The 144179-nt window shown below is 39.2% G+C and overlaps 2 protein-coding genes across 2 annotated transcripts; one reads left to right on the plus strand and one right to left on the minus strand.

Annotated features, from left to right (window-relative positions):
• Window positions 1-27034: 27034 nt before the first annotated feature.
• On the plus strand, window positions 27035-103908 carry NOTCH2 (notch receptor 2). The gene is made up of 32 exons (XM_051992873.1): window positions 27035-27359; window positions 29766-30101; window positions 37784-37906; window positions 57310-57543; window positions 59436-59591; window positions 60741-60929; window positions 63118-63231; window positions 64058-64171; window positions 66815-67048; window positions 69228-69338; window positions 75532-75724; window positions 76278-76423; window positions 77330-77443; window positions 79197-79316; window positions 79605-79757; window positions 80475-80703; window positions 81506-81707; window positions 82894-83047; window positions 85473-85657; window positions 86573-86705; window positions 88355-88600; window positions 90037-90149; window positions 91078-91583; window positions 93245-93598; window positions 94494-94636; window positions 94751-94961; window positions 95180-95276; window positions 95739-95907; window positions 96583-96884; window positions 97332-97479; window positions 98876-98973; window positions 99445-103908. The coding sequence occupies exons 1-32, from the start codon at window positions 27050-27052 to the stop codon at window positions 100825-100827; spliced, it is 7320 nt and encodes a 2439-aa protein (XP_051848833.1). The 5' UTR covers window positions 27035-27049; the 3' UTR covers window positions 100828-103908.
• A 10983-nt stretch (window positions 103909-114891) lies between these two features.
• LOC127562236 (disintegrin and metalloproteinase domain-containing protein 30-like) lies at window positions 114892-117405 on the minus strand. The gene has a single exon (XM_051997797.1). The coding sequence runs from the start codon at window positions 117322-117324 to the stop codon at window positions 115063-115065; it is 2262 nt and encodes a 753-aa protein (XP_051853757.1). The 5' UTR covers window positions 117325-117405; the 3' UTR covers window positions 114892-115062.
• Window positions 117406-144179: the final 26774 nt, after the last annotated feature.

A 144179-nucleotide genomic window follows, 5' to 3' on the forward strand; every position in this document is an offset into this window, starting at 1 on the left:
TTGGGGTTTTTTCCCCCTGATGACCTTTTAAGCTGTACATGTTAAAAATTCACAGTTAGATGTATAATCTTTTTCTTGTTCTGTTTATGGAAAACCCATCTCATTTGATATTTTAAGTTTAGAATTAAACTAATTAATTAAAAAGCAGCTTTTACATAAGACTAAATTATAGAAATTGGAAAGAATTCAGTTCTGACTTCAAGTCTTCTGCTATATTTCCTACATCATATAAGCTAGATTTCATTATGTCAGGAACCTAGACCAATGAGCATCTTTTTGCCAAATCTTTGTTCCCCCCAAATGGCTCATATTTCTTAATGCCTGTCATCTCTGATTATAGGGTATACATTCAAAACCTCAGCTACCCAGAATAAACTAGGGCTGCCTGGGTCATGTGCTAAAGCTTGACCATGACTGGGAGGTAATTCTTGCCTGGGTTATGGTCTTCCTTTAGTTTAATTTCTCTCATCCTTTGATGTATTGGGATTTTTCCATTAAATCCTCATCCCTCTCCCTAAGTTTCAGCTGTGTGTTTTATTTTTATATAACAAAGATTTGCATATTGCCCTCATTCTGTGAGGGATTTCTGTTAACAGTAATTAAGCAACATCAACAATACAGTGACCACATCTGAAAGTGTGTGCAGCATTCCACATCTGCTGTACCTCCAGCCTCTCTATTAAAAAAAATTAATTAACAGAAATCTATTTTCTCTCTTTTCCACTCCCCCTTTGCCATTGAAAAAAAAAAAGAAAAGAAAAACAAATTCTTTGTAACAAATATGCATGGTCAAGCCAAAACAGATTCCCTCCTTGGCTGTGTGTGTGTGTGTGTGTGTGTGTGTGTGTGTGTGTGTAAATATATTATTCATTGACTCATTCCCCTCATACTAGATATTCAATCAGCTGTATTACACACACACACACACACAAATGTGTCTATAAACAGATACATACTTTATATGATATATATACATTTACACACATGCATATGTATAATTTTACCTCCTAAAGTTATCATTTTTCTGTTAGGATATATAGTATAGTTCTTTATTGATCCTTTAAAATCATGAATGGTCAAGAATTTGCAACGTTGTTTAATTTTTACAGTGTTGTTATTGTATAAATTGTTTCTTGTGTATATTTACATTTTTCTCCTTCTGCTCATTTCACTCTGTTAGTTTATAAAAGTCCTCAAAATTGTTTCACTTTTAAGATAGTAATATTATTTCTCAGGTTTTGTTAACTCTGCACCAGTTAAAATAAGTCCCCCTCTCCTTGAAATCATTTTTTCTTCAATTATTATAGTATTCCATCACATTCATATATCAAGTATTCAGTACCAAGTATATTCAGTCATTCTTTATCTCTTTAGTTTCTGTTTTTTACAACTTCAAAAAAGAGCCGCTTTAAAGATGTTTGTATATGTAGAACCTTTTCTTATTTCTTTGGTTATCTTTTGACTATAGCTTGGTCAAAGGTTGCATATTGTTTGTAACTCTTTGTGTATCATTCTACATTGTTTTCTACAATGGTTGTACCCATTCACAGATTCACCAACAGTGCATTGTTGTACCTATTTTTTCACAGCCCCTCCAATATTTATCATATTTGTGTCATCTTTGACAATTTGCTGGGTGTGAGATAGAGTCTAAATTTTTTTTAAATTTGTATTTCACTAATTATGTGATTTGGAGAATTTTTTCAATATAACTACAATTAATCTGGATTTCTTTTCTTGAAAGTTTCCTTTTATATCGTTAGACTATTTTACAATTAAGGAATGATTCTTCTTATTATAAATTAGAATATGTTTCTTACAGGATGTCCCAAAAGTCTTAGTGCCATCTTTAGCTTTAATAGCTTAAGTGTCTTTTTAAGCTATTAAAGTTTTAATAAAGTTGCTCTGTTAAAACTTTAACAGCTTAAAATAACACTAAGACTTTTGGGACACCTGTGTCTTGAAAATAAGACCATTGTCAGAAAAACAAGCTGCAAAGATTTTTTTCTCCCCTTCAAGTTTCCCCTTCTCTTTTAGCTTTATTATATTTATTTCAGCAAAATCTTTGTCATTTTATGTAATCAAAATAATCCACATTGTCTTCAGAAATTCTCTGTCTCTTATTTGGCCATGAACTTTTCTCTGTCTATAGATCTAATAGGTAATTTTCCCCATGTCTCTATGATTTTATATCTAGGTCATGAATTTATTTGTAGCTTGATCTTGTTTTATTTAAGATGTAAAGTGTTATTCTAAATTCACTTTCCTTTATACTGTTTGCTGTCCAGTTTTCCCTCTGAGTGTTGAAATAAGCCTTTTGCCCATTCTAGTTATGTAGTCTAGCCATGTATTTTTACTGGGCAAACTGCCTTTTCTCAAAATCCTCTTCATCCCAAGAAAAGTACCTTAGCGACATCTTTGCTTCTGATTTTTTCTTAGTGCCGTTTGTATGTAATACTTGTGGTGTCTAACTCTGCCTCCTACTGTTAAAATTCAGTGGACTTGAAAGTTTTGGTCACCCTTTAAGAAGAAAAAGAGGACAAAGCTTGATTACTAATGAGAGCTGACTCATTTCCTTCTAGCCAAAGGCAGACACTGACTATCAGAGATTATAATTGGACTCCAGACAAACAGGCATTCTAATTAGGGGAAGCTGTTCCCTTTCTTTATTAATCCCTAACCTCATTTCCCTAAATATATAAAACTAAATATTAAAAGAATGATAATTTTGTGAGTTGTTGACATGGACAAAATACATAGATGTATTTGTTGTGTCAAGGAAAATAATAGAAATAATGGAAAATGACATGTGAACATGAATTATTTTAGTTATTCAACTAGGAAAGCCATTTTTCTCTCTCATGAATTTATTTTTTTGAATAATAGCCTTTTTTTCAAAATATATGCAAAGATAATTTTCAACATTCAACCTTGTAAAACCTTGTGTTCCAAATTTTTCTTCCTTCCTTCTCCCACCCCTCCCCTAGACAGCAAGGAATCCAATATATATTAAACATATGCAATTCTTCTGTACATATTTCAACATTTATCATGCTGCACAAGATCAAAAAGAGAAAAAAATGCTCCCTCTTGAATTTAGATATGATCCTTCTAGTTCCACACTGCTGTCCTATAACTTTTCTGCCAAATTCTTAATGTAACCATGTGCCACATGTTATGAAAGTTTACCTTTGCTAGTTTGGAAGGGCCTCTGGTTCCCTGTCACCATATTTCATAGTAATGAAAAGGCTTCACATGCTGGGTGATAGTATTGGGGAAAAGAGCATGTATAGCCTTCCTTTGGCCATGGAGTGGATTCCTCTTGATATTTTATCTGCTACAAGTATCTTCTTTCTTCTGTCCTGTCACTTTTTCTTCTTCCCTTTTTGAGCCATCCCTATTCCCACCTTTCTGTATCTTAAGAATCCCCTGAAGTTGGCACTTAAGGGGATGCTTGGGAAGTGTCACGGATGACATTTCATTACGATAATTTTGAGAGTTATTGGTAGCATACTGCTTAGATGCAGGAATTGTGGAGAACACAAGTTAAGGGTAAGACATGGTCCCTGCCTTTAAGGAATTTAGTACTGTTGGAAAGAAGCCATTATCACCAATAACACTGATTTGAAAGCAAATCCTTGGGTATGCTGCTATATGGAGGGATTTATTAAAGAAAGTCATGGTTCCACTTAGGTTCTAAAATATTCTTCTGATGTGCATGAATATATAGTTCAAAAGAGTTAGATCAGATTTGTTATGTTATATACAATAGTCAGTGTGTTTTTAGAATAAGCAAGGGTATAACTGGTTTTTGGCTCATACTTAGTTGGGTTTCATGGTCATTATTGAATAAATATGCTTAGTTGTTTATATTTACACATTTATATATTGCTTTAAAGTTTGCAGACTCCCTTACTAGTTCTCTATGGGAATATAATTATCTAATTATAGGCACACCGTGTACAAGATTTCAACCAACCAAGTATTTCCATCAATAGTGACTATATATATCGTAACCAAACCTTTTTATAAAGTTACAAAATTTTGTTGTTATGTTACTTTTGGCCAATTGATCTCTAACAACGTTGCCTCTTGTAATATTCCTTCACTTAATGTTATAGTTTAGTTTTATTCTTCCATCTGTGTTCTTGCCCTATATTTTTCTTCTTCTTGGCTAAATTCCTTGAGAAAGCAATCAACAGCAACTGCTTTTCCTTCCTCTTCTTCATTATGAAATTCACTACTAAATCCTTTGCATTTGCCCTCTCTGGAGTTATCTGTGATTTCTTAATTGCTAAATCTAATGGTGTTTTCTTAATCCTTCTCCTTCCCATCGCTGCAGAATCTAACAATATCAATCACCTGATCATCCTAAAAACTTTCTCCTTTTTAGATTTTCATACCTGTTTTCTCTTCCAAGTGTTCTCCATTCCTATCTGCCCTCTCCTCAGTATCATTTGCTGGACCATCATCTAGAAGACTCCCATTAACTGTAGCCATTTCCCTTGTCTTTTCACACTATATGGTGATCTTATCAGCTCCCATAGATTTGATTATCTTTATTTAAATGATGTATTCAGCCCTAGTCTCTTTCCTTCCAAAGCTGATTTTTCCTAGAGCACATACCTGACCCTTTAACTCCTTCCCTCCTCTCCTTGGTCAGTAAACTTTAGTGGATCCCTGTTAATCTCCAGAATCAAATATAAAATCCTGTTCTCACATTGAAGCTGACCCCTTCCTGCCTTTTCTCAGTTTAGACTTTACTCCCCTCCATACTTTCTGTGATCCAACTTCTCATAATGCAACACTCTATCTTTTAAAAACTCTGTGGTGGCTATACCCCATGTCTGGAAAGCTCTCCCTGCTCAGCTCTAGCAGCTCTGGGCTTTCTTAGCTTCCTTCAAGACTCACTTTGTGCAAGAAGCCTTTCCTGCCAGTACCCTTTTCTCCCTTCCTTCATATTACTTTCCCTCTGGGAGTAGTTCCCACCTCTCTCTCATATATACACAAACACACATATATCAGAGTTTTTTGCACATTATTCTCTCATTTAAATGTCAGATCTTTGAGGGTAGGAACCACGTTTTTACCTTTCTTTTTATCCCCAATGCTTAACACATATCTAGCACATAGCAATAATTTATGTTTCTGAAATACCAGGCTTCTCTTCAGGAAGTTGTTTATATTCTGAAAGAATTATCTGTGGCCATTATTTTCATTCATGTAAGGAAAATGAATGGAACAGATTGTTACCAAAGTCAAAACAAAGATAGGGCCTAATTCTTCAACACTTCCAAAATAGCAGATTTTAGGAGTTTTGCATACTGGACAGTGATATTGCTTATTTGGTATTGAACTAGTATATTACCATCCAAGATAAAAATGGTTTCTTGAAAGCAAATTATTTCTTTCCTTGTTAACTTAGAGGTCACAAAATTTTACAGGAAAAATATTTTTACAGAAAAATAATTTTTCTGGTTATAAATCTCTTTTATATCTTTTGCAGCCACTATTTGTGTTCATTTCATTGTTGGTAATTGCAGTCTATTAAGTCCCACCATGTCTCTCCATTTGCCATGGAGTAACTCCCAATTCTTAGTCTTTGGTCATACAAGATTTCTTGGTAGATATAGAAAGCCACACGAGCCTCTAATTATTAATTCTAGGCAATGCATTTGTTAGTTATGATCATAGAAGATGTCCAGCACAGAGCTCCAATAGATCCCCTCCTACAGATGTTCATGTTTATGAATTTATACAATTTGCACCAAGCCTTACAATACTACAGAGCCTCCTAAGTGAGATTCACAGAAGAGCATCAGTCAGCAAGTAGTAATTGAGTGTCCTCTTTGTGCCAGGCAGACACAAATTAAGAATAAAACAATCTCTATTCCTTATAATTTATACAGGAAAAAAAATAGATTGACTGCTGAAACTATGACTTCAATTGGATGGCCAGCCTGTTGAAATGGTCGTTCAGTACCCGTATCTTGGCTAGGCACAACAGATAGATATGTGTGTTGGACCTAGAATTGATTGTCAGGAAGAAAAGAGAATGTATTGTATTTGAGAAATTACATGGTGCCCTCAACCCCAAATTTCTACCTGAAACAAAATCCCATTTAAAAAATAGTCATATCTTGCTTTTTTTATACTTTGTCTTATGTGCTTCACATATAGTGAGGTTTTGGTTTTGTTTTTTACAGATTGAAGGTTTATGGCAATCCTCTGTCAAACAAGTCTGTTGACACCATTTTTCTAATAGCATATGCTCACATTATGTTTCTGTGTCATATTTTTAGTGATTCTTGCAATATTTCAAACTTTTTCACCATCATATCTGTTTTGGTGATCTATGATAAGTAATTTTTTTGTTTTTTCCATTTAACAGTATTTTGGTTTTTTCCAATTACATATATAGTTTTCAACATTTGTGAGATTTTGAGTTGCAAATTTTTTTCACCCTTTCTCTCTTACCACCCCCATCTCCAAGGACAGCAAGCAATCTGATATCGGTTATATATGTACAATCCTTTTAAACATATTTCCATATTAGTTGTGTTGTAAAAGAAAAATCAGAAGAAAATGGAAAAAACATGAGAAGGGAAAAAAAGTGAAAATATTATGCTTTGATCTGCATTTAGTCTTCATAGTTCTTTTTCTGGATGTGGATGGCATTTTCTATCTCAAGTCTATTGGGATTGTCTTAGATGTGATAGGTAATTTTATATTACTTTTTAATTATTTTGAGGAGCCATGGAGTGTGCCTATAGAAGATGGTGAACTTAATTGATAAAGTTCTGTGTGTTCTGAACTGTACAACTGACTGGCCATGTCTCTCACTCTCCCTTGGGCCTCCCTATTTCCTGAGATACAACAGTTTTGGAATTAGGCCAAATAATAAGCCTTCAGTTTCCTTTTAAGTATTCAAGGGAAAGGAAGAGTCGATCAATGCAGCAATTCATTGTTATCCTATTTTAAGAAATTGCCACAGCCATCCCAGCCTTGAGAAACTGCTATTCTGATCATTCAGCAATCATCAACATTGAGGCAAGACCCTCTACTAGCAAAAAGATTCATTGAGACTCAGATGATGGTTAGCATTTTTGACAATAAAATATTTTTAAATTAAGGTATGTTCAGGTTTTTTAAAGACATAATACTGTTGCACACTTAAATAGGTTACGTATAGAATAAACTACTTTTTTATGTGCTGAAAAATTTTTAAAAATTCATGTGACTTGCTTTATTGTGATACTCACTTTATTGTGGTGGTCTGGAACTGAGCCTGTAATATCTTTGAGGTATTTTAATGACTCACTATGGAATATCATTAAATTGTGATAATTATAATAATGCCAGTAATTCTACTGTACATTATGTAACACTTTCAGCTTGTTTTGAAAAAAAAAATATTTGCCATCGTAATTTGTCCTTACTACTATATTAGATGTTTTGAGAGATACTGATACAGAAAATGTGATCCTTTCTTATAAGAAGCTTGTTAACACATTGGGAAAACAGCATATAAATGTAGGAAGTGGAGAATGTGGTAGAACAGTAAATAATTAAATTACATATAATTAAATTAAAATTAAATATAATCAAATTCCAAATTCCAAAATAAGTGATTTGGATGGTAGAGAGAGATCAGTATTTTATATGAAGTTATTGAGATGACCTATGAGAATTGATAAGAAAAGAAAAGAGGAAATGACATTCCCAGTTGAGGAAGCAGTCCTAGTAATGGCACAGAAATAATAGCAGAAATAAGCATGTTTGTGGATGGAAACAATGCCAGTGACTTAAGTAGAGCAGAGGATAAGCTCTTCAGGAGAATGTGTAAATAGAAAGAGGGACTTAAGAGTTAGGAGACACATGGGTTGATCTCTAATGCTAGTTTGGGGTGAGCTAATCACACAAGCAAATCAGTGTTACTGAGCTCCAGTTCTTTATCTGAGAAACATTGGTAAGAATACTTGTAATCCCTTCTTGACAAAACTTTTGGAAGGATGGAATCAGGTAATGTTAATTACTTTTGTAATTTGTAAACTTTAAGGGACCATATAACAATGTCAGCTTATCATAAAATTATGTTTGGAAATAGTGTGGAATAGCTAAGGTGGGGCTAGATAATGGGGAACCTTGAATATCAAAATAAGGGAATTTAGTGCTTCATTTGTTAAAGTTGGACTCGTTTCTTACATATAGGTCATTGTTGCTGATTCCTGAACTAAAGAGGGACATTGAGATGGGTGTATTAAGATTAATCTGGCCCTGATAAACAGGACGGATTAGAGGGGAAGACTTTAGTTAGGGAAGCCAAATTGTGAGACTGTTGGAAAATACAGCATGAGATTGTGATGGGAGATCCTCATGTAAATGGTGTGAGAATGGGGATGTGCATGTAGAGGGGTTGTAACTGGAAGGATGGATGGGATTTTGTGACTATGGAGGATAAATGAGGGTTTGAAGAGAAAATGTCCTAAAGTCAGTTGAAGACTTAGGCCCTCCATTTAGGGATGGTGATATAAATTTGGGAAGTCAGTAAGAAGGAGGGGACAGTCAGAGGAGTGAGAGGAAATGAACTCACTTGGAGAGAAAATCAAGCAAAGCTAATGAAGAAAGTTTGGATGAATTGTCATCAGTCTTTTATCCATGGAGTGACTATCCAGAGCCATTGATGTATAATCATCCTAGTGTGTTCTAAACACACTATTCCTACCTTTTGTGATTCACAAACTAACAGGGAATGTGCTCAATGTTTCGTTTTGTTTGGTCTTGTTTGTGTCACAGCAGCTGGTCAAAGTCCCTATTGATAGCTTTTTGTTCTTAAACGGGCAGATGTGTCACTATAACTCTCAGGCAGAATTTGTTATACATGGATTAGTAATGGTGAATTATTCTCTACCTGGGAAGTCTAGTTAGCTTTAATCTACTTAATATACTTTGGAGCAAGAATTCTTACAATATGAAGGGGTGTGTGGGATATGGAAAATGAAGCATCATTGTTCTTGCTGTGGAAGGGAAAGTTTAGGTTTAATTGTCCCAGCATCTTTTTGGCTGTCCCTCTAAAGATGTTCTTGTGTTGTCTATATGGAGATTCCTTTCTTGGTTTTACCTACGGGATCCTGCTTCTTTGAGGAGAACTCTTAACTTTCCTTTCTCTTTGAAAGTGATTCCCCACCCCCAGCCCTCAGTCTCCACAAAGAATGTGTTTCTTTTCCATTCTTGTTGAATTTCTAGAGTGCACAAAGTTCACCCTATAAGTTAAATAGGGATTACAGAAAGGCATTTTCCCCCTGACCATCTGCACTATTAGGGTTAGCTTGGTATGCTTTGGGTAACATTTAGTTTGGAACTGGAAAAGCCTTTTCAAAAACAAAGAAAGAAAATGGCAAACCCCAGGCAGTTGATAGTTTCCAGAAGTTGTGAGACCCCAGGATACGTGAGGATTTACATCAGACCAGCTTAGGTTGTTGGAAGGCTTCTTGTCTGGAGAATGGATGCTGCCTGGTGTGTCAGATTTAGCTCTGTGGTCTTGAAAGAAACTGGAAAATCAGAATGAGAAGCACCTCACTTACTCAGTCTATACCATTCAGTGATCTAAATTCCAAAGTTCATTTTCCCAGTATTTCCATAGGAGGTAGGGCAGTGGTTCTCAAATTTTTGTTTTCAGTATCTTTATCCTATTAAAAATTATTGGGGATCTCGCCAAAGCATTTTTGTTTATCTGAATTATATTTATAGACATTTACTATATGGGAAATAAAAACTATTTTTGAATTTGTAGACCTTCTAAAAGGGTTTCAGAGATCCCCAGGATTCTCTAGACCATACTTTGAGAATCACTGAGGTAGGGATTGAATTTAGGAATCAGGGAGAGAGTGGGCTAACAGAGAGGTTAAATAATTGGGAATTTTGATACTTTTTTTGTTCTTTTAATAGCCTGGAGATGTTGTGTTGGAAAATTATTTTCTGTTCAACTTAACCTTTTTCTTTTGTGGAGCAAAATAATGACTTACATACTTTTGGGGGGGAGGTGAGAAAGTTGGAGTTGCTTCTCTTTTTTATCTCGGAAGCAGAGATAATGTAAGTAAACAGCAAAACTCATATTGTTTGCCCTTCCACTGTTATATCTTGGGTAGCTCACACTGCCGCAGTCACTTGTTTAATCACAAGAAGACATTTTTTTAAAATGTCCATTACCCAGAAATATGTCAGGCAACTAGAGGACCAAAGTAGCAACTTTGTGGGGCTATTTGTATATTCCTTCAGAAGGGTGGCTGATAATGCTGGAGCTCAGTTCACCTTTTGAGCCCTGATAACCCAGCCTGAACTGTGACCTAAATGACAAAGGGAATATTTTTTTTTTGTCTTTTTTTAAAAGCCTGGGTAAATAAAGCATATTTTCCCATTGAAATGGTTACTGATTTAATAGCTTCAGATGAAGGATGAAGATGTGAACTCACTCATCATGTTAAAACTACTTAAAATAGCATTTCAGCTTATTTCTAATTTAGGTTTATTGCATTTGGTTTAAGTTTAGTACTTAATTCAGAAAGGGTGGGTGGGGTGGGGGGAGATCACCGAATACATGCAAGCTGAGTGAAGTGGAGCTTTAGAGAATAATTCCCAGCCTCACAATTCCCTCCGAACTTATTTTCCTGTGGGAAAATTTTAATTTGGAATCATTCAGCCTAATGTGGGAACCAAGATTACCATTTTGTGAAATACTTCTATAGCAACAGCAAAAAAAGCAGAAACGTGATTCAGGAAGCTGAATTTACATAGCAGAAAAATGGCTGGCCGGGAGTGTATAATTGTCTTTGTTTATTGGTTGTCAGAAGACTATTTTTCGGAGTGTGTGTTTGCGTCTTTTGACTGTTGTTTTCAGCAGAGCACAGCCCCCAGAAGTTTCTTACCCCAAACAGCCCTGTCCTGGGCCTCAGGGGATGGATGCCTGTGCTGGATGTGACTGAAGCCTTCAAGTTCCCATTTCTGGGTTCCTCTCAAACCTTTGTTTCATTTTGCTTCACTTTTTTCCCTCTTGCTGACATGCTGAGGTATTTCCTCCTCCCCCCCCCCCCCACACACACTCCTCTTTCTCTTGGCAAGAAGAAGTAAATATGAACTTCTTCCTTTTTCTTTCCTTCCTTACCAGGCTTGAGACTTGATAAAGTTGATAGGATTTTCTTTCAAAGCTTGCCTTTTTTAGCAAAACAGTTAACACAGAATGATGAGGGTGGGCTGGGGGAGAGAGATTTAATGCTGGAGAATGATAATAATAATCTGACATAAATAACATTTGAAAGTTTTTGCAAAGCACTTTTCAAAGCAGATGAGATGAGCCGAATGGTGGAGGGCCCCAATGCAAAATGAAGAGTCGAGGCTGAATGGAAAGACATCTGGAACTGGGGACTGGAACTCTGGGTGATCACAGTGGGCCAAGATGGCAGTGGGCTTGCAACCACATTTATTTTCCTCCAGATTAATTGATTGACTTAGGAAGGCATGGTAGAGAGAAGACCAGGGATCGCCACGTAGCCCAACGCCAGGTATTCATTTCGAGGGCAAAGAGAAAAGCGGGCTGATGCTGGGCCCCATTCGAGCTTTCTGGAGATAGATATGGGTTCTTGCTCTTAGCCAGTCTTACTTAGGTCTTTTGGGAGGACATTTGGGGGTCTCTGGCTCTTCTCCCTCCAGCCCTCAGTGACAGCCCTCCCCCCTCCCAGCTCACACCAGGGCAAGTTGCCACTGCAGATTGGGTGGCGAGGCAGGGCCCAGGGGAAGAAGAAAGTGGGTTGAAAGCAGAGTTCTGACTAAAGAATTTTCTGCTGGAAACTAGCCCAGAGGGAGTAAAGGAGAAGCTTTAATGAGGAGCAGCTGCAGGGCCGACGCAGCCCACATGAGACATTTTTTTCCTCTCCGTTCCAGATTCTCTATAGCATTTTAAAAATCATGATTTTGAAATAGCTGTTTGGTAAAACATGCGCCTCTCTCTCTCTCTCTCTCTCTCTCTTTCTCTCTCTCTCTCTCTTCCCCCCTCCTCTCTCTCTCTCTCCCCCCTTCTCTCTCTCTCTTCCCCCCTCTCTCCCTCTCTTCCTCCTTCCTTCTTCTCTCCCCTCCTTCTCTCTATTTCCCTTTTCTTCTCTCTCTTTCCTCCTCCTCCTCTCCTTTCTCTCTCTCTTTCTTTCCCTTCCTCCTTCCTTCCCTCCCTTCTCCTCTTCTCTCTCCTCTTCCTCCCCCCTTCTCTCTTCTCTCTCTCTCCCCCTCTTTCTCTCTCCCCTCCTCTCCTCCTCTCTCTCCTTCTCTCTCTCTCTCTCTCTCTCTCTCTCTCTCTCTCTCTCTCTCTCTCTCTCTCTCTCTCTCTCTCTCTCCCCTTTCTCCTTTTGTGTATGCAATGAGGTTCTGTTTTGTTTTGTTTTTTAATGATCAGACCTCAGCTAAAGAAAGCTGAAACTCCACAAGGCTCTGGGATGCTGATTTGTGTTCACCCTGCTGATACAGAGCCCTGGATGAAGAAAAAAAAAAAAACAGGGAGAAAGAATACTGGCTTTTATTTGGAAAGGGGGCTTATTTCCTGTTCAGACTTCAGTCATCTTGGAGCTGCCACAAGCGCCACAGTGCTGGGTTTTTCTCTAGACGAGTGGCTATTCACATAGGAGACTTGAAAGAACAAATCTTTCTGCCCTTCATTACTAGGGAAACTGATCCTGACCTGTAGACATTGGAATTGATATTCAAATCCCAGCATTGCTGAAATCTGTAAAGTGTCTACATGTGAACGAATGCAGGCTACTGAGGGTGTAATAGAGTGGAGGTCTGTTTCTCATCAGTTTGGGGAACTGTGTGAATATTCTTTCAAAGGGAAGAGATGCAAACCTTTTATTAAGAGCTCCTAGTTTTGTGTGTGTGTGTGTGTGTGTGTGTGTGTGTGTGTTACACAATAAGGTTTAAGGACTGGATACCTTCCTGATAGGAACATAAGGTTTTTAGTTGTGTTTTCCATCCCCCTCCCCAAGAAAAGGAACTGAATGTAGTTGGGCCTGATAAGTATTCAGATTAGTTCCTGGAATTACTTCATGAAAAAGCACTCTCTTACTTAAAAAAAAAAAAAAAATGTATTACTCTGCTTTCATAGCCCTGCCTGTGATTTATTTTCTTTCAAAGTTCCAGAGTCAGAGGCGAGATTGGAGTAGACTAGAAAGGAGGTTTGGAGGGAGTAAGTGAAATCAATGGTGAATGCACTCCAGGAGGGAGCTGAATCTATACAGGATTGAGAATGGCAGGCAGCTGTTAGATTTACTCAGGTTTTCTTTAGAGAGTTTTTCATATGCACCTTTCCCACATGCTGTTTTTGTATTAAAGACTCTGGGCAGCTCTCTAAAGGCCGGCCAGAAAAGTTCTTAATAAAATGGCAGAGCTGAGAGGAAAGTGGAGGTGCCGTAGAGTCTGGCCTCCTGTTTCAGGGCATGACTGCACTCTGGCTACTTGGACAAAAACAGAGCTTTAATTTTCAGGCAGCAAATCCTTTGGTACCCCCGGGAAACCGAACTAGCCCATTTTCCAGCTCTCACTACAGAAGGAAGGCTCCCCAGGAGGCTGGCTGTCTCTTTCTGACCAAGCCTTTCAGCTCCCTCATTGTACCTACTTCAAGATTCTCCTTGACTTCATATCTGTAATTTAGTCTATCAGCAGGAGCTACTGGTAGGCAAGCCATGCCCTCGGGGTCAGACTGACTTCTTGGAACTGATTTGTTTTACCAAGCCAAGGCCATATGAGGCATGAAGTGGAAACTGTGCTGGATTTGAAAGCACTGGACCTGGATTTAAACCTTGGCTGTGCTACTTAACCTGAAGCAAGTCACTAGGTGCTTTAGACCCCCATTTTCTCCTCTGTCAAATGGTGAAGTTGAATTGGATAGCCTTGCAACCCTAATAAATTAGCAAGCTTGGAAGGATGCTTAGAAAGCCGGCCATAGAATTTGTTTCTTCCATTGTGTGAAAGTAGCATTGGTTTTGAAATCAATTAATACCATATACAATTAAGGTCTAGGCAATAATGTGTAATGGGAACTCAAGGAATTTTCCCATTTAAGGAATAAGGATAGACATGTGAAAGACACAGAAAATATACATAAGCAAAAATCACATTCCTACTAGGAATTCTCCATGGGAAGCCTGACTTTGGGGAGGCAGTTATGATAGTCAAAAGAGCGCTGAATTTTGGGAGTCAGAAAACTGAGTCCCATCCCACTGTATATAGGCCTTAAGAAAAGTATAACATAAATTATAGTTCATGGCACCATTCTTGGTGAGAGAGATAAACCAGATGCCCATTGTTTGGGTGAATACATTGGAATATGTGCATAGAATTGAATAGTATTCTACCTCAATATATGAGGAATAGGAAGAATTCAGAGAAATATAGGAAAACCTAGGCAAATTCATGAGTGAAATTAGTGGAAGCAGGAAACACAATGACCATCATGACTTAGATGAAAATAACAAAATGTAACTGAACTGAGGTGAATGGTTATGGCCAATTTTGTTCTTGGTGAACAGATCATGAAACATATTCCCTGTGTTTTGATAAACTCTGAGAGCAGAAGACTGCAAACGTTATCTAATAATCATTTTATCAGTTTTGCTTATGATTTGTTTTTCTTTGTGACAAGGGAAGTTTCAATGTGGGAAGGAGGAGGAGCATAAAAATCAAAAGGCATCAAATAGTAAACAAACAAATGAAATTGCATATAGGGTCAAGGCAATGCTATAGACAATACATCTTAATTTAAGGGAGGCATTGAGCAATCTCTTTCTTGATATTCTGGATAAGGTAGAAAACTGTGGGCTGGAAGACAATAGCATTAGCTGGATTCACAGCTGGACAGCCATACCAAAAAAATGTGAATTGATGGATCAGCCTGATCCCTCCTTTAAGGTACACATTTTGAATAGCCTGTTAGATATTTCTTCTTGAAGGTCCTATTGTTACCTCAAGATCAGCTTGTCAGCTAGGATGGAAATCAATTTTTTCTTTTAAATTTATTTTCTCCTGACATCTCTCCCTTTATCAATAGCATCACGGTTCTCTCTGGGTTGCCCATTCTTACAACCTGAGAGTCATTTTTGATTTGATAAATTGCCAAACCCTTTTAAGTCTTCCTCCATAATATCTCATATATCTCTATGCTACTCTCCATTTCCACTATTTCTATCTTAATTCAGGCCTTCCTTATTTCTTTGCTTAGTTTTCTTGTATATCTCTCTCCCTGTTTTCATCTAATCTGCCTACACACTGTTGTGAAAGTAATCTTGATATACAGGTCCAATAATTCCATTGATCAGAATCCTTCAGTGCTTTCCAGTGTCTTAAAGGTTGCCAACAGGTAGAAATAGCAAGAAGAGTTTTTCAGTCATAGAGAATAATGTGACAGACCCAGAGAACACAGATAATTTTCATAAAATAGTGGGAGGCCCAGCTTGGCTGGAAGAAAGGAATACATGGTGGGGAGATGAAAGGGCGGGGGTACAATTCTTGGGGATCTCAAAGGCCAAGTCAAAGAGTTTGAGCTTTATTGAGAAGGAGATGGTAAACCACTTCACTACTTTTGCCAAAATAAAACCAAATGGGATCATGAGAAATCAAGCAAAGCTGAACCTATAGAACCATAACATTCTTAGATGGATGTTCCTTGAGATTAGGACCTGTGTCCTTCCTCCTCTGTGTCTTCACAGAGTGTATTATACATAGTAAGTGCTTAATAACAAACTTATTAAGTGGTTAAATAAGAAGAATGAATCACATTTTATAATTCTGTTTGGCCAGACATTTGTTTCATTAGTGTGGGGTTCTTCCAATGAGCAAAGGCCGCTACCAATGTAGATTGGCAGCTGTTCCACGACTCATAGTCTCATGAGGGTTGTCTGGGACACTTAAGAGAATGGTACAGCAAATATGTGTCAGAGGCAAGACTTCTAGGTCTTACTGACTCCACGGTTGATTTTCTGTCTATTACACAATACTGCCATGCCGTAATTTCTTTAAAAAAAAAACTCCATTGCACAAGTACAGAATGGAGAAATATGGCTTAATACTTCATATGAAAAATACCTGAGTTTTTAATTGATCACAAAATCAATGTAAATTTATTAACACTGCTGTTAATCATATTTAAAAAAAAAGCTAAAGTCATCTTAAACTAAGTAATGGAAGTATGATGTCCATATCATAATCCTACTCTCTTCTACATTGGTCAAATTTAATCTAGAGACATATTAAGAATGTTATTGCTAAATGGTAGTGAGACTACTGGTCTACTAGAAAAGGGTACCAGGGATAATGAATATTCTGGAAATTCATCAAATGAGGAAAGCTGAAGAAAATAGGAATGTTCAGGTAGGAGAAGAAAAGATTAAGGAGACATATCCCAACTTATTTCAAATATATGAAAGGCTGTTGTAGAGCATTGAAACTGGACTGTGTGCTACAGTGCTCCAGAGGACCAAAGGAGGACCAAAGCGGGGAAAGATATAGGGGGAGAAATCTCAATTCAGTATAAGAAAGAGCTTTTCAATCATGAGTTCACAGCAGTGGGAAATGGTTGTCTTGTAAGCTGGAGATCTCTGTCAATAGAAGTAGATACACTGGCCTGTTTCTTACACATGACAGGCCGCTTCTCCTCTCATTGCCCTCACTTTGGCCGTTCCTCATCCCTGGAGTGCACTGACCCCTGCCCTTCACTTCTTAGAATCCCCTTCATGGTTCAGCTTAGCTCACAATAGGTTCATTTGGGCTTTTCCCATTTCCCCATCTTTCCCCTCCAATGCCCATCTAAATTTTATATGTTGTATACAAAACTATTTACATATTCTCTCCCTCTAGAATGTAAGCTCTTTGAAGGCAGGAATCATTTTTGCCATTTTTGTTAACTTGGCACTTGTTGATTGATTAATCAATGGCCCTCTGTCAGGAATGTTCACTCCACAATCTGTGTTTCTATCAATAATCCCAATATCCTCCTACTTGATTTTTTTCCATCTCCATCATTTTCCATATCTATTCAGTTGCCAAGTCCTGTCAGATTTACCAGTACAACATCCCTTGTATCCATCTCTTCCTCTCCACTCATTGCTCTAGATCAAATTCTTGTTGCTTGTCTCCCAGATGATTATAATAATCTCCTCCCTACGTTCTCATATCCATCATTTGTCATCTAGATCTCCCCTTACTTGTATGAGTAGACTGGAAGGCGAGGCAGCAGAAAAACCTGGGCATGACTCTCATCTCAAATGTGAGCTTTCTGTGCATCTGGAGGAGGCTATTTCATCTGTCTTGAATTCAGTTTTCTCATGTGTAAAATGGGTGTGACTACAGGGTCTGCCTCACAGATGTGAGGAGCAAATGAGATAATTTGTGTTAATCACATCACAAAACTATGGCACTATGAGTTATGCCATTTCACTCTTGTTTTGTCTGATGGCAATATGATAGAAAGGATCTTAGAATGTATACTGTCCTCTTTTTTATGTTATTATTCTGTTTAATGTTATATGTTCTGTTGACTTATACAGGTGGATTAAATAACTTTGCAGCTAAATGAAAGCATTGGGATATAAGCTCATCTTATGTATTGGATTCATATATGATTATATATAATTGAATATATATATTATATACTGAATTATATTAAGTACAACTCCAATAACTCCAATGAAAAGTATTGGGCAGGATGATATCTCTTAAATGTTATTAAATTTTAATGCATCAGTGTTTTTGGCTGGGGATGATGAGTTGTCAAGGATATTTGGGGCTCTCAGTTTGTTGTACAGGAACTTGTCATCTTTCAGCTTTATGGCATATGTTGCTGTGGACACCAGATTTTGGCTTTCTACTTGTTTGGGAAGTGCTCAGTTGTTGGAACCTGCAGTGAATTGCCACTCTATTCTATCATTTCCATGTATCTGATTAGGTACCATCCTAGGTAAGCTCCTTGAGATTAAGACTTAAACATCTATCGGTTAATCAATAAGTAGTGATCCTAGGCAAGTCACTTAAGATCCGTTTACCTCAGTTTATGCATCTGTAAAATGGGGACTGTAATGGTACCTACCTCCAAAAGTTGCTAAGAGGATCAAATAATATAATTATAAAATACTTAGACAGGACCTGCTACATAGTAAGCTCTATATAAATGTTATCTATCATCATCATTGTTACTATGTAATCCTTTTCATGTAATATATAATCCAGTCAAGATGAAACACAATCCCATAATAATCTCCCTCCCCTGCCTCTTTCTTCCTATGTCTCTGATGCTTTCTCCCTTCATTATTTTCTTGAAATCTTTCTATTTCTTCCTGGTTCAACTCAAGAGCTATTTTCTCCATAAAATCACCCGGAGGGTTCTCCTTTCTCTTATTCATTCCTTGCATGCTTTTTCTGGTTTCCTTCTATTCCTTTTATTTCCTTCTGTTCTGTTCTGCTGTGTGTGTAGGTACACATATTTTGTATCTCTGTAGTACATTTTTAGGTCCTTGAAGGAAGGGGTTTCCTTTGTGTCACTATGTCTTATGAGCTACAGAAATTTTGAGTGAGACTAGATCTAAGTATCTTTGTCTAACACTTGGCTTAAAAGGAATTGCTCATTATAATATTTCAGTAAATGGTCATCTAGCCTTTACTTTAAAACCTCCAGTGAAGGTCTTCTGGCTACCATTTCTCTAGGCAATCTATTCGACTCGAACCAGTTATTATTTTTAGAAAGCTTCATGATATCAAGCTCCTTTGCAACCTTCACTCATTTCTCCTTTTTTCTTCTTCTAGAAATGAATAAATATAATCCCCCTGTCACATGATAGCCCTCCAAATAGCCCAGACCAGCTATGATACCCCTGTAGAGCCTTTGTGTCTCCAAATTCTTTCAGTTGATCCTCATTTAGCATAGACAAGAGACCCTCAATCATCCTGGTTGCTTTTGAGTATACTGCAGTTTATCAGTGGTGTTCTTGTCAGAATGGAGCTGAGTACGGAGTGATTGCCACCTCTTTAATCCTTCAAAATTATTTTCTTTTGATGCAATCCAAGATTGCATTAGTTTTTTTGGCTTCCCCATATCATTGTTGACTCATGGACCTTGTAGTCCACCAAAATCCCCAGATCTTTTTTAGACAGACTGCTGACTAATCATACCTCCCACATCCTCTACTTGTAAAGTTGATTTTTTTTTAAAGAAAATCCCAAGTGTACAGTTTACATTTATCTTCATGACATTTCATTTTATTACAGTTAGCCTTAGCCCATGCAGTTTGTTTTGTTGTGGTTGTTGTTTTCTGGATCCTGACTGTTCTCTCCCAGTGCAGTGTTATCTACAAGTGTGATTAGTTAAAACTTATTTGTCTTTATTCACGTCATTAATAAAAAATGTGAAAAATGCATAGACCCAAGCACAAAGCACTTTGGACTCCACTGGAGTCCTACTGCCAAGTTGACATTAAACCATTAATAAATACGCTTTGAGCCAAACATTCAAACATTTGTAAATCTGTCAAAATTTATAATGGAATAGTTCTTATCTTTCCATCTTTTCCAGAAGAATGGTATGAGAGGACTTATCAAATGTTTTGCTAAAAACCTATACATGGTAGGTGCTTTATAAAATGCATGTTGAATTTCATTGCTATCGAAGGGATTTTTACACAAAGTGAGAAATTAGAGTAGATGATTTTTAAAACTGGGATACCTCAAGTGATTTGGGGTATATTTTAAGGGGTCTGGTGACTTGGATGAGAAAAAAAATCTTTATTTTCACCAACATTTAACAAAAATTTAGCATTTCCCTTCATTATGAATTTTTCTTAAAAATGAGAAGGTATCCAGTCAATCATTTAGCATTTATTAAGAACCTACTTTGTACCAAATATTATGCTGAGCATTGAGGATACAGAGAAAGGCAGAAGGCAGTCCCTGCTCTTGAATAGCTCACATTCTAAAGGGAGAGACAACATGCAAACAAATACATACAAATAAGATATGTGCAGGGCAAATTGGAGGTGATCTCAGAAGGAAGGCATTCAGATTAAGGAGGACTGGAAAAGGCTTGTTACATAAGATGGGGTATTAGCTGAGACTTGGAAGCCAGGAGGCAGAGATGAGGAGGGAGAGCATTCCATGTATGGGAGCCAACCAGTGAAAATGTTCAGAATTGGGATGAATCATCAAAAGGGTGCAATGGAAAAAGGTAGAAGTGACATATAAGTCAAGGGTAGAAAGAACATCTAAAAGGAATGTGGGATGATTGATATCTCAAAGTGGAGAATTTAGTTAGGCAAGATAAAAACTTGGCTTTGTCAAGGAGGAAATTATTGCCTATCTCAAACATTAGTTTCTATAAGATGGTAAGATTGGAAATTGGCTTTCTGAGAGCCACAGAGGGAGTAGAGAGGAAAAAACATTTGGCTACAGCAGGAGAAAATGAGGAACTGTACTTGGAAAGGGAGCTGAGTGCAGTAATTTAATCAGAATTACATAAAGGCACACATTGAAGGTAAAGGTGAAGGAATGAACCATTTTCCTATAGCCAAGGGAGCATCAAGCACTCGTTGTTTTGGGTGCTTACTTAGTTCTCATCCCTGAGTGCAGAACAGTGAATAAGGTCTTGCTCATTAAATTGGACATCATACCTTAAGCTAATAGTCTATTATTAATCTCTTTCTGTTTCTAGGAACTCATTTATTCCTTGGTTCATTGGAACCTGTCTTTAACTATAATCACTGCCTTGAAACTTTTCTTATAGATCACTTATGATCTCCTAATCACCATAGTCCAGGGGTCCTCAAACTTTTTAAATAGGGGGCCAGTTCACTGTCCCTCAGATTGTTTGAGGGCCCGACTATAGTAAAAACAAAAACTTTGTTTTGTGGGCCTTTAAATAAAGAAACTTCATAGCCCTGGGTGAGAGGGATAATTGTCCTCAGCTGCCGCATATGGCCCGCAGCCGTAGTTTGAGAACCCCTGCCATAGTCACAGGCCTTTTTTGTCTCCTCATCTTCTCAGATTCCCTAAAGCACCAGTTATTTTGACCTGCTTTGGGGACAGTTAGATGGCACAGTGGATAGAATGCTGACCCTCGAGTCAAGAAGACCCATCTTCCTGAGTTCAAATACAGCCTCAGTCACTTCCTAAATGTGTGACCTAGGCATCTTAACCATATTTGTCTCAGTTTCTTCAGCTGTAAAATGACTTGGAGAAAGAAAATGCAAAGCCAAGAAAGCCCCAAATAGAATCATGAAGGGTAGGAATTTTGAAATGACTGGGCAGCAAAAACTTTACCCACGTAAATCCTAGATCTCCCCCTAAATACCCACATCAACAACAATAACAACAAACACAAAAACAACTTGCAAATATTAAGGCTCAAATACAAACCTTGGAAGGAAAGCTATGGTAAATCTGGATAGCACTTTTCCAACAAGGATCCACATAGTCAAAATGGCTGTAAGAGTGCCTTAGAATTAAGACTTTCCAGTTATGGTCCTGGAGAAGGTGTTTGAGAATCCATTGGGTGACAAGGAGATCAAATTAGTTGAAAAGTTAATTCAGATTATTCACTGGAAGGTCAAACATTGAAGCTTGAAGCTTAAATATTTTGGTCATATGAGAAGACAGGACTCACTGAAAAAGACTCTGATATTGAGAAAGATTGAAGGTAAAAGGAAAAGGGGGTGGCAGAGGATGAGCTAGATTGATAATGTCATGGAAACAATGAACGTGATCTTAGACAGACTTATAGAGTAAATGATAGACCGGCCTGCTATACTATGTTTTATAGGGTCATGAAAAGTCAGATACAGCTGAATAATAACCACAACAAAATTGTGATTTGCTTATCTCTCTTGGTGATACAGTATTCCCATGCTTTTCTTCCTATCTCTCTGACTATATGTTTTCCACATGTTTTGTTGGCTTCTTTTCCCTAAAAAATACAGCTTTACTCCTACTGTCTGTTCTTGGCATTCTGTTTTTACATTCTTTTCCTTGTTGATCTCTCCTGTTCCCACTGTATCATCTTGAGATGGATCATTGGTTCCCAGATTTGTATTAATAGCCTTCACATTTCTCCTGAGCTCCAGACCTAGATTCCTTGCTGCAAATCACCATGACTTGTTGGCATTTTAAACTAAACACACCAAAATTGAAAGCTGTTCCTACTCCTAATTTCTCTTTTTATTTTATGATACTACCATTTTTCTAGTCATAAAATCTGAGTTATTTTTGAGTCCTATCTCTTTCTTATCCCTTCCTCATTCAATTATTTGTTGAACTTATTGTCTGTTTCTATAATATCTCTACCACTTGTCTTTTCCTTTCTATTTTTTGGCTCTGAACACAATATTTTTATTTATTAAGCACTCAATAGGTACTTAGTAAATGTTTATTGAATGAAAGAATTCTTAATGACCACCACTATACTAGTCTTCACTCTTTCTTGCTTGAAAAAAAATATTCCAATAACTTTCTAACTGATTTCTCTATTTTGCAGTCTCCTAGCACTATCCATCACTGTCAGACAAATTTTCTTTTTTTTAAGAGACTATTTTATTTTTCTAAATACATACAAAGAGTTTTCAGCATTCATCTTTGCAAAACCTTGTGTTCCAGCTTTTTTCTCCCTTTCTCTCCTTTTCCCCCTCCCCTATACCACAAGCAATCCCATATAGGTTAAACACATGCAATTCTTCTAAACATATTTCCATATTTTTCATGCTGCTCAAGAAAAATCAGATCAAAAGGAAAAAATACAAAATTCAAAGGAAAAAAACAAGCAAGCAAACCATAACAGCAAAAATGTGAAAATACTATGGTTTGATCCACATTCAGTCTCCATGATTCTCTCTTTAGACATAGATAGTTCTTTCCATCACAAATCTGTTGGAATTGCCTTGAATCAAATCACTGTTGAAAAGATAGGCAAATTTTTTACACTTATACACAAGTGTATGTATGTGATGAGGTCACGCCTGCACAGAAATCTTCAGTGGCTCATGTTGCCCACTGAATTAAATCTAAACTTACTTGCCTATGAAGCCCTGAATAAACAGACACCAGCTTATATTTTCAGTATTACTTCACAATATTCACCCTTGATGTATTCTCTGTTCCACATAATGGGCAATTCACTATAACTCAAACATATCCTGTTCTTTTTCACCTCTGTACCTTTGTTCTCATAATATCCTACATCTGGAATGTATTTTTTTTCTTAATCTGTACCTGATTTCTGATCCTCCAAGGCTGAACTCATGTGCTACTTCATCTATCAAGTCTCTAATTACCTCCAGTTAGAAGTAATTTCTCTCTCCTCAGGGCTCTCTTAATTTTGTTGGCCTTTTCCTATATTCTTATCTTTATTCCCTTTTAGATTGTAAATTATTTGTGGATAGAGTTTAGGTCTCATTTAGAGAGGTAGCATGATCATTTATTTTGAGGTCTATTAGCAGAGCAAAACCTATAAATAGTTTTCAAAACATAGATTATTCATTCAGAACTTGAAATGAATAGTAAATCAAGAGATCATGAGTCACAATCTTGGAAAACACAGTCTTATCCCCCCTTTATCCTCAGAATAATTTGGGCTGTGAACTCCTCCATACAATTATAATTTTGATATGCAAGGCTTAGTCTCTGAAGCTGGAATGATGGTAGTTTTTCAGTCACATCTGACTCTTCATGCCCTGTGGACCATAATACACTAGTCCTGCCCATTGGGTTTTCCTGGCAGAGATGCTGGATGTTTTGCCATTTCCTTCTCCAGTACATAAAGAGCGACCAGGTTAAGTGACTTGCCCAGGATCACACTGCTAATAAGTGTCTGAGGCTGGTTTTGGACTCAGGTGTTCCTGACTCCAGACTCAGTGCTCTGTCCACTGAGCTGTTGGAGTAAGGAATAGGGAAAATAAAAATATCTGTATTAGATTGTGTCCCATCAATTTCTGATCAATGCCTTGATCAGGATGTTTCCAATCTTTTCTGCCCCCCTTAGAATCTGTCCATGATTGGATGCTGCCATTGCAGATTCCCTGTCCCTTATGGCTATCCTTCCTCCCAGAAGACTCTGTCATTGGTCAGTGGCTGTTGTGTGGTCATGGCCTCTTGGGAAATATCTTTCCTTTAACTGACATACCTGCTTCTTTCTCCCCAAGGAAAAAAAAATTATAGTCCTTGCAGATGATTTTAGGTGTCCATGTATATAGATGAGCATCTCATGTAACATCTATTTGCTTATATTTCACATAGACAGTCAAATGTGAACTCTCCCAGACATGGGCCATAATATATATCTTCCTTACTAGAGCCCCTTGATATAAGTAGATGTTCAGAAGGGAAGGTCATTGTGGATTAAAGTCTCTCAAAAGAAGAGATTTTTTTTCTTTTTGGTGTGATTTTCCTTGTGCAGCATGATATTTATGGAAATATGTGTAAAAGTGCACATATTTAACATATATTGGATTACTTGCTATCTAGGGGAAGGGAAGGAAAAAATTTAGAACGCAAAGTTTTTGTAAGGGTGAATGTTGAAAATTATCCATATATTTTAAAAATAAAAAGCTTTAATGAAATAAATAGAAAATAAATAAAAAAGTAAAAAAAAAAAACAAGAAAAAAGTAGGCTTTAGGCTACGGACCTTGTGTTCATATTATTGAGTGCTACTATATAGATAACAAGATCTCACAGTGTTTATCATTTGTTGAGTGAGTGAAATAAAAAAAAAGTATTTGTTAAGCAAAAAAGAAGAGATAGAAATTGAACTAAGCCTTGAAGAGCGATAGAATTGGGGCCTGAGACTGTCACCTAAAACTCAACAGGTCTAAAATTAAACTTATTATTTCTTACCCTCAAAATGGTCCTTCTCCTGATTGCTTCTCATCATACTAATATCCAGCTCCAGACTAAGGGAGCTAGATGACATAATGGAATCTGCCTCTGGAATCAGCTGTGTGACTCTGGGCAAGTCACTTACCCCAATTGCCTCCAAAAAAAAAAAAATGATGCAACCAGAAAATAGTAAGAAGGGACCCTTCAGGTGAGCAATAATAAGCACCTAAATTATTGAGAATTAGCAGAGAACACTAGTTCAACTTTCCTGGGATTTTTTTGGTATAAACTGAGGCTCAGGTATATTGTCATACAGGCAGAAATGAGTGAGTTATATTTAGAGATGAGGAAAGATTATGGAACAATCTGAATCCTCGATGTTCGCCAGGTTATTGAGAGTTGTTGAAAGTTTTTGATCTATTTTTTTCGAAATTAAAAAAAAAGAAAGTTTTTGATCTGGGAAAGGCCATGATGAATGTGCTTTATAGTAAAACTACAGAATAGATGAGAGCAAAAATCTGGAAGCAAGCAAGGGAAGATTCTATAAGGCTACTGTGATAGTTTAGGCAATGAGGTTTGAAGGAATTGGACTAAGGTGGCAGATGGGGAAATGAAAAGAAAGATTGTGAAATACATTATTTCAATACTTAAGATGATCTTTGATTTAATCAGCATGGAATTCTCTCCAAACTGGTGCAGACAGCATGAATATCAGAACTAAAAGAGACCCGGGATCATCCAGCCCACAGTCAAACAAGATTTCCCCTCGACCACATTACCCCATTGACTACAATCAACAACATTCAGTGTTGGGAATGTTTTTCTGTATTGTTTATCCTCTTACAAAACATAAAGATTATGTGTGTTTGTGAGCATGCCCTTTAGCTTATAATAATGTAAGAATAGTTTCCTGGACATACTTTTCTACACCTTAATAGACAATTTCATGCATTGTAGTAGCATTCAGTTTCATGAATATCTTCACTACTTTTTATTGCTTTGATATTGGGCAAGTTGGTGAAACCCTTTAAGCCTCAGTTTCCTAATTTGTAAAATTAGGTCATTAGACTTTTGATGACTTATGAGGGCATTCTTCAGTCATGGGCTGGTTCCATGTGTTTGCCCCTGGGAACATAAAATAATTTCTCTCTGTTCCCTGGTCACCAGATTAAGTAGAAATCAGATGAAGAAAGGATTTGGTTTCTTGGCTTTCACTGGTTTTATACTATTATTAATCAGTAAGAATTTTATTAAACACCTACTGTATGTCAGGCACTGTGCTAGCCAAGACAACCCCTGCCCTCAAGGAGCTTATTATCTTTACCTTGGTGGGATCTGCCAGTTCTTGTGCTTTGATGGTAAACATTTGAAGAACCGTGGCTCACCTTCTCAGCACTTCCAGGTCTGAGTTACATCTGAAGTGAATGAGGAAGGCCCAGAAAAGGAGCACTTGATAGGGCTTGGTGGACTATATCGTACGGAGGAGATTGTAGGGGTAGGAGAGGAAAGTCAAGTTGACTTTGGAGTTTGGAGCTGGGTGGTTGGTACGATGAGAAGGAATCAGGAGAAAGGCCATTTTGAGGGAGGAAATAAGGAGTTTAATTTTAGACCTGCTGAGTTTTAGGTGAGAGCCAGGTCTCAAGCCCATTTTAATCTTAGTCTTGCTCCTGTTTTGTTTCTTGAGACACCTTCATGTTTAAACACCTGAAGCAGTGTGACTTAGTGGAAAGAATACTGGATGTGGACTCAGAAAAAGTGGATGAGAATCCCAGATTTGCTCCTTCTTAAGTGGGCCTCAGTTTTCACATTTGTAAAAGTAGGTTATCCGGCTTACTTAGAGCATTCTTCAGTGATGATCTCTCCGATCAGATCCATATGGGCTTATGATTAAGTATTAAATTTATTATTTTCTACCCTCAAAATGACCCTCCTCCTGATTCCTTATCATACCAATCACCCAGCTCCAAACTAGGGGAGCTAGATAACATCCTGGAATCTCTGGAATCAGCTTTGTGACCCTGGGCAAGTCACTTAACCCCAATTGGGAGCAGGCAACACAGGGGATGGCCTGCTGAACATTTAAACCTCTTCTTGCTCTCTGCTAAAACCCAGACGGTGGTCTTTGTTAGGGATGTGCTTGGTTGCATGGGCCAAGAACTGTCAGATACAATGGTTTCTTGTGCTTCTCTGTTTTCATGGACAACGCTCTCCTGTTGCAGGTGTCCGGAGGGCTTCCTGGGGGAGTACTGCCAGCAGCTGGATCCCTGTGAGAGGACCAAATGCCAGAACGGAGGGACCTGCGTGCCTCTGGCATTGCAGGGCAAAGCCACGTGCCGCTGTGCTCCAGGCTTCACGGGTGAGGACTGCCAGTACTCCACCTCCCACCTGTGCTTTGTCTCTCGCCCCTGCCAACATGGAGGCACTTGTCAAATGCGTAGCCGAGACACCTATGAATGCATCTGCCCATCGGGCCGTACAGGTAGGGTTTGGGACTCAGGTCAGGGCCTCCTCCATCCTTGTCAGGAGGCTCTCCTTTCTCTTTCATGGTTCTTAGGGGCTGTTCTTAAAACCTCCCCCAAATAAATGGATAATGGGATATTTTCTTCAATTTGTGCCAGAGACACATACTTCCTTCCACTCTGCTCCTTTTAAGAGGGAGAAATGATTCAGGAATAGTGGAGAAGCCTGGCAGGGATGTCAAGTGTCTAGGTGATTTGCCCTTTAGAAATTAGAATACAGAGAATTGGTTGTACAAAAATCAGGAGCAAAAGTGTCCCGTGTTCCCCTACTTCAGGCACTGAATGAAAAATCCCTTGCTCTTATCAATTTAAAAAAAAGAAGTTTGTATAAGAAAGGCTGGATCAATTATCTTTCTTTTGGCACAGCTCTGGATTTTCCTTTTCCTTTTCAAGTAAGTCTGGAATGCCCACGCATTCATCGTGGGCATGGGAGCTGAGACCATCTTCAGTCAATCCCAGGGATAACTTGTAGATAAAACCATGATTAGGGTTTGGGCAAACCTTTGTAGATAAAGCTGTTTCTCTGAGGCTGTTTGTTTTTAAGAAGAGCTCAGTACTTCTTCTTTCCTTCCTAATAAAAGGAAGTATCTATAGAGGGTGGATATTACTACATACCTGCTTTTGAAGAGCATTGGACTTAAAAATGGGGAACTGGATTTTGGTCACTGACTGGCCATGATGGAGACAGATGGAAAGAAACAGAGAGAAAGGAAGAGGAGAAAGAGGGGAAGGGGAAGAGACACAGAGGAAAGAGAGTGGGAGAGAGAAGGAGGCAAGGAAGGGGAGAAAGGGAGAAGGGAGAAGGGGAAGAGACAGTAAAGAGAGTGGGGGAGAGAGAATGAGAGAGAGAGAGACAAAGAATGAGGGAGGGAGAGAGGGAAGGATAAAGAGAAAGAGGAGAGAAAATGAGAGAAAGGGAGAAGGAAAAGTATGAGACACACAGGAAAGAATGGAAGAGCTAGAAAGTGAGTAAGAGAAAGGGAGGAAGGGAGAGAGAGAAGGAGGGAAAGAGGGAAGTAGAGAAGAGAAAAAGTAGGGGGAAAGAAAGACAGGCAAAGAGATTATTAAGGGCTTAAGGATGTCCACTATAAAACCTTACTCATGGCTTTCATCAAGCATAGGAAGTGACCCTGCCATTTAATCAGTCAGTTAACAAGCATTTATTAAGCACCTACTATGTGCTTTAGCACAGATACTGAGCTAAATACAAAGAAAGACAAAAGTCCATCCCGGCTCTTAAAGAATTCATGGTTTACTGGGAAAAACAACCATTTATATGAAACACTGGAGATGACCACTAAAGGGAAGTTCTAGTATTCAAAGAGATCCAGAAAGACTTCCTGTAAATGGAGGAATCTTAGCCAGGTCTTAAAAGAAACCAGGCATGGGGGACAGCCAGAAAAGATGGCTGGAGTTGAGAGAGAAGTAGCAGGGAGGCCATTGTCATTGGATTACAGAGGACATGGCAGGAGATTAAAGCTTCCCTGTACTAGCAGAGCCTAAGCCCTGAAAGGTCCCACCACGCTGAAAAGGGATACGAATTTGGACCTGGAGATAAGAGCAACAGCCTAGGTTTGAAGGTCCTCATCATGAGAAGGTTGAAGGACCCCCTCATTGCCACCAGAGAGTGATTTTTTTTCCTTTTTTTTCTTTTCTTCTTTTTTTTCTTTTCTTTTCTTTTCTTTTTCTTTTCTTTTTTTTTTTTTTTTTTTTTTGCAACTTATGAAGACCAATTGTGAAACATAGTAGGTTTGTGGGCTTCATTATTGGAGAAGAGTGCTGGTGTTGGGAAAATCCTAGGTATAAGGCTGTGCTGTCTCATCAGTCCTCCCCTGATGCTGTAACTATTAGAGTTCCTGCTAAATTAACCTAGAGTGTACCTGTCCCCCCGCCTCCGAGAGATGCTCTATGTGCTGAGACGGCCCGGCCTCTTTGGAGCTCTTGTGGAGCCATCAGAAGAGCTGCCCAATCAGACCCCTGTTAGTCTCTGGCTGGGGGTCCAAAGGTGCTGGTTTAGGAATTTGGTGCTTTTTTTGTAAACTAAAAAAAGTATTCTCTCCCCTGCTTTCCAAAGGGAGTTGGAAATACCTAGAGACTGTGAATGAGATTTATCCTCAGAAGTAAATGGGGAAGGATGAAGGATTTTTTTTTATTTGAAAGTCAATTTCAATTTGGGCTGAATGATTTTGGATTTATGCTCACCTAAAAGCCTTCCTAGTAATTGTACAAGTTATTTTAAAACTTAGTCTATTTATTCTCATTTTTCCTACTTTGAAAGGCTCAGTATTGAGAACAGAGCTGGGGAATGGTGGCCCGAAGGAAGCCCCTTTTTGTCCCGTTGCTGAGTGTGATCATCTCTTCCACAGGAAAGCACTGTCAGTGGATGGACGCCTGCTTGTCTCAGCCATGTGCAAACGGGAGCACGTGCACCACGATAGCAAACCAGTTCTCCTGCAGCTGCCCAGCAGGCTTCACGGGGCAGAAATGTGACACTGACCTGAACGAGTGCGACGCTCCTGGGCGCTGCCAGCATGGGGGTACCTGCCTCAACCTGCCGGGCTCTTACCAGTGCCAGTGCCTGCAGGGATTCACCGGGCAGCATTGTGATAGCCCCTATGTGCCCTGCTCCCCCTCCCCGTGTGTCAATGGGGGGACCTGCCGGCAGACTGATGACTTTACCTTCGAATGCAACTGCCTGCCAGGTAAGGAGCTGTTAAGAGTCCCCTGGGGATGGAGAGAGATCAGCTGAGGAGGGGATTGGGTGGGGTTCAGCCTGTCATGGAAAAGAGGAAGTTTAAAGATATGAACAATGAGGTTATGGTGGTGGGTAGGGGAGGGAAGGGGGAGAAAAGGACTTTTATGGACACTTTATGGCGGATAAATCAACATAGGATAATTTATCGTGTCAGTATTTATGGTGATGGGTGACTAGGAAATTTTTTATTGCTTCTTTTAAAGGGAAAATTGAGCTCTGGGAAAGGGGCAAGCATGGGAAAGGAGTTAAGGATACATCTGAAGATAGCAATGGAAATTAGATACATCTGTTTATTACCAGAATCTGTTGATCTTCCCACTGAACATTTATATATCTAGTAACATGCGCACTCCCAAGATTTAAGAAGTTACAATTAAGTATACAAGGGATACGATTAGGTATGCGAGAAAGCTGGGGGCCTTGATGTCCCATTGGAAAGGAGGAAGAAATAAGCTTTGAAGAATCTTGTTTGAATAATTAGAATGTCAAAAACGGAGGATTTTAACTAGGACTGGAGAATAAGCAGCTGGAACAGATGAATTGCTAAGCAACAACAATCCTGTTTTTATACAAGTGTCTTAGTAATACAAAAAAAAAAATACCAACAAAAGAAAGAAAACTGCAGGGGAGGAAAATCTGTGAAGTAAGCAGAATTGCTTCAAAAAAGCGTTCTTTCCCCTGCTTTCCAGAGGGAGTTGGCAACACTTAGAGACTGTGAATACGATTTACCCTCAGAAGTGAACGGGGAAGGATGAAGGGTTTTTTTTTTTCTTTGAAAGCCATAAGTTTTGAAAATATATTTCAATTTGACCTGAATAATTATGGATTTATGCTCACCTAAAAGCCTTCTTAGTAATTCTATATTATTTTAAAGCTTAGTTTATTTTTATTCTCAATTTTTCTACATTCAAAAGGCAGGGAATGTATTCACTCTGACCTCGAGTAAATGTTATTCATTAGTGTGTGCTAGTCTACTATTAATAGGGACAACTGGGTGTTGCAGAATGGATAGAGTACCAGGCTTGAAGTCAAGAAGACTCATCTTCCTGAGTTCAAATCTGGTCTTGGAGAACTCTTACAAGCTGTATGACCATGGACAAGTTGCTCCTAATTGCCTTAGTTTTTTATTTGTCAAGTGAGTTGGAGAAGGAAATGGCATACCACTCCAGTATCTTTGCCAAGAAGACCCCAAATGGGGTCACAAAGAATCGGTCACAAGAATTAAAAACAAACAGCAACATGCTATAAATAATGATATTACTGTACATCATAAAAGGCATAGTAGGTTGTCACTGGACTTGGAGTGAAGAAAAGGATACTCAAATCCTGACTCCTACTTTTACTAGCTTTGTGATCCTGATGGGCAAGTCACTTAACTTTTCTGCATCTTAGTTTCCATATCTGTAAAATAAGTGTTGGGACTTGAGGTCCTATATGCAGTCTTGTGAACTCACTTTAGTAAAGCATCTTAAAATATCCAAAGTGATTTTCTCACCATGAACCTTCCATATGGATTGTCATGTTCTACAGATAAAGAAATGGAAGTTTTGGAAAATTGAGCAATTTGATCTCATGGTCACACAATTTTATGACTTATTAATCACTTACATATAATAACCAGTCAGCACCTGAGGCTGATTTCAAACCCCAATTTCCTGGGTTCAACCCTCTTTCTAGGATCCCACGCAGTGAGCATCCTAATTGCAGAATTAAAGAAAATCATGAATCCTCAGGCCTTTCTTTTGTTAGCATTTAAGGTTAAGGAAATAATCTACTTGTAAATATTTCACTTTTCCATATGTCCTGGTGCTTGGATTTATCAGAAGTCCAGAGGGCCTAATGATTGAGTTTGGTATGATATTGTATAAACCTTCAGAGGGGAAAAAAAAAAGCTCTTTCACTTTGTAGAAAATGCCTTTTAATAGTTGCCTAGAACCAGGGGGTTGACTTGGCAGCTAAACAATGACAGGAAGTCAGAGAAGTCAATAAAGGAAGTTTTTTTTAGCTAGGAGAGAGTGATTATTCACTGAAATTCTCTGCATTGTTATCCATCAGTTAGGATAAGGACCTTAGGGAATTCTGAAAGTGTGTACAGGAAGGGATCTATCAAGCCAGCATAATATATTCTCAGAAAAAAAGGAAATCACTCAGTGTTCAGCAAAAGAGAATTCATCATCATCATTACGTGGATAGAGTGCTTTGGGATCCCAAAGGGATTTTAATGACTATATTTCTGTTGTTCTTCATCACTACCCTATAAGGTTGTTAGTGCAAGTATTGTCGGCTTTTGTTTTAAAAACCAGCAAATCTGAGGCTCTGAGATGTTGTCTTACTCATATAGCTAGATGGTAGAAATAAGTGAAGTAGTAAGTAGAGTTTCAGGAAGATCATGAGTTCAAATCCTGCTTCAGACCCTTAATAAGCCATACACACTTTAGCAAGAGTCTTAACCTGTATTTGCCTCAATTTATTTATTCAACTATAAGCTGTAAAACCTACAGATTAAATGAGATATTTGTAAAGTGCTTAGCAAGCCTGGCACATAGTAGGTGCTGTATAAATGCTAGCTGCTATTATTGTCATTATCATCATCTACATCATCACTGTTAGCTAGGTCTCAAGCCCTGGCCATTTAATTCCAAGGGTTCACTATATATCACACTAAGTCAAGGAATAAAAAGACAAAAATTTTCTTCCTGATTCTCTGCAAGTCATTTGTCCTCATTGCTGAAGTAAGAAAAGTCGGGAATTAGAGAAGAACCATCCCAGGTGGGTGTTTTGAGCTTTAGTGAAATGTCAGGTCCTTTTGAACTGTTGGGGGGAAAATTGGTTTGTAGTAGTTACAATCGTGGCCAATTCTTTGTGACTCCATTTGGCATTTTCTTGGCAAAGATACCGGAGATACTGGAGATTACCTTCTCCAGTTCATCTTACAGATAAGAAAACTGAGTCAAACCAAATTAAATTTCTCACCCAGACTTGCACAGTCAAATTCTGAGGCTGGATTTGAACTCTGGTGTTTGTGACTCTGGCACTCTATCCACTGCATTACCTTATTGGCCATTATCCAAGAAATAAAATTAGTGCTTTATGGCACTAATTGGGCACTACAGTTAAAAGAAAAAAAAAGAAGATAAATACATCTGGTTTCCATCTTGTAGTAGCCCATGGCTTAATACTGAATGTCCCACTGTGCTGCAAACCAAAAAATGAAGCAGAAGACTTGTGGAAAATTATATTTTTGTACAATGTAAGGGTTTGGGGCTCACAGTTCATATGCTTAGGAACATAACTCTTAGGCTTCCTGACAGTGAGCTGCTTTGAGAATTCAGCACCATTTCCTATTAAAGAAGTAAATTTGAGATGGCTTTAAAAAGTGACATCTTAAATATTCATAATTATTCTTTTTATGTGCTAATTATTACACTTAAAAATGGGGAAGGCGAAATGACTTATTCTGTTAGTGAGCATGAAACTGCTCGGTTCCCTCCACTATAGTCTTGGGAAGAAAACGATGAGAAATGGAAAGATGCTGGAGAAAGGACCTCCGTTTGAATGCTGACTCCACCATGGACCATCTACATGACCATGGGCGAGTTCCCTTTCCCTTTCTGGGTGAATTGAGGATTTTTAATGAAGTGACTTCCTTAGCATGAGGTAACCATGCTTGTTGACTGATCTGAAAGTCTATGAGCTTCTGCTCTAATGATATGAAGAGAGAAGCTAATTATATCTGAATTGAAGTTTCTTCTGGCAAAGCAATGGTTATCTCATAGATCTTTGGAAGAAACCTTGGAGCTCCTCTTGTCCAGTCCTTTTTTACATGTGAGGAAACTGAGACCCAGAGGGCATTAATTGACTTGATCTCAGGTCAAGGTTACACAGACATGTGGGATTTAAAATTGAGTCTTCTGGCTCAAAATTCAGCATCTATTTCCCTATACCATACTGACTTCATTAGAGAAATATTTCCTGGGGTGGGAGGGGAGAGACATAAATAAGCATGTTTGTAAAAATTCAGAGTTTTTTTCTTTAGCATAAAAATGTAACATTGGAAGACTCCAAGAAGAGAGGGATTAGAAAGATCTTTAAGGGGCAGAAAAGTAGAATCTCCTCCAGTAGGTAAAGGCTCTTCTAATAGGTCAGCAGCTGTGAACATTTCAGACTTTTATGAGTTAACATTAGATTAATTCCTTAGCAGAAGTGTCTCTGTGTGTATGTACTGAGGAATGGCACCCCGCCAAAGAAGGTTTATCATAAGAACACAACAGAACACTAACAAAAATTATCAAATCATCAACTCTCAACATTATTGGGTTGGGGCCAGCTGGAGGGAGAGCTGGGTATGGGTGGTTTGGTGTGTAGGTGTGTATTTTAATAAATTAGCACAAGTCATCACAAAACATTGGGCTGTTTTAAATCTATTGGTTGTCTCTTGAGAGTTGACAGTTGGATTGGGTAGCCTTCCAGTACGTTTTTTCTCTCCTTCATCTTCCACACCCTTTCATTCCTCTTCTCTCTTATGTTCTTCTAAATAGGAATCTGGCAGATGAGCCTTTTCCCAATAGTAGAGATTTATCCCTAGTTAAATATCCTTGCACTTAGTAGACTGATGATTATTTATTATCCCTTGGTCATTAAAATAATGATTGAGCACATTTTGTGGCTTTAGTGTCTGCTCTGTTTCTGCTCAGATTAAGAACTATTAGTGGATTTGGGTTTTTTGGCATCCTCCAAGTCACGTGAATTGCTGCCTTCTTGGCTATGGCACCCTCCTTTGGCAGAACTCTCTGAGTTGCTGTGGGGTCACAATAATAAAACCTGGGGTCAAAATATTAAAGAATGGTTTTTGGAACTAGAAGGTTAGACCTGCTTACCTGATGTTGCTCAAAATCCTGGCCAAGCAATTGAAAGTTAGGGGGAAAAATATATTTCCAGGATTTTTTTCTCATCCCTTATCTTCCTGTGGATTCTGGGGAAATGGATCCAATAAATAGAGACTTGATAGGAACTAGCAAGAAGAAAAACTAGTAGTAAAATAAGGATGAGCGTAAGAAAGGCTAAGTCACATGAGCCTACAATTTAGGCTTTGTTAATCTTTTTTTATTGGTATTGGTTCTCTAGTTTTCTTACTGCAAATTTGCTTATTCCTGGAGGCCTTTTACATAGAACCTTCGAAACTGTCAATTTTGCCAATAAGAGAGTAGGTAAACTCCTTTTTTCTACTACTCATTCCACAGGTACACACCCACCAGACTCAAGAAAGAAGGTGTGGTGGCTTCTTAGAGGGATGTGCTAATTTCTGGAATAATGGGTCCATAAGAATTTTGTCTCCTTCTTTCCTTTAACTTTCTTCTTCCTCTTAACTATCATCAATAAGTAAACCTACCCACAGTACTATAACAATAGGATTTTGAACCATACCTCTGAAATTATTTCTGCTTACTGATCCTTTTAAGGATTTAAATTGGTTTGCGTTAATATGGCCCTGCTAGGGTGCCAATGTGATCCTCCCAGTGAACCTGACACACCCAGCTGTTTCTCAACCCATTTAACCTCCAAGTTTGGAAACTTAACACTTTTCTCATCTGTAAAATACAAAAAGGGGAAGTGATATAGCCCCCAGTGAATGAGAGGGCAAGCTTTGCTGTCATTTCGGATTGAATGCTGGTCCTTTTACCACCCTTTAAGACTCTAAATTATAGCTGAAATGTCATTCTGTAACAGTGGAGGGACTTCCCATACCAAGGAGTTTCCCACATGAAATGAAAGCATAAACTTGGTCCAAAAACAAAAAAAATGCTATGATTCTAGGAAATATTTGTATAGATAAGATCTTTTAAAAGAGAGGAGATGAATGTAGGATTGAGCCTCCTGCTCCTAAATGTGGGAGGTAAGAGTGGTTATATTAAATATGACTTTCGCTTGTAGGTTTTTCAGGTTGTTAAAGCAATGATAAAGTAGTAGGGAAAATTTTCTAGTGACTAGAATAATAAGCTGGAAGGGACCTCAGAAGTCATCTAGCTTACCCCTGCTTGTTTTACTGATGAATAGATTGGATTCAGAGAGGTCAGTTAAATTACCTGTTGTCATATAGGTAGCAAATGACAAAGGTGGGATTTGACCTCAGATTCTAGCGCTGGTTTAGAGCATTTGTATGGAAATGCTTTATAAGGCTCTCTCTCTATAGGACAGTGTAATTATTATTTTTATTGCTAGAGGAAAATCACAAGTTTGATTTCTTATCAAGATTTATTACCTTGCTTCTCACCATTGTCTAGAGAAGAGCCCTATAGAAGTTGATCAGTTCTCTGTATCCTTGACCAGGCAGTAGCTCAGGATAAACTCTAGGGCTGGGCAAACCTATCGAATAAAATGGAAAAATGCCTCAAAAATCAATGTCCTACTACCAATAGGTCAATAGAACCATATTTCTGATGATTCCCATTAAATATGGACTAGTACAAGAGATTTTTCACCTGTCTAAAGGATTAGGATCTCCTTTATAGAATTCATATCTTTGAATGGAATAAATGTGGTCAGTTGTTCCATCCAGTTATGCATGGGATCATTAAAAAATTGGAAGCCCAACAAATAATCTAGTAGCCTTGGTCATATTTAATAATATCCTAAAGGAATAGCATCATGTTGAGTCATAATTTCCAGTTTCACTTAAATTCTTAGTTTCACAGAGAGTGATTTCTTTTCGTCTCCACCCAGATTATCTGGCCAGTGTTATTTTGTATGGATGTTGGGAAAAAAAATCAACACAACAACAACTTGCTGGGCCTAGGGTGGAGTAGCATAGGCATAAAAATTATAGAAAGAGCTTATTATGGAAATGGAGAAGGAAAAAAAGTGCAAGTTGGTGAGCTATTAATCTTGAAACTTAGATTATATCATTCAAGGAGGGATCCAAATTTTAGTACCAGAAATAGGCAGGAAAGAAACAAACTCTCAAAGGGAACCACAATGGGATGACTAGAAGGAATAGTGGATAGAGCATCTATTAAGAGAAGGGTGGATATGATCTGCTGTGCTAAAGCAAAAGGCAAAATAGATACAGGAGAAAGGAATAATGGGAGGGGGAGAAGGAAATGAATTTAGAGTGTTGGTACATTTAATGGAGATAATGCTGTTCTTTTTGAGTTTAAGTCTAATTTTTAAAAAAAATTTAATTATGACAGCTCTATTATCTAACCTTCTCTCCCTTTCCTTTCCCCAACCCCATTCGGATTGCCATAAGGAATAGAAGAATTTGATGGGCTTGTGTTTTTAAAATTCTACCAGTGAAATTGTAGTAGGAGGAAAAGGTCACCTTCACCAGGATTTTATCCTTTGCAAATAAAATGGCAATTGATAAGTGTTCCAATGGAGCTTTGAAGCCTTTGGAAGGAAGGGGTCACACAATAAGGGAATTATGCGAAGCAGTTTGTCTTGTTTGCTGTGTAGGTGAGAGGGGGATTTCTAGTTGATGGCTCTTGGGCTAAGTATAGGCTTAAAACTCAGGGGTCTTGTAGACATCTCCCTTTTATTTTTTTATAGTTAAGGAAACTGAGCAGAAACTGCTGACTGATCATTTTTCCTATTGACCCTTTTTTTGTTATTCTTTTTTTTTTTTTGTATCAGGTTTTGAAGGAACCACTTGTGAGCGGAATATCGATGACTGTCCAAACCACAATTGTAAGAATGGAGGGGTTTGTGTGGATGGAGTCAACACTTATAACTGTCGCTGTCCTCCACAATGGACAGGTAAGTGTCCATTATACATGTGCTGAGCCAGAAGGGGACCGGCAGTGGGAGCAGGAATATTTCGGATGACCTTCCACAATTTGCCTTGCGTGGCTGAAAAGCCCCTTCTGAATTACTTACTCAGCTCATTACTACAGGGTACTTTCTACTCCCCAGATTCAAGATGCTGACCTATTCTTGGCTACAGTGAAATATTTAAAATACTATTTTTTAAATCAGATGCTGACCAAGCACTCATTATTTGCTGAGCACTATATAGGCATGAGGGGATGGTGACACAAGAATATACATTAGGGATGTAGTCCCTGGCCTCTAGCAGTTTACTGTCTCATTCAGAAAATAAGTCATATACATATTCAACATTTATAAATCAGATGATGGAAGATAGTATCAAACTGTCTAAATGCATATATGAACAGTAAGTTTTTGTAGGATTTCACAGAATCAGTCAATAAAAAATACATATATATATATATTTTAAGCTGTATTCCAGCCACTGGTCTGGATGCTAGGAATATCAAATATGGAATATTCTTGCCCTTTACATGCTAACATTCTACTGTGGAACCAGTTAGGCCCATTCATTGCAATAAACTAGGAAAGAAGGAATAAAACTGTGAACTAAGTGGCTTACATAGGGGGAAGTATGGAGGCAAGCCATGTTGGAAACTGACAATTTGATTTGGATGTATAGCATGATGTAGGGGAAGGAGTTTTGAGGAAAATTCTGGTGAATTTTCAGTCCCAAGGAGCCATAAGAAACTGAAAAGTTTGGAAGAGGTTTGAGTTCTGTGGGAAACAATGAATCCTGTTGATGTGCACAATATGCTATTTTACTTCTTTCCATGATAATGATGGCTATGGGTTAGTATTTTATGCTAACTAGGAGCTAGTACTTTTCAGTTTGCAAAGTACTTTAGAAATATTGTTTTATTTGATTCTTACAACAGTCCTGGAGGTTAGGTGCTATTATTATCCCTATTCTACACATGGGGAAACTGAGGCAGACCCATTAAGGATCACAGGACTAGTAAGTGTCTAAAGCCACATTTGAACTCAAGTCTTTCTGGCTCCAGATTTGGCTCTATCTCTGTGCATTTATATGTGTAATTGTGTAAAATGCAGTTCACATGTGTTTGATGTCATTACTTATGTGACCCATCAACTCTCTATTTAGCTTTCCAGTAGCATCATTAGCACCCAGAGTTAGGAATTAGGCTTCCTACTCCTGACTTGTACAGCACTAACCACCACTATGGCTTCTTATACACAATGGCACCTCAGGGAGTATTTTGTTGAGTGAACTGAATTGATTTAATTGGGAGCCTTGTTCTGTTTCTCTTGTCTTAGGGTTAGGGTGGAGGGGTGGGGGCCAGTGTTGTCCAGATGCTCATCCGGTTTTGGAGGTTAAAATGTTTTTATTTCAACTCTTTCTTCCAGCTTAGGCATTTAAGAACCGAGCTTTCTTAAAGATGGTAATCAGAGTATCAATACATGCTTTAGAAATAAAAAATGAAGAAAAACGTTTCTGAGGGGAAGAGAGAGAGGGGATGGATGGGGGAAGGAAGAGAGAGAGAAAAGGAGGAGAAGGATGAATAGAAGGAAAAAGAGGGAAAAAATCACATTATTAATGATAATATCTTTTCTTTCCTCTTCCCTGCCCACTCCAAAGAGGACAAAATGTTAAGTTTCAGCCTTGTCAATTTTATTTTTCTCTGAAGGATCCCTGAGACCTTGTTCCCATCTAATCATTTTAAACTGCCTAGTAAAAGGAAGAGAATACTAGGGATAACTCTAATGTAAGAAGACATCGATAAAAAGTCATTTTTTTAGAAACCTGCCTAGTAGTTTTCCTGGAAAGACATCTATTTCTGCTTTTTTGGCTCCAAATCTGACCCTTTTTCCTACTTTCTCACCAGGCTTCCCTGGGGATGGACTTCCCCTAGAATTCTTCCTGGTGTCATCAGCATGTGACCCAACTGCCAGTTTGTTCTACCATCTCTCTTCTAGTCTGTTGCCATTGTCATAGTAGGTTTTCAGAAGCCAAAACTTTTTTTTAATTAAAAAAAATTTATGATAGTGGACAGAAGTGGGAGAGCGACATCAGCAACAACATTGCAAAGGAGTTGAGCTTTGTTGTGGGCAGTGATGAATCAGCATGGCTCTCCCCACCACATGCTCCTCCATTGGTGGAAAGTTGTTGGACAGTATACAAGAGACACAATCAATATAGCACATGGTTTATGGGCCACATAGATAATTTTTGTTTGAAGCGGGGAGGGAGTGGGAAGAAGATACTGATAGTCATGAGGGGAACAAAAGCAAACCAAGAAAACAGCATTAAGGAAACATTTTTAAAGACATACAGAAAAGAAAGAAGGGGACCCAAAGTAGGATGGCAGTTGTACGTAGCTTAAAACAATTTGATGGGGTCACAATTCCTATGCAAAAAAAAAGATTATGAGAAATAATGCAACTGTTGATAATTAGACAGATTTGATAGTTGTTTTATAATCTCTCTGTGGTATTGAGCAGCATAAGATACTTGTTAAAAAGTTGATTATATCCTAATCTCTTCCATGCCCTGTGGGAGAATGGTTCTGTGTGGTACAAAAGCCTCTGATGCCCAGAGAGATTAAATAGCTTTGCAATTTCTCTTTTTTTATACCAGTTTCCTGCTCTGATATTTGTTAGGAAGGCCCAGGCCACGGTCTTTTCCAGCCTTGTGATATTTTACTAAAATATCTGATCTGAACATTGTGGGAAAACTATATGTCAAATCCTTCCTCTCCATTTTGGAATTATCCTTTAGGACAGGAGACAAGGGGTGAAAATGATGAAATTGAGATTGCAAAAGCCTTCTAGCATTTGTTTGTCACTGTCGTATCAAACCATTTCTTTTTCTAGTTGGTCAACTGTCATTTATTTAAAAATACCTACTGTGTGTCTTGCTGCACTGGAGTAGAAACTCACAGGTTATTTTTACTTTTCATACCAACCATTTCATTTCCAGTAACAGCCATTTTCCGGTAATTTTATTTTTCTGGGAGTTACAAGCAGCTAAGCTGACTGTTTTCCTTCTTTGAATGGAAAGGAGTATGAAGGAATAGGCTGGGCTGGCCCTTAGATAAATGGCAGAGCAAGTTCTGATTTTCAGAGACTCTGAAGCTTTGGTTTTAATTCAGGTCTCTTGATGTGAAATTTCTGGATAACAACATGCAGCCCGAAGCAGTAACTGTTCTCTGCATAAAGAACATTAGGTCTCATTGTAAGGACCTTGCATTACGCAAAGATTTGATGATCCTAATATTTAGTAATTTTATTATATATTTATATAATATGTTTATATTTATAAATATATAATAATATATTTAGTAATTTTAATTAGGTAAGGCTTTGCAAAAGCTAATGAATGCAGTGTTTTGGGAAAATAAACTGAATGTTGTTTGAGAGTTTACTTTATATTTGATTTAGTTCGTTTTTAGCAGTAACCTTTTAGAAAGGCTCAGACCAGAACTATATTTCCCAACTTTGTGATATTTTATCTTCAAGCACAGAATTCATTTTTTTTCCACAGTGAATTTCTCTTCAGAAAGCCATGTCTGGCTTGAATTTGATCAGAGAAATTAGTAGTAGAGCGCTAACCGTAGTTACATGCAGAAATTTAAAGTTTGAAAAACCCTACATACATTCTCATTGGATCTTCATGAAATTTGCTTTTATTAGTTCCATTTCAAAAATGAGAAAACCAGGGCTACTGAGGCTAAGTGACTTGCAGTGATGCAGTTAGAATTAGAATCTAGGTTTGTCTGACTCTCAGGCTGATCAGGGGTTGGAGTTTCAGCCTCAGACACTTACTAACTGGGTGACCCTACTTGCCCTCCCAAAAAAAACAGTTTAGGAAGATTAAAAATAAAAACTTCTGGCAGAAATTAAAAATAGTAGATGAAGAGCGGCTCATGTGCTAATCACCAAAGTCCAAAAAACTATTTTTATATTTTCTCTTTGCCCAAAGGATCCACAGTTGGGTCCCCGTTTAATTCACTTGGGACAAAGTTAACCCAAATTGTCCCAGGTCTATACCAAGACTTCCTTCCTTACAGTAGACCCAGCTGGTGTTATAGAGTTGGAGTGGGGTAAGGAAGAGAAGGAAAATTAACTTACATCTTCTCAGCACCACCCTGGCCCACAGTGACCCCACATTAATGGACAGGAAGCATGGTATGATACGGCCTGCACTAGAGTCAAAATTATCTGAAATTATTCCCCAGATCTGCCCCAGTTTTGTTCACTATTTAATCCTGGGGAAGCCTCTTGCCTATTATCTTTATCTGAACTCTTTTTTCCTATTTTGTGGTCTGTTCCAGTTTGTTATTGAGGTATTGGGAAGATAAATTTCATTCCATTGAACGTCCATTTATTAAATTCCTACTACCTGCTAAGTGCTGGGGGATATAAGTGTAAAGCAAGATATGATTCATCCCTTAACTTTAGCACAGAAGCCTGGTACATAGTGTGCAGTCAATAAATGCTTATTGTTACTGATGGAGAGGATATGGATGAGGCTGGAAAATACTTGTTGATTATGTTACCGTGGGGCTTCCTTCACGCTTGGGTCCCTTTCAACTCTCAAATTCTGTGATTCGCTGAGAGGTAGAGCAAAACAACATGGGAAAGGAAAAAAAATTTTTTTTAAAGTTTCCTCTAGTGGATAACTTCTGAGATGAGACTCTAATGAAGATCAGAATTCTGATAATACTTGACATATTGCTATATCAAGTGCTTGCCCACTGAACCCTATGGACTTTTCCCTTTAACTTGCAACTGAAACCTTCCAGACAGGTTGTCTTCCTTTTTAGAATGTGAGTTCCTTCAGAGCAGGAAGTGCACAGAACTGTGTGTGTGTGTGTGTGTGATTTAATGGTTTCTTATTTTTCCAAATACATGTAAAGGTAGTTTTAAACATTCATTTTTGTAAGACTTTGTGTTCTACATTTTTCTCTCTCCCTTACCTCCCCTACCCAAGACAAAAAGTAATCTAATATAGGTTAAATATATATAATCTTTTTAAATATATTTATATATTCATCATATCATGCAAGAAAAATCAGACCAAAAGAGCACTAAGATAAACCATTAGCAAGAAAACAAATAAACTAAAAAGGTGAAAATACTATGATTCAATCCACGTTCAGTCTCTATAATGCTCTCTCTGGATGCCATTGTCTTTTTCCATCCCTAATCTGCTGGAATTTCTTTGAATCACCACATAATCTCATTACTGTATACAGTGTCCTCCTGGTTCTCCTCATTTCCCTCAGCTTTTCTGAATTAGCCCGCTCATCCTTTCTTATAGAACAGTACTGTTCCGTTACCTTCATATACCCATAACTTATTCAGCCATTCCCAGCTGATGAGCATCCACTCAATTTCCATTTCCTTACTCCTGCAAAAAAAGCCTCTATAAACATTTTTGTACATGTGGGATCTTTTCCCTTTTTTATTATCTATTTAGGATCTTGACTCAGTAGTGACAGTGCTGGATCAAAGGACATGTATTGTTTTATAGCCCTTTGGGCATGGTCCCAAATGTCCACAGAACTTTTTACAAAGCCTCAATAAGCTCTAGACAAATGTTTTCTTCATTCATTCCTATTAATATAAATATTAATTACAAATATTAGTATTAGTGTTATTTATGGTGACCAGTTCTCTGACCTTGGGAAACAAACTGGAATAATTTCTGTAAAGACACCGACAGTAGCCCTGTAAGGGTTTCAGTAAAGGGAAAAATGTCACTTTTGACTCCAAGCAAAAGAGATGCAGCCTGAAGCATATTATCAGCCACTCTTGCTGATTCTCCCAATTTCCCTATCTGAGGGCCAGGGTGTGACCAGGACTGGAACAGTACTGAGCATCACTTGTCCCTAGAACACCCTCAGCATCCTGACTGTTATCCCACTTTCTTTGGCCACCTCCTTCCCCCCCAGGCCATAGAATGCTTGTATCTTCCTAGGCTACCTTCAAAAGTGTGAGTCACTATGCTGGAGTCCACGCTAAGCCCAGACAAAGGAAACATCAAGGGTCAGGAAGACTCTCTTCATGTCACCTCCACTGTTCTCATAGCCAACCCTTGCTCTCTAGTCTCATTGCTGTATTGTAGTCATATTATTGTATTAGACTGCAAGCTTCCTTTCTCAGACTTCATATAGCTCCCTGTGTCCATTTTTTACTCCCTTTTCCATTATTTTCTCACTTATTAATTACTTATGTAGACATAGAGTTCTGTTAGCTACAAGCTTCTTTTCTCAGACTCCATACAGCCCCTTGTGTCCATTTTGTTCCCTTTTCCGTTATTTTCTCACTTATTAATTACTCATGTAGACATAGAGTTCTATTAGACTGCAAGCTTCCTTTCTCAGACTTCATACAGCTTCATGTATGTCCATTCTTTATTCCCTTTTCCATTATTTTCTCACTTATTAATTACTCATGTAGACATAGAGTTCTATTAGACTACAAGCTTCTTTTCTCAGACTTCATACAGCCCCTTGTGTCCATTTTGTTCCCTTTTCCATTATTTTCTCACTTATTAATTACTCATGTAGACATATTGCCCTATTAGACTACAAGCTCCATAAAGACAGACACCTAAAGGTGGTTTCTCTCCAAGGGTCTAATACAGGGCTCTTCCCACAGAGTGAACATTGTCATTCCCTTGTTTCAGTCATGTTCAATTCTTCATGACCCCATTGGGATTTTCTTGGCAGAGATACTGGAGGGGTTTGCCGTGTCCTTCTCCAGCTCATTTTTTTTTACAAACAAGGAAACTGAGGCAAACAGTAAAATGACTGGCCCAGAGACACATAATTAGTAAGTGTCTGAGGCTGGTTTTGAACTCAGAAAGATGAGTCTTCTGACTCAGACTCATTCCCTTTGTCATGTAGCTGCCCTCTGCTTATAGTAGCCCCTTTTAATTATGTCACCTGGATGGAAGCATACTGGGTATTCTTTTAAGCAATGAAGTCTCTCTTAGGGATGTAAACCAAAGTGAAAGGAGAAAAGGATTTCCTATCCAGAGGCTTCCTTAGACCATCTTTGAGACCCCCTTGGAAAAATGAATTTTGAAGGGGCTCTTTAGGGGTATTTGTAGACTGGGCTATTTACAGTGTTGTTTGAGTTAAGCATAAAAATATTTCTGTTCGTATTTAAAGTTAGGAAAATGAAGTTGAATAGTTCAAAGCAGAGATCCTTAGAGGAAAATTGTGTTATTTGATGAGCTTAGGTTCTAGTCTTTTAAGCTTTGGTTGGCCCGGTCTCTGCTCACAAATCCCCCTCCTCGACTGCTTCTGAGTTCACTGGTCGGGCAGGCGTGATTTATTATTTTGTGCTGAACCTATGAAGGCATTTTCAATTTGGTTCCAAAATTGTGCTCTGGGGCATTGGGCAGACATGAACAGTGGATTTTAGGTGGACACTAGTCAAATCTAACTGGTTGAACTTTTCTCCCGGCTCTCATTTATAGAATGATGAGCCCAAGGAGTTTGTTAAAAACTCCTATGGCTGTCAGTTGCTCCAATTTCAGGAACTCTTTTTTGGCATGAAAAACTAGGCAGTGACTGCCAAAGTTGGTGCATGAGCCTTTTGTGTCTGGGGCCTTGGGCTTTTGCACATTTTAGTTTTTTGAACCAGGTGTCCCTGATTCTGTCCAATTTTTAGCTGGTGACAGGCTGATCTGTAATGTGAGGTTTTTCCCACCACAGCTTTTGATTTTCATTTATATATTTATTTTTTAGAAGAAAACTGTATAAAGATTGTTCCCCTTGGTTCAGAGTGGAAAGTCATTATTTTTCTGGGAGCTCAAAAATACCCTCATTTGTATTCTGGATGGGGAGAACAGGAAATGTCTCAAATTTCAGTTTCTACTCTGTCATGCTGATTATGAGTGCTTGATTACAAGTCTGTTCTTTGGATTTATGTATTGCCTTCCTGGATCTCAGGTTTTTAGTTTCTTATCGGTTTTCATAAAAATCCTTCTCTGGTTTCCCACCATGGCATGGAGGTGAGCTCTCAGTTCTCAGAAACATGCCAGGAGAACGTAATCCCTGGGAGGTTTTACAAACATGGGACCCTGTGACAGACAGTGTTTGTTATTTTTAAGACCAACCTGGCTGAGTTAAGGGCTCATCACTTAACATCTAGGTGAACTGATTTGGTCTTAAGGATTAGTAAACACACAAAATAGCTGCCAGTCCTGTATGACTTGTTTCTGTAATGATGTTAACAGAATGGGAGGAAAGGAGGATGGGAGTAAGGGCTATTGAGATTTACACCATTCTGAGATCATCAATAAGCATTAATTGAACTTAACTCTTGATATTCCTTCTGTGCAATCTTTTGTTCAGTGACCAAGGGGAGAGGATGCAGAAGGAACTGAATCACCTCCATATTGATACCAGGAAACAAACAAAAAAGTGAACTTTAATAGAAGATTAAATCACAGAGGTTCCTTTTGGAGGACCAAATAGGTGAAGTAGAAAAATTAGCATTCATTCTGGTGCAAAAATTCTATTATATGGCCAAAGACCAAAAAAGCATTTCACAGAACCCTTAATTTTCCCAATTTGTAGTACTTAGTTGGTTTTTGTCTTTCATTCTTGAGGAAGACCAAAATGACATCACTATGTTGAAATCAAGGTAGTTTGTCCAACTGTGGCTGATCAGTTCACTTAGCAGTATTCATAATAAAAACAAGCTAAGAGTCCACCATGATTATCATAATATTCTAGATTTAGAACTGGACCCTTAAGGATCATTTAGTTCAGCCCTCTCATTTTAGAGATGAGCAAACTGAAGCACACAGTATTTTGATAATTGTAAGTCATAAAAATGTAAAAATAGAAAAAATCAATAAAGAGCTTAATAAGATGCTTTAAAGCAAGTTGATGTTTTAATATGATAATTATTTCACTGCAATTGTGAATACAGAGGGGAAGGTCGTGAAAATGTTATTAGAAAATGGGCCCAAACATTGCAAAATATGGTTCAGGATCAAGAAATGAAAGAGACTGAAGGCAAATAGAATATTCAGCCCCATACCTGTACATCATTGAGGATGGGAGTCCTAATTGTGGTGAGCATCAAAAACACCATCACAACAAGTGAAATTGGCTGTATCTTATAGGCAGGAAATGACTGGTTGCTGATGTGGAAGTTGTGTCAGAATGAGCTGTATGCAGTCAGATCATTGACTGATAATAGTAAAGGTCAAAATCTATTCTAAAAAGGGAAGGTAAAGGTAAGAATAATACACTGCATGTTTATTCTAGCAGCTCTCACCTGCCATACTTTAACTGCAAGTCATATCCCCTCTCATCTCAGTTTCTACAGCTGTAAAATGGAGAACATGTGAGTTCATTTTCAATTATAAATCTTCGAAATTCTATGAACTCTGAAAAATAGGAAAATAATGTAAATCATTAGCTCTATCATTGTTACTTTGAGCACTTTGTGATGCAAAACTTTCACTATAATGAGAAGGCAATAGGACCTCAGAAATCACCTTATCCATTATGTGATTGATTACCAAGCAAAGTAATATGGCAACCAGGGGCAATCCAGGTTTTCTTTTTTAAGATGGAAGTTTACAAGTGTTTCATCATAAAAGAACAAAAAACAATTTAGGGGAAACCAGGCTTGTAAAATGATTGAGATCCAGGAAAGCTAGATCATCCCAAGAGCATTCTGTATATGAACCTGAAAAGAAAATCAAGACAAAAATAATCTAATGATATTTCTCTAGTAAACTCTTCAGCAAATTTAATAGAATGATTACACCGGATACTGGAAATATATCTGGATCACAACTTTAAAGACATGCAGTGATCAATTTTTCAAAGTATCTAAAGCATATAAAATATCACAACCCATTTAAAAATTACTAAAATATACTAAATATCACAAAATCATGTAAAAAAATCACAATAATTGTATACAAATATCATCCCAAAAAGACAGCAATTGCCAACACATAAACCTACTTTCTCAACTCTAAAATCTTTATACGAATGATCTGAAAATATATTTTGGGTGAATGAAAAATGTCAGTGACTTATTTCCTGTATCATACTAAACCTTCATAGCCCCACCCTATACTGAGAGACTATAAGTCTTTCTCTCTTTACTTTTTAAAAAGGTATTTAATTTGGAATACAGTGCAACCCCAATTTAAATTACACGATCACTACAAGGCAACTAAGTTCTGAGTTAATTGTACTAACCAGTCTTACTCGAGAACAGATAAATAAACCTCTTCATTTTCTTGGCAAACAAGTAAAAACTAGGTATAGAAAGCCCTATAATCTGTCAGATACAGTAATTTCATCAGTTGGTTTTGCTTAATTTTTTTCTGTGATAAGAAAAAGTTCTGTGCTAAGGGGTGAGACCCTGGACTATATCCAAAATTGACTATCATATGAAAACAACAGGCATAAATTGTGTTTTTTTAAGAGAAAAAAAACATGTTGGTATAGAATTTAGACAGTTCAGCTTGGTTAGCCAGATTATCTCTTCTGTCTTGGTGGGGCATGGTTATCAGTATCCACTTCCATTTCCATTTTGTAAAATCTGTAAACATTTATTAAGTGCCAACTGTGTGCCAGGCGCTGGAGATACAAAAAGAAGCAAAAGATAGTCCCTGACCACAGTGATATATTTTGTCTATATGAGACAGTTATAATCAGCACATTGTGAATGATCTTCCGAAAATGGTACTTGTAAATCTGGATAAAATCTGGGGGGAGGGGAAGGAAAGACTTTTTTGACTTCTGAAATGTGGGTGAGCAGTCCCACTTTCACTTTCCTAGGGTTTGTTTTCTCCATATGGTGATAATAATACCGCCTTCCTAATTTGAAGGGACTTTATACTTTGGGATGACTTTAGAACTTTCATCATTGGCTTACATACGCTGCTTTAGAAAGAGATCTTTTCTACAGCATTGATCCCTCATTCTCATACTGTCCATCGGATTCTAGATTGAGAGCTAGTAGGAGACCTCAAGGCAATCTGGTCCAACCCTTCTCTCATTTTAAAAATATGAGTCCTGGAGTTTAGTGATTTTCCTGAGTCTTGAACCTGGTTTTCTAATGGTAGAGGAGATGGATTTTCCCCACTGTGCCTCACATAGTCTATATTCAAGTCATATTAAATTTCTCACAGTTCTCCTCCCAGAATGTCCTGTATTTTCCTATGCCTTTTTCATTCTGTTCCTAATTCTCTAATGCCTTTTACAGATTAAGTCTACCAGTGAATACTTTTCTCTTATTGTTATTTCCATATATTTTTCCATTTGAGATTCCCTCTACCTCTCTGCTTCTATGCTGCTGTCTCCTTTGTATTTTCTCTTTCCCTCATCTTCTTTTGTTGGGAATTACAAAACTCCCCAATTCTTTTCAACCTGAGCTCAAAAGGTCACCTCCTACACAAAGCTACCAATGTGTGGGTACATATACTTATTTATAAATATTACTATATACATATGTGTATATATTATATAAATATATACATACATATATAGACAAGTATATACATATATAGATAAAGATATGTGTATATATATATATATATATATATACACAGACACATACACATTTATTTCTATGTATATCTTTTGTTTTCCCTTCAATAAAATGGAAGCTTCTTGGAGGAAGGGATTATGTCAGCATGGTGTCTGGGATATAGAAAATTTATGATTAGCATGATGTTCTATTGCCTCAGCAGTTTTTAAGCTCTTTAAACTTTTGTTCAAGCACTTGATGATATGAAGCTCTTCACCATTGCTTAGCAAAGGCTTGTGGTGGGTTCAGAAAGCTTTGTTTTTATAAGCAAGTAAGATTTTCCTTTTCCTTCTCAAAATAATAAAAGGAAAAGGTACTGAATAGAAAAAGCTAATCCATAGTCCCATTGCTGAACGGCAATAGTGTGCAATTCCTCAGCAGGTGAAATAATAACCAGTAGAATGAGTAACTGGCTTATGCCCACAAGAACTTGCTTAACTGGACTTTATGCAATACATTTTTGGGAGTTCACCAATGAGACCCAAGTGTAGACTAAAGTGGTACAAGCCGGGGCTTGTTATACTTGAGATGTAGCTCCTTCAGAAGTCTGACAGGAGGCTACAGAAGAGCTGGGATCTCTTTTTTGACCAGAAGGATTTTAAATGGCAGGTATCCTTAAACACAACTCTCTGTTCTCTTTGTATTTAACAGCTGGCACAAAAAGTCCTCAGAAATTAATAAATGTGCAGCCTGCCATTCTTCTGATAACCCACTCACATCTTTCCAATGATGTATCCAGAAACTGAGTAAACAATTAGGAGGATTCGGATATCCCTTCTGGTGAATGGTGATGGTTAATTGAGGAATTTTTTTAAAAGAGCTAGCCCCTTTCCTTCATAAATAAAACTAGATCCTAATGGTAACCTGTGACTCACCTAAAGGGAAAGGCAAAGAGAGTTTCAGTTTAGTCTCACTGGGAGTGCCATAGGGGAAATTGTATGCAGATTCATCTACCTGCCCTTTTTTCCTCCTCCAAGTCATGATACCCATCAACCTTAGAAAATAATTTATGAGTTGACAGTGAATAGTTTATGGTGCTTGAGAGAATTTTGTATGTGGACCAAGAATATTGTAATAGAGTGACAGGCAAAGGTATTTGAGTTTTGTTTTACAGTGTGTCTGGCCATACACGTCATTTCTTTTATTGTGGATATCATGCTTCTCTTAATTGCATTGTGTCATGGGATGGTGTACCTGGATTTAAACCCCTTTTCTGGGACCTCTTTGCTTCCTTGGGACTGATGAGGCTTGAATAGCCCCTGAAATCTCCTCCATGATTGGGTTTGGTTTTTTGACATTCACATTACTTTATGGAATTAATGAGATTTTAATCAACTAAAACTCCCTAGTCCATCAGCTTGTGATGTCACTGATTCTCTTCAAAAATGAACGATGAAACAACAATGCAAACTACTGTCTAACCACATTTCCCTTCATTTAAAAAACCTATATTTAGACAAACAAATTATTGCAAAGACTTTTATTTGTCAGATTCTCCCCTTATTCTGGTTCCTGCTGATTTTGTTCATACAAAAGCTTTTCAATTTCATGTAATTGAAATTATTCTTTTTCTCTTTTATAATCATCTTTAGTCCTTGTTAACCTAATTAATAACTCTTCTCCCTTTGCCATATCTGTGAAAGGTACATGATATCATTATTCTTTTAAATTTGGGGGTATAATCTTTATATTGAGGTTGCATATCAATTTTGAGTTTGAAGGGGAATATAAGACTGAAAGGAAGAGAATTAGCATCATTTGATTTTCTCACAACAATCCTATAAGATGGATTCTATTATTAACCTCATTTTACATTTGAGGAAACTAAGGTAAATGGGGTGAGTGACTTGTCCAAGATCACACATCTAATAAGCATTTTAGGCTGAATTTGAACTTAGGTCTTCAAACCTGTTGCTCAATATATTGCACCATCCAGCTGCTTGGCTGTTGTTCTACACTTAATTTCTGCCAAACTACTTTCCAAAATCCTGGTAATTCTTATCAAATATGGATTCCCCCCCCAAGTAATTTGTATTCTCATGTTTATTAGAAAATTAAGTCATTTCCATACTTTGTCTTGTTATTGACAATTCCCAACTTTCTCTCTTATTTCTTATATAGATAAGACTTCCATTCTATTCTGTTATTTCTCACATACTTCACATTCATTCTCATCTCCCTGCCTTTGATCAGGATGCTCAGTAAGACAGGAGTATTCTCTTCCTTTCCCTCTGTCTATAGAAATGCTTCCCATCTTCATTGCTCATCCCAAGTTCCACCCATAGGCCCAACCGTTCCCATACTTATCACATCCTCTTCCTTATTGACAATATTACTCTTTTGATGCTTGATAATCTTTTGCTTTTTTGTTATTTAATGTATATTGTGTCTCTCTAGTTATTTTATAAGTTTCTTGAAGCCATTAGCCATTTAATGACTACTTTTAAACCCTCTTACTATATAAAACACTGTACTGGGTATGTCCTAAGTTGTAAACTCCTATAGGCCACATATAAATTCTCTTTATTTTGTATCTCATTCAGCTTCTAGAGGAATGCATTGCCCATAGTAAGTGCTTAATAAATACTTTTAAATGTTGACTGAAAGATCTTCAGTGAAATACCAAATAATTTTGGATTGAACTTAATTTTGTTTGCAAAACTGCATATGCTTCTACTTGGATGCCATTTTAGTCACAAAATAAATATTTTTTCTTTTGTACATACAAATCCAGATCTAGAAGGGACCACAAAGACCACTTAATCCAACTTTTTCATTTTAGAAATGAATTTATATTGGTTTTCTCCTGTTCTGGCAAGATGATGGCATGAAGGAAATGAATCAAATAAATAAAAAATTCATTTTGGAAAGAAAGAAGTGTTTTTTTTTATATGTCCTAAATGAAAAATATTTTGGTAGAGCTGCACAAAAGAGAGAAGGATCCTAGCAAAAGTAAGACCGAATAGAACTCTTCTGGAATGAGAACTCCTCAATCCTAAAGGATTTTTAATGTACAATAAAAGCATCCTTAAAAGAAAACTCTGGTTTTCATATTAGTCTGTGAAATAGTTGATAAGTGCTTTTCAATGAATGATATGATAGATTAAATTCAGAAATCTCATTCCTGAAGTAATGTCTTTTGTATTTGCAAATACAAATCCCTTCCCCATCCAGTAACTTCTGGGTGTGTGTATGTATTTATGTATGTCTAAATGAGCAAGAAATAAATGAATGGATGAATGAAAAAGTGAAGGGAGATACAAAAAAGGCTAAAAATACTATGAATATAAAGAGAAATAACACAACCTTTCAAAAAGGTAAAGAAAAAAAGCAAAGCAGAAATGAAAATCAGCAAAATTTTTTCAAAAAAATAATATGAAAGGAAGTAGAGTATATAAGGCAGAATCTTGTGGCCCTTCTAGAAACCATAGAACATGAGCAAGAAACTACAGAATTGTTCAGCAGATAAAGTTTGTATTACTCATGCATGATTTGAAAATAAAAAGCTTTAATAAAAATAAATAAAGTTTGTAAAAGAAATTGGGGGTGAAATTAGGTCAGAACTTGTTGCTCCAAGCACAGAAATTAATTCTAATGCAGAATTTGAAAACCCAACTGGCAGAGTAGGAAAAATTGAATACACAATTAAAACAATAACAACAAAAACTCTTTACCAAAGAAGATTTGGGATGTATTAGTGACATGGAGGAAAATTCTCAGAATAGAAGCAAAAGATAACAATTCTATTAAAACAGTCACAAATTTAGAGTGATACCTTGAAAATAGAATGTACAGAAATAATTAATGATGTGTTTAACATATATTGGACTACTTACCATCTAAGGGAGGGTATGGGAGAAAGGAGGGGAAATTGGAACCCAAATTTTACTAGAGCTAATGTTAATTGTTCATGCATATGTTTTGAAAAATAAAAAGCTTTAATAAAAAATAATATTTAATGAAAAAATAATTAATGGTGACAAATCTCCCCAAAGACCAGGAGGCATCAAACTACCCAAATTCCATGATGCTGTAAACTATACAAGAAAATTGTCAAGAATTTTTGAATAAAAACAAAGCATTAATTGATGAGTTCACAAATCACCATCAGTAACCCTGCATCAGAATTTTAATTCTTTCATTTTCATCTCCTGTACTAATGGAAACAAAGATGGAACAATTTTCTCAAGATGATACTTCTCATCAAAAATCTTTTTTCCCCCTCAAATTTCCATTCTGAAATTTATCTTTTTTTAGCCTCATTAATTCACTACGAGATATCAAAATGATGATTATAGCTAGTGGAAAATACTTAGATATTTTAAAAGATATTCACTAGGTCCTGAACCGTGTCTCAAATCACCCCACATCTAGGCAAAAAGGAAGTGATACTTCAGTTGCTTGGATACCACCGCTAAATTAAATTAGTAGGGCAACATGAAAATATTGAGTCAGCATCAATATTAAAGTCTTATTTCTGTTGAAACTTTTAATACTGCAACAACTCTCCACTCAAGATTCATTGTCATATTTTCATGTCTAAATCTCCCATGAATCCTAGTAAATACAGCTGTTGGCAATCTAAGCAAGCATCTCTGCTAGCAGGAAAATAGAGGAGGGCTTTTTGATTACAAGTAGCCACTTAAGGTAGTCTGCCTTGAACTTGCCCTGATCCCTTGGGTTTGCTGATAAGCTTTACTTCCCCTTTCTACATTTATGCTAGAAAGCCCTCCTTTCTCTCAGCCTAAACCATTTCTCTTTTACCTATAATTGGACACATGATTGCTCAGAAAATTCTTGATTGAATTCTGTTCTGCAAAACGATTGTTTTCTGGGTTGAAATGTCGCTCGATTTCCTATTGTGGAGTAAAGTAAGAGGAAGATTTGAGGGGAGTGGGGAATAGGAGAGCAGACTAGACTAGGGGGTGGAGTAGAATTCAAGGGGTCTTCATTATTGGAGTATTCATTATCCACATCTCTGGAGTGATGGTATTATTCTTTATGACCCCATCTGTGTTTTCATTAAGGTAAAGATTAACACTATCTATCAATGCAGATCAGCAGTGGAGCAGAATATAGCTTAATCCATTATTTGGGGGCATGAGAAGCTAGATTTCCTCCAAAGTTACTATTTACCCCAGTATATGTCACAACTGAGACTTGAATCCAGGTTTTTCTGAATCTAAGGATGGCATATTGCATCTCTGTATTTCTTTGCAGGAAAGTAAAAGTAATCATTATATAAAAACATTTACTTATAAATTGATCACTTAACATTTAGCATTCATTCAAACATCCTTGATGTTTAAAGCCAGACTAGCCAGTCTGTCCTTATCCATTGCCAATTTGTGTTTGCTGATCCCTTCTTGATAAGTGAATCAGAAGTGAAGGTTTCAAATATCACAAGATTAATAGAAGCAGAGCTTTGGAGCTTTTGGAGTATGAAACACTTGAATATTTTTGCAACAAACGCCATCTTATGATTTTTTCTGACAATTTTATTGGAAAGATTGCACTCTTAAAAAAACTTTTTTTCTTTAATTCTTCATTTAATACACTTAGTTTAATAAACTTCATTAACATATAGTTGGATTTGTTAAATGTAAAACAAACTTATTTATATAATTTTCATTTCATTTTTCAGAAATAATCTTCATAATGCTTTTTTAAAAACTACTATAAAATTTTATTATATTCACTTTGTGACTTTTTCCTAGTAGTAGTTATATTTTACTAACAAGGATCTTGTGTATATTTCTTTGATCTGGAAAATAGACTTTGAGGGGTCTCTTAATGTCTTTAGGTTCAACTTAATGTCATGTTTTACAAATATCATGATTTAATTTAATTCAGCAAATATTTGTTCTATGCTGCTTATATGCAAGTTACTGAGCTGGACCCTAGAAGTCAAAAAGTCCCTTCTGGTAATGATCTGATTTGGACTTTCAAAGATTCAACATGAAGTAGACTATTATGTTTATTATTGTTTAAAATCCCTTAACTTCCATTTGAGAGCATACTTGCTTTGCTCTGGTTATAGGTAGAGCAGACATTATCCCAAACCCTAAGCTATCCAGTAGTAGCTTCTGTCACATTTTAAAATTACCACCATATTGTGGTTCAGACTGATTGTCCATCTCCCTTTTACAGTCTGTGGATTTCCTCTGTTCTTTCTGTCCTTGGGACCCCAGATTCTCTTTCCCTGTTCTACACTCTAAAGTTCCAGAACTTTTTCATACTATCTTTAATTTCCAATCCTGTCTTTTCTTTTCATATGGAAATTTCCTTTCCTTATTTTCTTTCTTCTTGATCTTCTAATTATCCTTCAATCTGTTCTTATTATTCATGCTTATCCCAGGAATTTTCCATATTTTAAAGAGTCCTGAATTTCATGTCTATTCCCTCTGTCCCTCATAGTATAACTGTAGGAAAGCCACTTAATCTGTTAACTTCCTCATCTGTAAAATGGGGATAATGATGTCTGTAGAATCTACCTCACAGGTTTGTGGCGAGGATCAGATGAGCTAATGTAAATACTGCATAAATGTCAGCTGTGATTATTTTTTTAGTCAGTCAAATTCCCACAGAGTTTCTAGGGAATAGAAGCTGCTTCTGTTCTTCTGTGGCTTTCCTGGAATAAACCATCATAATTTATATTTTATATACACTTTTATATATATATATATATACACATAAATACCACATAGCTATGTATATATGTGTGGGCATATATAAAAATATATGAATGTATACACATACATGTATATTTGTTTAGATCTTGTTAATATAGTCATTTTCATGTTACTTCCTCTCATCCCTACTGGATTATGAGTTTTTTGAGGTCGGGGACTATTTTCACCTTAACATAGAAGCTGGTACACACTAGGCACTTAATAAATGCTTCTTGACTTTATCATTCCAACCCTTGATAACCCAGCTCCTCACACCTTACTCCCCAGCATGTGCTCTTTGGTCCAGTGCCCCCCGCCTTGTCCCTGGAATGTTCTCCCTCCTCTGCTCCCACTCTAGATCTCTCCCATTCCAGTTACTACTTCTCAGAAGAACCTTTCCCCTACTCCTCTTAATTGCAGTGTTTTTCCCTCTTTTAATTATTTCATATTTATTCTTGCTTTGTGTATATTTGCTTGCACAGTGTCTCTTCCAATGGATTATAAGCTTCTTGGGGCTTTATGAGGTGTTCAGGGACCAGCACTCCAGGGAGAGGGCTTGCTGAGCCCTTTCCAGCTGGGGATGCTCATCCATCTTTGGTACCCAGCTCTCACCTGCGGCTCCAAGAAGCTGTAGCATGGGGCCCGGGCAAGTGCCTCAGCAGACAAGACACGCCAGGTGGAGGGGAACCATCGGGTCTGAGAACAATTTGTTCCAGCCGCCGTGAATTTGTCTGAAGTGAAGCACTTAGAGTTTGATCAGACATTGGTCAAACATGGTCATTCACTGCATCCTGAGCCATCTTGGCTTTTGGAAGAGAGAGTAAAATGACAACTTTGCATCATTCTACTCCCTTAAATCTGGGTCATGTACCTATTGAGACATCACCCCAAAATGTCATTGATCCTGTTCAAAATTTACAAACCGCATAAATTTCTTGAAATTGTCTTTTTTCTCTTTTTGTATCCTCAGCATTCCAGCCAGTGGATGGCACCTAGTGGGCTCTTAGTAAATATTGATTGATTGATTGATTTGATTGGTGAACTGGTGAGAGCAAGACAAGTGCCTGAGCACCTGGGACTAATAGTCATTGTGTCCATGTTCTTTTTACCCACCAGGCCAGTTTTGCACAGAGGATGTGGACGAATGCCAGCTCCAGCCCAACGCTTGCCAGAACGGGGGCACCTGTACCAACCACAATGGGGGCTATGGGTGCGTCTGTGTCAATGGCTGGAGTGGCGATGACTGCAGTGAGAATATTGATGACTGTGCCTTTGCCGCTTGCACCCTGGGCTCCACCTGCATTGACCGTGTGGCTTCCTTCTCCTGCACATGCCCAGAAGGAAAGGCAGGTAAGAAGAACAGGGAGTCTGGTGAAAGGGGAGAAAGTGGATGAGTTTTCATAGCTTGTCCTGTGTAATACTGAAGAGTCTGAAATGCCATTTTAAAGTGTAGATAATTTGAAACTTTCCTTCTTGAAATTTGGTCTTGTATACACAGTGCTAGGAGTCAGAGCTTCAGATTTTGTTGTTTGTTTGTTTTTTTGGTCTGGGTGATTTGGGGTTCACTGAGCACTATTCATTTCTGTTTTTTGTACTTCATTTTTCTTGTTGAAATACAAGACTAGTAACTGCTGACATCTAAAAGTATCTTTTCATCTCCTTGAAATTATAAGATTAAAAACTCTTCATGAATGAAAAGGAATAATTACTAATGATAAAAAGACTTAAGGATCTGATCTCAACATGAAATCTATTTATCAATGCTCTCATTAAACTAAACTTCTGCCAACAAAAACCAAGTTAAAATATGAAGAGTCTAATCAGGAAAGGTTGAAGTAGGAAGTATTTTAGCCCTCTGTCGTCATCCACTCAGCTTTTAAATGTGAAATTAAAGTAGCTAAAACTACTGCTAATTGAATAGCTTTTTAGATGAGGAGGAAGTAGATGAAAAAGTTAGGAAGAGAACAGTTGTGAAACATTTAATCATGAATGCTTTTCCAAAGGCCCCACCTCCGGCTTTTCAACAGGAGTCTTACTCATGTGTCCATAAGCAGACTGCAGACAGGAAAATCCAGTTCCCAGGTGACTGTTCTCGTCAAAGGGACGAGGGGACCTGGTAATGCCTTCTTCAGAACCCCTCAGGCTCCCAGACCAGGAATACTAAGGCTTAAAATTATCTGGGTGCCATTTGTTTAATTTCAATCTCCTTGGGCTGGTAAAAATCCTTCTGCTTACCAGGGATCAGGATTCTAGAGAAAACTCCTCAGGGAAAGGATGAATGGAAGATTTCTTTTCCAGAGGTGGATGTGAGAAAGCTTATTTCCATGTTCATCTGAAGGCAAAAGGTCTGGAACATGAGGATTATATTGAAAAAGCTTCAGTTTCTCCCCGGGTGGGCCCAAGCTAGAACCAGGCTTGGAGAGGGAGTCTCTGTTATTGTATAGATGTCCCACCTTGCTGACATTAACCATCTCAATGTTGTGTTATTGATCACCCTGGTTTGAGTAGACCTTCTGCTTTTTAGTGAGGAGTAATAATTTTCTTCAGTAATGACCTTAGACTGCATTAATGTGGCTTTCTTACCCAAGAGTGGGGAGCCAGGACAGTCCTGCTACATACCCTGCCCTTTCAGGCTACACCTAAAATACTGTGGTCAATTCTGGGCACCACAGTTGCTAAAGGAATTATGCCATATGAGGATAGGTTTGAAGGAACTGGGTTTGTTTAGCCTGAAGTCCCCCCTAAAGGGGACATGATGGCATTCTTCCAGGGTCCAAAGGACTGTCATATAGCAAAAAGAAAAAAAAAATTAGACTTTGTCTTCTTCATTCTGAGGGTCAGAACTTAAAAGCAGTGGGGAGAAATTAAAGAGACATTTAGGTTTGTGTTTAGAACATCTTAATAGCTAGAGAATCCCTGAATTAATTATTGTCTAGGGGAAGATAAAAGAGAGGGAGAAAAATATGGGATACAAAGTTTTGCAAGAGTGAACATTGAAAATTATCATTGCATGCATTTTGAAAAAGCAAAAAGCTTTTATTTTTAAAAAATAGCTAGAGCCTAAAATGGAAATAAACTGTCTCCAGAGGGAATGATCTCCTATCCTTGGAAGTCTTGTAGAAGAGGCTGGATGACCATTTGCAAGGAATGGTGTAGTGAGTGTCCTGGGCCAGCGATAAGCTGGGCTCGATGAGAGTCTGTTCTTGCAACGGGGATTTCCATCTCTCTTCTTCTTGGGACAGGTCTTCTGTGTCACCTGGATGATGCATGTATTAGTAACCCGTGCCACAAGGGAGCCCTGTGCGATACCAACCCCCTGAACGGCCAGTATATCTGCACCTGTCCCCAAGGCTACAAGGGCGCCGCCTGCACGGACGATGTGGATGAATGTGCCATGGGTGAGAACGCGGGACAGGGGGCAGGACGGGTGCCAGGGGGCCCAGAGGGCCGGGCAGATCGTTCTCAGATGGTTCCTAGGCAGTGATTTAACTCATTTACCTCAGTTTCCTGGCCTGTAAAATGGGATAATAACAACACCTACTTCCCAGGGTTGGTGGGAAGACCAAATGAGATAATCATTATAAAGTATTTAGCACAGTTCTTGGCACTATATAAATGGCTATATAAACGTTAGCTATTATTATTAACCTCAGTTTCCTTACCTGTAAAATGGGATAATAAAAGCACCTACTTCCCAGGGTTGATAGGAAGACCAAATGAGATATTAATTGTTTAATGCTTAGCACAGTATCTGGCACAAAGTAGGCACTTTATAAGTGCTAGCTATTATTTAAAGTGCTTATTATAATACGTAGTGTTGTAATAATGATTATCATTATTTTTAACCTCAGTTTCCCCATCTGTAAAATGGAAATAAAAATAGCGCCTACTTTCCCAGGGTTGTCATGAGAATCAAACAAAATAATTATTTAAAGTGCTGCATATAGTGAACACTATATAAATATTAGTTGTAGTTGTTATTTATAACAATAATCTTTATTATTAACTTCAGCAATTATAAAATAGGGGATAATAGTAGCACCTATCTCCCAGAGTTGATGTGAGAACATGGAGAGATTATAATTATAAAGGGCTTAGCATGTTGGCTGGCTATATGAATATTAGTTATTATTATTATTATTATTATTATTATATCCTCTACATAAAGCAGGGGGACATGGTTATACTTTAAATGAGCACAGACTTTTAAAATTGCATTAAACCTCTTTACTTCAAGAGTTTCAGGCTCACATTTGGTGAGAAGCTTGGTATGTGCTCCCAGCAAAGCAAATAGGGTCCTTTGCTGATTCTGAGGGGAAAGCCCTCAGCCCAAAGAGAGTGTTTGTCCTGTCTGATTTTATAGAGGCTAAGTGGGAAACTGAGTCACCGAACTTTCAAGAGCCTGACCTTGCTCCTTCATAGCAAATCTTTGGCAGGGATTGGATGATTGTTGGGTGTTTCAGTCCTGTAGTTATTAGTTATTTCCTTCCTTTTAGTAGAAGATGCTCCCCTGAGGGATTTCATTTTCATTTTCATTCCTATTTTAGCCAATAGTAACCCATGTGAACATGCGGGAAAATGTGTGAACACAGAAGGCGCCTTCCACTGTGAGTGTTTGAAGGGCTACACGGGCCCCCGCTGCGAGATGGACATCAACGAGTGCCATTCGGATCCTTGTCAGAACGATGCTACCTGCTTGGACAAGATTGGAGGGTTCACCTGTCTCTGCATGCCGGGTAAAGGGGGAATCTGGCTGGGCAAGGTCCTCTTGGACAGGAGCTCCGGGGAGGAACGGTGGGTCTGTGTCCAGGAGAGTCCCTGGTAACTGTCAGAATTTAAGAGATGGAGATGACCACTATTAATTTTGACTATGAATCCTGCCCATTGCTGGGGACACCCCAATCTGTATCTTTGCTAAGGGGGCTTAAAAAACCCTGAATTGGTGAGCTGCAGATGCAAAAAAATAATCTGTCCGAGTCATACTGATCTGATTCCTTTTAAAGCAAAAGTTCTTAATGTGGAATTCATGAAGCTATGAATATATAAGTACATATACACGCATTTACACCCAAATTTTTATTTTATTTCATTTATATGTTGATATCTACTTTTTTACATGTATCTTTTTTATTTACTTTTATGTATATATACACATTTCTATTTTATTTACTTTTATACATGTATATGTATTTACACATATTTCTGTTATTACCTTTATACATATATGTATGTATGCCTTCATACACATACCTATTTATACATGTGTATATATAAAACGTGTATATATAAAATACACACATATATGTATATGTGTGTGAATTTTAAAAAACACCACTTTTTCAGTATAACTGGTTTCCTTTGTAATTGTAGGAATATATAGATTATTTTATGCACTTAAATATATTTTTTAATTTAATTTAAATTCAAATTTTCAATTCCACTTTTTCTTCCTCCTCCAGTTCTTCCCATCCACTTATTTTATGCATTTAAAAACATCATTCTGAGAAAGGTCCTTAGGGTTCACTGCCTGTGTACCAAAGGAATCCATGGCACAAAATGGCTTAAGAACTCCTGCTTTAAAAAAACTCTCATAAAATTCAAGTTCATATAATAGCTAAGTTAATAGATTTTACAGTGTAGTTATAGTATAGTAAGATATTGATTTTTACTATAGCAAATGCTGTTTACTGTCAGATTCCTTTTCTTGTAATGAGGGGGAGTGTTCCCTCATTGTGAATTTAAGATATTTGTCAGTTGACCGAAATGCCCCTCACCATGCTCATCTCCTGCATAAAACAAAGTACAGCTATGTATTTGTTGGGTTATTCCGGCTTTTCCAGATGGCTTTTATTATTGAACCTGTGGGTTTTGAAAAGAGTGTATATTAGAGTATACCAGCCCTTAGGCACATGCTGTGACTCCCATCATGGAAGCTCTAATTAGACCTTCAGGACCACCCCTGAGAGAAAGGTGGATTGAGATGGGGGTCTTCTGACTTCATTCTTCCAGAGAACACAGTCTGACTGCTCTTTGGGTACTATTGTCAGTCTCAGAACCAGTTCTCAGAGTGTGAGGTGGTGATATTCCATGGCCTGGTGTTTGAGTGGGCAGATAAGATACGGGACACAGTAGCATTCAATTTTAACATGCTATTGAATTGTATCTAGGATATACTGCAACATATCTAACATATATAGGACTGCTTGCCATCTAGGGAAGGGGGTGGAGGGAGGGAGGGGAAAAATCGGAACAGAAGCGAGTGCAAAGGATAATGTTGTAAAAAAAAATTACCCTGGCATGGATTCTGTCAATATAAAGTTAGTATAAAATAAAATAAAATATTAAAAAAAACATGCTATTGAAGGTTAAGTAGACTCTCATGTTATAGAGTGATGGATTTGGTGCTAGACACTACCTTCCTTAAAAAAATGATCAAAAAACTGAAGAAAGTTTAAGCTTCAAGAGAAAATATGTTTCAAATATCAGATATAAATCTCCTGAGCCAGCAGGGTAATGAATGGAGATATAAATTTTCCTGGCTCTTTTGTCCTTGATTTACTAAAGGATATAGTGAAAGGTCTTCTGCCTTTAGACTGTGGAGATCATAATTTTAGAGGAAAGGAATGAGATTCCTAAAAGGGTCAATTTGTTTTTTGATCAGAGATGGTAGATCACTCGTTGCCATAGACCTCCATTACCCCCATAGTGGTCTGGTTAACTTTTACTCTTCTCCCATTGCCCAAATATTTAGAATTCATTTCCCCTGAGCTTTGATGACTGAAGCCTTTTCTCTTTGTATAACCATTGTCTGCCTATGGAGGCTGCTAGAACCATCTGCTGAAGTTATCATGCTTTCTGAGGAGCTTTTGGATACCTAGAACACACTCCCTTCTGAGCCTTTTGTGTGGTCCGTTTTGTATTCAGGTTTCAAAGGTGTGCACTGTGAATTGGACATCAATGAGTGTCAGAGCAATCCTTGTGTGAACAATGGACACTGTCTCGATAAAGTCAATCGCTTCCAGTGTGTCTGTCCTCCCGGTAAGTACCATCTGCCCTAATTTTCTTGTAAAGCCCATAGCCAACTGACCGGAGGGAGGAAGTTATATGTGGAAAAGACCTCAGGAGCTCATTAAAATGAGTAATTTGAAGGTTGTTGAAAAGTTAGTGCTAAAAACTCATTCATCTTCTAAATCCCTTATGGATGGAATTTTTAAGTTCATTCTTTTTTTTTAATTTTTAAATAACTTTTTATTAAGTTCATTCTTAAGATCCTGGATTTCTCTATCTTCATGTGTCAGGAAACTCCCTCCTCACAGATGCTTCCCATTGTATGTCGTTCAGAATTTGATTTTCCCTCAGTTCATATTCTTGTGGTTTCATGTAAGACCAATTCTTTAGTCATTTCCTTACTTATGGATCCAAGGCAGAAAATATAGCAGTCATTCTAAGGAAGTCCACTTCCTCCTTATTCCCCCAACTCTGACATGAATTCACGCCAAGTCATTTACCTAATGGTCTGATTTATCCCATTGTTTCTTCAAAAAATGGTTGCTTACTGCACCTGGAGCAATCATTGTTCCTTGTGGGTTCCTTCCCCTCTGAATCTTCTCTGGTTTACCTGGAATTGCACGCCTTCTACCAGGAAATGGCAGTGTTCAAAAATAACTACAGGTGCTGATGACTCAACTTTTTGCTCCTCCAGTTATTTCTGTGGCTTCTTGGTCAGAAAAGCTCTAATTATCCCTGACAGTGCAAGTTGACTTTACTTCTGTCCTGTCCATAATCTTAACCCAACCCTTCTCTGGGGTATTTACAAAAGCGTGACCCCTCTGAGTCACATTTGGACCTCCTGTGTTTCTTTCAGGTTTCACTGGATCAGTCTGCCAGATTGACATTGATGATTGCTCCAGTACTCCGTGTCTAAATGGTGCAAAATGCATTGACCATCCCAATGGCTATGAATGCCAGTGTGCTACAGGTAGAGCTTTGTTGCTTCTGTTTCTCTTTTGTACCTTTTGCAAATGCCCCTCAACAAAATTAGGAGAATACTTATGGAAGCTTCTCTGCATGGGTAACAAAAGCAAGTTGGGGAGGTATGGAAGGAATGGCCTTCCATTGCATTTCTTTCCACGGGATTTTCACTTCTCCTATTGCTTCCAACCTATTTGACCCCTCCCCCTTTTCTCCCATGATAAGTCTGCACAGTAATGGGATTTCTTGGTGCTGTTCCACCTTCTCTCCCATGAGAATAGCCTTTCTGAGTGGTAGCCCCTTGGTCAATGTCCTTCTGCTTTAATTTTTGGCAGTAGTGAGTTTTCAAATGTTTGATTTTGTTTATTATTTATTATTTATTAATATTATTATTATTTATTATTGTAAAAATGAATGTATTTTAGTTTGTTAATTTTTTTCACCCATGGGGCTTTTTGACAGGGAAACTTTTCCCTCAACTCCAAGATAAGTAGCTGAATAAATAATTGAAGTCCAGGGATAAATTATTGTATGAAGAAAGAGAACAGGTGTTATTAGCATCCATTAGCATCTAACTCTGGGAAAGGCTGGCTTTCCCCTCATTGCCCTTTATGTTACTAGAGCAATTGGCCTAATAGAATAAATGTAGTCTTAGATTCATAAGGTCTGATTGTGGGTCCTTACTAACTGTGTCAGTATAACACATGACTATCAGCAAATCATTTAACTTTGAGCTCCTGGAAAACGGAGGTAATACTTAGACAACTCAGGATGGAAGTGAGAAAAGTGCTTTATAAATTTTAAAGCACTATTAGTTAACCGTCACAGTAAATCTTTTTACATATACATATTCTTAGGCCATGAGCACAAATTCCCCTTTCATATGTGAAATCAAATAAGCATATATTTTGATCCAGTCTACTCATCTTTCTCGCCTTTTTCTACAAGTTTACAAAATGACATTTCCAGATCACTTGAGAAAGCAAATTTCTACCATCTTTTGTCTTTGATTACCAGAGAAAGTGGGAAAGCATCCAGTTTTCTTTGCATTCAAATAGGCTCCCTTTTTTAATTAAAAAAAAAATATTCCATTCCTAAAGAATCTAGTCATCATGAACATCCTGATTCTGACTTTCTAGGGAACTGATATCAGTACAAAATTAGAATAGAGAACCAGCATGATGTAGGAGAGAAAGCACTCTATTCAAGATTCTCAATCCAACCAACTATGGTGATTTGGTGACCACAGGTGAACCACTGTAGTATTTTTTCCTGTAGTCTCTAGTCATCTGAAAACATATTGATGTGTACATAAATACATCATACTAAGCTGATGCCCTCATGTCTAGTCCCAGAGGACATGATTGTGGGATTTTAAAATGTCTATTTACATTAAAAGGGAGAAGGAGGCCTTCTTCTAGGCTATCAGAGTCAGTGGAAGGATGGGAGGGAAGGGCCAGCTCCTGCTCACCCACAAGCCACTTAGGGGTAATTAGCCCTTTTCTTCATTCCCCTTAATCCTGATGGCCATTTCATTCATTTATTAATTTAACAGGTTGTATGCATAGCTCTGTATGAGGTGTCCTAGGACAGGTAGAAGAAATAAAATGCTAGTGTGGTTGCTGGTTCCAAGCTAGAGCACACATACATGAAATCATTAAGTAACAATTCACCACAGCACCTGAGTAAGTGATAAGGGATTGTTACAAAAGGCAGGAACTCAGAGGATAGAAGGATGAAAAAAGCCAATAGGGAAGGCCTTCATGATGCAACAGGTGAGACATAAGCTGAAGTATTGATTGGATCAGGTGGAATTAGGTGGGAAAGGATCTGGAGAACGTGGACAAGTATTCTCACTGAGGGGAATTACATATTTGAATTTGAGACTGACTATAACGTATCAGGACATTGAGAATACTGGAGCAGTTAGAGAGAAGGTTATATAAGTGACATGAAGGGCCTTGAAAGGCAAGCTCAAAAGTTTAGATTTAGTTGTGTGAGTAATGATGATCAATTGTGGGTTTTTGTTTAGGAAACTGTGACATGATATTTTTAGGAGGTTTTATCTGGAAGAGAGGGAAGGTGGTTTGGAGAAGAAAGTGAAAGGGAGGCTCATTAGAAGGCATGCAGTATTCCAAATACAAGATATCAGGTAATTGGTCAGGTGATGTCAGCGGGGCTAAAAAAAAGAAAGAGATATACAAACAAAAGGAAAAATTAAAAAAACTTTTGGGACTAATTGGACATAAGTGATAGAGAAAGAATAGTAATTAAGACTTTATTCCCATCCTAAATAAACCAAATTGACTTTTTCCCTATGTAGGAAGTAAGCCAGATTTGGTATAAAAAGGTAGGAATAACTAAACTTTATATTAGTAATGACTGTCCAGTGATGTTTAGTCAAAAATAAAAATACAGTAATTCTTGACATTAAGTTAATCAGTGATTAAAGTGGGATTTAAATTATCCAAACCTCATTTTGCAAACTTACCATGTTTAAGTGAGGGGGACGCTGACACTTTGATTGTTCTCTGCTAAAATCCCTACATTAGCAAACCACTGGATGGGAGCAGTAAAAAGGTATCACTGTGCTTTTCATTCAGGAGAAGGCCTCCCTCCCTGATGAATTTGACCTTCGCTGATTTTACAGGTTTCACGGGACTTCTGTGCGAGGAGAACATTGACAACTGTGACCCCGATCCCTGTCACCACGGCCAGTGCCAGGACGGGATTGATTCCTACACCTGCATCTGCAATGCCGGATACATGGGGGCCATCTGCAGTGAGCAGATTGACGAGTGCCTGAGCAGCCCCTGTTTGAATGAAGGCCGCTGCATCGACCTGGTGAACGGCTACCAATGCAACTGCCAGCCTGGCACTTCAGGTGAGGCAGTCTGTGTTTCTCTTTGATTTGGGGCCTTGGTCTTTCTTCACATTTCACCCACAGACTCAGATTTTCCTGGCTTACGTGCAGCAACATTTTTTTAAAGTGCCTGATTCTGAGAAATACTCGGCCAAACCACATCTATAAATATCTTTAGAAGCAGACACTCCTCCTGTCCAGTTGAGGGTTTAGAAAATTGATCATTTTTCTATGTATAGCTCTAAAGGTTTTTAGTTTGTAGTTTAGTTAATTTAGTTTATTAGTGGTGTTATAGTCCTGAATGCTTACCCCTTAGGGGGAAAAATGAAATTATTTTTATTAAATACAACAGCTCAGTTGCTTTGGGATAGCCTCTCTACTTTTACTTTTTCCCCACTCTTCTAAAAGTAACAGATATTTTGGATCTTTGATAATTTTCTTGTGATCGCCTGATCTCCATACTCAGTCTTGAATCTCCATTTTGCCTCTAAACCATTCTTGGACGTTGGGAGGGTCATTAGGGAGAAACAATCTAGGATTGTAGAAGCTGAAGGCAGTTTGTAAAGGTCTTACTGTAAATCTGGGAGTGTGAACGCATACCTCCATCCCCCATCCCAGTTATAGATTTCCTTGTTAAATTTACCAAGCTCAGGTGAATGGCTATTTGTGTTTGTTAGGGATGAGAACATGCTACTTCATGGCAGGTAATTGTGAGATTATTTTCTTAGTTGGCAGCATTTCACAGACTTCCCTGAATTCCAGTTTTACTTATTAGATGAATATTTATTGCCATGCTGGCTGTGCACGGACAGAGAGGTTCTATTTCTCAGATCAAAGAAAAAATGTATTAGAGAAAGATTAACCAGTGTATGCCTTTGTGAGAAAAGTACCTGCCAATACATTGGGTGATTGATTGAAAACACATTTGGGACTCGAAGAAAGTGGTCTATGTAGGGGGCAAAGGGGGAAGGGTGGTCAGATGCCTTCAACTTATTTTTTTTTATTTCCAAACCAATTTCTTCAAACATGTCAAAGGCCCTGGTCTTCATCCAGGACCTCGTACATGCCAAGTTTGGAAACAAAGTCCTTTTTGAATTACTCAAGCATACAAAAAAACATCCCCATGCCTTCACAGCTGAAAATGCTTCTCCCTCCCTCCACGTTTAGATAACTCCCTAAAAGGGCTGAATGGATCTTTGTGAAACCTTCCAAAAGCAATTTGCTTCCGGGCTGGTCCCCAGACATGAGAAATTGCAGCCCCAAAAGAAATTTGAGAGATTTACAAGCAACTGAATGGAGTCCTCAGAATAGAAGGGTTGTCTCGGTCTTTACTATCTATCCCACTTTATTCAGCACGCTCTAAAACTGGGTGAAGAGTTAACTGGCAGGTACTTTGTTTTCCCTAGGATTATCCCATCAGGCCAGGAGGTATCAGGTGGGTGCCCTAGGGGGATGGGGTAAGAACCTGTCCCTGAACTGGACAAGAAATAATTGATTGCTTTTGCAAACAGCACAATTAAAAGGAGGAGCCATAATCGGGCTCCATAATCCAGTTGCACTGGGTAGAAGTGGGAAGTTTTAAAGGAAGAGAAATGAAATTTGATTTTAGAGACTTCAGATTGTAACAGGTGGATTTTATGGGATTTGCAGATAGAGGAATTATTAGTGACTTCAGTTCTGAAGATAACAGTCAAGAACAGTCACTCAGGAAGCTTCTGTTCTGCCAGAGCTGACTCCTGTATTACTTCCATTATCATGAGATCAAAATTGTCTCTGTCTTTTAACCTCTTGCTCTTGCTCTGCCTTCTGGAACTCACACAGAATAGGGCAGCAGGCAGAGTAAGGAACAGTGAATGAGAAGGCAAGACCTTTACCTGAAATACTCAGGGCCCGGTTAATGAGACCAATGCTGTTTATTTTTTCTTTTTAATTTTTAATTTTAGCTAATACCAGGCAACTGGTATTGTGCAATTAGACCATGACTGCGTTTTAAGTTCCAGGGCAAGTTATGAGCTAAAAACTGCAAACCAGTAAAATGACAAAATAGGCAGTTTTGTGTAGTTTCTTTTTTATTTTTAAGCTCATTGTAGGCTGGATATATCACTACCATCATTACATGGCAGCCTTTATTGTCTATGTTTCTGATAATAATAAAGAACGGGAAATGTGTCACTGAGAGAGTTTTCTCCTATCTTTGCAGGGGTGAATTGTGAAATTAATTTTGATGACTGTGCAAGTAATCCCTGTGTTCATGGGATCTGTATGGATGGGATTAATCGCTACAGCTGTGTCTGTTTGTCAGGATTCACAGGTAATATTCTGTTTTCTTTTGAAGATCTTCCTTCCAGCTCATTAATTTCAGAAAAATGACATGGAAAACTTAATTTTTCATTTTTCCTCCTTTCCTGTAATATATGTCAGTTGGAAATTTTTGGTCTGATTGCTCAGGGCCACCTGTAAGCAACACTTAAGGAAGAAGAAAGAGAGACAGAGATGGGAGAGACAGAGAGAGGGAGAGAGGAAGAAGAAGGGAGGGAGGAGAGAAGATAGCTATATTGATATATATGTATACATACATCCCCACACATAACATGTACACCAGAGGTAAACACCAGCAAGAAACAGTCTCCCTAAATAAATACTTCACCACTCTCTCCTCCATCCTGGATCCTTCTTTTTGAAGGGTTGTTGGGTGAGATCAGGATTTAGGAAAAGTCAGCTCAGTTTGACAAACATGACTGAGAGCTTCCCACCTCCCCACAGAGAGAAACTGCTGAAAATTTTTCAGATTATAAACTCCTCTTAGATGATTATAAATAAGTGGAACAATATTCCTACCCCTTTTTAGTCTAAGACATGCTAGTGAACTTTTTGGAAAACAACCAAAAGGACATAGTGTATGGACAAGGATAAAAATATATCTACTTTCTGTTTTCCTTCTGGATATTCACCCAGGATGTCTGCAGAGTAGTCTCACTGGTTAGAAAAACACTGCCCCGGTTTTTTATTTTATATGGCAATATACAAGTAGGTACTTAATAAAGGTTTTAAAAGACAAAACAAATATTTTAAGTGATGATGCTATAATAGGCCCACCATATTGCTATTTACAATCCTCCTAAGACATTTCCTTCCTAGATTTTCAAACCATGATGTTAGAAGGCAAATCCAAGCCAATTATAAATGAGTGCTTACAGTTCTCCAGTTAATGACTTATCTTCCTCTCATGTTTCACAATTGCTTGTGTTCTCTTACCTGGCGTGCCACAAAGGTTATATGATTGTGGGTCACTTGAGAAAGCTATCCATTGCCTATATTGGGTAATAGTAGCCTCTCTTCATTAGGGAAAAGCGCTCACGTGCCAGGTATGACCAAGGGCTATATATGGCTTGTGTCTGCCAGACAATATTCGTGCCCTGAAATGTCCTACTTAAGAAAAACTGATAGCTAACTAAACATAAAAAAATTGTGCTGGACAATGGCACATTGTTGCTGAAGAGGTAACTAACTGTTCCCAGTAGCCTTGTAGTAGCACTTTGGAAGAACATCAGCCTGGAAAACTCTTCCAGATAACAAGTTTCGTGTTAAAAGTATTTATGCCTCAGCTTGGCCAGTTTTCTCAGAAAGTTTTTGCAGAATACAAAGATTCTTTTTGGCAAGTAAAGAAAGAGAGAAATAAGCAGGTTGGAAATATGCTAAAATAAACTTAAGGTGGGGTATAAAACTCAGACCAGGCAGGAAGTGGGATGTTATGATTTGGGTATGAGCCTAGATCCTCTCCCTGGGACCTCTCTCTGTCTCTTAGTCTGGGAAGTTTAAAATATCAGTGGCTCTTGTGGTATGTGCCCACCACCTGGCAGTATGTGATGTTGTCTCCTTTCCTGTATTCTATTTTTTGCTATTTTAATAACAGTTTATATAATTTAAGGGAGTCTTTTAAAAAATAAATTCTGCATTTTATACCTGCTGATACTTTCTATTTGTGTAGTGGGTTAGGAAATACTGAGTCAACATCCCAGAAGAGAGCCAAAGTGTCAGTAAAGCTGGTTTAGAGTAGAAATAAATTAGGCATACATATACTTTCAAAAAAATTTATTTTTCAGGGCAGCTAGATAGTGCAGTGGAGAGTACCCTCCCTGAAGTCAAGAGAACCTGAGTTCAAATCTGGCTTCAGATGCTTAATACTTCCTAGCTGTGTGACCCTGAGCAAGTCACTTAACCCCAATTGACTAAGTAAAAAAATAAATAATTAAAAATATTTTTTGTCTATTAAGAATTTTTTCTTCTTTTATTTCCTCCCATTGTCCCCCACTTAAATGAAAAAGAGGGAAAGAATATTCTTGTGACAAATATTCTTAGTCAAGCAAAGCAGATTTACTTATTAGTCATGTCCAGAACGGCAAATCTTCTTTTCCATTTTGAATCTCTTTTGGGAGATAAGTTGCCTGCTTTGTTACATTTGTAAATTAAGGGGAGCTCACTTTAATCTTTGGTGTAACAGCTTCCTCTTTAGTTCTTTGGAACCAGTGATCATGATTACTTTGATCAGCTTTCTGGATCCTTTGAAAATTGGCAAACATATAATCCTATACCTCACCCAACTCCTTATTTTAATTTAATCAATAATTATGAAGTTATCTGCAAGGTAATACCTCCGGTCCCTTTTTCTGAGGATATTAGCACCTAATGGGAAGGAACTATTTCTGGGTCATTCTCTTTGCACTCCTTCCAGACAGAGCTCCCTTGCAAAATGCCCTTTGAAACAGTTGGCCTAGAGTCAGGTTCCAGGAAGAGTTAACAACAAATATTTATTAAGCTCCTTTCTCAATGTAATTCAAGTGTCCTAAGCACTGGGGCTCCAAAGCTGAAGGCAGGGAGGAAAAATTGGGTTGAATTACTTACTGAGAATATGACATGTTTTCAGATTCAGTCTGATTTCTAATTTTGCTTTTTCATTAGATAAAATGTGGTCTTGATCTTGGCATTTCTGTTCATCTTATTCCCCTGCCCCTAATATTACTGCAATTTTGTCCCTCCTCCCAAGTGTTTCCCTCCATTACTTACCCCTTCTTACCAATATGCCCATGTTTCCCATTCTTCTCACTCCTCCCAAAGTGAAATTTCCATAAACTGCATGAAATTACATTCGTGTCAGAAGTCCCTCTGACTCAGTGAAGAAGACAAAAAAAAAAAAAAACAGTTACTGGTTTAAAAAAATCCACCCCAAAAGAACTAAAGAATTAGGGGATCTTTCTTCTGACTCAGTATTGAATTGCTGCGTGGGGAGAGTCGATTCATAGCTTTTGCCAGTGGCAGATATCTGCTGCATGTCTTTCAATCAGGATTAGCATCATTTATTATGATCTCAAGGTGGGAAGGACATTAAATATCACCTAAATCAACATCCTCATCTTACATAAAGGAAGGGAGAGCTGTTTGGGTGTGAAGCATCTTCCAGTGGTCACAGACCTGGGCTTAAATCTGGATCTTCAGTGTACAAGGGACAAGTCAAGGAAATAGTACCTAAAAATGAATTAGTAGGAAAACGTTATTTTAAAAAAGGAAAATAGTCACAACTGTGATATTATAAACAAAATATTACTGATTCATTAATACTAAATCACCAGTAATGAATGATTTGGATAATTAGGTAAGAGATTTAAAAAAAAAAGTTTTGATACCCACACATTAAATGTATATGGCTCTGTTTATTGCAATTTCTGGTTCTAAATGTGTGGTTGGCATTGAGATGGGAAAAGAAAGAATATTTTGTGTTTGTTTCTTTTGAATGGGATATTCCCTAAAATTTATAAATTCTTTCCTATCTGGATGTTGCTACCATTTACTTGTATGTGTTTCAAAAGCACTTCTAATTCAGCAAGTCCAAAACAGAATTCATTTTCTTTCCTCCAAATTTTCTCTTCTTTTTAATTTGTTTTTGTCCATCATTTTCCCAGTCATACAGGCCCACAATTTTGGTATCATCCTCGCCTCCTAGCAAATTCCACATACCTAACCTTTTGCCAAGTTTTATCATATCTACCTTCATAGAATCTCTCATACTTGTTCCCCCCACTCACATGAACACTACTAGCCTGATACAGGTTCTCATCACTTCTGCAATTTAGTCTAGCTGCTTTAAATCACTTTCCACTCCAATCCATCCACCACAAAGCTGCCCAAGGATTTTTCCTGAAGCCCAGGATGATAATGGTACCCTTTCTCTTTCCTATTCATTAACCTCCAGTGGCTCTCTATTGCTTTTGGTATCAAATATGAATCCTCTGGCTTTTAAAAGCCTTCACAAAATATTAAAGATATTTTCTCTATTCTGTAATCCAGCAATATTAGCCTCCTTTCCTATACCTTTTTGCTGTCTGTCCCCATGTCTGAAGTGCTCTCCCTCCTCATTTCTGAATTCTTTATAGACTTAATGGAAATCCCATTTTCTCCAGGAAGCTTTCTTCCCTCCTGTGCTCCCCGTACTGTTAGTACCTTCCTTCTGAGAGTACCGTCCATTTGCTCTGTGTGTTTATTGTGTCTACATATTATATATATATATATATATTACATTGTATATAATTTACATAATTGTGTTTATTTGTATGTTGTCTCCCATGAAAACTTGAGTTTGTTGAGAGTAAAAACAATGTTGTTTTTCTTTGTAACTCTGAGTTTAGCATAGTGTCTGATACATAATAGACTCTTAATAAACATTGACTGCCTGACTGGTTTGGGTATAGATAAAACATTGATTAATCATAACGCAGTTCATTTGAGTCTTTAGGTAGAATTCTTTAATAAAAGAGAGGTAACCCCAAGAAGTCAAGACTATAGTAAGATCTATTCCAAAGACCACTTCCTGGTTTATATCTTATGTTACCAATTTACACCAGTTTCCAGCCCAGATAGCTTAATGTAATCCCATATGGTTGGAATGCTGCCTTACAGGTGGTCACACTCATCGCCAAATTAAAATTGCTAGCTTGATGGTCCAGAGAGTTTTTAAAGGTCCTTCTGAACCATTAGAAGAGGATTAAGTTATGTTCACACTAAGAAAAGAAAGTAGACTGAAATAAGGATTATTTCAATATGTGAGGATTATATCAATATGTAAGGACTATATAAATAAAGTCTGAAATAAAAAATTTGTACCTTTTATAAAGCCAGATCTCACTCCCTTTTGTCCCAGTTCATACCATTTTCCTATCGGTGCATTTCAACAGCACCTTTTTTTTTCCTGTTCCTCCTCCTTCTCTTCCTCAGCCAAGCCTTTGCTATACAGACTTCAGACTTTTGTTACACCACTATCATTCCATAGCTGTTCCTTTGGAAATTTTGTACAAGGAGTTTTCCCAACCATATCAGTCACCTCTTTTGTTCTCCAGGATATTTGTCCATCTTCCACCAAGTATGTCATTTCTCTGATCACAATATGCTTCAGTTTTGTCTGTACCAAGCAATAATTTCTTAATATTTGTTGATTGAGTGGTTCAGCATCTGAATGACTACAGTAAATCTTAGAACACCTTTGCCTTTTTTTCTTTGACACTATCTCCAGTGACCTCAATCTCAAGTCAAGAGCACTTTAGCTCCTTTCTGATAATTCTGCACCATAGACTGTTATCACCCACAAATTCTTCCTCTTCCAGATCTTAAAATCCAAAATTGCATTCTTAGCTATCTGCTCCCACTTAATTGATGGCTTTTAATGGTGTCCGACATTGCCATTTTTGTTCCCTTGGTTCTCTCTGGTCCTCCTCATCCATTACTCCAAAGCTGATCTACTTGCTTGCATATCCAGCTCAGACTCATTTTAGTACCATTCTAATCCCTTTAGCCTTTTTGCCATTCCTGTTTTCTCATGAACTCATCTTGGATTCTGTTTTCTTCTCTCCTGCATTGCTGGAAAACTAATAAAACCATGTTGATGAGGTCTATTGTAAATTCATTCCAGCTGAACTCTTCTGGATTAGATTGTTCATTGGGAAGTTTTTTATTTATTGGATATTGACTTCCTTTCAATCCTGCCACTATTATAAACATTTTCCATTCTCATGAAGTGTACATACCCTTCACTTTGTCCGCTCCAGCAATTCTCTCATCTCCTGACTGCTCAAAAAAAAAAAAAGTCTATTCACTATCAACTTCCTCAACTTTCCTTCTCTTTATGATTTTCCTACATCTCCAAGTAGTTTGTTATGTTTGTGTGAAGAATGAACAGAAGAGGAAAAACTAAAAACAGGGATACCAGTTTTTGTGTCATAAAATAGGTGTTGAGGTAGTGACCATAAGAATAGAGCAAAGGGAACATATTTGAGATATATGGTGTCAGAATCAATGGATTTGGCAATGTTGCTAATGTGAAGGTTAAGGGAAAATGTGGAGGCAAAAAATATTTCTGGAGTTTTGAACATAAATGTCAGAGCCACTACCAATTCCTTAAATATTTTCTTGTGAAATGTATGCATAAGGAAAACATGTATTGATTCCCTTTGCCATAGGACAAAGATGCAATGTTGACATCGATGAGTGTGCCTCGAACCCGTGCCGCAAGGGTGCAACGTGCATCAATGATGTGAATGGTTTCCGTTGCATCTGCCCAGAAGGACCTCACCATCCCAGTTGTTATTCACAAGTGAATGAATGCCTCAGCAATCCCTGCATCCATGGGAATTGTACAGGTGTCGCCAATGGGTAAGTTTATTTGGTTTGAAGTTTGATATCCTATATGGAACTCCCATGTTTCTCTGTGGAAGAAATAGTCCTAAGGGTAATTTCTAGTTGGATTTGCAGTAGTTTTGCAAAAAGCTAGAAACGAAATTAGCTCTTTGTAAATATTAAAATAGTCATTTTCCCATTGTTGTTATTTTAAATTCAATATTCACAGCAAACAAGTAACCATGGGGGTAAATCTTCAACTCAGACCCTACAATTTGAACCATTTACATCTTGAACAAATTGGGGGAGGGTGACAAGAATTACATCATTGTCAAGGATACCCACATCGGGCCAAGGCTTCCAGGCTGAGAAAACAGAGAAATGCATTTGTTCCTTGTCCCTTGCTGAATCTCCAATTATAGAGTTCTGTTCTCTTTGATTGGATTTTACTTCTGTTTTTATGGCTGTAGTGAATGGGATTAAATGAGCTTATTTTTTCTCTCTCTTCCTTAGCTCAGGGTTATGTTCCAGTAGTAATTTAGCATCAAAAGCAGGAATTTCTCAAGTGTATTATTTGGTTTTCTTTCAGGTACAAATGCCTCTGTGAAGCAGGCTGGGTTGGAACCAATTGTGAAGTGGATAAAAATGAATGTCTCTCCAACCCTTGCCAGAATGGAGGAACCTGTGACAATCTGGTGAATGGATACAGGTGTACCTGCAAGCAGGGCTTTAAAGGTGAAAAAAAAGGGCTCATTTCTGCCCAGTTTTGGACCGGGTAGGGTATTCAGTCACTTTTGTGGAAGGAACAGGAAAAGGATTTTTATTTCACTTGCTAGTTCTCTTGAGACATACAATGTTGATTGGTGGGTTGCAGAGACAATTCAGGGAAAGGAAGGTGGAGGTCAAGTGTATTTAAAGTACGATGGCGTTTGGAGGGCAAGGGATCCATGCTCTCCATTCCCTTACAATGGAACCATTGTTCACTTTCTGATGTTCTCAGATAATCACCTCTTTGCTTTCCAGGAAAGTAGTCATTCAGGAGTTCTTTATATCTATCCCTTGGGTCCCCATTGTTCTGTTTCTGCCACCAGCTTTTGGAAAACTCAGGAGAAAGGCTTTCTAGTATTTTACTAATCTATTATCCATAATCTTTGGGAAACCAGTTTTTTTTTTAAGAAGTGCATTTTTCTTCTACTTTTTAGTCAGCATATATTTTGGGACTCTAACCAAGATCTTCTGACTCTCATTCCTTTTTTTTGTTCATCTTAATGATGTTTTGAGAATCAGGCATTTAAGGTAGGAGTTGGGCTAAGTAGCCAGTGAGGTCTCTTCCAAATCTCAAATTCAGAAATTGTGATTTTCCATAGTGCATCAAGATTACTACATGTAATGATATTCTTGGACTATTTCTGAGGAATTATTTGGAATAGCATAAAATTCTCTTGCCTTTAAAGAACTGTACAGATGGTGGTGATTTCTCATCACATTTAACCTTTTCTAGCAGCCTGAAAGAATTACTGTAGTTTCCCGTGTACCAGCGACTTTACCGACATTGGGTGAATTTTGCTCGAGTGTTCACTTAAAGCCGTGATGAAATTTATACTAAATTTCATTTTTTTGTGTGTTTCCCACCATTTGTAGGTTACAACTGTCAAATCAACATCGATGAATGTGCTTCAAATCCTTGCCTTAATCAGGGCACCTGCACTGATGATATAAGCGGCTATACTTGTCATTGTATGCTTCCATATACAGGTGAGTTCCTTCGGTGTCCAGAATGTACCTGTTAAAACAGAAAAGGCACTTGGCTCTGTAATGTCACGTACAGTATTTGATTATCAATGAAGTTATCTCTTATGGTGGAATAATAGAGACTTATTCTCTATTCTCTTGGACTCATTGGCTGTATCCTGAGATTTAAAAGAAAAAAAAAACACTATTCCCTCCCATGATGTGGGAGGCTCTTGTTCTCTTTTGCAATTATAGCGTTCCAGACTCTAAAAAGTTAGAAGGGATTTCATGTATTGAATGAGAATCTTTTTCTCAAATATTCCCAAGCAATCTGGTTTTCCTGCCTTCCCTTGAAAAGACCTACAGCAAGGAAGAGCACATATGGACCACCCTCTGTTAAATGTAGCTATTTTATATCATTGTTCCCACTGTAAAGACAGAGAAACTGTGTAGTCCAGGGAATTGCAAAGACAGCAGCTTAAAATAATGGCACAGTTTATATCCAGTATCCAGATGTTTCCAAAATCAAATTTATGGTTTTTGTTATTTCACTGTTCATGGTTATTCTCATTTCCAGTGTCTACTAAGTGCTCACATGTCAAACCTAAAGTCATCTTCTCCCTTCCAGTGCCCCCCAACATTCTTCCAGTGCCCCCTTTCCCTCCCTTCCCCGTGTCTGTTAATTGTTGAAATTTTATGATTATTCATGACTCCTCTCTTCCTCTCTCCCCCATGTTCAATCAGCTACCACGTCCTTCAGTTTTATGTTAGGGAAATCTGACATTCAGCTTCTCTCTTCTGCCTTTTACCAGCCTGTATTGGCAGTGAAGGGAACATAAATATACATGACGGGGTGTATATGCCTGTGTATACGGCTCAGTCATACTGAGGCCTGCAGCTGATTTTTGAGAATATTTAATTTGTCACTGAATTTCTCAGATACTAGAGAGATATTTGTTTATATTGTGGTTGTAGATAAGACCCGCATTAAAATTATATCCTGCATGTGAACCTAGAGGGATTATATCTGACCAAAACCACAAGCATATTAAAGTCCCAGTGCCTGGCATATGGTCACATTCATCTCTAATTGACTCTGGTTCACTGTGACTTGTAATGGAGCAGTCTGCTTTTTCCTTAAATCACTTGAGTCACCATCAGTTTGATGAGACATCACAGTGGAAATTTCTGTCAAAATCTATGGAAGGTATTTTTTTTTCCAGTTGGAACACAAAATTTGGCCAAGATTTAGCCTGAGTTAGTTATGACTTTATTTTAGAAAATGCCATCCTTGAGAAAGGGAAACTTTTTGTTCTAAAGCTTTTATTGGATGTTTATGCTCAGCTTTCCATAAGCCTTGCACTCAATAAGTTGAGCGCTTCAGAAGTTCCTTTGGATTTACGTGAGGACAAAAAAAAGAACTCTGAAATAATGGCATGTCATAGGAGTGCAGCAATTGTTTCTCCCCAACTCATTTCTTCCTACATGTTTTCTTCACTACTTTCCCCCATATGTGTGACTTCTGTCACTAAATGGAGGATTTTTAGGACTAACTCTAGAAAACAGGATGAAATTTCATGGGTGTTGTTCTTATTTAACAAAAAGCCTGGTAACTTCGTCTTTATTCTTCATTTTTCAGTCGTTTTAGGTAGAATCGGTGGTTGCAGATATTCCTATTCATCTGAATTTGTGACATCACCCTGATGCCAAAAGGGCCAATTGTCTACTCTCCTGGCCTGCTTGTTTCCACATATTCACTGTGCTTTGGTCCCCACAGGCAAGAACTGTCAGATGGTGCTGGCCCCCTGCAACCCCAACCCATGCGAGAATGCTGCCATTTGCCAAGAATCTGCAAATTTTGAGAGTTACACTTGCCTCTGTGCTCCTGGCTGGCAAGGTGAGACAGACGTCCAGCTTAATGGCAATGGGGAAATGTGTGTGAGCAGTCCCGGGTTCAGGAAGAGGGGGAACAAAAGGCTGAGAAGCTGCTGAGGTTCTCCTGGTCTCCGAGCATCCCTTCCCCTGCAGCATCTTGTCCCTCATCCCCCATGCATCTGTGGCCCCCTAGTGGTCACAAAGTAGGGCATCTTAGAGGACCTCTTCCATGGCTCCCCACCTGGGCATCCGTTGGGAGGATGCTCTGAGACCCCAGAGTTTGTAAGGCTTGCTCCTCCTGTGCTTTCAGGGCCTCGATGTAACGTGGACATTGATGAGTGTGTCTCCAAGCCCTGTATGAACCGCGGCATCTGCCATAACACAGAGGGAAGCTACCTCTGCAAGTGTCTACCTGGCTTCACAGGGGTGGACTGCGAAGAAGACATCGACGAGTGCCTTGCTAGTGAGTGAGCGGCCAGCTGGCCAGTGGGGAGGGAGCCACGGCGGGCAGAGTGGGCAGGGAGGACTGAGCCAGGTGACACAGTAGATGGAGCTCTATTTAAGTATATTCTTATATATCCACTCTCCACCTGGATAAAGACTCCTTTGTAGGAATGATTTTCTTCCAATTTTTTGTTTCTTTCTCAGTACCTAACATGATTCTTTGCACATAGTAGGTACCTAGTAAATGTTTATTGATGAATCAATATGAATAAAATATCCTACAGTCTTTCCTTTATTCTTTTTACCTTTCCTCTAGTTCTTTAGCCAGGCTACCTTGTCTTTCCCACAGAGAAGGAAGCAGTATGATTCTCTATGTCTTTGGGAAAAAGGGAACAGAGAAAATTATTCTGTCCAAGCTGGAAGTAATATAGTTTTTTTTCCCAGCTAAGAAAATTAGTTGTTTCCAGGAGAGCCAAGCATCCGTATGTTCAAAGGGGAGGCTTGGATTTGTAGTCTAGAGAGCAATTACCATGTCAGCCAAGATCAGGAAAGGAAGGACTCATGAGCAGCCAGAGCTGAGTCTTTGGTCACAGTCCAGTGCCTGATGCTGCTTTTGTGGGAGTACTTGACCTTGGTCCCTTTGGGTTCTTAAGTGGCTCATTCATGGAGGAAGGACCTTGACTGATACCAGGGAGCCGTGGATGCTGTTTTTACACACTTGTATTCCTTGTTTTAGATCCCTGTCAGAATGGTGCTACCTGTGTAGACGGAGTGAACTCCTTCTCGTGCCTTTGTTTGCCTGGGTTCAATGGCGATAGATGTCAGACAGACATGAACGAGTGTCTGAGTGAACCCTGCAAGAATGGAGGCACTTGCTCTGACTATGTCAACAGTTACACATGCAGATGCCAGGCGGGGTTCGATGGCCCTCACTGTGAGAACAACATTGATGAGTGCACTGAGAGGTGAGAGGCAGCCGCCTAGCAGAGGACGTCCCCCAACAAACACAAGAAAAAAGGGGGAGGTTGATGCAAACCATATTTCCTGGGGTGGAGAATTAGACATTTGTTTAGATCTCACCACCATTTCCCAGATCTCCTACCAAAGTTTCTGATATTTAGTTAGTTAGCAGATATAGCCTTCTGGATCTTCAAAGTGGGAATATTCATTGGGAAGCAAGAAGAGCCCCCTTGACTCTTATCTTTTTTGCCCACCTCTGGGTTCCTTATCCATTTATTTCTACATTTGGGTAGGAAGCCATTTAAGCCTGTCACTCTTTGGAAATTATGTAAGGATACTGTTATCCTTATGTATGTCCTTATATATCACAAACTTTGCAAATTCTGCAGCTTTCTTATGCTAACTAGAGAAAGAAATGTTAATTCCCAGGACCTCACTCAACCCTTTTCAAAAATATTAATTTTGCTAACATAAAAAAGCAACTATGAAAAGTTCCTGAAGGCCTGAACAGAAACCTAGAGAACTAAGCATTCTCTAGGAGTTTCCAAGTCAGCCCTACGTCCTGCATTAATGGTAGAAATAAGAATGGCACCAGGTTTTTTGACTCTCCATTGAGTTCAGCGAGCATAGGGAACAATCCTGAAATACATGAAAAGAAATCCGGGTTTGGGGTTTTGGGGAACATCGGTTCACAGACCTTTACCCATCTTGCACTCCTCGGATTCCAGATTCTCAGTCAGTAGCATTCCTAGAACCTGGTGTCCGTGTTTTTATTTTGATGTTGATTTTCTTCTGTTTGTCTCTCAGTTCTTGCTTCAATGGAGGCACGTGTGTGGATGGAACCAACTCCTTTTCTTGTCTGTGTCCTGTGGGTTTCACTGGTCCATTTTGCCTTCATGAGATCAATGAATGCAACTCCCACCCATGTCTGAATGAGGGCACCTGTATTGATGGTGTGGGGACCTACCGCTGCAATTGCCCATTGGGCTACACAGGGAAAAACTGTCAGGTAATTCACCTCTTCCCTCCACTCCCCACCCCAATCTTACTCAGTAACTACACTTGAATCAGTCCCTTCTAAGATCCACCTCAAGTCTGGCACCCTAAAGTCATATTAATTCTAAAGCAGCATGGAGATTCTCCTCTTGATTAGTGATTCTGAAATCACTTCCAAAGGGAGCAATTTTTTGATTGCAAGAGTTCCCAGTCCCTTCAAACTTAGTATAAGTTCCAGAAAATAGGACATGTTTTGTCATATAGTGAAAACAAGTAAAAAGGATCAATAAAGTATCATTAAGGATCAAGACTAACAAAGGAGTCTGGGGACTCCATTTAGCCAGAAAAGGAAACTGTGAGAATAAATTGAAGATAGATTTAAAATTATTTATATTTAGAGAAAGCTGAAGGTTATTAGAATAATTTTAGGCAGCTGTTCTCCATTCCAACTGAGTAGGAGGGAATGGGCTTTAATATTATTGAGAAAGAGTGCAGGTTATGAAATGCTTGAAAGAGGCTCCCAAAAGAGGCTGTATCACCATGTTTACCATCTTCCCTTGGAAGTCTTTAAGAACAATAGCTAGTAAAAAGATGTCCTTTGCCAGAATTATTAAAAAAGATCTCAAGCATGGAAGCAGCCATCTCTATAAAAGTTGAATTAAATTGAATGCTTTTTCCATTCAAGGCAAAGTAAGTGGTCCAAACCAAAGATTTCAAGCTCTGGTTTTATGATGTGACAAGTTATCTCTACTTATACTGAGGGAACGTTTAAACCAAATTCATTTTAAGTGAATTTTTAAAAATAAATACAGCCTATGTAGATGTTTGTTTCTCATACTGCAATAAAGTTAAGAATGTCAAAATCCCATAAAGATGAAAATCAGTGTCCTTATCCAGCCTGTTTTGGATCCACTGCATTTAGCATTTAACATATTAAATATATCTGTACCAGCCTGGTTTTAATGAGCATTTTCTTTCCCTTTGTGTTGAGCCAAAATAGTTCATAATGGTCAGGAAAGAGAGAAGTTTTTCTGGCAGGACAAAATGGGTAGGAATTTCTGGCAAAATGAGTCTGAGGTGACTACATTTTGGCTGCTGTTTTATTTCTAGTAGAATGCTGGTACCTGCCCTTCCTTTCCCTTTTTTGGATCCTTGGATATTTATGTGTTTGTGTATGGACTTGTATGTGTATTTTTCAGACCCTTGTGAACCTCTGTAGCCGGTCACCATGTAAAAATAAAGGCACCTGCATTCAGAGAAAAGCAGAGTCCCAGTGTTTATGTCCGTCCGAATGGACTGGGGCTTATTGCGATGTTCCCAACGTCTCCTGTGAAGTCGCTGCATCCCGCAGACGTGAGTCCTGGCTTCTGGCGGGGGTGGTTCTAACTCTAGCAAGGGTCATCAGTACAAACACTACAGCTTGTGAAGTAGGAAAGATTGGAGAAGGAGAAACTGGATAATGATGGTAGAGATGGAGATGGAGCAGATGTATAAGGGTATAAGTCAGAAGGATAAAGGAGAGTAGAAATAATACAATTCTGAGGTTTCCAGAGTCATGTGTTCCTGTAGAAGAATCCCTTGAACATCATCTCTGATAAGGGATTCTAGAGGGGGAACCCCATGTCTTCTCAAGGTAGCATTTCAATTTTTAGACACTTGTAGGGGAGGCAGAGCCAAGATGGCAGAATAAAGACAACTACAATTGTTCCACAGTTCTTCCTTAGCTAAATCTGCCTGTCTACAGATTTTAGCTTTCATACCTAATTCTGCCCTCTGAGATCTGGCAGAATAATTTTAATTTCTCTTTAGACATCTAAAAAGAGCTCTCTTGTCCCTTTTAAGTTTTCTCTTCTCCCAGTGAAATACTGCACCTAATTCCTTCAATCAACCTTAAAATGTCACGATCTTGAGACCCTTCCCCAACCCAGAACACTTCTCTTTGGACATTCTCAGTATCTTTCCTAAAATTTGATATCCAGGAACTGAACACAGGAATCATGGTCTAGGCAAAGTATCATACAACATGTTAGCTTTCCTTCCTAGCTTTGTATCATCTGCAAATTCAGTGCAAATTGCCATTTTCTGACTTATTGATACAAAAATCCAAGGACCCAAGTCCCTAGGAGATCTGAGAGACTCCACACTGGAGGCTTTCCAAGCTAACTTGCTCTTTGGACTTTGCCATTCAGCCAGTGTAGAATTAATCCATTCTCTTTTCTCATACATTTCTCCATCTCTTTAATAAAATATGTCTCCCAGCTCTTAATCTTCCCCTTTATCTAAAATGATGTCTCTTTTCTTGCATCATAATTTTGTTACTTGAATTAGAGATTTTATTTGTCTTACTAATGTCTACTAATGGCAGTTTTTTCATCATCATATCCTTAATACCTAACATTTAATATTTAATGAATTTGTTTCAATTTTCCACTCTTCTCCCTACCCCCTCCCCTAGATGGCAAGCAATCCAATATATATTAAACATGATTAAAAATATGTAAATACAATATATGCCTATTTATACAGTTATCTTGCTGCACAAGAAAATCAAATCAAAAAAAAAATGAGAAAGAAAATAGAATGCAAGCAAATTAACAACAAAACGAAGGAAAATATTATATTATCATCCAACCTCAGTTCCCACAGTCCTTTCTCAGGATGCAGATGACTCTCATCATCACAAGATCATTGGATCACATTGGATCCAAGATCCAATGATCTTGTAACTGACCCTGAATCATTTCATTGTGCAGAGGTCAATGTTGGAAAACTATCCATGCATATGTTTTGAAAACAAAAAGCTTTTGAATTTTATTTTCTTTCTCATTTTTTCCCTTCTGATCTGATTTTTCTTGTGCAGAAAGATAATTGTATAAATATGTATGCACATATTGAATTTACATATATTCTACCATGTTTAATATATATTGGATTACTTGCCATCTAGGGGAGGGAGTGGGAGTAAGGGAGGAAAATTGAAACATGAAATTTCACAAGTGTCAATGTTGAGAAATTATCCTCGCATAGGTTTTGAAAATGAAAAACTTCAATAAAAAAATAAATTTGTTTAATAAATATTTACCAAGTTAAATTGATTTGGACTGCCTTTTTCTAGTATCACAAACTAGAGGCATTAAAGGTTCCATCTAGTCTCTTACTCAAGAACTACATGTAGCTTCACTCCCAATATATTTTTCTTAGTACCATTTTAAATGTTTTAAAATGGTGTGCTAGAAAAAGGCCTGGATAGAGACAGAAGATTTAGTTTCCAATCCCATTTATGCCCTTTACCAGTCATAAATTTTCTCATCTGTAAAATGGGAATAAATATTTCCATTTTATATAATAGATTGTTAAAATGAAACCACTTTATCAACCATGCAATAAGATATGAATATAAGCAATGGTAGATCCATTTGACTCTTCTGGCACTATTTCTAGAATATGAAAATACCAGAAGCAATAAGAACACATCATTAAAATCTGGCTTTTCTCACCCAAATTGTCTGCTAAACTTTTTTGCCCTCACTGCCATCCCATGTCCCTAGTGATGATTTTCAACACATTTGTACATGAAATGAGAATGAACTCTTCTGTTTTCATGGTTTCTCTATTTTTAGCATTGGATTACATGGGTCTATGAGATAGAAACTGAAGATATCAATAAAATAGAGTTTCTAGGCTGTTTTTAATAGTTGTTTTTTTTTTTTTGAGCTTGACCTTGCCTTGTATTATATGTTCATCTATGTTGCAATTCTGTTTCTCTGTTTTTCTGCAGGAGTGTCTGTTGATCGCCTGTGTGAACACTCTGGGACTTGCATTGATGCTGGCAACACTCACCATTGCCAGTGCCCCCTGGGCTACACAGGAAGCTACTGTGAGAAACAGCTGGATGAATGTGCTTCTAATCCTTGCCAACATGGAGCCACTTGCAGAGATTATGTTGGAGGATATAGATGTGAGGTGGGCAAGAATAACCATGTTTTCTTAGCTTCTGGTTAGAGTCAAAGATTTGTTTTAATAGTAGATTTTTTTCAGCGTAAAATCAAAATAGAATGTAATATAGTTTGTTTTGATAGAATTTATTGATAATTTGTTTTATCTATTCCAACTTTTCATGAATCAGCTAATGCTTACTAGAAAGTAAGGTTCATTAGATAGGAATTATATCTTATCTGAACTTTGCATTTTTCCCACTGCCAGCAATTTGCTCTCCATAGTTTAAGTATTAAATAGTATCAAATTGGATCAACTTCTAAGACCCTTCCCTTGTTAACTAGAATCATATTGCAGTTTCATTCCCAGCCCAAATCTCTACCTTTGAGGGCACTCCATGGATCTCTGGAGTCTTCTTGGTGTCTGTTTGGGGACATTTTATTACTAGCCACTTCCACTAAGAAATGTCCATTCCCAACTACATTTTTGGTTTATATTTTCAGAGTTTACAAACATTGATCTTTTCCCTATCTCATGGTTCTTTTCTTGCTATCTATGGATGTGTCCAGGTTTCCCCCATCCTTAAAAAAAAAAAAAAAACCTTCACTAGGTCCTACCATCTCCACTAAGTATCATTCAACTTCCCCCCCCTTTTCAGTGAAATTCTTTGAAAAGTCCTATTTATAGCTTCATTGCCTCCTCTGTTAATTCTTGTGGAATGATTAAATTGAGTCAAATTAAAACCCAGGGTACTTGATCTCTTCATTAACTTATCCATTTTTCAATAATATAGTTATATTTCAATGGAGATTTGGAGTATTCCTAAACAAAGCAGGAAAATCTGACAGATGTGGATTGACGAAAGTGTGTAGCATTTCTCAGCTACTCTCTTAGTCCTATGGTTCTATAGTCATCAATGATCTTTTTCCTCCCCGCTAACAGTGTGTACCAGGATACCAAGGTGTCAACTGTGAATATGAGGTTGATGAATGTCAATACCAGCCATGCCAGAATGGAGGGACTTGCATTGACCTGGTCAACCATTTCAAGTGTTCCTGTCCACCAGGCACTCGAGGTAGGGATGCCATGGAATGGGCAGAGGGAGAGTAAACCCAGCCATTAGAGCCTCTTGGGGAGTTCTGCTGTGACTTTTACCAACATCTTCTTTTTAATTGACTTTAAGAAGTAGGGGAAGACTTTTTGATCAGAGGTAATAGGAGAAAACTTAAAGGAGGTGACGTGATGACTCCTGAAATATTTCCCTAAATCAAAGATTCTGAGATGGAAGGGACGTTAGAGGCAATCTGGACTGACCTGTGTCTGTATGAGTGATCATCCAGCCTTTATTTGAAGAACTCTAATGAAGAGGAACCCACTGCTTCAGGAGATATCCCATTGGGTCACTGTTATTTGAGGATGTTGGGAAGAAATTTTTTCCTGATATTAAGCTTAAAATGACTTCTTTGCAGCATCTACCCATTGCTCCTGGTTTTAGTCCCTTACTCAAAAACTAAAAAAGGGCAGGGGGAGCAATTTGATCTGCGTAGGCCCAGAATTCAAGGGATAGTATTTCTTTGGCATCCGGTTTTGGTTTGGTATAAGGAAGGGCTTTCTTGTCTGAATTATTTCTTTGTGAATTAGAAAATTCTTAACCCTGGCTCCCCTATGGACTGTGTCATTTTTTTGACCTTTCAATCTTTCTATTTCTCTATCTTCAAAGAGGGATGATAATCCCTGCAGAGCTCATTTGCTTAGCAACTTAAAACCTTTAAAAATAAAGGTCTTCTTCAAAGACAAGGTGTCTCCAGGACAAGAGCTTTTTATCTACAGGAGGCTTTCAGTAAATATTATTAATAGTGAAAAGGAAGATAATGATGAAAAAACTAGGAGAAACCAGGTCTATAGATTTCCTTTCTTCCTAAGCCCAGTTTTTAATTGCTGGCCTTTGGAGAGATTGAAATTCTTGTTTCTCCAACCTGTTTTGTCCAAGTGTTTCATTCACCTCACCTCACCATTTAATTTCTAAAAACAAGTTTGCTATTTAACTACATTACTTGTCTAACCACAGCACTTGCAATTAAGAACCAAAAAAAAAATACTTCTTGGACATAGAGTGGAAATGATTTTATTTAATCCAAAAGTTTTAAACCTAGAGGCCCATGAGGCAATGGCTAGTAGCATACCACCATCCCCTATTCCTGTCTCTCTTTCTCTCTTCCCTTTCCTATTTCTTCTTCCTTTCCAGTCCTTTCTCCTTCTGTTCTTGGGGCCTGCTTGTGATTTAGTGAAAAGAACAATGAATTGTGGCTTAAGGATCTCCCTGTTTTTGTTCCTGAACTGCCATATTTACTGGTCACTTGACTAGGTGAGTCACTGAAGCTCTTTACCTTCCTCCTCTGTAAACGAGGGGGCATTAAGAGTGGATGATCTCGAAGGACCTTTCAAACTCTCAAATTCTCTTTATTCCATTTTCCTCTCCTGCTTCTCCCTGTTCCTTTCCTCCTGTCTCTGCTTGGGCTTTCTCATCAATCCCATGAGAATTGCTCTTCCATAAGGTGGTGATCAATAACCACAAATAAACGGGTTACTAATCCCTGACTTCAACGATCCATCGGAGGTTGAGTTATGGCATCTGATAAGTCCTGAAAGAGTCAGAAGAGCTGACCCTTTGCTAAAATTAATGCACGGTTTAGTCACCCTGGCTGGTGTCCATCTTTCTCTCAGGCCTTCGGTGTGAAGAGAACATTGATGACTGTGCCCCGGATGCCGGAGGCCCCCACTGCCTCAATGGGGGGCAGTGTGTGGATAAGATCGGGGGCTACACCTGCCGATGTCTTCCTGGCTTTGCTGGTGAGCGTTGCGAAGGGGATATCAATGAGTGCCTCTCCAATCCCTGTAACCCCGAAGGCAGCCTGGACTGCATCCAGCTCATCAATAACTACTCCTGCATCTGTCGGAGCACCTTCACTGGTGAGCAGGGCCCTGGGGGGCTCTCCTGATTCCGTGGGGCCTGCAGTAATGGAGGCTTGGACAGCTGGCCTTATGGGAGGGAAAAAACCCAGATCCAAGTGGACTTTGTGGACATTTTCCCCTTAAGTAGCTTGGGCAGCAGACTGTATGATAACATTGCCATTAGTCTTTTAAAAAAAATAGTGGATGTAGCTCCCCTACCCACTCCCTTCTGAGCTCCCATAATCTGGATTCCACCCCACTTTATTGAAATGATTCTCTTCCCCCCACCTTCATCTAATATTTTATTTTTCTCCAATTACATGTAAAAACAAATTTTAAAAATGTGGGGGTTTCAAGTTCTCACCTTCCCTCCCTGCTGTTCCCCCTCATTGATAAGGCAATCAGTTTAATATAGGTTATACATACGTGGCCATGCAAAACATTAGAAAGTTGAAAGAATCTGTAGTTCACCCACAAATGAGCAGAAATTCCCTTTGTAACATCTCTGACAAGTGGACATTTTTACTTTGGCTGGAATGCCTTTCCTCCAGATTTCCGCCTCCATTTGGGAGCTGCTGACTGGTCAAGAAAGCCAGCAGAGGGCAATATTGTCACATAGAATTGAATTAGCTGTTCAAGACCGGAACACATTTATTTATTAAATATGCCCTTTTTGTAGAAAAATGAAAAATGACAGATTTGCTCCTTTTGAGAAACCCAAAGTATTTTAAGGGACATGATGTATTCAGATAAGGAGGATACCAGGCAGAGTGGAATAAGGCTATATGGGAGAAATAGGTAGAATCTAGAAACATTTGAAGAGGAAGATGGCCCAGAGGTCAAGGAGAGAGGTCAAGAAAAGCTACATGGATTAGGTAATGTTGGAGTAAGGGGAAGATTTTAAGAATCAGAGGCAAGAATGGAGTGCATTTCAGACATGGGCCTGTCACTCGAGAGACCATAGGCTAAGATTTTACTAGAAAAACCTTCTCTTATATCCCAGGAATTTTGTTCAGGTACAGGTTATTTAAATGATCCCTGATGTGTTTTTTCCATTGAGATTCTGGAATTATATTTCTGTCAGAAAAGTGAGGACCTAGTAGAGAACCTCTAAACAAAACTCATCCTCTTTTTGGAGGGAGATAGTTAATGTAAGAAGAGGTGATTTATTAAGTGATTCCCTGAAATCTGAGAATCAACAAGGTATCTTTATTGGGCAGAGAGAACTATGATTTTCTGACTCTGAGCCATCACTCTTTGGTTTCTGGCTTTGGGTTCTTGCTACAACTTCATGAAGACAGTCAAATGTCTTCCTTGTCTCCGCTCCCTGGCTCTGTAACCAGTGTACGGTCCAGCTCTTTCCCAGCAATCTTGGAGCAGTTTGAAGGTACCCTTTGAAGCCACCTTTTGCCTTCCTGGCTGACCCAGGATCTAAGACCCAGTTTGCCTTTCAGGCCGACACTGTGAGACCTTCGTGGATGTCTGTCCCCAGATGCCCTGTCTGAACGGAGGGGTTTGTGCCGTTGCCAGCAACACCCCCAGCGGCTTCATCTGCCATTGTCCTCCGGTAAGTGTCGTGTAACTTATGCTCCCCCCCGGCTCGTCCGTGTGACATCCCCCAACAGTTTAAACGAATTTCTGACACCATAAAATGAGTCTCTCTAGCCCCCAGCTGTTCTGCCTCTGCTAAAGGCAATAGCTTCAGCAAAGTGGAAATCATAAAGGACCAGCAAGACCAGAGTCAGACCTCCCAAATGAATCTGAGTTTGAGTCATCTAGACAGGGGATGAGCATGAGGGCTTGGGGGGTTGAGATGCTTTAGTTTCCCCGGGGTGATTTATTTCTCCTCTTAATAACTCCATGTATTCCTCTGGTAATTGGAAAAGGTAACTCAGACTTGTGTATGGCAGGAAATACGGTATCATTATCATAGCGCCATAGGGCCCTAGACTTAGAGTATAAGGTTCCTTTGGGGATATTTAGCCCATATTTTATAGATGAATAAAATCCCAGAGCCCAAGCTCCCCCAAATGGGAAGTAGCTTGATTCTCATGGTTGGAAGGGATCTCTCCATGGTGGAAAAATATATATATATATAATATATATATATATATATATATATGTATATATATATATATATATATATATATATATATATACATATATATATATATATATGTATATATATATATATATATATATATGTGGTTGGAAGGGATCTCCCATGGCGGGGGGAAAAAATAGATAGATAGATAGATATATCTCCCCTAGTTTTATGGGGAGGACGTTTTCCTTACAAAAAGCACGGTTCCTGTTGCTCAGGATTGTGGTCCCCATCTCCTTTAGATTTACCTTCCTCTCCCTTAGTGCTGTTTCCTGTGACCGACTGACAGGGGAACAGCTCTCGCTCGTTGAGCAGACCCCTCCGGGTCAGCAGACTCTGCCTCTTTGCAGACCTCGCCACGGCTTCCCTTCATTTCTTTTTCTCCCCCAAGGGCTTCTCAGGGGCAAGATGCCAGAGTACCTGTGGACACATGAAGTGCAAGAAAGGGGAGCAGTGTGTGCACACCACCTTGGGGCCCCGCTGCTTCTGCCCCCGGCCCGAGGACTGCGAGACGGGCTGCGCCAGCAGCCCCTGCCAGCACGGCGGCAGCTGCTCCCCTCAGAAGAAGCCCCCCTACTACACCTGCCAGTGCCCCCCGTCCTTCTGGGGCAGCCGCTGTGAGTTCTCCGCGGGCCCCACCAACAGCCCCCCGCCCACGTGCCTGAGCCAGCACTGTGCCGAGAAGGCTCGGGACGGCGTCTGCGACGAAGACTGCAACAGTCACGCCTGCCAGTGGGACGGGGGAGACTGTTCGCTCACCATGGAGGACCCCTGGGCCAACTGCTCCTCCCCCCTGCCCTGCTGGGATTACATCAACCATCAGTGCGACGAGCTGTGCAACACGGCCGAGTGCCTGTTCGACAACTTCGAGTGCCAGGGGAGCAGCAAGACGTGCAAGTAAGGGCCCCGCGGGGGTCCCGGGAAGCCCCGCGGCAGCTCTGTCACTAACCCACGCCGGTCTCTCTCCCTTCTGCTCCTAACCGCTCCGGCGCTTCAGCCCCAGCTGCCTCTGCTTGTAGACCCCCCCGCCGGGGCCGAGCCCCTCACACCGCCCTCCCCTGCTGACCGAGGCCCGGGGGACGCTCGTCCACCTGCACACTCACCCCTCTCTCTCTCTGCTCTGCCTGTCTCTGCCTTCTCACTTGCTGCTCTCCTGACCTCCTGGGAGAGATAACTTTTGGAAGTGGTGTAGCCCTGCTCCTAGGCGGCCTCCTACGCTAACCTGCTACAGGATGGATGGAAAGGTCTGTACTCCCCTCTGCTACCCCTCTCTTTCCCGGGTTCCCCAAGATCCATTAGGAGTTTCTAGTTAGACAAAAGCCCCTCTTGGGGACATGCAAGGGATCCATGGTGTGGAAAGTATCCCACACCTCCCAAAACTATTAGCAGGGTTATTTACCTCCTAGTTAATATTCGTAATTTAATTTTTAATTTTTATTTGGATAATTTAATTAAAATTGATTAAATATTTGATGATCTTTCTAGTCCACTTAATGGTTAAGGCAGCAAAGAACAGAAACTCTTTAATGCGATTGCATTATGCTTTTTAAGGCAATTCTAAAACCATGTTTAATTTGACAGTTTACAACCCCATGGCATTAGGTTAGAGCAGCCAGCTTCTTGTCAAGAGGGAGGACACAGTCAGAGGGGCAAGATGGACTTGCTCCAAGGGACACAGCTACTTAGTGGCGGGGGTGAAAATCAGACCCTCTTGCCTCTCACTCCCTGACCCAGTGTTCTCCCCGCTGTATCTGGCAAATAATGCCCGACTGGCATTCTCCAAAAGCTTCTTACTCAGGAGCAGCAGTCGCTACTGCAGTATTAGTCCTAGGGCCTGACATCATGGGGAATAGGACCTCCACCTGCTCCATAGCCAGCTCTTTGGAAAAGACATGATTGTTCAGCGTCATCATCCAAGTCTCATTCTTCTCATTCTCCCTTTCTACGTTTAGATTATTTTTGACATTAGAGGGCGATGGAAATCAGAGGGTAAAGAAAATAAAAATTGAGGGAAGCCAAGCTAGCTGAATTTTGCTTCCCCCCCTTTTTTTTTTCTATAACCAAAGATCTTTTGGGGAAAGAGATTGAGACTTGAAAATGGAATTGGAGACTCCGGGATTTGAATTAAGCCACGAATGATCAAGAGTTGGTTATTTACTCAGAAGAGATTTATTTTAACACCAAGCACATAGTACCCGAGACAGGAACTGGGAGTTGAGACCTCACCATTCATTCATCCTTTCTCTTTCATTCAGCATGTATTTATTGAATATCTGTTCTGGGCTGGGCATTGTAAAGATCCCAGAAGGAAAAAGTATAAATTCTTCATGCTTATGCTCGTATTGGAAAAGTATTAATAGAAAGCAGGGTATTATTAAGGCTAAAATGAGGGTGTGAATGATATGGGAGCTGAAAGAGTAGCTGGAGGAAGGCCTTTAAGGGAAGAAATGGGACAGAAGCTTGCCCTTCAGTATGGGCAAGTGAACTGGTGATCAAACACCTCCCGAGCCCTTATCCTTTCTCTCTCTCTCTCTTTGCCCTGCCCGCCTCCTCCCCAGATACGACAAATACTGTGCTGACCACTTCAGTGACAACCACTGCGACCAAGGTTGTAACAGCGAGGAGTGTGGCTGGGACGGGCTGGACTGCGCCACCGACCAGCCCGAGAACCTCGCGGAGGGCACCCTGGTCATTGTGGTGCTGCTGCCCCCGGAGCAGCTGCTCCAGGATGCCCACAGCTTCCTGCGGTCCCTGGGCACTCTGCTTCACACCAACCTGCGCATCAAGCGAGATGCTCAGGGGGCTCTCATGGTGTTCCCCTATTACGGCGAGAAGACCCCGGCCAACCTGAACAGAAAGTCCATGATAAACAGGAGATCTCTCCCCGACGAGCAGGAGCGGGAAGTGGCAGGGTAGGCTGACGGCCGGATTTATCATCACATCATCATCATTACTAAAACACATGGACACAGAGAGCCACTCCAAGTCCAAATTTCAAACAGAACATTTTAACCCGGTCCATAAGCTATGTTGTATCTAAAAGAGACCGTTGATTTAGAGCAGCATCTGCTGTCTGTCAGACAGAGAGAGGGGGAGTTTCCTTGGAAGGGTGAATTGTTCTTACGTGATGTGATTAGCAGTCAGTTCATATCTACCTTCACACACACTCCTTTGCACCCCCCTAAGCTGCACAGGTGCTTAAAATTCCACTGGAAGTCATTAAATCTTTTTTAAATTAAGCATTAACCTCTTTAGGAGCCCTTTAATGCGACAATGCCCCAAGAGTAGAATAGCCCATTAAGCCATCCGTCTGAGTTAGTTCATCCAGTGCCTGTCAGTAGAGCAAGGAAATAAGGAAGGAGAAGTATCTAAAGGCACTCAGTTGTTTGTTTTGTTTTAAGACAACTGGAGTTAAATGACTTGCCCATTAACAATCTGAGGCCGGCTTTGAACTCTGGCCCTCCTGACTTCAGGGCCGGTGTTCTATCCACTGTGCCATTTAGCTGCCCCGGAATAAAGGCACTCTGGTTCTACTAAGATCCAATAGAGAGTGTTGGGGGTAAAAATATAAAGGGCTGAGGTGCCCAAGGATGAATTTCCCCGAGTTTGGCCTAGTGCTGTCAGACAGGGGCTGGGAACTTGGGTACTTAGGGGCCAGGCCCGAGCTCCTTCTAAAAGCAGTGCCCAGAAGGGAATACAGCAAAGGTGGGCCCAGAGGAAAGGGGGCCCCTTCATCCCTCTGACGTGGTGACTGCCAGACTGACCAGCTCACCCCCCCACTCTCATCTTCTCCATTATACCTCGCAGCTCCAGAGTATTCCTAGAAATTGATAACCGCCAGTGTGTGCAAGCGTCAGACCAGTGCTTCAAAAACACGGATGCCGCCGCAGCCCTGCTGGCCTCCCATGCCATCCAGGGCACCCTCTCCTACCCTCTCGTGTCCGTCTTGAGTGAGTGGCGCGGGCCCCGGCTGGGGGGCGCGGGGAACAGCATGGGGCTCACCACTGCAGGGGAGAAGGGAGTATGTTGGGTCCTGGCTAATGGGGTCCGCTGGGCTTCCCCAGGTGAGTCTCTGGAGACCAAACCAACCCAGCTTCTCTACCTGCTGGCTGTGGCCATCCTCATCATCCTCTTGGTGATCCTGCTGGGGGTGATCATGGCAAAACGCAAGCGTAAGCACGGCTCGCTCTGGCTGCCCGAGGGGTTCATCTTACGGCGGGATTCCAACAACCACACGCGCCGGGAGCCCGTTGGACAAGATGCGATGGGACTGAAGTAAGAACTGCCTCCTCCTCGCTCTTCTCGGTGCCGGGAAGCACAAAACCCAACTAGCCCTTGTTAACCTTCGGGTCTTTAGCTCCGTCCACTAGATCACGTCCATCTGGCTATTCAGACCGAGTGATCCCTGAGTCACGATCCCTGTCTGGGCCTATTTACTCACTTTAGGTCAGTCTGTGACATCCTCCTTTTTTCTTTGTTTAAAAACTCCGTAGAAGCCTGTCGGCCCAAAGGTCAGAGGGTAACTTAATCGACTCCAGCACCAACGAACATTGGGCTGATGATGGCGCACCCCAGCCCAAGAGAAGCAAGGTAACGCCGCCCTGCAGAAGCTGTCCCATTCTCTCCAGGCTCGGGGAAGCCCTGCTCCCGGAGTAGTCGGGGGCCGTGGAGGGCGTGTGATTGGGGGAGGAAAGGGAAGGGTCTTCCCTAAGGGACTCCGTCGGTGTCCTGCTGAAGCAGTGGTGAGAGGCAGAGCTCCGGCAGGAAAACGTCCAGCAGCATCCCTGGCTCCCACCTGCCCTCTGCCACAAAGTTCAGCCTGCTGGGCAAAGAGCTGATCTCCTCCCGGCTCCTTTTCCCAGGGGTCTCGAGCACTAAGGAGCTCATTTTGACGACCCTGTGCCTTGAGCCGAGGGCCAAAGGAGGAGACGGAGCGGGTGGCGAGTCCCTGGGAGAAGAGGAGGCTGTGTGTGTGTGGAGAGGCTGAATGGAGACGCAGCGGCTCCAGATCCTCACGCTCATTGGCAGTGGGCGTTGTTTCTTTCTCTCCAGGCTGAAGACCAAGCTTTACTTTCAGAAGAAGGAGACCCAATAGATAGACGCCAGTGGACACAGCAGCATCTCGAAGCTGCGGATATTCGGAGGACCCCGTCTCTAGCCCTCACCCCACCGCAAGCCGAGCAAGAGGTGGATGTGCTGGACGTGAACGTCAGGGGGCCAGGTTGGTGCCATGAGGCCTTCGTGTTCCCCCTCTGGAAACAGCTGTGGAAAATATATAATATTATATAAATTACACGTATTCTATATATAATAATACAAACAGCCTGGACACACACACAAGGATCTAAAGAGCAGGGGACAGGTGTCCATGGCTTCAAGTAGAGCACATTTAGATAGAAAAGACCTTGAAAGACATCCTGGGGACGTGAAGACTAATGTATGATCAGTGGGGGAAGATGGAGGAAGGTACTGGGACAGGAAATACTTAGTCTTAGAAATTAATAGAATAAGTTAATTAAGCCAAAGAAAGAGGAGGCTTGAGTTTAGGTGATTCTGAAATTGTCTGGGTCAGAGTTGAATTTTTAAAAATTATTTTATGGGTTATCTTATCATTACTGTTTAGGAGCCTGGATGGAGATGTCAGTTCCCTTGGCCTGTATCACTTTGATTAACAATTTCAGATTTCTCACAAACCGAATAAGGGGATATACTTTTTTATTCCTATCGTTCTTTCCTAAGAAAGCACCCCAGACAAAAGTGCCAAAACTGTGCCGGTGCCCTAGCATAAGTGCTCCGGGGCCCTCCTTTTCCCAAGTTAGCGTTCAGGTCCAGCACGTGGGCCCCCGGAGGACGGTCCTCCGTCTCCTTCAGCACACGTCTCTGATCCTCTCCCCAGACGGCTGCACCCCGCTGATGCTGGCGTCCCTCCGAGGAGGCAGCTCTGACTTGAGTGAGGATGACGAAGAAGCGGATGACTCTTCAGCCAACATCATCACAGACCTGGTTTACCAGGGGGCCAGTCTCCAGGCCCAGACCGATCGGACCGGGGAGATGGCTCTGCACCTGGCAGCTCGCTACTCGAGGGCAGATGCTGCCAAACGCCTCCTGGATGCGGGGGCAGACGCCAACGCCCAGGACAACATGGGGCGGTGTCCCCTTCACGCCGCGGTGGCTGCTGATGCTCAAGGTGTTTTCCAGGTAAAGCGTCCGGGAGGAGAGGACCAGAGAATGCTTCTCAGAGCGCTGCGTGATAGCGTTTCTGTGAGAAAAGTAGGAGCAGAGATAGTCTCCATTTTCTGCATAAAAATACTAAGGCAAAAGAGACAAATGGAGTTGGTAATGTCGCCTATTTTGTTCAATTATGTTCAATCCTATCCAACTCTTCATGACCCCATTTGGAGTTTTATTGGCAGAGGTACTGGAGGGATCTGCCTTTCCTTCTCCAGCTCATTTTATAGATGAGGCTCTCACCATTGCATATTATTTTAGAGCCCAAAGGGACCTCTGGGACCCTGTCATTTCAAGGCCTTTGTCTCGCCTGAGATGGTAAATGGGGGGGGCCTTTCGTCCCTGTCCCACCCGCCAGCTCATTGCCCTCCTGCATTTTTCTGCTCTGTCCCATGACCATGACCTGTCCCCTCCCAGATTTTGATCCGTAACCGTGTGACAGACCTGGATGCTCGGATGCATGATGGGACAACGCCGCTGATCTTAGCTGCCCGTCTGGCCGTAGAAGGGATGGTGGCTGAGCTGATCAACTGCCAAGCAGATGTTAATGCAGTGGACGACCACGGTAACTACCGCGGGAGGGATGATCTGGGGGGAGCGTGGCCTTAGTGAGAACGCCAAGGAGGGGACCCCTCGGGGGGGGGGCAGGTGGTCACTGGGGACTAGCAAAGAGAGCTCCAGGCTCCTAGCCTGTCTCCTGTGTGTATCTCCCTAGCAGTCGTGAGGAAGATGTTCTGACATCTCATCACGTTGCGGATCACAGCCTATCCACAGCCTCTCATGCAGGGTCTAACTGTAGTGTGCGATTTCCCATAAATCCCTCATGGGGACTCACCAGGCAAGCCCCCAGGGCTGCCAGTGCAACACCGGGGTCCATGTTTGTCCCCAGCACGTAGCCCTCCCACCTCCTTCTCCAATCACACATCTTCCGGATACCCGAGTTAAGCCATTGCTTACCCAAAAGTCATCGCTGGTACCGTGCCATGGCTTTTTAAGTCTACCATATATCACCTCATTGCCATCTGGGTCAGCCCCAATTTGGATTCTATGATTCGCCGCCATGGAGCATCACTAGAAAGAATACTGATGCCATAAAGACAGGTTCTTGTTTTTTGTGGCCGGGGAGGGTGGAAGGGGACTGTCACTGAAAATGCTTCCCCCTTTCCCTAATGGAGTTAAGCCTGCTCTTTTCCTAGTCTAGCTCCAGCTTGCTGCCCGTACAAAATTTATTTATGAATTGACCAACTGTATTCATGATGGTCTGAACAGTAGAAATTCTCCATCTGCTTGGTTTTTTATGAGTGAATTTCTGGGCTGAAATCTTTTGAATGGCTCTAGAACTCATTTAAGAAGTTCCTGTTGTATTTGCTGAGGAGATGGGAAGTAACAGTAATAATCCTAATGGTAACCTCTATTTCTTGTAAGTCTTGAACCACTTGTCAGTCTTTGAGGAAGTCAGGCAGCTTGCAGACGAAGGTCTGAGCTGCTCCTTGATTCCCGTGCCCAGAGCGCTTTCCTTAGGACCACCCATGCTCCAAGCCCTGTAGGGCCTTTGACTTTGTTTCCGAGGGACCTTTCACCACTGGTTAGTGGAGCTGCAGTGGCTGAGAAATCACCCACCCTCCGGCCCCTCTCTGGCTGAGCGAGGCTGCTTGAAGGTTGGCTGTGGGACTAGCATCGCCCTCCCATGGCGTGGAAGTGATGTGATACGTTGAGCCCAAGCCCAGAGCCCCTGGCCAGCCGGATCTTGCGCCTGCTGCAGTTTCTAAGCGCGTCTCTGAGATCCCAGGAAGATGAGGGCCCCCTTGGGCCGCAGGCTTCCTGCTGCCTTCTCGGGGATGCTTCCTGAAGTCACCGAGGCTTCCTTCTGGGTCAGGAGGGGGGGCTCCGGTCCTTAGGCGGGTCAGGAGCCCAAGCTCCGATCCCTGTCTCCTTCTGAAGTGACTTTTCCCCACGTGCAGGGAAATCTGCTCTCCACTGGGCAGCTGCTGTCAACAACGTGGAGGCGACTTTGGTGTTGCTGAAGAACGGGGCCAACAGGGACATGCAGGACAACAAGGTACAGACGCCTTCTGGGGATCTTTGGTGCCCGGGACCGCTCCCCGCTGCTCCCTCAGTTCTGCGGGCTCTCGGGCTGTCTCTCTCTCCCCATAGGGAACTGAGCAGACGCATCGCTTGGCCAGGGCCCCCGGCAGGCCCAAGGAGCAGCGGCTGCTGCGCGGGTGCTTCCGCCGGCCTCCTGGCTCCACGGGGGCTCTCTACCGCTCCCTCTGCCCTTTTCCTTCCTCTGCCCGCCGTGTTCCCCCTCCTCATTTCTCTTGCACCCTTTCCTTCCCGTTCACTCACGCCTGGTCTCTAGTCTCACCGGGTGCGATGGCCTTGTTCTGCTCTGGCCTCCCTTCCTCGTAGAACCTGGGAAGTTGCCCTGCTTTCTTGCCCAGCAGAGTGGTGGCCGCCTCCTGGTCGGGAACGGGCCGGACCACCAGCATGTCCCTGCTGACGCGTGTCCTCGGGGGCCCTTTCTTTGCAGGAGGAGACGCCGCTTTTCCTCGCAGCTCGGGAGGGCAGCTACGAAGCAGCCAAGATTCTGCTGGACCATTTTGCCAACCGGGACATCACCGACCACATGGACCGCCTGCCCAGGGACGTGGCTCGGGACCGCATGCACCATGACATCGTGCGCCTTCTGAACGAGTACAACGTGGCCCACAGCCCCCCCGGGGCCATGCTGACCTCGGCCCTCTCGCCCGTCATCTGCGGAGCCAACAGGTCTTTCCTCAACCTGAAACACACGCCGGCGGGCAAGAAGCCCCGGCGCCCCCACGCCAAGGGCGCCGTGCCCACCAGCCTGCCCAACCTAGCCAAAGAGGCCAAAGATTCCAAGGGAGGGCGGCGGAAGAAGTCCCTGAGCGACAAGGGCCAGCTCTCGGAGAGCTCGGTGACCCTGTCCCCGGTGGATTCCCTGGAGTCCCCCCACACCTATGTCTCCGACACCACGTCTTCCCCCATGATCACGTCGCCCGGGCTCCTGCAGGCGTCGCCCAGCCCGATGCTGGCCCCCGCCGCGCCGGTCCACGCCCAGCACGCGGTGTCCTTCTCTAACTTACACGAGATGCAGGCCCTGCCCCACGGGGCTAACCCCGTCCTGCCCTCGGTCAGTCAGCTGCTGCCCCACCATCACCTGGCCCCGGCTGGCGGCGGCGCCGGCGGCTCGGGCAGGCTGCACCCGGTCGCCGTCCCGGCTGACTGGATGAGTCGGATGGAGATAAACGAGAGCCAGTACAACGAGATGTTCGGGATGGTTCTGGCCCCGGCCGAGGGGGCCCACTCTGTCCTGGCCGCGCCGAGCCGGCCGGGGCAGCCTGACGGGAAGCACGTGGCCCCCTCCCGAGAGCCGCTGCCTCCCATCATGACTTTCCAGCTGATCCCCAAAGGCGGCATTGCCCAGCCCGCTGGGGCCGCCCAGCCTCCCGCTTGCCCTCCGGCTGTGGCTGGCCCCCTGCCCACCATGTACCAGATCCCTGACATGGCTCGTTTGCCAAGCGTGGCATTTCCCACGGGCATGATGCCGCAGCAGGACGGGCAGGCTGTCCAGACTGTCCTCCCTCCCTACCACCCGTTCCCCAGCTCTGTGGGTAAGTACCCCACGCCCCCCTCCCAGCACAGCTATGCTTCCTCGACCGCCGCCGAGCGGACGCCCAGCCACAGCGGTCATCTCCAGGGCGAGCACCCTTACCTGACCCCCTCCCCAGAGTCTCCTGACCAGTGGTCTAGCTCGTCCCCGCACTCCGCCTCCGACTGGTCCGACGTGACCACCAGCCCCACCCCCGGGGGCTCGGGCGGAGGCCAGCGGGGGCCCGGGGCGCACATGGCCGAGCCCCCCCCACGCACCAACATGCAGGTGTACGCGTGAAAGGGCGACCCCCGGGGCCGAGACTGAACTGACGGGCACGTGGTCAGTGCTGCTGATGAACAAATGAAGGTCATCCAGGATGAAAATGAAGAAACTCTGGAAATGGTTCTCCCGGAGGGAGGGACTCTCCGCGCCCTCCGACGTTAAGTGGAGACGTCGTTGCCTATCTGTCAGGGGGCATGGCTTTCCTGGGAGGTCAGGGCTCCTTCCCGCCCACCAAGCCATTTGGGAACTCAGAACTGTCGATCGGACCGTGCATAATCTTTCCCTTTTGGGACCCGCCAGGTTTTCCGATTACGGTCTCTCCTTTTTCGCAACTTGAAATATGTGCGAAGCCCTGAGTTCCTGCAGCTTCTGCGGTTTGACCAGAAGGCAGAAGTCCCCTCATGAGAACTTGCGCCTTCCAAAAAAAGGCTTTTCTTGCCGTAACCTTAGACATCCCTTCCCTTGTTAGGTGCTTGCGTTTCTGCACCTTCTTATCAGTAGTTCTCGCGCCACATGTCTCTCCTGTGGTCTAGCCACATCTGTATATGTTCTCGAACTATATATATGTATTTAATGCTTTTAATCATTCCTGCCCAGAAAGATGAATTTAGTCTCCTCTTTGCATCTCCAAATGCCCCCAGGAGCCCCATAGGGTTTATTTTGGTTATATGTTTACCACAACTTTGCAAAGTATATTTCTTCAAGGAAAGTCAATACATTGTCTTTTAGCCAGAGGGAGGATGGAGGGGTGATATGTTTTTATTGCAAGGGGAATGAAAATGTTTCCTGTTTTCCCATCTGCTTACCAAGTGTCAGCCACTGTCAGTGGGGGAGAGTGGTCAGGGCGACATAAATACACGTGGACAAAAGGAGAAAGGACCTCTCTTGTTTCTGGCTCTCTGCATCCAGTGGGTGTTTGGCCCACTCTCCTTACTCACTGCGAGAAGTTTGAGCCTTCTTCTGCCATATTCTTTTTCTATTTCATCTTCCAGCTAAAAGTTCTCTACCAGACTCATGGCTGTTGGACTCTTCCTGCTGTTCACCTCTCCATGAAGAAGCCCAAGGTCAAAACACCCTGTGTGACCTCCCTGCTCAGTGCTCCCTTCATAATCTTCTCTCTAGTTCCAGGTCCTTAGGCTAGTTTTCCCTCATATACTTAGTTGTTTTATTCTATGTGTACCTTTAAGCTTTCCATCTCTCCAGGGAAAAAATGGTCTGTTCTCAGCCCAGTCCCCCAAAATTTGTAATGTGAACCTGTGGGAAGCATGTTGGGCCATGGCAGCTGCTCTTTTTGGAGACACCCCAAATTAATCAGTATGTGTTTAGAGTAAGTAGAACATCCCTTTTTGAAGACTAGTATCTAGTCTTTCTGAAGGACCTTCCCTTCATGGATGCTAAGAATGGCAAATGTATTTGCTTCCATGGCTTTCGAATTGTAATTTCACCCCCATTTAAAAAAAATTCTCTAGGTCTGTCCCAGTTTTACCTTTGTCATTGATGCATGGGCAGGCCATCCAACCTCAAGCACTAACCAGCACTTAGACCTTCTTCATGCTCTTTACTAGATCAATATCATAACCGTCAGCCTTAGCTGTAGGACTGGGAATATTTGGAAATTTGTTCTTCCGACTGGTTAGAGGAAGCAGATAATCCCTGATCCTGTATGTAAAGCCATAACAGACTCCTCACATTTCCAGACCCTTGGGAATTCATTCTTCCAGGTCACTTTGTAGGTATTCATGGATGAATTATCCATTTGGTAATAACTGCAGTCCTTATTTCTATCAAATTCTAGAGGTGTTCTTGGGACTATGCAGTAGCCTGAAGTATCTAATATGACTGTATGTGGAAACCTGCCCATTTTGGGGGCAATTATGACTAGCAGCGGATGACCAAAGGGTCCCACTAAAATGTACAGCAATATTTAAAGCTGCCAAACTCCATTAACTCTGTTTTTAGGCTGTGAGAGACTAAATAAACCCCTGCTGGAATGAGAAGACATTCAGCTGATTTTCCCTACCTTTCAAAGTCATCAGTGAAAGAAAAGTTCTTGAAGGGCGAATATCATTTTGGCTAACAGAATAAATCAAACACAAACTGATCAATGTCAGAGGCAATTTGATAATTGCATTATTATTTACCTACTTTAAAGGAATACATTGGTACTTCATCTGGAATGATTTGATGATTCAAAACATTACTGTCTAATTTTCTGCCAGCGAAAGTGCCAGCAATTTTAGAAGCCCATTAAAAAAATATAGATAAGCCTAATTTTTTTCCTCCTTCCTTGAGCACCCCATGTTTGGGGTCTTAGAGTTGTATAGTAGGCAGTTAAAAACAACAAGGGTCCTCAGTGTGAGAACACTGCCTACCACCAATTTTAACACCTTTGTTAGTGCTTAAAGATCCCTTCTGTCTATATTCACAAGGTGTTTCTGATTGTGAGATTGAGAAACTCTTTCTCTGCAGTTTTTGTGAAGACTGCTTTCTTACAGAACACAAATGCCTGTCCCCCATCTGTGGTATGTGATTTTTAAATTCCGGTGGTCAAACCTTTCTTCCTGCCCTAAAGAGCAGGAATTTTGCAGCAGTCAATTCTGACCTACATTTTGAGGGAACTTCAAAGGGAAGAAGAGACTGTGAATTGCACATATTGGTGCAGATAATCAGTGATCATGCTGCTTAGGTACAATCCATGATTTTTATTTCTGTTTTTCTGTAGTAATGAACCAAAGGTATAATGTTCCTTTTTTTTTTTTTTTTTTTTTGCCTTAAGAACCGAAGTACATTGAATGTATGGCGACTGGCTGGGGGGGAGGGGCATATCTGCTTACCTTGTTGTTTGTATCCCCCATGGATAGCTTTTTTTGGTACTCTCTTGTTCCTCAGTTTCCCCTGTTTCTTTCTGTTAATGGTGATATTACCTCTCTGTTTTATGAAGAACCCATAACCGTTAAAATGACCGCATTTTCCTGGTAACAATCAAGAAGATGCATGCCTTGTTTTTACTTTTTTAAAAATTTTACTCCAAAAGTAGTTATGAGATTTATATGAAAACATTTTTATCACAAAATAAAAAGCTTATGTGTCACAGTTCATGTGACTTTGCATTCTTCTGTTGTTTAGTCCCATCCACTTAGATTTACTACAGCTCCTGATGACAGATGCCTTAGTGACGAACGCTAACTTATTGTTCTCAGAAAGAATATACACACGGTGCTATCTCTCCTGTCCAGAACACTAGCCACTGGAAGGCCATATTGGAGTTCTATATCCTGTTCCTTTCATTTCAGACAAAGTACATTTCATTTGTAATGAAAAATGCTCCTCTCGTGGAAGGAACTAAGTTACAGCAAACTTTCTCAAAGTTCTCTGATTTACAGTCATATCTTGCCCAATAGGAAAGTGAAACAGCTACCATAGATACTACTGGACATTTAAGACATCAATGTGTAGTGGGAACTGGGAAGAGCAAACATTCTGTGGGAGGGTTTGAGAGAGAAATTAAGATATGTACAATAATAAGGGGAAAGAAAGCATGGACTTCAAATAAAGAGAAAACCAGCACGTAGTGGAAGAAGTTATTACTAAAATGTAGAGAAACAGAAGAACAGAAAATGAAGGCAAAGGTAACATATGAAAAGAAGTAAAGGGACAAGCTCTCTTGACCATATACCCACCATTTGGAAATTTGTGTAGACTTCAATATGCATTATATTATTTAAATTTTTAATATATTTTTATATTTTATGTATATATTATATTACAAATATAAATATATTTGTTATATATTATATATAAATTAAAAATAAATTTATATTTATAACATATATATATATATATATATATATAAAATTTTTAAAATTTAAATTTGGAATAAATCTGGGTCTCCAAACTGGAGAATTCTCTAAACTGAGATATTAAAATATACCTTGAGTATTGGCAATTCCTTAAGACATAGCTCCATCCAAATAGCATCAGACTAAATAAAAAGTAATATCTAAGACAGAAGGCAGTCAAACTGCTGCCTGGGATAACTTGTGGGTGATAGATGAAAACAACCTTATATATTTAAGCAGCTAGAAACTTGTAGATGAGAATATTAGTTAGAATAAAGCTGGAATAACCTGTTTGCCTCTGTTTTCTTATCCATAAAATGGAGATAACAGGACCTACTTTGTAAGGTTGTTGTGAGGATCAAATGAAATATTATTTCATTTAAGGTGCACCATTATACACAGAATGTCCAGAAGAAGGGAGACAAGCATCAAGCTATGTGCTCTGTGTTGTTCAGGCTAGATCTGGATTATTGTCTTTAACTCTAAAATTTTTAAAGAAAAATGTATCTCAAAGAAAGATGGAATAAGAGTGGAGAGGAGACTGGAGACCACTCTGCATAAAAAGACTGGGTGAAAGAAATGGAAATGTTGAGTTGCAAGAGGGAACCTTCAAGCAGTTGAAAAACATCATTGGATAGACTTGCTCAGTTTGGTCTTAAAAGGTCATCCCAACCAATGATAACAGAGAGATATGTTCCAGGGAAGCTCTGGCTGAATCATCAAAATTTTACAGTTAGAATTGTCCAAAAGTAGAACAGATTTTTGTAGTAAATAATGAACTCTACATTCAAAGAGATAGTCTTTTATAAAAAGGTTGGTTAACTTACTTGTTGGATATGTTGTAGAAGGGATTTCTGTTCAGATGTGACCTGGACTTAATAGCTTCGAAGGTCTTTTTCTTTTATGTATTTATTTTTATTTTGATAAGCTTTTTATTTTCAAAATACACACAAAGATAGTTTTCAACATTTGCCCTTGCAAAACTTTTGTGTTCCAGATTTTTCTCCCTCCCTTCCCTTCATTCCTCGACCCTAGACAACAAATAATATGGTCTAGGTTAAACATGTGCAATTCTTCTACATGTTTCCACATTTATCATGATGCACAAAAAACATCATATAAAAAAGGAAAAAATGAGGAAAAAAGCAAATAACAAAAAAGGTGAAAATACTCTGTTGTAATCCATATTCAGTCCCCTTAATCATCCTTCTAGGTGCAGATGGCTCTCTCCATCACAAGCCTCTTGGAATTATCTTGAATCATGAAGTCTTTTTCAACACACAGATCCACCAGATCATAGCATTACTGTTAAAAATGATTATTTGCAATACAAATCAACATTAAGAGACAAAAAGGGTAAATCAATCAAAAATTATTTTAGTTCATTTACTATGGGCCAGGTGCAATGCAGGATGTGGAAATGCAAAGATGAAAAGGAAGACTGTCCTTTCAAGAAGGTAAGTCTAGCTGAGAGAGATGAGTACATATATATAAGTACATAAAAATAGATAAGATGATTTGGGGAAGAAAGTGCTAGCAACTTGGAGGATGGGAAGAACAAAGAGATCAGAAAAGATCTTGTGCAAAGGATGGTCCTTGATCTGAGCCTTGAAGAGGGTAGGGTGGGTAGTGGGGTGTGTGTGGGGGGCAGGGGATGTATGAGAAAGTGGGGAGAGATGCAAACAGAGAAGAAGGGAAGGAGAGAGGGAGGGGGGGAGAGAGAGAGCAAAGAGGCAGAGAGAGTCACTTGGGATTTTATTATTTCAACAGCAATAGCAATAAGCCATAACAATGACTAATAATTGAATCAGAAGATAGAAGTTTCATTACATTCAGGTCACCAACCATTGATGAAAAATATGTCATTCAAAATTCAGCAAGCAATATTTATAGAGTAAATGAAACAAAGAAAAAAACCCTGCTTACTACTACAATGCAGATAGCCATACCAAAAAAATTGCTCGTTTAGGAAAATTACATAATTAGCTACAGGAAACAAAATATGCATCCTTTTTAGTACTGTTTGACTAAATCAGCAGGAACTAGGTGACAGGCTAGATAAAGGAGGGGGACATTCCAGAGACTCTGAAATCCTCCTTTACCAATTAAGTTTTTTGTCTCCATTAGAGGAAGAGAGAAGACACTGGAGGAAACTAGCTACTGCATCTGGTCTTGCAATTCATTCAAGGATGATAAACAGAAAGGTGACTGATAAGAACAAAACAGAGTCAGTTATGTTGCCCCCAGAAATTCAAGAGAAAGAGTGAGGGAGAGGGGTATAAAGCAGGGAGGAGGAAGAAGGAAAGGGAGGGAGAAAACAGGGAAAAAGAGAAATAGGAGGAGAGACAGAAAAATGGAGACACAGAGACAGACACAGAGGTGTGTGTGTTGTGTGTGAATCAGAGAGTGAGCCAGAGAGAGTGCCATCTTGCCCTGAAAATATGCCATCAGATCCCTATGCACTCCTATATGGCCAGGCCTGCCACTGCATCCTAAGGATCCTACAGCCTTGTCATGTGCTTCACTGATGTACAGCTACGCCATCCTTCATCTGTATTCTTTTACACTCATTGTCTCCCCCCACCCTCCATTAATGGTAGCACATTGAGAGAAGAGACTGTCATTTCCCTTTTAGCATTTAACATATTGCCAGATAATAAGCCCTTAATGCTTTTTTCTGTATTTCACTAAGACAGAAAAGACTGGGACCAGAGTGTGTGTGGTCTTTTAAAAGCTATTGGGAGGTTACCAGAGTTCACTGAGTAGGAGAATAGAAGGGTCAGATTTGCTTATTAGGAAAATCAATATGGCAGCTCTGGGGAGGATAATTTGGAGAGCAGATAGACTACAATTAGAAATTTCCAATTGGGAAAATATTGGTCTATTCCAAGCAAAAGCCTGAACTAAGATGGTGGCTATGTGAATAGAGAGGAGGAGGACAAAAAGGTTCAAGTTGAAATGACAAGGTTTGATAGCTGCTTAGCTAATGTGGAGAGTGTGAAACTCAAAAATGATGTTAAGTTTGTGAACCTTGAGTGACTAGAAGGATATTGGTGCCCCTGATAGAAATAGCAAAGTTCAGAAGAGAATGAGTGTGAGGAAATATAACATAGACCATGAATGTATACATACGTATGTAAGAAACAAAATATCTCGCCAAGAACTTCACTGGCTCATTGATGAATGCAGGAAAAATTTTGTTTTTACATCCTTGCAAGAATGGGTGTCCCCCAGTTCTGTAGAATGGGAACATAACTACAGAGACCAGGTCAAATCTTTTTATGGAGTTTAGTTAGCTCTACTTCTTCCTTCAGGATCCTGCTTGATCAAAATCCTTTCCAGGTTACCATTCTCTCTTAAAAGGTATGTAATACTTTAATATATTTAATGTATATTGGTCAACCTTCCATTGGGGGAGGGGATAGGGGGAAGGAGGGGAAAAATTGGAATAAAAGGTTTGGCAATTGTCAATGCTGTAAAATTACCCATGCTTATAGCTTGTAAATAAAAAGCTATTAAATTTTTTAAAAAGGTATGTAATATATCCATTTTTAAGCAAAATATGACCAAAGCAGTTCTCTCTTTGGTTCTTTGAATTCATGCTATTGGTTATGACTCCACTCTTCCAATCCTTCCTTGTCCAAGAGGCAACCTTATCATATTCCTTAAGGTATTTATCCTTCCTCAAGGACACCTAAGGACAATGACTAAGATTGCAAAATTCCATTTCTTACACACACACATATATACCATCATTTCATATTTATTTTCCCAAGTTTTACGTGACATTTTGTGTTTTTAGGGTGATTTTTCAAATTTTTCGAAATGTATTAACATTCCTATTCTAATTAAATAGCTATTTAGACCAAATCTGTAAGTGTTTAACAGAACAAGGGCAAAGAGGAGAAGCATGAAACATACAAATTATTTATTCTCCACATTCTTCTCCTCATCAAAGGATTCTAACAGATACTAAACTTTTTCTTTCCCCCTCTAAAGTAGCAGAAGTGAAAGTGGAGGAAAGTGGGCAGCTTGCTGTGCCTTCAGCTATGCTGTAGGAGTACTCAGTCAGATAAATAGATAGAGATATGGCAGCAGTACATACATGCATATAGGTTTATATATAAGTATGTGTATGTGTAGGTATATATAGGTATATTTATGTAGATGTGTATATATAGGTGTGCGCACATCTACCTACACATATATATGTACATATATATATATATATATATATATATACACACACACACATATGGGGGCATATATATATATGCATATATGCCTATATAGGTTATATATGCACATATAAACATATGTCTATTCACATACAGATTGATACCCCTATAAACAAACATACTTCTGTGTGGGTATGTGCCCATTGCACATTGCATTTGGGGAAGGGAATAGTTCCATCAGGCTTGAAAGAAAGATGACTGGCATTTGAGGACAGGTCTGTCACCAAAGAAGTCACTTGGGGAAGAGACCAAGGTCGGTGAAAAATTCCTCCCCCCTCAATATGTGGTAAGAGGCTGACATGACTTTGAGATCCAGCCCTCATGGTATCTGCCGTCAAAATGGACGGAGTCAGAAAGTGAATAACAGCGGAGTATAAAGGAAAACACCCTGAAATTACCAACAAACTCAGGAGGAAAAAATGCAATTAAAAACCTTCAGTATAAGCAAATAAAGTAACAGTGAAGATTTTAATAACAGAAGAGAATATGGCCTCCAACTCAGTTCAGAGAATACAGAGTACTACAGAATTGGTGAGGACACAAAAAGGGAAAGAGATGGAAGAAGATAAAAGGAAATGTGTGATATACTCCCAATTAAGTGGACTTACCAATACATTTATGGACTCAGATGACCAGCTAAATTGCCTTCTTTTCCAGGTGCCTGAAAGAGAACTGATACTGCTGCTTACTCTCTACATTAAAGGATCCTTGAGAGTAGGAACCCAAATCAAAAGGACTACTCCATTCTATGAAGAGCAAAATCCCTATCTTTTCCTCTCTTAACTCAGGTAATTCAGTCATAGTATGCCTAAGAGGAAAAAATACATTTCCTGCTATAGCTGCATCATCCCAATTCACCTCAACCCTCTCTCTCCAGAGTTCCCTTACTGCTCTGTTCTTTTCTTGAGAGTCCTCGATAATCCCATTCTAATATTTAGTGTCCCTTCAGCTTAGATCCCTTCCCCTCATATTCTCTCCATCTTCCTATGCTTGTGAAAACCTAGATGCTCCCAGAAAATAGAGACTTCACAACTCTTCAGCACTAGCTACACCTTTTTCAGTACCTTCTGGTGCACTGGACCAGGAGAAAGAGGTATATTCTTTACTCCTATTATTTTTAGACCTTCCCTCTGTTGACAACCTTTAGCAACCTCTCCTTTTTTGAGGTTCATTCCATTTAGAGATATTACTCTGTCCAAATCTTGGTTGTAGTCACCTGTGGTGAGCTTTTTCTTCTCAAAACGCAGCCAGGTGATAAAAGTTCAGATCTTTTATTATCTCCAATATAGCCCGGTTAGCTTAGAGGCCTATCTCTCTGCTTGGTTCCAAGAGCTCTCTCCGAATGTCTTTAAATCCAAAGGTCTGGTCCTTCAGCCTCTGCCTCTGCTTTCTTCAGCCTCCAGCCAGCTCTACTCTTCACTCTGAAGAACTTCTTCTGCCACCAGCCAGCCAAGTGGAAAATATTCTGCCTTGCCTCGGAGAGAGGGCTTCTGGCGTAACTCCGCTGAAATCTCGACTTGTAGCTTCTTCACTCTGAAGAACTTGCTTGACTCGCCCATTGAAGCTCTATTTATGCTAGTGCTCTCTGGCCCAAAGAGCTGCAAGGGAGGTGTGAACTCATTGAACTCCAATGAGTAAAGTGTGAACACAAGCCTTGTATTAATTAGTTCTACTTAGTACCTTGTTTCAGGTTCTGCCCAAAACATCTTCTTGTAAGATTAGATCAACTCTAATTAGTTAGCAGTTAGTAAGGATTCCAACAGTCACCTATTAGGACCTCAGGTCAGTCAACAAGCATTTCTTTCTTTCTTTTTGCTGAGGCAATTGGGGTTAACTGACTTGCTCAGGGTCACACAGCTAGATAGTGTTAAGTGTCCGAGGCCAAATTTGAACTGAGGTCCTCCTGACTTCAGGGCTGGTGCTCTGTCCACTGCACCAACTAGCTGCCCCAGTCAACAAGCATTTTGTAAATGCTTACTATGTGCCAATCTGTCAATATTCATATATTGTTCAGTCACGCCCAACTCTTCATGATTCATTTGGGATTTTCTTAGCAAAAATACTGGAGTATGACTATAGGCAAGGCACTTAACCCTGTGTGCCTCAGTTTCCTCATCTGTTCAAATGAGCTGGAGAATTTGATCCAGCAGTGCTACTACTGGGCTTATATCCCAAAGAGATCATAAAGAAGGGAAAGGGACCTGTATGTGCCAAAATGTTTGTGGCAGCCCTCTTTGTAGTGTCCAGAAACTGGAAACTAAATGGATGCCCATCAATTGGAGAATGGCTGAATAAATTGTGGTATATGGATGTTATGGAATATTATTGTTCTGTAAGAAATGACCAGCAGGATGATTTCAGAGAGGCCTGGAGAGACCTACATGAACTGATGCTGAGTGAAATGAGAAGGACCAGGAAATCATTATATACTTCAACAACAATACTATATGATGATCAATTCTGATGGATGTGGCCCTCCTCAACAATGAGATGAAACAAATCAGCTTCAACAGAACAGTAATGAATTAAACCAGCTACAACCAGCGAAAGAACTCTGGGAAATGAATGTGACCACTACATAGAATTCCCAAACCCTCTATTTTTGTCCACCTACATTTTTGATTTCCTTCACAGGCTAATTGTACACTATTTCAAAGTCCGACTCTTTTTGTACAACAAAATAACGGTTTGGTCATGTATACTTATTGTGTATCTAATTTATACTTTAATATATTTAAATCTACTGGTTATCCTGCCATCTAGGGGAGGGGGTGGGGGGAAGGAGGAGAAAAATTGGAACAAAAAGTTTGGCAATTGTCAATGCTGTAAGATTACTCATCCATATAACTTGTAAATAAAAAGCCATTTTTAAAAAAATGAGCTGGAGAAGGAAATGGTAAACACTCCAGTATCTTTGCCAAGAAAATTCCAGGAACAATTGGTCCACATAGAGTCAGGTACAATTGAACGACTAAACAAGTTGAATACAAGATAATTTGAGAGTGAAGGCACAAGCAGTTGGGGCAATAAGGCTAGTATTTGAGTATTATCTTAAAGAAAAGGTCTCTTTGAGGCAGAAATGAGGAAATGTATTCCAAGCATGGGAGATGGCCAGCGCAAAGTATGTAGAGAAACAATGGAGAGTTGTGAGGAAGACAGAAAAAAATCAGTTTGATGGGATCATAAAAGTGCAGGGGGTAGGGGCTCAAAAAGTCAAATGAAGCAGGAATGAAGAGAGGCTTGGAGCCAATTCGTATAGAACTTTAAAAGGTAAACAGAATAGTTTGTATTTTGCCCTAGAGGCAACAGAAAACCAGTGCATCTGGTTGAATAGGAGAGCCATTTGGTTAGCTCTATATTAAAGGAAATTTTCTTTGGCAGCAATGTGAAGTACAGACTGGAGCAGACAAGGATTAGGAACAAGAATTAGGAGGATGTTGCAATAATCTGGGTGAGAGGTAATCAGAACCTAAACAAAGGTGTTAACTATGCGAGTGGAGAAATGGGGTCAGATGTAAAGGATATCATAGAAATAGCTATATCTTTGATTTGGAAACTGTTTGGATGTATAGGGTGAGGGGATGTAAGAAGTATGAATCTGAGAGACTAGAAGAATGACAATGCCTTCTATAAAAATTGAAAAGTTTAGTACGGGTATTGTTTGGGAGAAAACAAATATTATTTTGGACATGTTGAGTTTAATGTTTTCAGTTTGAAATATTCTATAGGCAATTGGCAATGTGGAGCTGGAGCTCAAGAGAAGATCTAGAGCTGGATATATAGATCTAGGATTATCTTTATAAAGATGACAGTTAAAACCCATGAAAGTTGAGAAGTAATTAAGAAGAATATACAAGGGGGAAAGGGCTCATTTAATTCCTCTCTCTTACCTGTACTATTTTAAGAGCCTTCTTGGTTGCTATTCCTTTTTCCTGTCTATCACAATCTGGCTCCAACCTAGTTTTCTGGATTTACTGCAAATTACTTCCCTTCATTCATAATTCCAGCCAAACAAATTTACTGTAAGTATAATAATTGCCTACTATCTTCAGTTTGTTAGAAATCCCCCTCCCCTCCTTATGTCCAGCACTTAGAATCCTTATAACTTCTTTTAAGTCTCTGATGCTATTAAAAGCTTTTTCTGATTGCCTGAGTTTTTACTGTTTTCTCCTTCAAATTACATATATTCTTTACATTTTATAATTCAAAAAGAATGCAAGTTCTTTGAGGGCTAGAACTAGCTTTCATTTGGTCTTTGAAACTCCAACACCTGGTATATTTTGCCTATTAAATTAAATTGCTGAATTGAATATTAATAGGTAATTTTTGCAAATGGTTTAAATAGTGGGAGGTTCTTGGCACAATGTGCCTGCTTTTCTGCCACTGTACCATTGTCAGTGTTGCAGCAACAAGGGCCAAGATGTTTTATATTTTTTATATTTTAAAATATTTAATGAACTATTTATTATAGCCAGAAGTCTCTTCACCCAGTATACAACCTTCTTGTGACAAGCCTTGCTATCCTTAGCCAATAGAACATGGCAAAAGTTGGTTGAAAAAGCCTTCAAAAAACTGGGATTCTCCTCCATGCTACAATGAAGCATCAGAGCAAGACTCTCTTTGTAGTTTAACCATAAAGCAATATGTGAATAAGTTTTTTATTTTTTAAATATAATTTGTCCAAATATATATAATTTTGTCCTTAATAAATTGGGAACCTCTGGAATATAATCTAGGCTTAGATGTTAGACCTGTGCCTGGGTCGTTATCTGAATGAAGGGTTTCCTCATCTTTTTTTTTTTTTACTCTAAATCTGTTATTTCCTCTGGATAAGCAACTCCCAATATGGAAACTCTCTCCACTAATGCAAATTAGCAACTAGTCTATAACTTGGGAGTCTTGGGAGTATTGCCTGAGGAGCTGTGAAAATTAAGTGACTTGCAAGAGTAAAGCTGAAAGATAGGACCTGAGCAGGGCCTCCAGATTCTAAGACAGGCCTCTAGGGAAGTGGTTTTCAGCATGTGGTCCAGAGAGTCCTAGAGGTCTCTGAAACCCTTACAGAGAATCTACAAATTCAAAATTAGTTTTTATTTCTAACATGGTATATATGTATATAAACATAATCCACATAAATAAAAACTTACTAGACATATCTTCCATACTTTTTAATAGTATAAAGGAATATTGAGAACAAAAGTTTGAGAACCACTGCTCTAGAGCACCTATCTTACAAGACTACTGTAAGGATTAAATGAGATAATACCCATAAAGGGCCTTGCACAACACAAAGTGCTATCCAAATGTATTTTGTTGTTGTTTCAAGTGATGGCGTCTCATTATATCCTAACACAGGAACATGACAGGATTCTTTTATACAAGGTCATATTTCATGAAAGCTGAAAGTTTAGTTTAGCTGAACATTGGGTGTACTCGGGAGATATGCAGTAAGACCAGATGTTCTAATGTCATAGCCAAATGGCTACATACATGGTTCACTTGGCACTTTATATTTTTTCCAACAGCCAAAAGTTGGGCACATACCAATCATTCTCTGAGGGTTGAGGGAAGTGGGGTGGAAGTCTCAAAAATGCCTTGAAATGAAAAATAAAACAGATGAAAACATCTCATATAAATTAATGTGGGCAAAATTGTATGTTAGGATACTAAGAGCAACACTAGAAGCTGCCTTTTGGTCTATAATCTTTTTCTATTTCTGTAAGAAAAGGAAACAGGTGCTAAAAATAAGGAACAGTGAAAATTTCAATTTGTTTAGAGTAGTCACAGAAAGGATTTTTACAAAGTCAGACATAACTGCCAGATTTGAGGGATGTGAGCCAGGCTGAAAAAGTAACAGCTAATGCTGAAGATCAGGAGCTTTCACCCTATCAGTTTTAGATAGTCAGATTAAAAATCCCAACAACAAATTCAATCCCCCCAAATCTTCAATATAAACTCTAGAGCCAACTGAATGCTCCAAAAATATAATTAATAACCTTGGTTGGTTCAAATATGAAGTCAGTTTTTATTTGATAATCAAAACCTGAGAAAAAACCCAAGATGGCAAAGAGAATTTGAATGATAAACAATAAAATTAACAGTTAGTAGCCATCCTTACCTTCCACAGAGGCTATTTAGCGAAGTTATTTCTTATAAAAGCTAATTTAAGAATAATTTCATTTGGGAGGTTTGGGTTTTTTCTCTGAGCTCTTTTTCATATTCTTCCCTTTGTTCCTTGTCAGAGGTTTTTTTGCTAAATGAACTATCCCTTTTGCCCTTTGTTTTAAGAATTTTGCTATCACTGCTTTTAAGATTACCACAACCAATGAGATAACTAACAAAACAAGTCGAATGGACATAATGGGCACAACTTTAACTGGCTTGGAAACTGTTTTCACTTTTCCTGCAGGCCCACTGTCAATGCTTCCTCCATAACCTGGAGTCTCACAGAAGGGAGGGGCCCATCCATAGTAACAGTGGCAATCTTTCCTATTATTGCAAACACCTCGTTTGTTGCACTTCTCTGGGGGACAGTCATATTTGAGTACTGAAATATTGTGACAAGTGTGGTCAATACATATCAAGTTCCTACCACAGGTAGTGCCATCTTTCACAGCTCCATCATCACGTAATTCCATTGCACGCATTGAGGAATGATAGTCTGTGCCCCAGCACCGAATATTAAACTCCTTCAGATGAGTAAAAACGATTGTTGTATGATCAGGCATTTCAGGGATGCTCTTCACATTAACACACTGCAGTCTTCCACACAACATATCTTTCATTCTACACCTTTTATAACTTCGGCCTAGGAGGCCACAGTTACCAAATCGATCAATTCTTCTGTGTACTTCTTCATAACATTTAAATGGGGCATCCCTGGCGCTGGATCCAAAAATTTTTTTGCACTGTAAAAAGCGATCATTACATCCCTTATGGTAACAGCGGGCTTCCTTACCACATGGGGTTCCATCTTGCTTATAAAAATCATCTGGGCATAGATTTGAAGTTCCGTTGCAGAATTCTGTAAGGTCACAGTCATTGTGTTTGCCTCTACATATATATCCAGATGGCTTGAAATGACAATCCATACAGCACAAACCAGTGTTGCAGTCTGCACCGGGTTTCAATTTACAATCAGGTTGACAACACATATCCTTTTTACATTCCTCTATTGTACCACAGTCACACTCCTCTCCATCATCTACTATTTTGTTTCCACATCTCTTTACAGAATATTGATATCCTGGAATATTATCTAGACAGTCACCTTTCACAGACACAAGGTTGAAATAATCTACAAAACTGCAGTTACTGAAACCAAATCTTCCACCAGAACCCATGATACAATGTGTTTTCCCTCGACAAAAACAGCCTTTTGTATCATGGGCCATGCCCACGCCATGGCCTAATTCATGCGTAGACCACGTAGAAGGAGCAACCAAGTTTTTATCTGGCAAAGTGCTGACTGATGATCCGTAACCCCTATCGCAGACACTTCCCACAAAGGCCCATCCCAATGCATCAGGATAATATTTATGTATATATAAGTGTGTCCAATCTGTTCTGATTCGTTTATGTAGGATATCCCTTCTATAATTGGAAAATTGGTCAAGAACTTGTATCAGTTTTTTCACACTGGTATTTACTTTGCTAACATCCGTCCAGACCTCAATAGCTTTTAACTGTATTCTGGCATTCAGAGCTTGAAAGTACGTGTCCATGATACCTGTCATGACAATAGTGTCGCTGATGGCATTTGTTAAATTGGACTTTAAAAAGTTATACCGAAGTTTATCCAGCACGATCATCACCTCCATATACTTTTGGTGAACGTAGGAAGAAGTCCAAGAACGAGCTCTAGAGGTGGGCCCGTTCTGCAGCTTGCTCAGCTGCCTGCCTATTTCCTCCTCGGTTAAGCCACAGGTGAAGTTGGTGAAGAGATCGTCCTTCAGGCGATAGACAACATGCTCAAAGCTGTAGGAGTCCTGGATGGGCTCGATCTGGTAGAAGGCGTCCTCGAGCTTCAGCATCCCTCGGAGGCCGCCGAGGCACGTACTCAGCGTGGCGTCTGACCGCAGGGACCCCTCCACGGACCCCTGGAAGTTGCAGTTACTGGGGACGTAAGGCTGGTCCTCCACTCGGATGCCGTCCTCCGTGAAGGTGAACACGCGGAGGTGTCGCGATAGCAGGAGTTTCTTGGGATGCAGGTGGATTATGTTCTTCTTGCCCCCGATGCGCAGGAGGTAGGAGATGCGGCTGGCCAACTGGGGGTCGCCCCCGCGGGTCACCAGCTGCCTGGGGATGATCACTTCGTAGGACGTGAAGCCCCAATTCGGGCTGAAGACCGCGTCCTGGGCCAAGCAGCCCCGCCCGAGGAGGAGGCCTACCAGGCCCAGCAGCAGGAGGGAGCCGCGGCGGGCCATGCCGGCCCCCATGCCGGCCCCTGCCCGCCTGGCCGCTAGCTACTGCCCAAGAGCCGCAGCCCCAATCTCGCCCGAGAGCCAGCGGAGTGGAGGAGCCCCAAGCTCCAGCAGCCCCGGGGCTGGCCGACCGCTCCGCCGAGCCTAGCGGGCTGGGGGAGGGGATGAAGGGGCGGAGCGCGAGAACCAGAACGAGGCTCCCTCCCTGTGCTCGGCCCCGGCACGTGGCTCTGCGCACTGCGGCTCTGCGCACCCGCGCGCTCTCCAGACCGTTGAAGACGCAATGAAAGTGGAGGGAAGGGAAAGGAAGGAAGCCCGGCTTGTGTGAGGAAGCCGTGTGGACAGGGACTGGTGAAAGGTTGGCCGAGGCCTTCTAGAGGAATCTTCCCCTCAGGAAACGACTCCTTCCCCTTCTCTTCCGGCAAGAAAACGACTCTTCCCCTCCCCTCCTTCCACCCAGGAAACGACTCTTTCCCTCTTACATCAGGAAAACGTCTCTTCCCCTCCCCCTCTTACCACCAGGAAACGTCTCTTCCCCTCCCCCTCTTACCACCAGGAAACGTCTCTTCCCCTCCCCCTCTTACCACCAGGAAACGTCTCTTCCCCTCCCCCTCTTACCACCAGGAAACGTCTCTTCCCCTCCCCCTCTTACCACCAGGAAACGTCTCTTCCCCTCCCCCTCTTACCACCAGGAAACGTCTCTTCCCTTCCCCCTCTTGCCATCAGGAAACCACTCTTCCCCTCCCCCTCTTACCACCAGGAAACGTCTCTTCCCCTCCCCCTCTTGCCACCCGGAAACGTCTCTTCCCCTTCCTCTCTTAGCACCAGGAAACGTCTCTTCCCCTCCCGCTCTTACTACCAGGAAACGACTCTTCCCCTCCTCCTCTTCCACCCAGGAAACTTTTCCCCTGCTTCCTTCCCCCCAAAGTGCCTAACAGAAGTTCCAAGAAGTCAGAGGAATAGCTCTGAACTCTTTTGAGTGTTTTATCCTCTGTAATCATTCTATTCTAAAAGCATTTCCCATTTGGCACCCCAAGCCTCTGTTATTATTTAATTCCTTCAGTTACTTTTTTTGACTGCGTTAAGGTTCTGAATGAACGCTTCTTGTTTCTTTTCCTAGTAGAATGTTCTATATGATTATAGAGGAGCCTTTTGATTGCTCAAATAAATTTACTTTTCCAAATTTCTCCAGAACCTTGTTTGTATTTTCAAAGTTCCTACTCATCATTGATCTTTGAATCAGAAATGCTTGAAATTTATCTATTCAGTTAAAGATCTATTCTCTCCCCTTCTCCCCTTCTTCAACAGAATTATACTCAACTTTGCAATTTGTTATTCTTGGTTTGAGGGAAAAGATGAGTTTAGTTTGGAACATAAGTTTAAGGTATCTATGAATATCCTATTCAAGATGGCAAATAGGCAACTGTAGGTGAGAGACTAGAGGTCAGGGGAGTGTTTAGAACTGGATAACTAAGAATTGTCAGTATAGCAATGATAACTGAATCCATGGTGTGAGGGATGTAGAAGACCCGTACCCAAAATGACTACTCAGAGATCCCTCAGTAGAAGGCAGAAAAGTTATTTATTGAAAAACCTCCAGAGGATGAGCCGTCCCATCGCAAGATAAGCTCGTGGTAGGAGGGCTAAAGAAGTAGTAAAGATACATAGCTTTTATGCAAGAAATTACATCACAAGTAAGAGAGCATTGAGAAGGGGAGGGGGAGGCATCTAATTGGTTGTTGCTATTTGGGGAGATTGGAATGGAAGGTTTCTGTTTCCCTGAAATCTCCTGATTTCTAGGAAACAGAAAGTCAGTCCTTCAGGCTTAATTAAGCAGACAGTGGTCCAGCTAATAGACTAAATATTGATAAATGTCAAATACCAATAAATGTCATCAGTTCAGGTTAAGTAAATATGTTTCTAGCTGGCCAAGGCTCAAATAGATATGAGCCTGCACATATTATACAGGTCATAGGGGAGACACAGAAATAATAAAATACAGAAAAAGAATGCACACATCCCTGTAAGTTCTTCACCTTATCTATTCCCCACAATGGGAAAAGGTATATAGAAAAAACAAGAGGGCTGGGGACAGAAGCCTGTGAGATGCTCACAGTTGACAAGCTTAACTTCCATGATCAACAAAGAATGTATAATATGTAATATGTATAATGAGTATCATTATTATACTGTTTGCCTTCTCAGTGAGTGGGGAAGGACTGTAGCGAAAGAGAAAATCTGGAGTTGAGTATTTGAAAATGAATATGAAAAGATGAAAAAAAAATCCCACAAAAGTTTAGTCAGATTGTAGAAGTAGAACTAAGAGTATCACAAAAAAGCTAAAGAGGAAAGTATCAAGGAGAAAGTGATTAAAGGGTGTCAAAGACTTCAGAGAAGATAAGGAGAAAATTTGAGAAAAACCATTAGATTTGACATGATATTGCTAATTCTGGAGAAAGGTGCAAGAAAATAGAGCAATTCACTGAGCTAAATTTAAGAATGACTTTTACAACTTTAAATATATTGAAAGCAGGGGCTGCTAGGTGGCACAGTGGCTAGAGCAGCAGCTCTGAAGTCAGGAAGACGAGTTCAAATCTGGCTTCAAGACACTTAACACTTCCTAGCTGTGTGACCCTGCGCAAGTCACTTAACCCCAATTGCCTCAACAACAAAATATATTTAAAGCAAAAAGTTTAAAACAGGTTTTAAAGGCTTATTTTTCAAATGTGAAAATGGAGAATTCTAGGAAGATGGAGTAAATTTCAAGCTCTCCAGATTTATCCCCATAAATAGAACAAATATCCACTTCAATATGAACATAAACTGGTAAAAAAAAATCAAAAAGAATTGGGCAGAACTGGGATTCCCTTGGTACAACCCAAGAAGATCATAAGAAAAACCCCAGGCTGGGGATTAACCTGTGAACTGCAAACACATCCATACTAGCTCCACAAAAGATACCAAGTCGGGAACCCTGGGGATAGTTAGGTGTCACTGGAGCCTTGACAGAAACCATAAAAATTTCACATCCCAGACTGCACACAGAATCTTGAGTCCAAGAAAACTGAGTGAATCTTGGCTGATTAGGAATGTTAGGGCCAACTGTGCTGCAGAGATGCAGCCGTGGGTGAGAAGGAACCAGTACATCTGGTGAATGCAGAAGCAGTGGGGCAGAGAAGAGGAGCTTGCAGCGGGGAGGAGCTCTTAGACTAAGGTTTCAAGTCAGAGGGAGAACTCAATTGAAGTTAGAGGCACCATCTTCCCTCCCCATGATTGAAGGTGCTCACACTAAAACTTCTCATTAAAAAAAATAAAAATGATTCGCAAAGAAGAACCCAACTATAGAAACTACTATGGGAACAAGAAAGACTAGGATTCATCTTCAGAGGAGGACATTGAAATTTTAAAAATTACCTTGCCCAGAGAGAGCTTAAAAGAACTCAAAAAAAGAATTTAAAAATCAAAGACAAGGTGGAAAAACAAAAAATAAAAACCACTCAAGAAAAAGTATTGAAAAAAAGTTAGCCCATGTAAAGGACTGCTTGCCATCTGGGGGAGGGGGTGGAGGGAGGGAGGGGAAAAAATTGGAACAGAAGTGAATGCAAGGGATAATGCTGTAAAAAATTACCCTAGTATGGGTTCTATCAGTAAAAAGTTATTAAAAAAAAAGTTAGCCAACTAGAAAAAAAGTCTTAAAGATGAAAATAACTCTGAAAATTAGAACTGGGCAAGGGGAAGCCAGCAAAGCTAGCTAAGGCAGCAAGAAATAAAGAATATAAAGAATGAAAACTAGAACAGAATGTGAAACATAAGAAAAACCACAGATCTGGAGAACAGATAAGAAAATAAAATATAAAAATAAGACTACCTGAAAGCTGTGCCTTAAAAAAAAATCCTGACACAATAATGTAAGAAATAATCCAAGAAAATTGTCCTGGAGTGATAGAATACGAAGGGAATATGAATACAAATAGAAAAAAAATCTATTGCTCACCCACATCAAAGAGATTCTTTGTGGAAAACATATAGGAATATTATAGCCAAATTTTTAAACCCCCAGATCAAAGAGAAATTTTTGCAACATAAAGAAAAAAAGATTCCGGAGCTACAATTAGAATTGTACAGAATTTAGCAGCAGCCACAATAAAAGATCACAGGTCCTAGAATCATATAAACCATCAATTGAACTAGGCCTGTGGCCCAAAATACCATATTCAGCAAAATTATCCATAATATTGAATGAAAAAAGGATATTTAATGAACTTGGAGATTTTCAGGACTTTATTTCAAACATCCCTGAATTCAATAAAAAATTTAACATCAAAGATAATATTAAAGATTAATTTCAAGGAACTTAACATGGACAAATTGTTTCTTACATGGGAATTTAAACCATATGTTTAAAATTGACATCAGCAGCTGAGAAGCTCAAAAGAAAGGGACAGAGTTATGACTGATTCAAAAGTAAAACTACCTAGGAAAAGGTAAAAATAGTAACTATACAAATGAGGTGCAGAAGAGGAATAGACACAGAGGCATTAGTCGGGAGGAGGGTTGTTATTCTGAGAACCTACTCACATTGGGAATGGGTTAAATAGGCAACACTACAGATGTATTCTATATGAAGGGTATATACTATACCCTTCATAGTTTGTGTGTGTATGTGTATGTGTATATGTATATAGGGGTTTTTTTTGGAGGATGCTATACCCTTCATAGTTTTTTTATATATAAATATATATTTTTATATATTTGTATATTTTATATATTTTATTAATATATAAAAATATTTTACTTAAATATATTTATATATAAAAAACTATGATGGGTATAGCATATACCATGAAGGGTATAGCACCCTCCAAAATCTATAAAGAAAAAAAAGGAGAGACAGGCAAAGGAGGAAGCAAAGAGTGGGAAGAAGAGGAGGGATTCATGGGTAGGAAGAGGTTTACTATTGTAAGTCAAGTTAAAGAACAGAATTAAAGCAGAAGAGTTATCAGGAATAGGAAAGAAGAAATACAAATACTATAATAAGGATCAGGAGTAGAATTTATTAGAAAAAAGTACAGCTACTAATTATTGATCTTAAAATCAAAGACCAATCAAGAGAGAAATATATTATATGTCAGCTATACTAATATTGTTTTAGATACATGTTTATAGATGGGTAAATATGTGTGTGTGAATATGTAGATATATATATGCATATTGCTCTATGTATGTGTATATAGACATATGTATGTGGATCTGTGAGTGGTTATGAATATGTGTATGTGTATATGTATATAGGGGTTTTTTTTGGAGGATGCTATACCCTTCATAGTTTTTTTATATATAAATATATATTTTTATATATTTGTATATTTTATATATTTTATTAATATATAAAAATATTTTACTTAAATATATTTATATATAAAAAACTATGATGGGTATAGCATATACCATGAAGGGTATAGCACCCTCCAAAATCTATAAAGAAAAAAAAGGAGAGACAGGCAAAGGAGGAAGCAAAGAGTGGGAAGAAGAGGAGGGATTCATGGGTAGGAAGAGGTTTACTATTGTAAGTCAAGTTAAAGAACAGAATTAAAGCAGAAGAGTTATCAGGAATAGGAAAGAAGAAATACAAATACTATAATAAGGATCAGGAGTAGAATTTATTAGAAAAAAGTACAGCTACTAATTATTGATCTTAAAATCAAAGACCAATCAAGAGAGAAATATATTATATGTCAGCTATACTAATATTGTTTTAGATACATGTTTATAGATGGGTAAATATGTGTGTGTGAATATGTAGATATATATATGCATATTGCTCTATGTATGTGTATATAGACATATGTATGTGGATCTGTGAGTGGTTATGAATATGTGTATGTGTATACATGTGTGAGTGTGTGTATTTGTATATGTAACTATATCTGTACTTAATTATGGCCTGCTTGGGAGAGAGATGGAATAGATGAAAGAAAAAAAAAGAATAAAAAAAGTACACAACAGAGAACAAAAAAACAATTTTTAATTTCAGCAAAGATGGACTCTCATGAATATAATTTCTTCTATTAATATATATCCTTTCTTAAATTGGTAATTTATTGCTATATATTTTGATAATATATATCATGGCTGTGTACATGTTTTATTTTCCGTTTCTGTTTTTCTTTTTTCTATTTTTTTAAATACAGATTTTTTTTTAATGTGAAAATCATTCTAAGTTATGGGCCATAGCAAAACAGTCGGCTGCAGAATTTGGCCCTCAATGTAGCTTGCCTAACTGATTCTACTTCAACTCATTTATTTTGTATCTGAGGAAATTACTGTCAGGAGAGAGAAAGTGATTTTTTTTCAAGGTGCTTTACTAGTTAGTGTCAATGCTGAACTGAGACTAAAAATTAAGTCCTGGATAAATTTTAAAAGGTTAAACATTTTTCATATTTTCAGATCATAATACCAAAAAACACAAAGATTAATCAGACAATTTAGGTCATAACTGGTGTTAGCTTACTTGAAAATTATACAATAATTGTGTTAAAAGAGAAATTAGAAAATTTAAAAATTAAAAAAAATTATAAATGTTCAAAATCTATTATATTTTGGGAAGTAGTTTTAGGGGCAAATTTATAACACCACATTTCCACATTGCTCACGAAGAAAAAGGTTATTAAATATAGAGCAAGGAAACATCACTTGCGAAAATAAAGCAATAGAGTTTGCCAGATAGGACTAATTCAGATAGGAAGGTAAACTAGAAAAACAATTTCTGAATTTCTTATTTGTTACTTTTTGTACAGGTTCAAATTCAGTCACAGCTGAATGCTAATGATAAGCCAGGTAGTTATTTATAGCAAAAGACTTTGACCTCCTACCTTGACAAAGGGTCAAAAGGGATAGATCTAATCTTAATCAAAAGGTACTGCCTGGCTTTTGCTGGCTGAGAGTAGAGGCTATTACCAAACAGCTGTCAGCTGGTTCTTAGCAGGACTTAGAAATTCTAAGTCAACACATCCTAGCAGACTGAAAGTTGCGTAAGGCAGAAAGCTCCCAGGCAGTAAGAAATAGGTCCAATATAGGTTCATGTCTATCAGAAATCCAGTGCTCTTCAAGAAGTAGTACGATATGAAATAAATGATTATTAATGACTAATAATTTGGGGATATTTAGCGTCGTCCTTTTATCTATTTTTAAGACTTCAGTTTTTACAGGTTGAGCTAACCACCTCCTCAATTCTGTCCACCCTTTCACATAATGTCTAGTCTAAGGTGAATTCCATTCTATCAAGCTTGGGTGAAAACAGACCCTTTTGTCTAAATTGCCCAAGGTAGTCTGGGTATAGCCATAATCTCAGTGCAAAAATAACAGTATTCCTCATTGTAATATTTATTCTCTCATCAATTGTCAACCAGAGTTGCCATCCTTTTGTATATTTCTCTTCTAAAAGAACACATAATATTATACTACTTGCCATCTAGGGGAGGGTGTGGGGGGAAGGGAGGGAAAAATGGAATATAAGGTTTTGCAAGAACTACTATTAAAGAATTGTCCATGCATATGTTTTGAAAAATAAAAAGCTTTACTACTATATATATATATATATATATATGTGCCTTGAAGCCTACTACCATGATGTTAGTGATTTTAGAGAGACAGCCAAATAATCACCCTTTTATTAATAAATATGATTACATTACTCAGATATCTTTCAAACCTTTTAAAATGCCACAGATAATATCACCAGAAAATTTCCTGATGGTCTGCTATATAGGATGTGGGAAAGGCCATCGATAACTTTTTAACGTGTGATCTTTCTGCATACTCAGTCTCCCACTGATGGCATATATTATGTCCTATGTTTATGGAGGAATGTTTTTTGCAAATCTTGCTATGATATTTCATTAATAATAAATTTAACATTTTATATAGCCCTTTCAAAATTTGTTTAAAACTTTACATATCTCATTTAATCCAAATAACCCTGTAAGGTAGGTCCTATTATGTAAAAAAATTGCAAAATTTTATAACTTTACAAAATTTCTGATTTTACTAATAAGAAAATCTAAGCTGAGAGATTAAGCAATTTGCCCAGCATCACATCCTCCCTCATATTTAAAGCAGAATATGTACTTGAATCTCCCTAGTTCTATAATGTCATGTAACCTCTACGGAAGACAGCAATAAATTTAAGCACTCTGGCCTTAGGATTCTTCTATTGTGATTAGAAAGCCACCTGCCAATGGCTGCTGAAAGTCTTACTCAGACCTGTAAAATGGATTTCTTCATGTGAGAGGATGATGATGATGATGATGATGATAACAAGGAGACTGAGAAGCAGTTGCTGTTCTCTGACCTCTCCACTGAGAGGCCATAGCATCATCTGACCTCTCTCCTCTTCCCTCTGCCTCCAATTTATTTCATCCCCAATTCACAAGGAACATCAGTGTTAGTAAAGGCTGTTTTGTAATTCCTTCTAGTGTTATTATTCACAGCTGTGGAGGCTCTCAGAGAATTGACCTGCCCCTTCACTTAGGCATGGTACTTAACATCTAACAATCTATCAGTGATTTTAAATCTTCTGGTTTTGGAGTCTGTGATCCTGAGGCCCTCTGATCTAAGAATGCTATTTTGTTAACAATTATAAAAGTCCTCTGGCCTAGGAATATAATATTTCTTCCCTTAGATTTTAGGGAAGCTATAGTAGTGATCCTGAGACTATTATTCTAACAATCTGTCAATGATTCCAAGTCTTCTGATTTTAGAATAGTCTACTATTTCTGATTTTAGAATAGTAACATTGTCTGTTAGTAATAACCAAATTCTCAAGACCACTCTTTGGTTCTATCCCTAGGCCATAAAATTAGCATATCAATGACATGAAGAACTGGATAAAGGTGTCTCCTTTCTCCAAATTCTTTGCTAAACTTTTGGACCGGTAGCCTACTTCAATTGGCATTACAATTACAATAACCTTTACCCCTTGCTTTACATATGGGTTCAAACTTGCAATTTCTTTTGAGACACCTTTTGATACCAGTTTGTGATGCCAACTTTTGGGGGTCCCTTCCCAACTTCAACATTTGGTAGCCTATAAGGGGAGAGTCCGGCTTTTTCTGGTTTGATCCTCTCCTTGTCAAGGTAAGCCTCCCAATTTTTTTCCTCCCTCAGTGCTATAGCTGGGACACCCCAAGGTACTGGGAGAAGGCTTGTCTAGGTTGTGATGAGCTCCACACTCAGCAAGTTTTCCTTAACTGGGGACATTCAGATTTGGAAATTCTTGAAATTTTCAGCAAAGTTCCTAGGGAACCGTTGCCAACCTTTCACCTCCTCTGAGATGCCAGAGAAGATGAAGTGCTATAGGATGACTTTTGGCAAAATTTCATAGCTTTTGGCTAGATGGGACAATCTTCTTTTTATGTCATTTTTGTCTCTGTATCTCTTTGCAGAATGTCTGTGTCATGTTTGTTCTGTGAGCTAGAGTTTGCTATCTAGAAAGATTTAAAATGCAACCAGCAAGAAAAAACCTCTATGCTGTAGTTAGAATGCTGGGAAGATTTCTTTAAAAGCCTAACTTTTTCCTATGAACTTCAGCTACACAAAAAGTTGGAGGCTACACAAAAAAGTTAGGTAATTAAAATTAAAATAACATCTTAGCAGATTTTCAAAGTTTTGAGAGCAATGATTAAGAAGTCTGGCAATATTTTTGTTTTTCTTCCCAGGTTTTTTTTACCTTTCTAAATCTGACTTTTCTTGTGCAATAAGAGAACTGTATAAATGTATACACATATATTGTAATTAAGATATACTTTAACATGTTTAACATGTATGAAACTGCCTGCCATCTAGGGGAGGGGGTGTAGGGAAGGAAGGGAAAAGTTGGATCAGAAGTGTTTGCAAGGATCAATGTTGAAAAATTACCCATGCATATGTTCTGTCGATAAAAAGCTATAATAATAAAAAAAGAAGTTTGGCAATTTGTCATTTTAAGATGGCAAGAAAAATTCCTGAAACATTGGGGATAATTTCAGGAATTTACCCCATTTTGAAAGAAAAGAAAATGAAAAAACAAAGTAGGTAAATAGCAACTTTTTACTAAACCTTCTTTGACTCCTATCTTGTCTGGAGTCCCCTTCTGCTCCTTTGGGAAAGGATCCCAGAAGGTATTAAAGGACCCTCTCCTTGCATATCTCAGTTGTGGGGATTGCTAACAAGATCGATTATAGCCCACGTCCCTCTATTTGCTAACTCTTCTCATCTCATAACTGTAGAGAAACTCAAACTCTGCCTCATCTGTAGAAATACAAGAATCAAAGAAGAAGCAAAACTGTGGGGACCCTACACAACCTTGCCCAGACACCTCCCCAACCCAGTTTTGGGGGAGTGGCGGTAAGACCCAATGGTCAGCATTCCCTGAGCCCTGGCACCAGTCACTTAAGCTTTCAGCAGGCTCTGTCCAGGAACTGCCTGGGAAGAATTTGGATACTCCTGGCACTACCCAGAATGGCAGTGTGAGGTGAGGAAGCCAGTCAGCCTCTGCATGTGGTAAGACCACCATTCTCTTGTTTCAGTTGTGGATATGTATTAGTTATGTAATTTATAAAAAAAATATTTTAACTCAAACCAGTTTTTTGATTTGTAAAGAGAAATAATAGTTGTTGTTGTGAAGATCACATGACAGCAAAAGTGCTTAGTATAAAGCATGCTATATGAATATTAACTGCTTTATTGAATATTGCTTCATATTTGATAACTGGGTTTTTTAGATATAATAGACAAATGATTTCTATGTGTATGTAAAGTAATTTGGAAATTTGTTTGAGATATGATAGTGAAAGCAATTTTAAAGGAGTCTAATTAAAACCCACTAAAGGAATATATAAATTGTAATGTATTTGTACTGATAGTGTTAACAGAAAAGTTTGGGAACTTTAGGAAAATAGAAAAGCAGTTTGCTACTTTAAAAACTCTGGCTACAATCAGCCTGCTTTTAAGTTATCTAAAGTTAGTCTTCTGAGGGCTCTGTCAGTAAAAATTGGCACCTTAACCCTTTTCCTGGCTCACAAAAGAGAAATTTATGAATTGGAAAATAACCACATGACAATTCAGTTTGTCTAAAACATTTAATCAGAATTTAGGGAATCTCATTAAAGTTAAATCATTTAAAAAAATCTATTCTATCACAATTTTAAGACTTGTCTTTTCTCCCTAAAACAAAAGGGGAATTTATTTAAAGGAATAGAAATTACAGCTAAGACTATTTGGCTATTTCGTAGGAAAATTCTAAAATTGTTAATTAAGTTATTTGGAGTTATTGTCATCATATTAAACCTAAAATTGATAATGACTGTGTGTGGAATAAGAGAGATGAGATGAAAGCCTTATCAGTTCACCTCCAAGCATGAGGTGTATAACACCTTTTCCTCCTTCATAGAGGGGAGAGAGGTATCAAACAGTACAATCCATGAAAACATTAAGAATGGTTTGGGTGGGCAACAGCAAGCTCAGCTCCATCTTTGGGGTTTCTGTCAACCCTCCCCCCACTTAATTTGTTAAGATTGTCAGTGTTCTTGAAACTATCAGAATAAGCAAGGTCATCAGCTATGAGAAATGAGCCTGTTTAAGATTTGTAGTTCCTAAACAAGGAATGGGTTTACAAAGAATGTATAAACTTGTTTAATTATTGATCCTTTACATCAGGATTAAACATATAAAACATGTTAAACAAAATCTCTAATATGTATAAGTCCTGGTAAACTTTTAAAAATAGTGTATGTAGCCCTAAGCTGCAATTAGTAGAATTTGCCATTAGAGAGAAAATTTCTTGGGACTGTAACTGATAATGTTTTGAGTTTTGAATTTTATTGCCTGATCATTAAGTCAGTAACCCACCATTCCAGAGAAATGCCATAAGTTACTCAAAGGAATACCTTTCTGAACTGTCTTGGTGGGCATCTTATCTGGGCAAGAGTTGGGAGGACAACCTTAGCTTCTGCTTAAGGTAGGATCCTTCTGACTCAATTTCCTAGTTCTATTTCTTTGTTTCCCCCTTGATTATTCCCGAGTCTGACTATGAGGCAGAATTGTTACTACAGGATTGGCTGTCAAACAGATCTAGGATGCTTTATCCTATTAAGCATGTGCTCTCAGGCTGAAGCCTGAAGAATCTGTTTTGATGCTATTATAGTCATCTCCCTGCTTTTTCCTCTTATAACAAATTTCTATAATCAGAGCAAATGGTCAGTAGAAGCCATGAGCCCAGTACAAATATACCAGGGAACAAAATGTTTTTCTATCTTAGATCTCAATGATGCTTTCTTTTGTATACTATTGCAAAAAGACTCACAATTTCTTTTTGTCCTTGAAGGGGCAAATCCAGGGAAATGTAACCCCTCACCAATTTACATGGGCAGTCGTGTCCATAACCTGGGTAGGACAAGGCTTCTGTGACAGTCCATACATATTTGGACAGGCTCTGGCTATCCAATATGTTCAGATGATACTTTGACCTGCAGCCTTACCCGAGAGGCTTCTCTGGCTGCAGCCATACAAACCCCTAACTTCCAGCTCCTCCCCAACCCAGGGCTATGAAGTGTCTTTGTCTAACGGCTCTCACACACAGTCTTATCAGTTTTTTAATCACTACAGTAAAGTAACTGTTGTGTACTTTCCTGGGCATGGCTGAATTTTATGCCAAATTTTAATTATGGTCAAGCCCCTCTATGATTCTATTCAAGGTCCTGACACAGTTCCCCTCAAATGGGAGTCCTGATGGGACAAGATTTTTAAGATCCTGAAAGCTAAACCAATCTTTCGACCCCCCTTAGCCCTAATTAAAGCCTTTTACACTGTACGTTGATGGAAGGCAGGGCCATATCTCAGGGGTCTCTGGAACCCTATCCCCCCTTGTTTACTTCTTAAAGAAATGTGGTGTTTTTAAGGTGATCCTCCTATCTTAGAGCTAGCTGCCAGAATCCTTCTAATAACTGGAGAAGGAATGAGCATGAACATCTATACTGACTCCAATAAGTTTTGCAAGTTCTTTGATATGGAAAGAAAAGGGATTTTTGACAGCAAAACAATTATGGCAAGCTGTCCATGGACCTAGAGAGGTTTCTATTATGTTTTGTAAAGGAATTCAGACCAAGGGGAACAGGTTTGCAGATTCAGGTATCCATGCTGCTGCCCCTTGGCCCCTGACTGTGGCACCTTTAATTCCCCAGCTCCCTGATTCTTACACCTCTTCATGTAGTCCCCAGGAACAGTCCCTTTGCTAAAGAAAGGGGGCACACCATTTTCCCCTCTGAATGGTTTCAAACATCCTTAGACCAGCTTCTAATCCCATAGACAAGTCAGTGGAAACTTCTTTTTGGCTTACACCAAGCTACCCATTTGGGAAAAAATGCTCTCCAATCCCTTGTGAAAGCTATCTTCACTGTTCACAAGTTAGGAGAAATAATTAAACAGATCTGTCAGGTCTGCCCAGTTTGTAACAAAGTAAATTCTGAAAGGGCTATTAAACTGCCCCTCCCCTGAAGCCTCTCTGGAGGAAGGGTACATATTTGGGGAGAACTGGAAGATAGATTTTACACACATATCCCCTCAGGGGCTTTAAACTGCTTTTGCTTTTTGTTGACACCTTTACTAATTGGGTAAAAGCCTTCCCTTGTAAGACTGAAAAAGCTCTGAGATTTTTGCTAAAGGAGATCAAACCCACTTAAGATTATTTATCATCTTCATCCTGCCTGGCAACCTCAGTCTTCTGGGAAGGTGGAGAAAATGAATCACATCCTCAAGCGAGTCCTTACTAAACTGTGCCTGGGTGAAGACTCTCCCATTAGGAAGGACCATATAAAGTCATTTTGACTACTCCAACGTCAGTCAAACTCTAAGATTTCTCCAGCTGGACTTAATGTTTCTAGAATTAAAAGTGCTAGTCTTGCTAAACTTCTCCCTTAGACATTCCTGAATATTCCTGTGAACCCATAGAGGACCTGAAACTACTCTTCTGCAGGACTCCTAGAAACACTGGAAACATACTGGATAGAGAAGGGTGATATTGTCTGTACCCCTTTCTCTCTCTAGCTTTCTTTCTTTCTTAATATTTTCTGCTTTTTTTTTCAGATGTACCTTTAATGAAACTCCAAGGATGAGAGGTTTGCTCCTACTATTTTCTCTACAGCTCTCTTGGTGTCGCTCTCTGGGTCCCTGCCAGTGGGGAGATAACTTCTTAGTCCTTAGACTAGGGAACTCTGTGGGCAGTGGGGCATTCAAGATTGTTGGGTGTGCCTTCAGTATCCTCAAGGCAGCCCACAGATGGGACCTGATGCATTATTTGCAAAGACCCAATTCCCAAATGTCACCCTCTTCACTCTGGATGCCGCCCCATTTGTACTAACTACCCCCCTCAGGGCAATAACTTTAACCTGACTATCCCCTGTTTTCTTTTTCTTTTTTCAATTTACTATAGTATTTTATGGCAAAACATATGCATGGGTAATTTTTCAATATTGACCCTTGCAAAATCTTTTGTTCCAACTTTTCCCTTCCTTCCCTCCATCCTCTCCCCTAGATGGCACGTAGTCCCATACATGTTAAATATGTTAAAGTATATCTTAAATACAATATATGTATACATATTTATACAGTTCTCTTGCTACATAAGAAAAACTGAAATTAGAAAGAAGGTAATAATAATCTGTGAAGAAAAACAAAAATGCAAGAACAATAACAGAAAGAGTGAAAATGCTATGTTGTGGGTCCACACTCATTTGCAGTGTTCTTTCACTGTATCTCCTGTTTTCTTGCCAGAAAGCATCTCTTATCCACATAATAATGATAGGATATCCATTCCAAAATTATTCTGGCAAACTCACTCATAATGCTTTTATAGCACCTTATTGTTTTAATAATCTGTCAATGACTTCAAGTCTTTTGACCTTAGAATAGTCATACAAACATTACTGTCTACTGGTCAGTGATAACCAAATTCTTGAGATCACTCTTTAGTTCTACCCCTAGGCCATCAATGGCATGAGGAACTGGATAAAGATGTCTCCTTTCTCCAGGTTCCTTGCTAAAAACTCTTGAACATTAGCCTACTTCAATTGGTGTTACAATTACAATAAACCTTGTCCCTTGACTTGGATATGGGGTCAAGCCTGCAAATTCTTTTGAGACACCTCGAGACACTGGTCTATGACTCCAACCTTTTGGGGTCCCTTCCCAACCTCAATAGGTCTATGTTTATCTCACTATCTACTCTCCCATCTAGCTGCCTATACTTTGAACTAATGTTCAACTCCTCTGGTTGACTATCAAAAAAGCAGTCATGTCTAAAGGGGCCCATGAGTTATCATTTTGAGTAGCTATGGATCTACAGAAATTCTTAAACCAGGCATTGTTATTCACCTGCATTAGACAGGGAGATGCTATCAATGCTCCATAAATTTAAAAAATCTATGCCTGAAGATAAAAGAAAAGGAACAAAATAGTAATCTAAAGAAAAGTAGATAAAGAATAAAGAAAATAGGAACAAATATACCAATGAAATAAAAACCAAGCTGAAATTTTCTCTTTGCTTCTTTTTCTCATTCCTACTTTTTGAGTCAAGCAGAACAAAACTAATCTTATATGACCAACAGCTCTTCAAAAAATTAAGGGCAGCTACCATTTCACCCCCGAAATACTCTCTTCTTCAGGATAATTGTTCTCAGTTCTTTCAACTACTACTCATTTAGCTTCAGAACAGAGAAAGAAAGTGAGAACAGGTGTTAGATTTATTTTTATTTTTTTTTTTTGGAGTTCTTTTTTTTTTTAATTTAATAATTACATTATATTGACACTCATTTCTGTTCTGATTTTTTTTTCCCCTCCCTCCCTCCACCCCCTCCCCTAGATGGCAAGCAGTCCTTTATATGTTGGATATGTTGCAGTATATCCTAGATACAATATATGTTTGCAGAACCGAACAGTTCTCTTGTTGCGTAGGGAGAATTGGATTCAGAAGGTATAAATAATCCGGGAAGAAAAACAAAAATGCAGATAGTTCACATTCGTTTCCCAGTGTTCTTTCTTTGGGTGTAGCTGCTTTTGTCCGTCATTTATCAATTGAAACTCAGGTCTCTTTGTCAAAGAAATCCACTTCCATCAAAATATGTCCTCATACAATATCGTTGTCGAAGTGTATAATGATCTCCTGGTTCTGCTCATTTCACTTAGCATCAGTTCATGTAGGTCTCTCCAAGCCTCTCTGTATTCATCCTGCTGGTCATTTCTTACAGAACAATAATATTCCATAACATTCATATACCACAATTTACCCAGCCATTCTCCAATTGATGGGCATCCATTCATTTTCCAGTCAGGTGTTAGATTTAAAGGGATGTCCCACCCTCCCCAGTCTTGGGTAACAATTTAATTACCAGCAACAGTTATAAAAAAGAACTAGACCACCAAGAGCATAGTCCTTCTGAGCCCCAAACCTCTTGTTTTTTGTTAATAAAGATTCCCACTGCTTACTTTTCAACTTGTATTCAGAATACCCTTAAGACTATTTTCCTTGGTCCTTGGTGAAGGAAAATTCTCATTAAGATACAAATTTTACAACTCGTTTTCGGAAGTCAAAACCAAAGCAAAACAATTATAATAATTCAAATCAACATTGCAGGTAACTCTCAAAATTCTTCTCATTAACTTATGTAAGAAAATGTCTTACCCAAGAACTCCACTAGACTGATGAATGTAGGAAAGATTTATTTTACATTCTTGCAAGAATGGAAGTCTAGCTGAGTTAAAGACACTCTGAAACTCCAAAGGTAGCATTTTATTTCCTATCCTGCAGCACAAGTCCCTCCCCCTGAGGGCAGAGGGCAGAGAACTAAAAATTCTTTTCAAATCTCAGGCCACCATTCCTGATTACAAGTCAGTCCCTGTCCCCAAGGAGCTTACATTCTTTTTGGGGAAAATAAACTCCACTTTTTATTATTCTTTGATGTCATAATAGGTTTCAGTTTTCTACTTTGAATTTCACTTCTCCAATTTAATTTTCATAATCAAATGCCCATCCATTTCTCACAGCTTGTAAGACAGTAAGTGAAAGTAATTATTTCTATAAAGATTCTGTTTTAGTTTCTAGCAATCTCTAGATAAATTAGGGATTTCTGTTGGAAAAAAGAAAAGCTGTATGCCTTCTATCTGGATTCTCATTATCTAAATGTACCTAAAACATAGTTTGAGATCAAAGGACTAGTTATCTGAAGCATCCAGTCTTAACCCAGTCATAATTTGGTTCAAAAGTTTTAAGTGGTTTCCTGATAAAAGGGTGAATGGGATAAACTGAGTGAAGCCCTCCCATAGGAGGGCTTTGAGAATTCAGGTAACAGAATTTTCATCCAAGAATATCTGCTTGTATAGCAGTTCTCTAGGGAAATTTAAATTAGAGAGTTTATTTACTAATATTTCCTTCACAAGTGAATTAAGGGAAATAGAGGTTAAATGACAGTTTAAAGTCAGACAGTTAGTGTCTGAAGTCAGGCCCAGTGCTCTATCCACTGATTTACCTAGATATCTCAACTAATTCAACTAATGAATTTTCAAATTCACCCTTACAAAACCTTATGTCCAAATTTTTTCCCTTCTTTCTCCCTACCCCCTCCCTTAGATGGCAAGTAATCCTATATATGTTAAACGTGCAATTCTTCTATACATATTTCCACAATTATTGTGCTGCACAAGAAAAGTTAGATCAAAAAAGAAAAAAAGAGAAAACAAAATGCAAGCAAACAACAAAAAAAGTGAAAATGCTATGTTGTAATCCATACTCAGTTCCCACAGTCCTCTCTGGACATAGACGGCTCTCTTCATCACAAGATCATTGGAACTGGCCTCAATCAGCTCCTTGTGGAAAAGAGCCACGTTTGCAGGAACTGATCATCATATAATCTTGTTATTGCCATGTACAATGATCTCCTGGTTCTGTTCCTTTCACTCAGCATCTCTTCATGTCAGTCTCTCCAGGCCTTTCTGAAATTGTCCTGCTGGTCGTTTCTTACAGAACAATAGTATCCCATCACATCCATAGACCATAACTGATTCAGCCATTCTCCAGCTGTTGGCATCCACTCAGTCTTCAGTTTCTTGTGTAGGGAATGATTTCAAAGACCTTCCCCACCCAGGTAGCTCTCATGTAGACATTTTGAACCCATCAGTTTTCTTCCTGAAATTTGGGGTAGGGGAGAAGCTAGTAGTGAAGAAAACATGCCAGGTGAGTATAAAACCTTGAGGTACCACTTTGAAATATACTTTTAGATGCAGAACAGACTCTAGAGGTTTCTTAGTCTTACACCTGATGAGGAATTTGAAACTAGGTGAAAGTAAGTTACTTACCTAATACCACTTACATAACCAGTAAGTGGCAGCTCCCAGACTTCAGATTATCAGATGTGCAAAAAAAGGTAAAAGAGGCAAATCAAGCTAGTGAAAAAGCAAATATAATATGTTCCTGATTAGATTGCAAATTAGCATGATTTTTGTGAAGATTATTCTAGTATTGCAAGAGGAATTCAACTAGTCACATACTCTAATTGCAAGGTCTCTTTTTTTAATCAGAATTTTATCAGAAAATTTAAAAAGAACTACCTGTTCAAAGATATAAATAGCAATGTAATTTGTAAAGTCAAAATGAACTAGGATCAAACTAAAATTGTGTTAACATTTGGAAAATGGCCAAATCAACTTTGATTTATCAATACACTAACAGGGGTCCTCAAACTTTTAAAATAGGGGGCCAGTTCACTGTCCCTCAGATTGTTGGAGGGCCAGCCAGACTATAGTAAAAACAAAAACTTTGTTTTGCGGGCCTTTAAATAAAGAAACTTCATAGTCCTGGGTGAGGGGGATAAACGTCCTTAGCTGCTGCATTTGGCCCACGGGCCATAGTTTGAGGACCTCTGCTCTAAAATTTATGTGAGTAAAAATGAAAAAAAAAATAACCCACGAAGAATGGAAAGGATTTTGCAAAGACATAAAGTAATGTGAAATGAATTAGAGAATTTTAGAGACCTCATTAGACATCTATTTCTAAACCTCTTAAAAGCTTTAGAAATCCATCTTGTCTTTTCCATCTATTATGTATAAGAAGACAGGAAAAGCAGAAGCAGGTCATGAAAGGCTTTGAATGCCAGATCCCAATGCAAAAACAAGACAGTCTTTGTTCTCAAGGAGTTTACATTCTAATTGGGATAATAGCAAATATAAAGGAGTGATTCTGGGAAAGGGAATTAAAGTCCGAGAGATAATGAAAAGTCACAAAAATTATGAGTGGAATAGTAAGACAATTAACTGTCCTTTTGGAAGAAATATTAGTTTTGATCTGATTACAGTTCTTCCAGGAAAGTGTGGAAGGTGGGGCTAGGGAGGGAGAGGGAGAAAGAACACCACAGGTACTCAGTGGCTATATTCCTCCCAGTATAGCTCCTAATTCCATTTAGAGGATGGCATGGCAGCAGAAAGTGGTTCAGTGAAGATGAGAGAAAAAAGATAGATTTCTATCATTTAGGGAATGTCTAGATAAACTATGGTATGTGCATATCATGAAATATTAATATTGCACCACAAAATTTAAGCAATGAACAAGAAGCATAAAGATGAGCACTGGAAGACTTTGAAAAGATTCAAATAATGTAAATGGAAAGAACAATGAAAAACATTTTATCTCATGTACTTATAAAGATCAATCGTAGACCCAAAGAAGACATAAGAAAAATGGAAAGGTCAGGGACTGTGTGTATGGAAAACTATGTCATCAGACTAGGTTGGCTTACTAATTTATTCAATTATTTGTCTTTTTTTTTTTAATATAAGGAATGACTCACTGATTCTGTCTGGTTCAAAGATCATTCTTCTTGGAAGGGAATACCAGCAAAGTAAAAATTAAAAAAATTACTAAACATTAAAAAGAATTATTATAAACAAAACACTATTCAAAGTATGGAATACAAGTAGAAAAGTAAGATAGTCCCTGCTCTCATAGAGCTCACATTCTAATGTGTTAGAATCTTTACAAGCTCTTAAGTTATTAGAATTGATAGAGACAATAATTATCTAATTTAGCATGGTTCCGTCTGATTGATCTGATCTTACAAGGAGATGTTATGGGCCAGAACTTGAAACAAGGTACTAAGTGGAACTGATAGAAACAATGCTTGTGTTCACACCTTTAGAGAGCTCATATAAGCAAGAAGCTCTTAGGGCCGCAGAGCACTGTGGGATATACAGAAGCCCACTCTCGGGAGGCAGAGACAGATTCATTCACTTCATCTCACCCCACTGTGGTTGGTGGCTGGCCTCCTGCACTTCCCCACTGAGACCAAGGCTGGTCTGAAAGGCTCTCCAGAAAGCTGCCCAGCCGCAGGCAAGGAGACAAGACTCGGAAGATTGAAAGCCATGAGTTGGAGTTGAAGCAGAGGCAGAAGCAAAGGACAAGCTGCAAAAGCTCTTGGAATCAAGGAAGGAGAAAAAAGACGTTTGGATTTTATCAGCTGGCTGCGTTTGAAGTGATTATTACTCTGAACCGAAACTAAGGCTGCCTCCAGAAAACCTCCCCAAGAAACCTGCCCAGAGAGAACCATTATATTTTAAAGAAGAGAACACCACACTAATGGAGGAGAAAAACCTTGTAAAAGTATAACTTGCCTCTGGTACCTGTTCAGATCATCAAAGATGGAAGCATTCTAAGGGAGATAGGAGGGACTTACTTCTGAGAGAAGACATCTTTGGGTTAAATGACTTGCCCAGGATCACCCAGCTAGTAACTATCTGAGGCTGAATTTGAATTCAGGTCTTCCTTACTCCAGATCCAGGGCTCTATCGCACCACCAATATTTCTCCAATTTATACAATAACTGTATTGTAAAGACAAACAACTTCAAAAGACTTAAGAATTCTGATCAATACAATGATCCATTACTGTTCCAAAGGATTCATGATGAAATGTTTTATCTACTTCCAAATGGAGAGCTGATGGACTCAGAGTACAGATTGAAGGATATTTTCTTCCTTTTCCTCCTTCCCTTCTCCTCTCTCTTTTCTGTATGTCTCTCTCTCTCCCCTTTCTCCTCCTCACCCCCCCTTCCTATCTCCCTCCTTCCTTTCCTCTCTCCTTTTCTTCCTCCCTTCCTTCTCCCCTTCCCCTTCTTCCTCCCTCCCTCTTTCCCTTCCTCTCTTTTTCCCTCTCTCCTTCCTTCCTCCCTTTCTGCCTCCCTTCTTTCCTCCTTTCCTCCCTCCCTCCTTTCCCTTCTTCTTTCCTTTTTTCCTTCCTTCTTCCTTTCTTTTCTTCCTTTCTTCCTATTTCCTTCCTTCCTTCCCTCTTTCCTTTTCTTCCTCCCTCTCTCCTTTTCTTCCTCCCTCCTTCCTTCCTTCTCTTCTTACCCCCTTCTTCCTCCCTCCCTCTTTCCCTTCCCCTCTCTTTCCCTCTTTCCCTCCTTCCTTCCCTTTCTACCTCCCTTCTTTCCTCCCTCCCTTCCTTTCAGGATTGATGATCTGGGGTATTGTTGCCATTAACAGGGTTCTTCTGTCTATTGATATTTGGTTAGCAGTTGGTGGTGGTGGTAGTGAGGAAAGTAGACCCATTCTCCACAAATTTTTCTCCCTTCAGTGATGGCTATGGGGATTACACTCAAAGCAGGCCAAATGGTTTGGGGGATATTTGCATTCCCTGTGCATTTGGCCTAAAGATCCTGGGCTGTCTCCAAAAGAATCTGAGGGAAGATGGCAGCCAAAGTGGTGCTGATGGTTTGGCCAGTCTGGGGCTTGCTACCTTCCATTTTCCCCTCACGGAGTCCCACTGCCTCAGCTATGTTGGCCTTCCAATAAAATGAGTGGCAACTCCCTGACAGCTGGTGATGCTAAATGAGTCCATATAAGAGCTACCTAAATTAAGCATCTTTGTCTTCTCAACATTGTCATTCATTATTAAAACTGGAATCTTGAGCAAATTCTCCTGTCTTTCCATTGTGGTACAGCCTGGCACAGCTGCATCTGAAGTCGCAGGTCTGGAGCTCACATCCTAGCTCTGCATCGGATTGGAACTTCATCTCTCTGAGCCATCATCCACTGAATAGGAAAAATCTTTTTGATTGGCCTGTAGCCAGAACTGGAGGTGCCTGACACCATGGATGCATGGATCTGCATGGAGGCTTAACATCCAGATGCCTGGACAGCTCCCTCTGACATTTCCAGACTCAGAAGGTTGGAGACTCCTGTTTCTCCACGTAAAATGGAAAAAAAAAATAGTGATGCAAAGAACCAAGACCCATTTTCATGAGGCCATATGTCAATAGCCTCAGAGAGTCCTATCCTACAGCATTTCTCCCAGTGGCCACTATCAGCAAAGGAACCAAACCAAGAGCTATGGAGAGAGCAGCTTTCCTGGATGAGGGAACAGTAAGATTGAAACAGATGGAAAGGTAATGAAAATTCTGTGTTCCACAATCAATGACATTTTACTGGCTAAGTTGTAGTGAATAAGATCTAGACCTAAAAGTAAAGGGACTTAATTAAAACAAAACAAAACAAAAAATCAACCAACTATGATCTTAGAATCAACAATTTATAGAGTCATTGTTGACCTATATTGAATATGTTTTCAAGAGATAAAATTGCAAAAAGAATTCCCACATTGGCCATATCCAAAAACATATATCTCACTCTAAATTTTAAGTCCATTGCCACACTGACAGAAAGTGAGTGGCTAGTATTATTCATCTTTAATCTTCTGTATTCATTTGCGTTAATTAGAATGCTAAAGTTTTTTAAAAGTTGTTTTTCTTTATCATTATTAAAATGTGGTCATTGTTCAAATTATTTTTCTAATTCTACTCACTCCACTCTGCAGTAGTTCATATAAGGTTTGTCTGAAACCATCTCTTTCATAATTTCTTTTTTGTACAATAATATTCTATTATATTCATATTCCATCACTTTATTAGTCATTCCCCGATCATCATAATAGCTAAAATTTCTATAGAGGTTCTTCTATAGAAGAAAGCTTTTATAAGAGCCTTGTAAAATGCTTGAAAATTATATCATTTACTCCATACACAAGTTGGTGATATTGATCTCCATTTTACATATGAGGAGACAGAGAATTAAATGACCAGGGTTACATAGCTGAAGTAACTGAGGCAAAATTCAGAAGCAAGACTTCTTGACTTCAAATGCAGTTTGAACTATGTCACTTAACTGCTCCTTAGCTTTCACTTTTTGGTCACTATTAGAAGAACTGTTACAAATAGTTTATGATCCTTTCTATTCTCCTTTGATTTCGTTGGCAGTATAGCTTGACTAATGATAATTTTGTGTCAAAGAGCATACCTTTTTGAAAATAGTTTCAAATTGCTTTCCAGAAAGCCCAGACCATTTCGTAATCCCATCAACATTGTGCCTGTTTCCTGAAACTTCTCTTGCAACATTTGTCACTTTCTTACCTCTTGTTTTCTTTGCCAATTTGATGGATGCAAAGAGGAACTTCAGAGTTGCTTTGCTTTTCTCTAATTATTAGTGGTTTTGAGCATTATTTTCAAATGATTGTTGGTATCTTAATTTTCCTTGGCCATTTATCAATTGGGATTGACTCATTTTTATATTTCTTAAATAAGTTGGATATAAGACCTTTATTATAGAAAGTTATTGTTTTCCTTCTAATTTTAACTGCATTAGATTTATTTATACACAATCTTTTCAATTTTTTATTTTTGAATAACTTAATCAAATTTTTGTTTTTAATATAAAAATGTAATATAACCATCATATCTCATGCATCTTTCTCCCTTTCCCTTATCCAGAGACATTCTATATAACAAAGGTTTTTTAATAGAAAAAAATCAGCATAACTGAAAGATATATTGAGAAGTCCAAAACCATGTATAATATGTAACATCTGGATCTCCCACATCTACCAAGTGGTAGATTGGGGGCATCTTCTCATGTCTCCATTTGAGTTCCATTTAATCTTTTTTTATTATTATTATTTTTGGAAGGCATTTAGGGTTAAGCAACTTGCATAGGGTCATGTGGCTACTAAGTGTCTGAGGCTGGGTCTGAACTCAAGTCCTCCTGATTCCAGAGCTAGTACTCTATCCACTATACCATCCATTTGTCCCCTTGTTTTTTTCTCATTTTCCCCTTTTCTTTCTTTCTTTCTTTCTTTCTTTCTTTCTTTCTTTCTTTCTTTCTTTCTTTCTTTCTTTCTTTCTTTCTTTCTTTTTTTTTTTGAGGCAATTGGGACTAGGTCCACTTGATCTTTATAATTTTATTACATTTGATTTTGATTTTTTGGTATGCCATTATTCTTTTCATTTCCAATATATTGTTTTCTTAATTCTGTTTATTTCACTCTGCATCAGTTTATATAGATCTTTCCACAATTCTCTATTTTATTCCACATCATTTTTATAGCCCAGTTTTATTCCATTAATTTCATGTACCATAATTTGATTATCCATTTCCTAATTAATGGGCATCTACTTTGTTTCAATTCTTAGCTATCACAAAATATGTCACTCTAAATATGTTAGAATATATGTACGTTTTAGTCACTTTATTTACATAATTCCAAATTTGTTTTATCTTTCTTGAATAACAACTCATTAGGAAAATTAAATAGGTTCCCCCCCCCCATTTAACCACTTCCTTTCTTATCCTAAATGTAGTTTCAAGTAATTAAAATGAACTATTTTATCTTTTGTAATTACCTCTATCTTTTCTTTGGTTGAGAATACTTCTTTTCCTCACAGTTTGAAAAGTACATGATCTGTTTCTCTTCTAACAAAAAAAAAATCAACTTTAATATTAAGGTCATATCTCCATTTAAAATGTATTATGGAGTGTGGCATAAGGTGCTGATTCCAAATGAATTTCTTCGAGACTACTTTCAAGTTTTCTCATCAGTGTTTATATTAAACAAGGAATTTTTCCTAGGTAACTTATATTTTTTCACTTTATCAAATATTGAGTTATATATTATTTTTGAATCTCCCTTATTTATTCTGTTCTGTTGATCTATCTCTCAATTTTTTTTAACCAATAACCAATATCATGTGTTTTTGATGATTGTTACTTTGTGTCTGGAAGTTCTATTCTTTCTTTGATCTCCTTTCTTTTTGTCATTTCTCTTGGTATTCTATATTTTTTGTTTTTCCATATTAATTTTGATATTTTATCAAGCTCTGTAAAGTATCTTCTTGGCAACTTATTGAGTATAGCATTAAAGGTGTAAATTATGTTGCTTCCATTATGTATCAATTAGGGTGCATAGGGTCTATCTAGTGTTATTGTTTTTGTTTTCTAACAAGATGGTTCAGTGTTATTTCTACTTCTAAATACAACATAGTTTCCAGATGTGGTAACCCCACTGTCCTTGATGGTGAAAAGGATTTATTAAAAACAAAACAAAGCAAAAAAGATAAATTAAATTGCTTTTAGTGTTATTTTTATTATATTGTCACAGCTTAGCCATGAGCATTGGATATTTCTTCAGCTATGTAGATTGTTCTTTAATTCTTGAAAGAGAGCAACTACACAAATCTTATATGTGCTTTGAAAGGTTGAGCCCCCTGGTATTTTATAGTTATTTATAGGATAAGTTCTTTCTCTGAATGTGAATGGCATTTTCCATCACAAATCTATGGAATTGTCTTGAATCACTCTATTACTGAGATCTAAGTTTTTCATAGTTGATAATCACACTACATTGCCATGTGTATAATGTTCTTTTGTTGCTATTCACTTCACTCAGCATCAGTTCATGTAAGTCTTTCCAGATTCTTCTGAAATCAGCCTGCTCCTCATTTGTTACAGAACAATAGTATTCTACCACATTTATATACCACAACTTGTTCAGCCATTCCCCAGTTTGGCCATTCCCTTAATTTCCAATTCTTTGCTACCACAAAAAAAGAGCTGCTACAAATATTTTTGTATATGTGAATTTTTTCCCTTTTTAATGATTTCTTTGGGAAACAGATCTAATAGTGGTATGGCTGAATGAAAGGGTATGCAGTTTTATAGCCCCTTGGGCAAAATTCCAAATAGCTCTCCAGAATAGTTGGATCAGTTTACAACTCTACCAACAACAAATTTGTGTCCTAGTTTCCCCATCCCTTCCAACATTTATCATATTGTTTTTGTGATTTTTTTCTTTGATCCACTTATTCTTTAAGATTATATTATTTACTTTCTAATTAATTTCAATCTATCTTTTCACAGCATTTTATTGAAAGTAATTTTTGTAGCATTTTTATCTGAAAAGGATGCATTTTAATATTTCTGCCTTTCTGCTTTTGGTTGTGAGGTTTTTATTCCCTAATTCATGGTCAATTTATGTGTAGGTGTCATGTGCCATTGAGAAAAAGTGTATTTCTGTCTATTTCTATCTAGTTTTTTTTTCTCTCAATAGTATTTTACTTTCCCAAATTCATATATAGTTCCAACATTCATTTTTGGAAGATTTTGTGTTCCAAATTTTTTCTCCCTCTCCCCGTTATTTTTCCCATCCCCAAAGCAGCAAGCAATCTGATATAGATTAAATGTGTATAATCCTTTAAAACATATTTCCTTGTCATTATGTATGAGGAAAATCAGACCAAAAAGGAAAAGCCATGAGAAAGAAAAAACAAGCAAACAAAAAAGTGAAAATACAATTCTCTGATCCAAGTCATTCTCCATAGTTCTCTCTCTGGTGCAGATGTCATTTACTACCCCAGATCTATCATAGTTGATCATCACATAATTTTACTGTTACTGTGTACAATGTACTGGTTCTGCTCACTTCACTCAACATCAGTTCATATAAATCTTTTCAGGCTTTTCTGAAACAA

The sequence above is a fragment of the Antechinus flavipes genome, chromosome 4 (genome assembly GCF_016432865.1).
Source record: "Antechinus flavipes isolate AdamAnt ecotype Samford, QLD, Australia chromosome 4, AdamAnt_v2, whole genome shotgun sequence".
NCBI lineage: Eukaryota > Metazoa > Chordata > Mammalia > Dasyuromorphia > Dasyuridae > Antechinus > Antechinus flavipes.

Coding starts and splice junctions, on each gene's coding strand:
- NOTCH2 (XM_051992873.1), top strand. CDS start 27,050: ATGGTTTCTTGTGCTTCTCTGTTTTCATGGACAACGCTCTCCTGTTGC. Junction 85,658..86,572: donor TTGGAGGATATAGATGTGAG/GTGGGCAAGAAT, acceptor CCCCGCTAACAG/TGTGTACCAGGATACCAAGG. Junction 91,584..93,244: donor GGGAGCAGCAAGACGTGCAA/GTAAGGGCCCCG, acceptor CCTCCTCCCCAG/ATACGACAAATACTGTGCTG.
- LOC127562236 (XM_051997797.1), bottom strand. CDS start 117,324: ATGGGGGCCGGCATGGCCCGCCGCGGCTCCCTCCTGCTGCTGGGCCTG.